Below are 144,179 nucleotides of genomic sequence, written 5' to 3' on the forward strand. Positions count from 1 at the left end.
AAAAATTGAAATAATTGGGACCTGTAAATTTAGTTGAAATGTTTACATTGTAGTTTCTAGTCAGTGACCTTAGATAGGTTATTTAACTCCTCTGAACCTCTCTTTATATATGAAGTGGGACTAATGATATTCACTTCATTGGTTTTTAAGCAAGATTTAAGCAAGATTACATATGTCTTGCTTAGAGCATGATAGATGCTCAATTAATACTTAACTTTCTTGCATTTTTATGATTAAGATAGAGCTTGAATTAAAACTTGGATATCTTAAAATGCGGGCCAGTGCTCTTTTTCTGTAGCTAGAGGGCCATCCTGAGAAGGAGGCTGGAGAACATAGATTTGTCTAAAGAAAAAATTTTAAATAACATTTATTTATTTGTTTATTTATTTATTTAGACTTCCCAAGTGACTCAGTGGTAAAGAATCCGCCTGTCAATTCAGGAGATGTGGATTCGATCCCTGGGTTGGTAAGATCCCCTGGAGAAGGGAATGGCAACACACTCCAGTATTCTTGCCTGGAAAATCCCATGGACAGAGGAGCCTGGCAGGCTATAGTCCATAGGGTCACAAAAGAGTCAAACACAGCTTAGGGCCCGCACATTTATCTCCTTATTTATTTTTGGCTATGCTGAGTCTTCGTCACTATGTGGGCCTTCTCATTGCAGCGAGCTGGGGCTCCTCTTCCTTGTAGTGCGCAGGCTTCTCATTGCAGTGGCATCTATTCTGGAGCACTGGGCTTCAGGAGCTGCAACACATGGACTCGGTAGTTTCCACTTGCAGGCTCTCGAGCATAGGCTCAGTATTTGTGGTGCAACAACTTAGTTGCCCCAAGGCATGTGGAATCTTCCCCAGACCAGGGATCAAACACACATCCTCTGCATTGGCAGGCACATTCTTATCCTCTGTACCACCAGGGAAGTCCTGAAAAAAGAAATTTTAATCAAGTTTAGAGTGTTCAGATAGACAATATGATAAGCAAGGAGAAGATCCCTATGAAGCAAATGTAGAAATAATGCTTCAGGTTTCTGTACTCCGACATCTAGTGCCTCATAGCAATCTTTATTGACATACAAGTACCCTAACACTTGTCTTGCATTTTAATCATTTATAAGATGACTTCTTATAAATTTCAAATTTTCTTAATAAAGCCTGGTATCTTGTTTTTCTGATTCTTATATGCAGCTGAGACACTTTATTTTACAAATTATACAGGTAATAGTTACGGGATTAGTGAACATTTGTATAGAACATTGCCACCTTTTGCTTAGATTTTAATGAAAAGATATATGTTTTAAGCAAACTGGAAATATATTTTTACAAAATTCAGAAAGGGCTAGGCAAGAGCTATCACAAATATATTTACTTTTATTTAACAACTCTGTTAGTGGTTGTGTAAGCAGATAGGGTAAGGTTCTCTTTATAGAAAGAGAACCAGTCATGGCTTTCTCGACAATAGAAAAGCAATTTTTGGTCGAAGCCTTTATGTTATCTGAGTCTGGCCCTGTTCAATGCTTGCCCTTGAATAGGTGTCAGTAATTAATGATCTTAAAGGAACAAAAAGCTATTTGTCAGGCAAGAGAAGGAATGATAGTAAAGGTAATGTATCGATTGTAAAGACTCCCAGTTCTGTTTCAGTGGAAAGATTAGCCTGCAGGGCTCAACCACCAGAACAACCAAACCTAAGGGATGATGATGTTGACCTTTTTTGACCCTCATGGTTTCAATCAACTAAAGCCTGGACTCTATCTCCCACCCAAGCCCCTTCATGAATATGTGTATACCCTTAACATTGCTGTTCAGGAAGACACTATTTTGGAAAAGACCCTCGTGTTCTTCTTGCTACAAGTGATAAATTCTGCCTTCTCCCAGTCTTTGGCTTGGTTGTGTTTTTTGGATAGATGCCCACCATCTAGCGTTGAACCCAGTTTTAGGTAATAGTTGGACATAGTATGATCTGATCAACTCAAAAGGATTTCCCCTCCTATGTCTGAAACTGTTCAGTCCAGATTGGGACTGGGTCGGGATTTGAACCCAGCCAAAACCTGGACTGGGAGTTGAACACACTTTAACTGAGACCTAGCATACCTGGTCTCAGGACTTAATGAAACTCGGGATCTTGATGATTCAACACAGAAAGAATTTAGACAGAGACAAAGTGATAGGTAAGAAGTAGATTTATTTGAAGAGAAATACTCTCCACAGAGTGTGAGCCACCTGAGAAGGCGGAAGCAGCCCCAGGGTATGCCCATTGTCAGTTTTTATAGGAGTGGATAGCTGGCACCAACGGTAAAGAATCCGTCTGCCAATGCAGAAGAAATAAAAGATGCAGGTTTGATCCCTGGATCAGGAAGATCCCCTGGAGAAGGGCATAGCAACCCACTCCAGTATTCTTGCCTGGAGAATCCCGTGGATTCAGGAGCCTGGCAGGTTACGGTCCATAGGATCACGAAGAGTCAGAAAAGATCGAAGCCACTTTAAATGCTTGCATGCATGCATGCAACTGGTGGGTGGGGTAGTCTAGCTATTTTAGGAAGTGGTGGGGATTTCCAGGAATTGGGCTACCACCCACTTTTGAACCTTTATGGTCAGCCTTGGAACTGTCATGGCAACTGTTGGTGTGTCATTTAGCTTACTGATATGTTACAATGATCATATTACTGAGGCTAAAGGTCTAGTGGAAGTCAACTCACCTGCCATCTTGGACCTATTTGGATCTCATCAGTTTATGTCTTGTCCTTGTGCTATGTCATGCTTTCAAATATTGTGCCCTGCCCCCTTCCTTCCTGTTTCATTTCTACTTACTTAATTTCTGGAGAATGCTCTGAAAAGTGCTACTATTTTGGCATCAACTAGGTAAGTTTAAATTCTCAGTCTTTGTCCTATGATATGAAAAGCATAGTCACTAATGATGATTATTCTTACTTAAGAGGTCATGCTTGATAAAACTAATATATCCTAAACAGCAGTCTAAAGCTTTACCATACTTACTGCATGTCAGCACTCATTGATTCCCGTGAGATCTGTATTGTTTTCTTTATAGATACCTTTTAAGAATATGGCTCTTCTATTATCTCCTTTTTACAGTTCAATAAATTTTAACTTATTAATACATAAAAATTCACAGTTTGATTGGAACAGAGATGAACTAGAAACTCTAACTAATGACTCCAGATCCATGCTTTAATAAGATCAACATTATATTCCTGAAATGGTTAATACATATTTTTTCCTCTAAGGCAACTTATCTTCTAGGGTTGTTGTTGTTGTTGTTCAGTAGCTAGGTTGTGTCCGACTCTTTGAGACCCCATGGATTGCAGCACACCAAGCTTCCCTGTCCTTTACCATCTTCCAGAAAGGTGTTTTTTTGGTTTGTTTGTTTGTTTTTGTTAAAGTGTTAGTGCAAAGTCCAACTCTTTGCAATCCCATAGACTGTAGTCCACCAGCCTCTTTGCCCATGGAATTCTCCAGGCAAGACTACTGGAGTGGGTTGCCATTCCCTACTCCAGGATATCTTCCCAACCCAGGGATTGAACCCAGGTCTCCTGCATTGCAGGCAGATTTTTTACCACCTAAGCCACCAGGGAAGCCTCACTATCTCTCAGAGTTTGCTCAAAAGAGTCAGACACTACTGAGTGACTAAATCACCACCACTTCTCTTGGATGTTCTGTCATTACAGAGACTCAACTTGATGAAACTGAATGCTTCTTTTTCTGAAATAACTCTCTTTCAAACTGTCCCCTAATCACTCTGGAGTGGATTTTTCCTGCTTCCTCCTCTAATACATCCTGTCAGTCACGTAATCTTGTTAATTAGTTAACTGATTTAGTCTTTACATAGGTCCTGGATATGCCCTGTGCCCCTAAGCATGGGTCTGGGAGCTAAGAATATCAAGGTAAGTCTCTTCCCTCTAGGCCCACAGTGAGTGGATTTCAAATTCTTATTTAATGTCTTTCACATCCAATACTTCCTTTTCATTTCCACTAACCATATTTTAATACAGTTATGATCTTGTGAGGATCAGACCTTTGCAAGAGTTTTCTAGCTCATGGTCTGTCATCTTCTAGTCTCCCTGCTCTTCCCCAGTCTGAGCCCCCATCCATTGTGCCCCATTTAACCATCCTATTCACTACCAGCAGAAGAATCTTCCTGAACCTTGCTTTGCAATGTTGCTTCTTTGCCCATATGCTTTTAAAGCCTGCTATTGCTGGAAGAATAATGTTCAAAGACATTAAACAACTTCTTTTTATTTTATTTATCTATTTATTTTTGGCTGCACTGAGTCTTCATTGCTGTGCGCAGGCTTTCTCTAGTTGCGGCGCAAGGGCTTCTCACTGAGGTGGCTTCTCTTGTTGCAGAGTATAGGCTCTAGGCATGTGGGCTTCAGTAATTGTGGCTCACTGGCTCTAGAGAACAGGTTCAGTAGTTGTGGTGCACAGGCTTAGTTGCTCTGAGGCATATGGAATCTTCCAGAACTAGGGATCCAACTCATATCCCCTGCATTGGCAGGTGGACTCTTAACCACTGGACTACTAAGGAAGTCCAATTGCTGCTTCTTTACCAATTACAGTTACAATTACCTAGCATTGCTAGGTTCTTTTCACCCCTAGGTAAAAATTGTTGAGATACACAAGAATTACCCTTGCTTCTCGACAGCATCTAATCCAGAGCAAAGCCCTGCTTCTTTGGACCTTCTCCCAAATCACTAGCACAAACCTAAGTCCTTTTCTTTTTTTTAATTTCAACATTTTATTTTATTTTATTTTGCTTTATTGCCATGAATTTTTTTTTTTACTTTACAATATTGTATTGGTTTTGCCACACATCAACATGAATCCCCCACAAGTGTACACATGTTCCCAATCCCAAACCCCCCTCCCATCTCCCTGCCACACCCACCATCCCTCCGGGTCATCCCAGTGCACCAGCCCCAAGCATCCTGCTCACTGCATCGAACCTAGACTGGCAATTCATTTCATATATGATATTATACATGTTTCAATGCCATTCTCCCAAATCATCCCACCCTCTCCCTCTCCCACAGAGTCCAAAAGACTGTTCTATACATCTGTGTCTCTTTTGCTGTCTCGCATATAGGGTTATCATTACCATCTTTCTAAATTCCATATATATGCATTAGTATACTGTACTGGTATTTTTCTTTCTGGCTTACTTCACTCTGTATAATAGGCTCCAGTTTCATCCACCTCATTAGAACTGATTCAAATGTATTCTTTTTAACGGCTGAGTAATACTCCATCGTGTATATGTACCACAGCTTTCTTATCCATTCATCTGCTGATGGACATCTAGGTTGTTTCCATGTCCTGGCTATTATAAACAGTGCTGCGATGAACATTGGGGTAAACGTGTCTCTTTCAATTCTGGTTTCCTTGGTGTGTATGCCTAGCAGTGGGATTGCTGTGTCATAAGGCAGTTCTATTTCCAGTTTTTTAAGGAATCTCCACACTGTGCTCCATAGTGGCTGTACTAGTTTGCATTCCCACCAACAGTGTAAAGGGTACCCTTTTCTCCACACCCTCTCCAGCATTTATTGCTTGTAGACTTTTGGATCGCAGCCATTCTGACTGGTGTGAAATGGTACCTCATTGTGGTTTTGATTTGCATTTCTCTGATAATGAGTGATGTTGAGCATCTTTTCATGTGTTTGTAAGCCATCCGTATGTCTTCTTTGGGGAAATGTCAATTTAGTTCTTTGGCCCATTTTTTGATTGGGTTGTTTATTTTTCTGGAATTGAGCTGCAGGTGTTGCTTGTATATTTTTGAGATTAGTTGTTTGTCAGTTGCTTCATTTGCTATTATTTTCTCCCATTCTGAAGGCTGTCTTTTCACCTTGCTTATAGTTTCCTTTGTTGTGCAGAAGGTTTTAACTTTAATTAGGTCCCATTTGTTTATTTTTGCTTTTATTTCCAGTATTTTGGGAGGTGGGTCATAGAGGATCCTGCTGTGATTTATGTCAGAGAGTGTTTTTTAAAACCCTTTTACTGAGACATCCCTCGGTTCTCCATGGTGTGTGGCCTCCCTCTTTGCAATAAATTAATAAACGCAAACTCCTTCAACCATAGGTGTGTTCCTGGTTGTCTTTGAATGGAGGGCATTGATAGATCACATGAATTCTCATTTTATTGAGCTTCTCAACTGAATTCAAAAGAAGTTGAGAATCATTGCTATTAATACAACCAAGCTATTCTTTATGTTTTCCTGTAAACAAGTTATATGCATTATTACCTATCTAAATCCTTTCTATCTCTTGAAGCTAACTCATGCTCCCCTTCATCACTCAGGGCCTCAGACCCTGCCATTGCACATCACTTCCTCCTTCACTGCACTCATACCAGTGCACCCATTTGGAACTAAGTGCAAAACATTTCATTGCTTTCTCATCCTTTAACATTGCTTGGACCTCCTCTACTTACAAATTGTGGCTATTCAACGTCAGACTCTCCAAAGAAGAATCAATTCTAACTGATATCAACAGAAGACTCTTCCTGAACCACGCTTTGCAATGCTGCTTCTTTTCTGGGATAGCTTTGATGGTTGCTATTGCTGGGAAAACTAAGTCCCAATATTTCAGCCTGTGAGGAATGAACAAATGGGGCTGTTCAATATCAGATCTTTGAAAGCAAGAGATAGGAAAGAGAGCATGTACAGGAAAGTCAGGTCTCTGCCAGGGCCAAACCTAGGAAGAGACCCCCAAGAAGGCTCCAGAGGACAAACAGGAGAGGCAAAACCTGGCCTTGTTTACTATTAAGGAGGAAGAGAGAATGAAAGATAATTAACAAGTGCTTGTGCTCCTGGCAGGTTTATTATCAGACGTACTTGAATAGCCTTAGATGTTGATTTCATGTCTTTCTGATGGTTTTCTTGATATTCTGTTTTGAAGAAAGCATAAATTTGATAACTGGTCTTTTTTTTTTAACTCTCTTTTATCCACATTTATTTACTCATTTTTTTCACTACACACATGTTTTGAGAGCACTTTCTGTGTGTGAGACACTGTGCTAAGGCCTGGAGGCACAAAATCCATCAAGAAAGACAGGCCCCTGTTCTCATTGAAAGCCCACAATATACTGGATGGAAACAGACAATTAAATATTAGATTGCTCTAAATTATGCTAATTATAGGACCAGGGACAATTGGACTACATATGAAGGATTCTTGGAAGAAACAACTTTAAATGGACACCTAACAGATTAGAAGGAGCTAGTCATTTTATAAAATTGTAGTGAATCATTTAATATAAGTGAAAGTCACTCAGTCGTGTCCAACTCTTTGTGACCCCATGGACTATACAGTCCATGGAATTCTCCAGGCCAGAATACTGGAGCGAGTAGCCTTTCCCTTCCCCAGGGGTTCTTTCCAACCCAGGTCTCCCGCTTTGCAGGCGGATTCTTTACCAGCTGAGCCACAAGGGAAGCCCTGATATCTACTACTTGCTCAAATAAAAATTTTCAAATACCAAGGTTTAAGAACTTATTTTCTAAGGACTTACCTCCTCCCTTCAATATGCTCTGACAGTTATGCTAGCTGTGACAATATGCTAACTGCCTACTTTTAAGACACAGCACTATTCTGTCTCTCCAACATTTGTGTTCTTTGCATCATGTTATGTGAGTGCATCTTTCTGTCCTACAAAGCATTCTGTGTTGCAAGATCTTACAAAGTTTTCTTTGGTGGGAAATATCACTTATGGCATGGTGTCAGATTGAAAAATGTATCCTCCATTGGGGAATATCATGGCATATCACGAGTATTGCCTTCACATATTCCCAGAAGCTGCTGCAGGTCCTGTGTATTATTGATTAATTAATGTTTTACCCAATACTGTACAGACTACTTGGGTAGCAAAAAACAGGAAGGCAGGGTCCATGTCTATCCTTATCTATAGCAGTATGGCCTCCTAACACCTAGTGCCATTTCTTACACTACATCATAATGCCCACAATATAAAGAAAATGATAATACCCTTATGCAAAAATTGGAGAGAATGTAACCAATAGTATAGAAAAGCAGAAGAGGGGTAGAAACGTATAACCCAAGGGTGTTGAATTTTACTAGAGATAAAATGATGGCAACTTGAAATCATTCATGCATAATGATCCAAAATTCTTGTGGTTTCAGAGAAGGTATACAGAAATAAGTCCACATATGCTCATATTTCAAATGAGAAGAACTTGTGGCTAGAGGAGGATTACTGGCTGAGACATGATCCTTTCTTTAAACAGCCTCCAGTCTAGCTGAGAAGACGAGGCTCAAGAACAAGAAACAAGCTGGTAGCAATTAAGTGCGAGGCGTGAGGTGCTGAGAGCCTTAGTTGTGACAGAGGCAGGAGAGAAAGAAGAACATGCTTTTCAGATTTAGTGCCACACCCTTTTATATGCAGGGCTCCCTGGTGGCTCAGATCGTAAAGAATCCACCTGTGATGCAGGAGATCAGGTTTGATTCCTGACTCAGGAAGATCCCCCTGGAGGAGGGCACAGCAACCCACTCCAGTATTCCTGCCTGGAGAATCCCATGGACAGAGGAGCCTGGCGGACTACAGTCCATAGGGTTGCAAAGAGTCAGACACGACTGAAGTGACTTAGCACACACACCTTTTATATGCTTGGTAGCAATTGTATCTACTTAGATGACTAAACTCTGATAGCGAGGACAACTTTTACATCAAATGTCTTACAGAGTCTCCTAACCTATGAGGTAATTCTAGCTTCTCTATAACTTCCTCCTGTAGGTCACTCATCTACATCCTCTACTAACCTTTGGGGTTAAAACTCTTTGGTGCCAGCTTTTCCAGAGTGTACCAGTTTTGCTGGCTTCCAAACCTCTAGCCTTGACACAGTGATGGTCGAGGCCTGTGGCATATATTCGCTTCTCTTAACTGACCTACTGAAACATGATATATTCCTGTTTAGTCCTTCTGCTGAGATGAGTTCTTGGCCTGTCCTTTCCAGCCTAGACTGTGTATTATTATTCCTGCCCCCTTGTATGAGTTACCTATTGTTGCATAACAAATTACCCCAATGCATAAAGTGGCTTAAAGCAATGAACGTTTATTATCATACATAGTTTCTCAGGATCAGGAATCTGGGAGAAGCTTAGTGCAGTGGTTCTGATTCAGTGTCTCATGAGGCTGCAGTCAAAGTGTCAGTTGGAGCTGCAGTCATCCAGTGGCTGGCACGGGGCTGGAGGATGCACTTCCCAGCTCATTCACATGGCTCTTGGCAAGAGGCCTCAGGTCCTTGCACATGGACCTCACTATAGGGTTGCTCATGGCATTAATACTGCAGCTGGGTTCCTATAAAGTTAATGATATGAGAGATAAAGACAGAGAGAGAGAGAGAGAGGCAGGGAAGGAGGGAAGCACTGCCTCTTAGGACATACACCATTAGTTCCACCTTATTCTGTTGATTAAAAGTGAGTCACTCAGTCTAGCCAACACTCAATGGGAAGGGATTACACAAAGATGTGAATATCAAGAGGTATGAACCATATGTGGTAGTTTTATAAAGATACCACTTTATAAAGTGACTCCTCCATTCTTCATTTAAAATAGTTACCTTAGTTTTCTCATATATGTATAAGTTTCTGATGAAATTAAAGTGAATTCTAATCTGTTTGCCTGTGAAACTATATGAAGTCAGTATTTTATATGGTAGACTCAAAATAAGAGTTCCCTTTTCCTTCTACTTTTCAAGAGTGAAAATGTATGTGTCTTTCCCCCTAATATTGTCTTCCAGTGAAAGCTGTAGGTTACAATTTTGTAAGTATGTCAGGATAACAGCACAAAACATTCCTTAAACTCACCATGTCAAGAAGCAAATGGAGAACTCTTTCTCCTTCTTGCTGCCAACTAAAAATATTCATATCCAAATCCTTCACCACTTAGCAGGCCAAACCAAATTCACTGTAAAAGCGAGCATTTGCCAAACATTTTCTTTGTTTACTTATATCAAGTAAATAATGAACTGTATTAATGTGAACATTTGTTCATTTCATAAATAATTGAAATAATTCAGGGCTTGAGTCTTCAGTGTTTAGAGGAAGCAAGAATTCAGTAACTCAGATATATTCTACTGTTGCCATGGTTTGACATGTGGCAAGATTCCTTTAAACCAGGTATAAATTGGAAATGGGAAGTCAAGGTCATGGCCTCTTGTCATTCAGGAATTTACAGCTGGTGAACACTTTAGAACTTGGTTCCTGAAACCATACCTGTTGCCACTAAGAAAACAAAGACTGGTCTGATATCCCCTTCTTCTAAGGAAGCAGTGGAGATTTCACTTTCTTAAATGCATGCCAACTTGGACAGCAGTGAAAGGACTGTCTGATGAAGAAATAATGTTGAAATACTCACGACGGTTGCTCCACCAGAAGTCATCTGCATTCATAGATTTGGACATAGATCCCTGGTTGTGTGTATGAATAGAAAGAAGACAGAATTGTACTCCAGTCTCAGTTCCATCACAGCTGTATTAACTTCAGCAGTATTTCTGACCTTAGTTTCCTTAAAAGTGAAATGGGAAAAATGAAGAAGTATACTTGTAAATTTGTTCTGAGGACAAAATATGTTAAAATACTAGTAAAAGGGTTGACACGTAGACATTCAGGAAATGCTGATTCTTCTTCCCTTTGTGTCCCATTGAAGTGTTCTGGAAATACCTCTACCAGAGTGCTTTTTCATGTAACAGCTGTCTGATTTTGTGTCTGTGCTGGTGAATCTGGTGTGGAGGGAAGGTTTTCTGTCTTCTCCATGCAGGACATCAGATTGTTAACTGTATTCTGGAGACTTAAGAGAGAATTGTGCTGAATATTTAAGTACTCCCTGAAGTCAGTGCATGATTTAGGAAATTATGTATATTAGAATGTTATGCTGCAACATGATACAGTAAGTCCCAACGAAGCTGTGGTTCCTGGTTCAGACTGTATTAAGTTTCTCTGCTTAAATTTTATTATAGTGTAGATCATCGATATCAAGTGAATCAAGCCAACTATGAAAGCATCACTAATAAGAGAAACACATTTTAATGTATTGAGAAACCACTCTGTGAAATTTTACACAAAATATACCACTTATTTCAGAGACATTTGCTGGAAAATTGCTAATGTTGACCTTTATATTAATTTATGTTTACCAAATGCTTTGCAGTCACCTTTGTTTCCCATCTCCAAGGACTATTGATAATGGATCAAATCAAACCATCACCTTGGAGATAAGACTTTGCTGAGATGGAAGGTACCATCACACCACACACCAAGTGAAAATTTAGGATAATCTAATCTACAGTATTTTGTAGAGTCCCTTCTACTATCAAAATGGGCCAAGCTCTAGTCTTGAACCTTCTCTCAAATACTTTATCCTCCATTAATTGAGAACAATTAGTTATTGTCTCCCAAACTTCCTTCACTTTGCCCACAGAGCCAGGAAGAAGAATCAGCACACTCTTTGCACCTTTTACTCCTTCCAAGCCATTTATTTCCACTGGAAACCTTCCCTCAACTGCCTTCTCTTGCTAGAACTAAATGTACTCAACTCTCTCCTTGTCATATCATCTTGATTTCCTTGTCATATTCTTGCTTGATATGCTCAGCCTTTTCCATCTCACACCATTCAAGTTCACAAAGGACTACTCTGTAAACCACAACTCAGTTTTGAAATGTATAATGATAGATATGATAATGAAGAGAATGTAGTTATTCATGATGAAAATGTCTATCTTACCCCTGTAGACCAGGAATTTATGAGGAAGTCTGGATAGAACCTGATGCTGCTTAGTGAACATGCAAGCAGAGTAGATAAAGTTAGGTGATATTTCTAGTTAATGTCTCTAATACCATGTCTCTAAGCAATGATTGCTTGATGCTCTTCTTCACCAAATACCATGCTGCTAAGAAGACTAGATACTCAACCAGTTCACAGGAGACAATATAGACAATAACTCTCCTGAAGGCATGCAGAGCTTCTATAGCACTTTTTGCCTTCCTCTTAATAGGTCCTATGCAGACTTGAAAAAATGGGATATATTCTCTAACTCTAGCCTATCTTTCTTTACTTAAACACAATATGGTCATTTGGGCGTAGGCATTCTTATTTATGACTTCCTTGGTGGCTCAGATGGTAAAAAATTTGCCTGCAATGCAGGAGACCTGAGTTTAATTTTTGGATCGGGAAGATCCCCTGGAGAAGGGAATGGCTACCCACTCCAGTACTCTTGCCTGGAGAATCCCATGGACAAAGGGGTTAGGGTACAGTCAATGGAGTTGCAAAGAATCGGACATGACTGAGTGACTAACACTTGGATTGGATTCTTATTTATAGTCACCTTGATAAATCTTGGGTATTCCTATATTACCTTCTATTTGAAAGTAACCACATCTATTGATGGTTATGCCATGTTATTTTTCAAAAATTCATCATGAAAGGGTGTTCATCATCTTGCACCCCACCTCACATTCTCTTAACATACTTCTAGCCTGAGTGTTGGAGAAGGCAATGGCACCCCGCTCCAGTACTCTTGCCTGGAAAATCCCATGGATGGAGGAGCCTGGTAGGCTGCAGTCCATGGGGTCACTAAGAGTCGGACACGACTGAACGACTTCACTTTGACTTTTCACTTTCATGCATTGGAGAAGGAAATGGCAACCCACTCCAGTATTCTTGCCTAGAGAATCCCAGGGACGGGGGAGCCTGGTGGGCTGCCGTCTATGGGGTCGCACAGAGTTGGACACGACTGAAGTTTCTTAGCAGCAGCAGCAGCAGCCTGAGTGTTATTATAACAACCAGGCGCACACAAGCATAACGTGACAGCACCTTACAACCACTGCAATTTGTTGCTTTCTACATCAGGAAATTTTTGCTGTAGCACCTGTAGGAAACTGTTCAGCTAAAGTGTGACTCGTACAAATCTGGAACTGCAAGGGATTAACAAAACACAGGACAAGAATTGGTAGAGAAGTAATACTCTCTTCCTCCCCTTGGGTGGACAATTATGGCTGAGTTCCTCAGACCATTCCCAAATGATAAGATCACACTGGTTGATTTGCCATGTTTCTTAAAAAGAATGTTTTTTCCCCTCAGTTGATAAATGTAAGATTTAGGAGTATTTTAGTTATGCCCATTGCTATAATACATTGGCAATTTTATCAGTTCCCAAATCAATATGCATATTTTTCAGAATATTTAAACCAATCAGAATATTTGGACTATTAAATAAACACAGCATGAGAAAAATTTTAATGAGAGACATTAAGTAAATCAAATGTTGAATTGCATGATTCTCTCTTTTCAGTGTTTTGGCATAAAAAAGCAAAAAATTGTGAAGTCCCTGATGGTCCAGTGTTTAGGACTCTGTGCTTTCACTGCCAACAGCCCATGTTCTATCCCTGGTCAGGGGATACCCCAAGTGGAGTGAAGTGGCAAAAAAAAAAGATGAAAATTGAAGACTTTCCTTTAGAAATGTATTATTGTTTTCTCTTTAAATAATGGAAACATGTTATAGAAAATAGTAACAAAGTAAAATTACTGCAGTAAAATATAAAAAGTATAAAAACCCTAGTACATGACATGGTCTTTGATTTTTGCCTCAAAATGATTTCCCATTTAATACCTTCCCTTAAATATTGATATAAAATCAGGGGTCAGCCAAACATCTTGCTAATGCTAAGAAGTTGTACTTTAAATGAAATATGCAAACACTTATTTTCATTTTCTAATCTTAACTCAGAGAAGATAGAAAATACAAGTATTCAGTCCCCAAAGAAATATTAACTCATCCAACTGGGCTGCTTTGGAATAAAAAGACCTACATGTGTGCCCTGTGAACTTAGTTAATATAACTACGAGTACTGTAATTTTTGCATTTCCTGATTTGTACTAAAATTGCAAGTATATTAGTTTAATATTTTATAGGGGGTTTGGAAGACTGCTCTTGAAATTTTTAAGGTATAGGGTTGTTTTTCTTCTGGAAGGAGAAACCCAGCATCTGACAATAATTCTCTGTAATCTTTTACTTGGCCAAAGGCTCTGATTGGTTATAGACATGGCTTTTCCTCACACAAATTGAACAATTTCACAAGTAAAGAGGCTTCACTTTTTTCCTGTTTTGTTCAAAATAGTAAAAACTACGCATCATACCCTCCTTTTGTGTCTGTCCTAGAGACCCTAACATATTTGATCTAATACCAGACATTCCAATTAGTTAGCCAGTCATCATAGTTAGTGTTTTGTTTTTTTCTTTTTTAAAATTTTTGTAGGATCTTAATTCCTCAACCAGGGACTGAACCTGGCTCTGGCAGTCGAAGTGCACAGTCTTGACCACTGGGCCACTCAGGCATTCGCCATAGCTACTTTTTAAAAGGTATGGGGGGAAAGCTACTTTTTGTTTTTTACTTTTATTTTCATTTATTTTTTGCAGCATTTATTCCCAAGCCATAAATTTTTGTTTCTTCAGTTTCTTATGGGACAACTTTTTCTTCTGTGAAGCCTCCTCTTCTGGTTTAGGAACAATCTGTTCTTTTTCAGTAATGATCATCTCAGTGTGTCAAGAAGAGCTCACGTACAGGTTGATCCTATCATGAGCTCTGTAAGTGCTGCACCGCATCTTGGGTGCTTTGTCCACCTGGATGTTCTCAATAACCAGAGAATCTACACCTAAGCCCTTAAGTTCAGCATTATTTTCTGAATTTTTGAACACATGCAGTAAAAATTCAGTACTCTTTTTGGGCTGCCCACCCTGTGTCCAGCCCCGCTGCTTGGCTTGTGCACACCTGCCAACTCCACCATTGTAATGATGGAATGTCACACACTGCTTCTTTAAAGTGACCTCCTTCAGATACTTCGTGGCTTTTCAGATATGCATACCCTTAATGGCCTGAGTTTCATGCAGTTTCACATGTTCTTAAAGTGAACATGAAGATTTGAACCTCTGGATTTGCATGATTTTGTGGTGTTTCCTGGGTCAAGTGAATAGCATATCAATTTTAGAGGTCACCTCAAGCCATTTATGAGAAAAAAAAAGGAAAAGGTACTTTTTGAAAAAACTTTTTATTTTATTTTGGAGTATAGCTGTTTAGCAATGTTGTGATAGTTTCAGGTGGACAGCAAAGGGACTCAGCCATACATATACATGTACCATTCTCCCCCACATTCCCCTCCCATCAAGGTTTCCACATAACCCAGAGCAGGGTTCCCTGTGCTATACAGTAGGTCTTAGTTGGTTATCCATTTTAAATATAGCAGTATGTACATGTCCACCCCAAACTCCTAAAAAGGGAGAGTTTTGATCTGAATACCTAGAGTGCTTCATGCCTTGCAACAGTTCCACTGACATTATTCTTTGTTCTGTGTGATGTTGTTTGTCTTTGTTTTTGTGACCTAGCACATCCACAGAGCACTCTGTTATTGACTATAGACAAAACTCTTCTCAAATAATAAACATTATCATAATTGTAAATTATTTTGTGGAAATAACAGGTTTATGTTTAGATGCATAGACTGCCTCCATAAACCTCTTTCTCCCCAAAAATGTATGTAATTTTGTTTTCACATGGTCATAAGAAACAGTAAACTTCTTGTTTATTTTTCACAGCAACATTCATGGACCTTACATTTTGGCTATATTTATTAAATTACCTAGAAACTTCCTAGAAATCAAAAATTCAATTAAAAATTCAATAAGGTATACAAATGATTTTTATAATTATCAAGGGCTGATTTTAAAAACAGTACAAAACAATTGGAGTAGCTGGCACTTACTAAACTCTTCTTTTTAGGCATCTGTGACGAATAATAATTAGGCCTCCACAAACACTCTCTCTATATTGGTCATTTTCATCAGCATATTATAATGTCTACATCCATTAAAAAACATCCTTTGTGCCTTTTCCCTCAAGATATTGATACTGTCTTTTCCTTTACTTCCCTGTAAACACCTTTAAAAAAAAAATTTTATTGGAGTATAGTTGACTTACAATAGTGTGTTAGTTTCAGACGCATAGAAAAGTGAATCAGCTATACATATACATATATCTACTCTTTTTCTTATTCTTTTCCCATATAGGTCACTACAGAGTATTGAATAGAGTTCCTTGTGCTGTTACTAGTTATCTATTTTATAGATAGATAGATAATAATATCTATTTTATAGATAGATAGATAATAGTATCTATCGTTATTAGTTATCTATTTTATACATAGTAGTGTGTATATGTCAATCCCAATTTATCCCTTAAAAACATCTATATACTCACCATCTTCACTTGCTCTCCTCATATTCCTATTTTCAAACCTGTGTTTAACCCCTCTAGTCAGGCTTTTGGGCTTCCCGGATGACGCTAGTGTTAAAGAACCCGCCTGCCAATACAGGAAAGATAAGAAATGTGGGTTTGATCCCTGGGTGGGGAAGATTCCCTGGAGGAAGGCATGGCAACCCACTCCAGTATTCTTGCCTAGAGAATCCTATGGACAGAGGAGCCTGGCAGGCTGCAGTTCACAGGGTGGCAAAGAGTGGGACATGGCTGAAGCAAGTTAGCACGCACACAGTCAGGCTTTCATTCTTCCACTCCACTGAAATATACACTCTTTAAGGTCACTGTTCTTGCTGAATCCAGTGGTTTATCTTCAGTCTTCATATTATTGTACCTGTCTTAGAGCAGCATTTAACAGTAATTGATCAAGCCTACCTTTTGAAAATTTTCTTCTTTTGGCTTCAGAAACATCATACATCTGTTTTCTCTTCTATGAAATTGTGTTTTTTTCTTTTTCCCCTAGTTTTTCTTATTCTTCCTGGCCTCTAAATTGTTAAGAGTCCTAAAGTTGATCTTCACTCAGATTTTAAGGTTTCTTTGTTATTGTTTACATAGAGTTAAGGGCTCTGTGGGTATAGAGATCATGATTCTCAGAGGGAGAACTTTTCAACCAGGGGACATATCAAGAGTCCAGTTGAACAACTATGGCTGCTGTTTGGGCACTTCACCTCTTAGAGTCCAGGGACCAGTCAGCAAGATAAGGAGTCAGTATTCTTTTGCAAAGGTAGGACTGGTTAAAATATGCGAGGAGCTCAGGTAATCCACTTGGGCAGACCCTCGGTACTTCTTTGACCAATCATTTTTTTTCCTAAGATTTTTTTTTTTTTTTGATGTGGATCATTTTTTCAGTCTTTAATGAATTTGTTACAATATTGCTTCTGTTTTAGTTTTTTGGCTGCAAGGCATGTGGGATCTTAACTCTCCAACCAGGGATAGAACCTGCACCCCCTTCATTGAAAGGCAAAGTCCTAACCACTGGACAGCCAGAAGAGTCCCCTCTCTTGAGTAATTCTGATGGTAAATTGAATTTGTTATTGTTGTTGAGTCATTAAGTCATGTCCGACTCTGTGACCTCATGAATTGCAGCACGCCAGGCTTCCCTGTCCTTCACTGTCTCCCTCTGTTTGCCGAAACTCATGTCCATTGAGTCAGTGTTGCCATCCAACCATCTCATCATCTGTCACCCCCTTCTCCTCTTGCCCTCAATTTTTCCCAGGTGTAGTAACTCTGACCAGAGAAAGATATGGTAAGCAGTGTGCAGATACCTGAAAAGAAAGGGTCTAGGTCATGTCAGGTAAACCATCGAGACCAGCAGAGCTGCTAGCTGAGGGTGAGGGGATCTGGAATGTATAGCAGAGGGGAGATACAGCCAGTGTTAGCTGTGGCCCCGTGACCAGCTGCAGCAGTGAGAACTGTTGTTTGTCTCACTAACCTTCCCTTTCCGAATTTCTCTCAGGAAGAAAAATTCATGAGGAGCTGCTTCGGAAGATATGCAAAGAGTAAGAAATGCAGGGGATGGGTTATGGTGACTCTGACTTATTTCCCGAGCTTCTGAGAATGCTGCTGGAAGATGATCCTCAGCTGTCAGCCTTCTATAGGAATTTCCTCAGAGGAAAACTGCCTTGCCCAAGGTCATGACTCCTTTCCAGGATAGCTGGTATCCTGTGATCCATCAGAGTGGGAATATAAAGGTCTGAACCCATGTTCCAACTCAGGACAGTTCTGAAGGGCTGTCCCAGCTGCACAGCTACATGTGGGGTCAGCTGAGGCTTCACTGGGACTGCATTGCAGCTCAGCTTCTATCTCTGCCCGATCCTACTTCATTCTCTTCTCTGCCATGAGTATTGATCCTGAACACACTCCTCAGTAAGCTTCCCACACACTAATCTCCTTCTCAAACTCTGCTTCTGAGGAAATCCAATTGGAGACAATAGAATATTGTCTCCAGTATCCTGAACTCACTACATGCTTGTAACCAGGCATACAACTAATTACAGTTCCTCAACATGCCAAAAGGATCTGTACATGTCCTCCCTGCCTCAAGTACCCAGGCCATTTTGGTCAGGCCCACTCACATTCATGGTTCAAGACTAAGCTCAAGACAGTTTCACCACCTCCTTGAAGCCTCCTCTAACCCCACTGCCATTCCCAACATGTGTTCCTCCAGAAGCCTGTGCCTCCTTTGATCACATATTTCACTGTACCAATCTGGAATTATAGATTTACTTGTCTGTACAAGACTAAAACTTCCTTAAAGTCAACATTTGTCTGGTCTTTCATTTTTGTATTCTAATGCTAATAACAGGGCATCTGATAATGATGGGCATTCAATAAATGTTTTTCAAATGACTGAATGGAATAGAGACTTTTCTCTATGTCACAGGCAAATGTTTATGCAATATAGATTTGAAAATATAGATTTTGGAGCCAGCCTGTCTTATAATGGAGACCTAGCTCTATATTTAATTAGAGCTGTGTTTAAATAACCTTGGGCAAATTGCTTAACCACTCCAAGCCTCATTTCCCTTAGGCATAAAATGGAAATTATAATAACACCAATTTTATAAGGCTGTTATAAGAATTAAAACAATAATCATAATGGGTATGATATTATGAAATACCATTTTCATTTGTTGCAGCCTACCATACTGCAGACAGTGCCAAGGCTTTTTTTTTTTTAATTGGGGTATAGTTGCTTACAATGTTGTGTTAGTTGCGTTGTGTACAACGTTGTTGTCTACAGCAAAATGAATCTACTATATGTATACGTATATCCCCTCCTCTTGGACCGCCCTCCCAACCCCACCCCTCTAGGTTATCACAGAGCACCGAGCTGATCTCCATACACTACACAGTAGCTTCCCACTCACTATCTATTTGACACGTGGCAGTACACATATGTCAATCCCAGTCTCCCAATTCATTTCACCCCCCTCGCAACCCCACCCCTTGTCCACACATACATTCTCTACATCTGTGTCTCTATTTCTGCCCTGCAAATAGGTTGATCTGTACCATTTTCCTAAATTCCACATATAGGTGTTAATATATGATATTTTTTTCTTTCTGACTTACTTCAGTCTGTATGACAGATTCATTTCACCCTGTAATTCTCATTCAGTCTTCCAGACAAATCTACAGAGTTAATGGCACCATTAAGATCAAAAAAAAAAAAAAGAAGAAGAAGAAGAAGAACAGCAAACTTAGACTCACAGATGATATTTAGTTTATCTAATATGCACAGTGTGTTCATGAAGATAGGCTATGCCAAGCTGCTGTAACAAATCAACCTCAAAATTTCAAGGGATGAATAAATAAAGGTTTACTTCTTACACATACAATGTATACTGTGAATCCAGTGGTTCTCCTGGGTACCTTCATTCCAACTTTTCTTCAGGGTTATAAGACTGTGTCTTGCATCTATGCCATCTTGAATATATGGCTTGCAGTTCACTGCAGCAGGAAAAGACTGACCTGTGGGAGGATGGTGGCTGCATGTGGGCCTTTAAGTACATCAATCAACTGACATACATCCTTCTAACAATAGCATATTGACCAGAACTACTCATGCGGTTTTACCTGACTTCAAGGAATCTGTAAAATGTGATGAGGGAACATAAGGCTATTTAGTGAATAATAAATGTTTCTGCTATACCTGGCTTGTAGGCCAGATTCAAAATGGTGATATGTTTGCCTTACATGGGGGCTTCCCTGGTAGCTCAGTGGTAAAGAATCTGCCTGCAGTGCAAGAGCTTCAGGAGACGTGGGTTCGATCTGTGGGTCAGAAAGATCTCCTGGAGGAGGGCATGGCAGGCGACTCCAGTATTCTTGCCTGGAGAACCCCATGGACAGAGAAACCCGGCAGGCTACAGTCCATAGGGTCGCAAAGAGTCAGATACTACTGAAGCAACTTTGCATGCACACACATGCATGCTGTATATGCTCCAAAGCTAGGTTTGCTAGATAAAGTACAGGACACCCAGGTCACTCTGAATTCCAAACAAATTAATATTTTTAGTGTAAGTATACCCCATGCAATGTTTGGAACATTCTTGTAATAAAAAAAAATAGCCATTTCCTAATCTGAAATTTTGATTTTAATTTGCTAAATTTGGCAACCTTACCCTAAGGCCATAGGTTTCACACATGACTAAAACTTGGTACTCTTTTCAAGTAGAGAAGTACTTCTTCGCCTGAAGTTATTGAAAAATGTTTAGCTAATGAGGACACATTTGCAGGTTGAAATTTGTTAGTTGCTCAGCTGTGTCTGGTTCTTTGCGACCCCATGAATGGTAGCCTGCCAGGCTTCTCCGTCTATGGAATTCTCCAGGCAAGAATACTGGAGTGGGTAGCCATTCGCTTAGCCACTTGCCAATTCACAGTTTCAACCATATGTACAATTACACCATATTAAGGTTTAAAAAAAAAAAGTTGAATTTTAAAACCTGGATCTATGTAAACTCCATAACCACCTAAGGATGTAGCTAACTTTCTGCAATTTCAGTTGCCTAAGTCTAACATTTCCTTATTTATTAAAATTAAGAGGTTTGACTGGAAAATCTTGAGTGCCTACTTCCTCTTAAAATCTAGTATCCTATAACTCTATCATGTTTCTTCTGTAGCAAGGTGTCAGGGTATTAATGAAAACATACCACAAACAGTACTTCTCTCACAAATAACACGTTATCTCTCAAAGTTCATTCCTCAGGAGGCCATATTCTTATTTTAATTATAGTGCTGTTGCTTAAATCATTTTTAGAGAACATAGCAACATATTGAGTATCCTCTCTGGTGGCAAATTATTTTTCCATGAAAGTGGATTTGATTTTTGTAACCAAACCAAAAATTATTCAGAGCCAAGTCCGATGGATGGTAAAACTGAAAAATACATAGAAATTGTAAATAAAATATGATATGAGTTTATCAAATATATGAAACTGATTTATTTTTGAGCATCTTAAGCCAGAGGTTTAAAGCATTTAGGAGAACCGATACTGAGCAACAGTTACATCCCTGGAATAAGTGCTTGGCCTCCAATTTTAAGTGGCTCACACTCAATGGGATGTGTAAGTTCTGACAGTTAGTTACCAAAAGTCACTCTCTATCAAGAAGCTAGGGATTCATGGCTCTTCATGATAAAGTATTGAAAATACGATCCACATGATTTATTACCCAAATGCTCTTTTATCCTGAGATAGTTCCTTTTCGGTGAACTTTTCAACTATGTTTAAGAAAAGAAAGGCCAAGTCCTGATGGTTTTCCACCTCCCAGCAGAATACATACATACATATATACACATGAAACCTCCCTTCGCTTATTCATCAAATGATTTTAAAAGTACCAGGACCTATATTCTACCATGTAAAGATTCTATGACAATGGAAGAAAACAGAAAAAGTGCTTCTTTCAAAAGGAGAATGTACCATGTTATCATTGAAGATGATTTTACATAAAAGGCAAAGGTTTGAAAATAAAACATATTTCTAGACAGAAACAAAACAGAGATAATCAAATAAATAAATCAAAATCACACAAATTTGGCCATATCTCTAGGCCTAGTCCAATAGCCTATGTTTTACTGACACAACTGTGGACAGATAAAGGAGTAGAGCTGAAAGCCTTCTGCCTCCACATTTTTTTATTTTCTCCCCACCTCCAATTTTCTCTTTTCTTTCCTTTTTTGATTTTTATGGATTACACATACATTTTTGCATGGTGCAAAAATGCACATACACATATGTAAAAGTACATTAAAAACACAATTCATAGTCACGCTCAAGCATGATTTGGAAATATTTATCTAAAAATATTCAATTTTTTACATAACCTGAACTAATAACTTTAATTTTAGAAATTTACCTTAATAAAACTCTAGTGGGTTGAATGGTGCCCCCACAAAGTTATGTGCATGTTCTAGCCCAGCATTTGTTAATGTTACTATATGAAGAAAAAGAGTCCTGGAAGTTAGAATTTAGTTAACGATCTTGTGATGATAAAATCATTCTGGGTCGGCCCTAAATTCAATGACAAGTGTACTTGTAAGACTAAGGCAGAGGGAGATTACAGAGACAGATGAGGAAGAGCAGTATGAACACAGAGGCAGATATTGAAGGATGCAGCCACAAGTCAAGCAGTGCCAGCAATAATGCAGCGAACCTTATCTCCCTTAAAAGCCTGGCGTATGGGAATTCCCTGACGGTCCAGTGGTTAGGACCCTGTGCTCTCACTGCCCAGAGCCAGGGTATGACTCCTGGTTGGTACACTAGGATCCCACAAGCCACAGGCAAGGCTGGAAAAAAATAAGCCTGGGATCAGTGTGGCTCTGCCAGACATATGATTTTTAACCCCTAGAACTATAAGAGAATAATTTCTGTTGTTTATACTGACCAAGTTTGCAGTAATTTGTTATAGCAAACTCTGACAACTATACAGAAACTACCATAAAATCAATAAATATGATAAGCATAGTTTAATATATAATAGCAAGGTGAAAACAGCATCTTATAATATACCATGTCTATAATAGAGGGACCATTATATCTACTACTGTGGGCAAGAATCCCTTAGAAGAAATGGAGTAGCCATCATGGTCAACAAAAGAGTCCAAAATGCAGTACTTGGATGCAATCTCAAAAATGAAAGAATGATCTTTGTTCATTTCCAAGGCAAACCATTCAGTATCACAGTAATCCACGTCTATGCCCCGACCAGTAATACTGAAGAAGCTGAAGTTGAATGGTTCTATGAAGACCTACAAAACCTTCTAAATTTAAGACCCCAAAAAAGATGTCCTCTTCATTATAGAGGACTGGAAAGCAAAAGTAGAAAATCAAGAGCTACCTGGAGTAACAGGCAAATTTGGCCTTGGAGTACAGAATGAAGCAGGGCAAAGGCTAACAGAGTTTTGCCAAGAGAATGCACTGGTCATAGCAAACACCCTCTTCCTACAAAACAAGAGAAGACTCTACACATGGACATCACAAGATGGTCAATACCAAATTCAGACTGATTCTATTCTTTGCAGCCACAGATAGAGAAGCTCTATACAGTCAGCAAAAACAAGACCAGGAGCTGACTGTGTCTCAGATCATGAACTCTTTATTGCCAAATTCAGACTTAAATTGAAGAAAGTAGGGAAAACCACTAGACCATACAGGTATGATCTAAATCAAATCCCTTACGATTATACAGTGGAAGTGACAAATAGATTCAAGGGATTAGATCTGATAGACAAGAGTGCCTGAAGAACTATGGACGGTGGTTCATGACATTGTACAGGAGGCAGTGATCAAGAGCATCCCCAAGAAAAAGAAATGCAAAAAGGCAAAATGGTTGTCTGAGGAGGCCTTACAAATAGCTGAGAAAAGAAGAGATGCAAAAGGCAAAGGAGAAAAGGAAAGATATACCCATTTGAATGCAGAGTTCCAAGGAATAGCAAGGAGAGATAAGAAAGTGTTCCTCACTGATCAATGCAAAGAAATAGAGGAAACAATAGAATGGGAAAGACTAGAGATCTCTTCAAGAAAATTAGAGATACCAAGGGAACATTTCATGCAAAGATGAGCACAATAAAGGACAGAAATGGTATGCACCTAACAGAAGCAGAAGACATTAAGAAGAGGTGGCAAGAATACACAGAAGAACTATTCAAAAAAGATCTTCATGACCCAGATAACCACAATGGTGTGATCACTCATCTAGAGCCAGACATCCTGGAATGTGAGGTCAAGTGGGCCTTAGGAAGCATCACTATGAAAAAAACTAGTGATGATGGAATTCCAGTTGAGCTATTTCAAATCCTAAAAGATGATGCTGTGAAAGTGCTGCATTCAACATAACAACAAATATGGAAAACTCAGCAGTGGCCACAGGACTGGAAAAGTTCAGGTTTCATTCCAATCCCAAAGAAAGGCAATGCCAAAGAATGCTCAAACTACTGCACAATTGCACTCACATCACATGCTAGCAAAGTAATCCTCAAAATTCTCCAAGCCAGGCTTCAACAGTACGTGAATCATGAACTTCCAGATGCTCAAGCTGGATTTAGAAAAGGCAGAGGAATTGGAGATCAAATTACCAGCATCCACTGGATCATCGAAAAAGCAAGAATGTTTCAGAAAAACATCTATTTCTGCTTTATTGACTATGCCAAGCCTTTGACTATGTGGATCACAAGAAGCTGTGGAAAATTCTAAAGAGATGGGAATACCAGACCACCTGATCTGCCTCTTGAGAAATCTGCATGCAGGTCAAGAAGCAACAGTTAGAACTGGACATGGAACAGCAGACTGTTTCCAAATCAGGAACGGAGTACATCAAGGCTGTATATTGTCACCCTGCTTATTAAACTTACATGCAGAGTATCTTGAGAAATGCCGGGCTGAATGAAGCACAAGCTGGGGTCAAGATTGCCGGGAGAAATATCAATAACCTCAGATATGCAAATGACACCACCTTATGGCAGAAAGCGAAGAAAAGCTAAAGAGCCTCTTGATGAAAGCAAAAGAGAAGAGTGAAAAAGTTGGCTTAAAACTCAACATTCAGAAAACTAAGATCATGGCATCCGGGACAAAGGATGACATTTCTCAAAAGAGGACGTACAAATGACAAAAAAAACATACCAAAAGATTCTCAACACCACTCATCCTTAGAGAAATGCAAATCAAAATCACAATGGGTTATCACCTCACACCCATTAGAATATCTCCTATCAAAAAAACAACCAGAAAATAGTAATTGTTAGCAAGGACATGAAGAAATTGGAATCTTTGTGTACTGTTGGTGGGAATATAAAATGGTTCAACTGCTGTGGAAAACAATATGATAGTTCCTCAAGAAATTAAAAATAGAATGATCCAGCAATCTCACTTCTGGGTTTATATCTAAAAGAACTGAAAGCAGGATCTGAGAGATATTTGCACAGCCATGTTCATAGTATTATTCACCACAGCCAAGAGATGAAAGCAGGGAATATGTCACTGACAGATAAGTGGAAAACCAAAATTTGGTGCATTCATACAATGGAATAGTATTTAGGCTTAAAAAGGAAGGGAAGGAAGGAGTATTTGCTATATACTGTAACATCTATGAACCTTGAGGACATTATGCTAAATGAAATAAACTAGTCACAAAAAGACAAATACTATATGGTTCCATTCATGTAAGTTGCCTAAAGTGGTCAAATTCATACAAACAGAAAGTAGGATGGTGGTTGCCAAAGGCTGGGGAAAGGGGAATTGGGAGATGTTGACTAATGGTTATAGAGTTTTGGTTTTGCAAGATAAAGAGTTCTGGAGATCTGTCATACAATGATGTGAATATACTGAACACATCTGAATCGTATACTTAGACATAGTTAAGATGGTTAACAAAACATCAAAATATGCATTTTAAATATTTTCAGTTTATTGTACATATAAATAAGCTGCTGCTACTGCTGCTAAGTCGCTTCAGTCGTGTCCGACTCTGTGTGACCCCATGGACTGCAGCCTACCAGGCTCCTCCATCCACGGGATTTTCCGGGCAAGAGTATTGGAGTGGGTTGCCATTGCCTTCTCCTGATAAATAAGCTATTGGTAAGCAATTTTATCAAGTGACTAAGAATGCAGATTCCAAAGTCAGACTGCCTGGCCTCAAATCTCAGCTTTGCTACCTACTAGTGATGTGGGCAAGTCATTTAATAACTCTGTTCCTCAGATTTCTCTGTAAATAGAGTTTAATTACAATAGTACCACTCTATTATTGTTGTTGTTTCATTGCTAACCATGTTCGACTCTTTCATGACCCCATGGACTGAAGCCCACCAGGCTTTTCAGTCCATGGGATTATCCTGGCAAGGATACTGGAGTGGATTGCCGTTTCCTTCTCCAGGGAATCTTCCTGACCCAGGGGTTGAACCCACATCTCCTGCATTAGCAGGAAAATTCTTTACCACTGAGTCACCAGAGAAGACCCAGGACCACCTTACAGAATTGTTTTTTGAATTAGATGAGCTAATATTCATAAAACAAGGTCTAGAACACTGTGCTAAATAAATGTGGTGACCTATCAATCTCACTCCTGATGTATTTCTACATAGAAATATTAACAGAGATTATTTCTAAGGGGATGGCCTATTAGAGATTTTAATCTATTTTTCTCAGCTTATATGCATTTTAAAATCTTTTTATTACACATGTATCAGTTCCATAACAAAAGCAATAGAAGATTTTTTATGAATACAAAATAAGTCAGATGGTCCATCTAGTTTGGAAGTTTGTCTCTCTTGGTAATACTTAGGAAATAATTTCTGAGCCAACATGGATTATTTATTATATTTCAAAAAAGTAAAAACAAGTGTTAGTTGCTCAGTCGCATCTGACTCTTTGAGACCACATAGCCCGCCAGGCTCCTTTGTCCATGGGATACCCCAGCCAAGAATACTGGAGTGGGTTGCCATTCCCTTCTCCACCCAGGTGTTCTGCATTGCAGGCAGATTCTTTACTGTCTGAGCCAGCAGGGAAGCCTGATATTTCAAAAATCTTTCTAGTATTTTTAGCACTATTATTGAAAAAAAAAGAGAAAGATACTATTATATGTGAGTGAGAATAACAAAGTCTACAATAACAGCCTGTAACTGTTGTTATAAAAATTATGGTCTATAATCCCCTAATTATTTTTTACAGTTATTAACTATGACTGTAATTTGCTCACTGTTTGTAGGCTGGGTGACAGTAACAAATTAAATGCAAGACTGCAGAGGTATCCCATAAGGATGCCTTCCTGACCCATTATTTTTGCAACACTGGGAAAGGCCATGGTAGATTTGGTGTTGATCCTGCTTTTCCCCTGGACAGAGTCAGCTCTGGCCTGCTCTATCTCTCATTACTGTGATGACGGCCCTGTCCAGATGCTAAATACTCAAGAGACACTCCAATACAGTATTAAACACTCTGAACACTTCATCCCCAAAGAATGTAGCATTCCAAGAGAAAACAGGCCTCCTTCTGACACCAGTAAAATTGTGAAGGTGTGTGATAAATCAGGCATCAAAATGAGAGGCCTCAAATTCTTAAATGGGCTCTGCCCCTTACAGTGAGTCCCTGCCCTTCTATTTCCAAAACAGAAACAGTCATATATTTTAAATAATGATACTAAAGCTTGCAAATACACATCAGTAGAAACAACTGTAAAATATGTTCAACTATAAAGTGTTCCAATCATCTACTATGCAGTTAAGAAGGCTGTTCTAGATGGGAATAAGAATAAATAGAGATGTTCACTAACAAACTGTGTGAAATATCTTAAGCCCCTTGAGGTGATTTATTTTGAGAGGATGTGCAGGAAATGTTTTTTCTTAACCATTTGTCTTAATGGTTTCTTCCATTTTCTTTCTTTCGTTTCCTTTCTTTGCCTCCCTCCCTCTATTCTTTTCTTCCTCCCTTCTTTCACCCAAAAGTTTTTAATTCTTAGTGTACCATTTACTTGAAATATCAACTTTCTAAAGAAATACAAAATTTTTAAAGTCTAAAATAATGACTTTTACTTATATCAAAGAAAACAAAACAATGGCTTGTTTTTCAAACAAATAGATTTGGTTATAAGCTAGAATTATTTTTCCATTAAAAAATAAACCTATTTCAACCAGAAATATATAAAACATTGTTTCTGAAATGACCAGTGCTTAGTTTTCTAACAAAAATGCAAAATAATCTGCCTCAGAACAATGGAAATATATAAATTATGACTACTAGTATTAACTACAATTTGCTAAACATTAGATTTACTTATTTTGCTAAAGCAATATATAATTCCTAGTATTTTTATTCCTCTTACTTTTTACTGAGATAATGTGAAGTAAAGAAGTGTATGCCTCAATGAATTTTTACATCCATGATCCACCTGCCAGATCAAGATAGAGAACACTTAAAAGATTATGTTTCCCTTCAATTTTGGGTGTATAAGTCTCTCCCTGAAGATGCAGACAAAAATGTAGATACATAGGCCACATTCCCAGAGATTCAATAATAATAATCTGGGATAGAGTCACTAAGACTGCATCTTAAATAAACTCCTCTACTTGGAGAATCTTTGCCCTTGAAGGAAGCCTAGCTTGACTTATGACTCAAAGTTCCACTACTCTCAACTTCAAAGATAATTTTTTTTAGGAAGTCTAGGTGGTTTTTTTTTTTTTTTTTACAGAGGAAGAACATAGATAGGACATTTGGTATCCTTGTGTAATTTTAAGTTTTAGTGTTATTTTCTTTTTTTGAGGCAGTCTCCCAAATGAAGTTTCTATCAATCCATGACAAAATGAATAATTTTAGTCCTTAGTGAATATATCCTAGTAATATATCCTTTCTGTAGAAAATTTTTAAAAAATGGGAAAACTTAAATCAAGACCACTAAACCATTGTTTATACAGTGATTTATCTTTTTCAGTGCTTTTCTATGTACAGTTTTTTTTTTTTAGCAAGAATATGTGTGTGTATGTATATATATATATATAAATTGAACCTGCCATTACCACCCAATGCGGGAGACCCAGCTTTGATCCCTGGGTCGGGAAGATCTCTTGGAGAAGGAAATGGCAACCCACTCCAGTATTCTAGCCTGGAAAATCCCATGGACAGGGGAGCCTCTTAGGCTGCAATCCATGGGGTCGCAGAGTTGGACACGACTGAGTGGCTTCACTTTCACTTTACCACCTGATTTTTCTTCAGCACTTTGCAACATTATTAAAAATTATTTCAATGTAGTTTTATCTAATAGAATGTTCTAACTTTTGAAAGCATCATAATTTATTACTCTGTATTTAAAATTCTAAACATAGACACTGTTTCCACTTTTAAAAAATGTAAAGAACACTGTAATGAATATTTTTGTACACATTTTAAAATTTCATTTAAAAATATTTCTTTCAGATAGATTGTTAAAGAAAGAAATTGATATGGAGAGTATAAGCATTTTTAGGGCTTCCCAGGTGGCACTAGAGGTAAAGAACCTGCCTGCCAATGCAGGAGCCACAGGAGATGCAGTTTCGATCCTTGAGTTGGGAAGATCCCCTGGAGGAGGATATGGCAACCCACTCCAGTATTCTTGCCTGGAAAATCCTGTGGACACATGAGGCTGGCAGGCTGCAGTCCATAGGGTTGCCCACAGTCAGACACAACTGAAGCAACTCAGTACACATGCACGCAAGCATTTTTAAAGCTTTTAATATATATTGTGATTCAGTTATCTACTGCTATATAACAAAATTTCCAGAGCTTAGTGGCTTAAAATAAAATCATTTATTATATAGATAAATAGTATTGGCTGAGTTCACTCATGCAGCTGCATTGAGCTGAAAGCTTGACTGAGGCTAGAATGTCTAAAATGGCTTCACTTATGTATCTGGGACCTTAGCTGGGGTAGCTGGAATACCTGGGGACTGGTTTGACCTGTTTCTGCATAGTGTCTCATCATTAAGTAGTCTAGCTTGAACTTATTTATATCACAGCTGGATCCCCTAAGAGTAAAAGTGAAAACTGCCAGGCTTCTTAAGATCTGTACCTAAAAGCCAAAGCAAGTCATGGCGCCAACCCAGATTGAAGGAGAAGAGAAACAGACTCTACTTTCTAATGGAAAACCTCCAAAATCATGTTGCAAAAGGGCATGTGGGGTTGAAGGTATTGCTGTGGTCATCTTTGGAAACAATGACCACCTACTGCCATATTTTTACTTTATAAAGCACAGCCATTTCTCATCTAACAGATTTATTATAAAAAGTATATGCAAAACATACTTCCATCAGATTGGTATAAATTAAAAAGTGTCAGCAAGGATGTATAGCAATAAGACTATACTTTCATATACTCCTGATATGGGGACAATCTTGATGCTCACTTTATAAAACAATTTGGCCTTAATTGCCAAAGGTCATAGGTATATACCCTGATGAAACAGGCATACAGGTAGGCCAAGGTATATGTATAATAAGGTTCATAGCATCATCATTCATACATCATTACATCCCCAAATGAAAACAAACTTAAAGTTCACTGAATCTAGAATAGATTTTAAGAAAGTGTGGAATATTATAGAACAATGAAAATGAACGAACTATACTCACAGCAATATAGATGAATCCTCTAAACATAATGTTGAATATAAAATACAAGTCATAAAGTGATTCATGTAATTTGATTTCATTTATTTAAAATTCAAAAACAATCAAAAGTAAACTGTGTTGTTTAGGGATACATACATAAATAATCAAACTATAAAGAGCAGAGAAATGTTTACTATATTAAAGTCAAAGAATGAGTTTGGTCTAGTAACGGAGAAGGAGGATGGAGAGTAGCATCCAGGTAGAGGAAAAAGAATAACTGTGTGACAGATGAAGTTGACTGGATTTGAGGAATTTAAAGGAAGCCCATGAGCAACAGGAAGAACAAGAACTCAGAGGCCAATGTAAGGATTTTCAGACTTCATGCTAAGAGAAATGAAAAACCACTGATTGGCTGTAAGCAATATGATCAGGTTTTCATTTTCAAAGAGCTATTTTGTCTGTCATATATAAAACAGATTAGAGAAAATAAAAAATGCCTACAGGAGTAATATTAGGAATCTATTGTAAATGGCTTCAGGTGAGAGATAATAGGGCTGCAAGTGGTACAGTGAGAGTGAATTTAAAAAGGATGGATCTGGAATGGGCTTGGTGAGTGGAATTAAGAAGACTTGATGATTAGGGGCACATCCCTGGCAGTCTAGTGGCTGAGAATTCGCCTTCCAATGCAGGGGCTGCAGGTTCCATCCCTCATCAGGGATCTGGGATCCCACATTCCTTGCGAAAAACCAAAACATAAAACAGAAGCAGTATTGTAAGAAATTCAATAAAGATGTAAAAAAAAAGAAAAAGACTTGATGATTAGGGAGTTCAGAAAACAGAATGAGTCATCATGATTCCTATTTTCTGGCATGATCAGCAAGGTGCCATTGATCCAGAAAGGGGACATTAATGGGGAGTTCGGTCTTGATTTGGATTCCTGGGAGACACAAGTGTAGACATTGCCTAAGCAGGTAAATAAATTATTTGGAGTTCAGACTGAGCTAGAGAGAGAAATTTAATATTTTTTCTTTTAACGTACCGTGGTAGTAAATGACATAGAGCATACCTGAAGTACCAAGAGCAGATAAAATGACTCAGAAAGGACAGACAGAAGCAAAAAACAGTGAAAATGATAACATTATCTATGTGCAGGACACTACACATGATTGCAGGATCACAAAGGTAAGCTATGGTGCCTAGTTTACCATGAAGTGGAGGAAACAGACACTTAGATTATACAAATCTTACCTGGTAAATGATAAGAACTAAAAGATAACTCTGGGATCCCAGAGCAGGACAGTTAAGTCTGGAAAGCTGAATAAGAATCAGCAATAAGGGGAAAGATGGAAAAGGCATTCCAAGCAGAAGCAATAGGATGTACAAAAGCACTGAGTCCTGAAACAATGTGGTATATGTGCATTATCACAAGCAGACTAGCAGCATTTATGCATAGGGCTTGAAGTTTATGCAACAGGAGGTCAGACAAAAGAGAGAAAAGCCCGATGATGGGTGGTTTGATGTCCTCCTATAAAGTTTAGGGTTTATCAGGTAGGAAAGAGAGTGTATATTCCTATGTTTGGGAGATTGCTTAGACCAAGCATGAAGGATGAGGGCAAAGCTGAATACAGCAAAGCTGGTTAGGACACAAATAAGCTGCTACATGTATGGAAAGTGGTGATAGGGATAAAGAGGTGAGCAACATATTTTATAACTATTTAAGGTTACTCTTTAACTCAAGGAGTCTGTGTGAGGTTGTACCTGCTTAGTTCTAGGTTTCTCCCAGCTTTAAACGCAGTTGTCAGGTATACAAGAGAGATGGCAGAAGCCCAGGTTTAAAAATTTTGAATTTCTACAAAACAAAAAGGAAAAACAAGCAACCAGTAACAAGTAACCACTACATAAGCATAGCAACCACATGGAGTTGCTGTTGCCAAAGCACCTGGGTAACATTTACCACAAAGCTGTTGTTTTTTAGTCACTAAGCATTCCACTCTTTTCCAACCCCATGGACTGTAGCCCACCAGGCTCCTTTGTCTGTGGGATTTTCCAGGCAAGAATACTGGTTATTCAGTCACTCAGTCATGTCCAACTCTGTGACCCCATGGACTGCAGCACACCAGGTTTCCCTGTCCTTCACCATCTCCCAGAGCTTGCTCAAACTCATGTCCATTGAGTCAGTGAGGCCATCCAACCAACCCATCCTCTGTCGTCCCCTTCTTCTCCCGCCTTCTGTCTTTCCCAGTATCAGTGTCTTTTCCAATGAGTTGGCTCTTTGCATTAGGTGGCCAGCGTATGGGAGTTTCAGCTTCAGCATCAGTCCTTCCAAAGAATATTCAGGGTTGATTTCCTTTACAATTGACTGGTTTGAGCTCCTTGCAATCCAAGGGATTCTCAAGAGTTTTCTCCAACACCAAGTTCAAAAGCCATTAATTCTTTGGTTCACAGTCTTCTTTATGGTCCAACTTTCACATCCATACATGACTACTGGAAAAACTGTAGCTTTGACTATACAGACATTTATCAGCCTAGTAATGTCTATGCTTTTTAATACACTGTCTAGGTTGGTCATAGCTTTTCTTCCAAGGAGCAAACATCTTTAAATTTCATGGCTGCAGTCACCATCTGCAGTGATTTTGAAGCCCGAGGAAATAAAGTATGTCACTGTTTCCACTTTCCCCTATCTATTTGCCATGAAGTGATGGGACCAGATGCTGTGATCTTAGTTTCTTGAATGTTGAGTTTTAAGACAGATTTTTCACTCTCCTCTTTCACTTTCATCAAGAGTCTCTTTAGTTCCTCTCCGCTTTCTGTCACAAGGATGGTGTCATCTGCATATCTTAGGTCATTGATATTTCTCCCAGCAATCTTGCTTCTAGCTTGTGTTTCATCCATCCCAGCCTTTTTCATGATGTACTCTGCATGTAAGTTAAATAAACAAGGTGACAATAATATGCAGCCTTGACGTACTCCTTTCCCAATTTTGAATAAAACGATTTCAAGATGGCAGAGTAGAAGGATGCATGCTCATCTTCTCCTGGGAGAACACCAAAATCACAACTAGCTGCTGAACAACCATCCACAAGATAATGTTGGATCCCACCAAAAAAAGATACATCACGTCTAAGGTCAAAGCAGAAGCCACAACAGGACAGTAGGAGGGGCACAATTGCATTTAAAATTAAACCTCAAACCTGTCAGAGATGCAAATAAAGGGTGCAAACAAAACCTTGTGCACACCAAGACCCAGGGAAAGGAGCAGTAACCTCCACAAGAAACTAAGCCAGATCTTCTTTTGAGTATTTGAGTGTCTCCTGTGGAGGTATGGGTCAGCAGTGGCCTGTGCAGAAATAGGGTCTCTGGCAGTAGCAGTCCTGGGAGGTTCAGTATGCTGGTATTAGTACTTTTGAAGGAGGTCTCCATTATTGCCATTACTCCTACCATAGTTTAGCCTCAGGCCAAACTACAGGGAGGGAACACAGTCCCATCCATCAGAAGAAAATTGGGTTAAAGATTTTCTGAGCATGGCCCCTAAAGGAAATCAGTCCTGAATATTCATTGGAAGGACTGATGCTGAAGCTGAAGCTCTAATACTTTGGCCACCTGATGAGAAGAACTGACTTATTGGAAAAGATCCTGATGCTGGGAAAGATTGAAGGCAGGAGGAGAAGGTGACGGCAGAGGATGAGCTGTTGGGATGGCATCACCAACTCGATGGACATGAGTTTGAGCAAACTCCGGGAGTTGGTGATGGACAGGGAAGCCAGGCGTGCTGCAGTCCATGGGGTCACAAAGAGTCAGACAGGACTGAGTGATTGGACTGAACTGAACTGAGCATGGTCTTGCCCACCAGAGCAAGACCCAGTTCTCCCCGCAGCCAGTCTGTCCCATCAGGAAGCCTCCACAAGCCCCTTATCCTCATCCATCAGAGGGCAGACAGAATGAAAACCAAATTAACCAAATTGACCATGTGGATGGCAGCCTTGTCTAACTTAATGAAACTATGAGCCATGCCATGCAGGGCCACCCAAGACAAATGGGTCATGATGGAGAGTTCTGCAAAGTGTGGTCCACTGGAGAAGGGAATGGTAAACCAATTCAGCATTCTTGCCTTGAGAACCCCATGAATAGTATGAAAAGTGGCTTGCCATTTCTCCTCCAGGGGATCTTCCTGACCCAGGGATCGAACCAGCAAATCCTGTGGCTCCTGCATTGGGAGCACATTCTTTACCACTGAGCCACCTGGAAAGCCCCAAAATACAAATGGGTATGGCCATAACAGTCAGAGATTCTGAGTTCTGTGCTGGAGGAAAGAAGCTGGCTGGCTAAGACTACAAAGCAGTGGAATTCAGTTGCAGGCAGGTGTGCCTGGCCATCAGGAGTGTGTGGCTCCCAGCATAGCAGCAACAGTCCTGGCAACAGGGCAGTGGGTGAGGGAGCTTGTGCTTTGTTGGCTCTGCCCCCGCCAGTGCATGCCTGTGCAGGGCTGCAGTGGTCAGAGCAACGGAGCTACTCAGTGACTCCAAAACCTGAGACTGGCTGGTGCTCTGATATGAGGCATAGCAGCCATGAAATTAAAAGAGGCTTACTCCTTGGAAGAAAAGTTATGACCAACCCAGATAGCATATTCTAAAGCAGAGACATTACTTTTTGCCTACAAAGGTCTGTCTAGTCAAGGCTATGGTTTTTCCAGTGGTCATGTATGGATGTGAGAGTTGGACTGTGAAGAAAGCTGAGAGCTGAAGAATTGATGCTTTTGAACTGTGGTGTTGAAGAAGACTCCTAAGAGTCCCTTGGAGATCCAACCAGTCCATTCTGAAGGAGATCAGCCCTGGGATTTCTTTGGAAGGAATGATGCTAAAGCTGAAACTCCAGTACTTTGGCCACCTCATGCAAAGAGTTGACTCATTGGGAAAGACCCTGATGCTGGGAGGGATTGGGGGCAGGAAGAGAAGGGGACGACAGAGGATGGATGGCATCACTGACTCGATGGACATGAGTTTGAGTGAACTTCGGGAGTTGGTGATGGACAGGGAGGCCTGGAGTGCTGCGATTCATGGGGTCGCAAAGAGTCGGACATGACTGAGCGACTGAACTGAACTGAACTGAAGGAAGTAGAAGCCTCTGAGAGTAAAGTAAATCTCAGCAGCACCTGAACAAGTAGGACAAAGTAAAGGAAAATCCAGGGGGTAGGAAATAGGGCCAAGGAATTACAGAGAGTAAGACACCAAGGTTTTGACCACTGCAGAAAACCAACAGAAGAGGGAGCATGCTGGAACTGGAAAAGCTTTTCTCCACCAGTCTCACTGTAAAAAGGCAAGGAGGGGTGGGGTGGGGACACACACACACAAAACCCACAAACCTCCCTGATTTCCCATACAAATGAGCATGAGGAAAGTATCCAGGGAAAATCTCATACAACATTTATTATAAGGAAAAATAAGGAGCAAACTAGCATCTTTATAGGCGGGAAAAGCAGGCCAGGATGTGCCCACAAAAGAGACCAAACTAGAACCTACTATTTCAAAACAAACCTAACAGACATTAAGCAAATGATTCAAGATGTGAAAGAACATCATAAATCAGAATCAGAAAGGCTTAGCATTGAGGTGACAGAACTCAGAAAAGAATTAATTAACTTATTAAGAATTAGGTTAATGAATGCCTTAAAAGTAATAGAAAGTGAAAAGGGGGAGTTCTTCGTTTTAAAAGAGAAATTAGAGAATTCTCTGGCAGTCCAGTGATTAGGACCCAGTGCTTTCAAGGCCATGGCCTGGGTTCAATCCATGATCAGGGAACTAAGGTACTGAAAGCAGTATGGCTCAGCCAAAAAAAAAAAAGAGAGAGAGAGAAAGAGAAATTATTTTAAAAAGATAAACAAAATGAAGAAATAGATTTTTTTTTTTTTAAAGTGACTCTAATACATAGATCTGTTCTGGCAGCTACAGACTGGGAGCCCTGCTTTTTACCTGTTGCTCCATCTTTGTATATTGTGGCCCCACTCAGATCTTGTTACATGGCAAGTATAGAATTATTGTTGTTTAGTTGCTCGGTCGTGTTGGACTGTTTTTGCAACCCCATAAACTACAGCCTACCAGGCTCCTCTGTCCACGGGATTTTCCAGGCAAGAACCCTGGAGTGGGTTGCCATGCCCTTCTCCAGGGGATCTTCCTGACCCAGGGATCAAACCTCTGTCTCCTGTTTGGCAGGCAGATCCATTACCATCTGAGCCACCTGGGAAGCACCAAGAATAGAATACCTTTGTTAAATAAATGGTGCTTAACTCCTATGACAACTCCCTTATTCCCCATCTCCAGGACTCAGAGGAGCCTTCAAAGGTAAGAATACCTCTTCCTCCATGGCAATGAGTTAATTTTCTAAAGTCACCTAGGAGAATAACAAAGGGGAGATCTCTCTTTCAGAGATGAAATACCAGGACTCAGGGCATTTTTTTTCATGTTTTTTCCTTTTTCAGTATTTCTACTTCTCCCGTTATCCACTGTGTCCTGGTATGTAAGCAGACTTTTCTATCATGTAAAAAATGTTAAGGATAGAGACGTATTCATTTGGCCTAAATCACACATATTAATTCATTCAAAACTTCAATCAGGGGCGGTCCTAAGATGGCAGAGGAATAGGACGGGGAGACCACTTTCTCCCCCACAAATTCATCAAAAGAACATTTAAACGCTGAGTAAATTCCACAAAACAACTTCTGAATGCCGGCAGAGGACATCAGGCACCCAGAAAAGCAGCCCATTGTCTTCGAAAGGAGGTAGGAAAAAATACAAAAGACAAAAAGAGAGATAAAAGAGGTAGGGATGGAGCTCCGTCCCAGGAAGGGAGTCTTAAAAAGAGAGAAGTTTACAAACACCAGGAAACACTCTCACTGCCGAGTCTGTGGTGAGCCTTGGAACCACAGAGGGCAACATAACTGGGAGGAAAAATAAATAATTAATTAAAACCCACAGATTACGAGCCCAACGGTAACTCCCCCAGAGGAGAAGCAGCGCAGACGCCTGCATCTGCCACTAGCAAGCTGGGACTGGGCAGGGAGGTGCGGGCTGCATTGCTTAGAGTTAGGACCGGGCCTGAATGCCCCCAGGGCAATCTGAGGGAACTAACTTGGGCTAGCAAACCAGACTGTGGGATAGCTACCACGCAAAAAGCTCTAACCTAAGAGCGCCAGGCCCGCTTACAGAACAAAGGACTGAGCAGAGCTACACGAAAAGTCCTAACCTGAGACACCATCAGGCCCGCTCACAGAACTAAAGACTGAACAGAGATAGCAGGCGGCAGATCATCCTCCTCCAGTGACAGGCAGCCAGAGCAGGAAGGGGGCAATCGCAGTCCCAGAGAGGCATTATCTACCAAACTGCAAGCAGGCCTCTTTGCTAACTAAGACTTCTTGGGGTTCTGGACTGTCAACATCCACCTGAGAAGGCGTGCTGGTTGTACACCCAGAAAAGCGAGCAGCAGGGACAAGGGAGGTGATAAGTTGCCGTGACCACGCTCGCCAAACACCTCATCACCTGAGCTGCTTGGACCTGGGAAGGGCACAAAACGCAGGCCCAACAGAGTCTGCACCTCTGGGGACTACCCGAGTGCCTGAACCTGAGCGGCTTAGACCTGGGAGGTGCATGCAGCCCAGGGCCGGCCTTGGAAGGTCCCGGGCAGAGCAACCTAGAACCTGAGCAGTGTGGGCAGGGAGAGCACACGCACTGTGAGCGGGGGCAGGCCCAGTGTGGCTGAGACACTGCGAGCACACACCAGTGTTATTTATTTGCAGCGTTCCTCCCTACCCCCAACAGCGCAACTGAACAAGTGAACCTAAATAAGTGTCCACCACCACCCACTTGTGTCAGGGTGGAAATCAGACACTGAAGAGACCAGCAAACAGAAGAAGCTGAAACAGGGTACCATCTTGGAAGTGACAGGTGCAACAGATCAAAACCCCGTAGTTAGTACCAACTACATAGGAAGGGGCCTATGCTGCTGCTGCTGCTGCTAAGTCGCTTCAATCATGTCCGACTCTGCGCGACCCCATAGACGGCAGCCCACCAGGCTCCCCCGTCCCTGGGATTCTCCAGGCAAGAACACTGGAGTGGGTTGCCATTTCCTTCTCCAATGTATGAAACGGAAAAGTGAAAGTGAAGTCACTCAATCGTGTCCGACTCTTCCCAACCCCATGGACTGCAGGCTACCAGGCTCCTCCGTCCATGGGATTTTTCCAGGCAAGAGTACTGGAGTGGGTTGCCATTGCCTTCTCCGACTTAGGGATATATCTACCTAAAGAAACTAAAGACCTATATATAGAAAACTATAAAACACTGGTGAAAGAAATCAGAGAGGACACTAATAGATGGAGAAATATACCATGTTCATGGATCAGAAGAATCAATATAGTGAAAATGAGTATACTACCCAAAGCAATCTATAGATTCAATGCAATCCCTATCAAGCTACCAACGGTATTTTTCACAGAGCTAGAACAAATAATTTCACAATTTGTATGAAAATACAAAAAACCTCGAATAGCCAAAGCAATCTTGAGAAAGAAGAATGGAACTGGAGGAATCAACCTTCCTGACTTCAGGCTCTACTACAAAGCCACAGTCATTGAGACAGTATGGTACTGGCAGAAAGACAGAAATATAGATCAATGGAACAAAATAGAAAGCCCAGAGATAAATCCACACACCTATGGACACCTTATCTTTGACAAACGAGGTAAGAATATACAATGGAGAAAAGATAATCTCTTTAATAAGTGGTGCTGGGAAAACTGGTCAACCACTTGTAAAAGAATGAAACTAGAACACTTTCTAACACCATACACAAAAATAAACTCAAAATGGATTAAAGATCTAAATGTAAGACCAGAAACTATAAAACTCCTAGAGGAGAACATAGGCAAAACACTCTCCGACATAAATCACAGCAGGATCCTCTATGACCCGCCTCCCAGAATATTGGAAATAAAAGCAAAAATAAACAAATGGGACCTAATTAAACTTAAAAGCTTCTGCACAACAAAGGAAACTATAAGCAAGGTGAAAAGACAGCCTTCGGAATGGGAGAAAATAGTAGCAAACGAAGCAACTAATGAAGAATTAATCTCAAAAATATACAAGCAACTCCTGCAGCTCAATTCCAGAAAAATAAACAACCCAATCAAAAAATGGGCCAAAGAACTAAACAGACATTTCTCCAAAGAAGACATACAGATGGCTAACAAACACATGAAAAGATGCTCAACGTTACTCATTATCAGTTCAGATCAGTTCAGTTTAGTCGTTCAGTCATGTCCGACTCTTTGCAACCCCATGAATCGCAGCACGCCAGGCCTCCCTGTCCATCACCAAATCCCGGAGTTCACTCAGACTCACATCCATCGAGTCCGTGATGCCATCCAGCCATCTCATCCTCCGTCGTCCCCTTCTCCTCCTGCCCCCAATCCCTCCCAGCATCAGAGTCTTTTCCAATGAGTCAACTCTTCGCATGAGGTGTCCAAAGTACTGGAGTTTCAGCTTTAGCATCATTCCCTCCAAAGAAATCCCAGGGCTGATCTCCTTCAGAATGGACTGGTTGGATCTCCTTGCAGTCCAAGGGACTCTCAAGAGTCTTCTCCAATACCACAGTTCAAAAGCATCAACTCTTCGGTGCTCATTTTCAGATAAACGCAAATCAAAACCACAATGAGGTACCATTTCATGCCAGTCAGAATGGCTGTGATCCAAAAGTCTACAAGCAGTAAATGCTGGAGAGGGTGTGGAGAAAAGGGAACCCTCTTACACTGTTGGTGGGAATGCAAACTAGTACAGCCTCTATGGATAGCAGTGTGGAGATTCCTTTAAAAACTGGAAATAGAATTGCCTTATGACCCAGCAACCCCACTACTGGGCATACACACCAAGGAAACCAGAACTGAAAGAGATACGTGTACCCCAATGTTCATCGCAGCACTGTTTCTAATAGCCAGGACATGGAAGCAACCTAGATGTCCATCAGCAGATGAATGGATAAGAAAGCTGTGGTACATATACACAATGGGAGTATTCAGGTCAGTTCAGTTCAGTCACTCAGTCGTGTCCAACTCTTTGCAACCCCATGAATCGCAGCACGCCAGGCCTCCCTGTCGGTCACCAACTCCTGGAGTTCACTCAGACTCACGTCCATTGAGTCAGTGATGCCATCCAGCCATCTTATCCTGTGTTGTTCCCTTCTCCTCCTGGAGTATTACTCAGCTATTAAAAAGAATACAGTTGAATCAGTTCTAATTAGGTGGATGAAACCGGAGCCTATTATACAGAGTGAAGTGAGCCAGAAAGAAAAACACCAGTACAGTATGCTGCTGCTGCTGCTAAGTCGCTTCAGTCATGTCCAACCCTGTGTGATATACTAATGAATATATATGGAATTGAGAAAGATGGTAACGATAACCCTGTATGCAAGACAGCAAAAGAGACACAGATGTATAGAACAGTCTTTTGGACTCTGTGGGAGAGGGCGAGGGTGGGATGATTTGGGTAATGGCATTGAAACATGTATAATATTATATATGAAACGAATCGCCAGTCCAGGTGCGATGCAGGATACAGGATGCTTGGGGCTGGTGCACTGGGATGACCCAGAGGAATGGTACAGGGAGGGAGGGGGGTTCAGGATAGGGAACACGTGTATACCCTTGGTGGATTCATGTTGATGTATGGCAAAACCAATACAATATTGTAAAGTAATTCAGTTCAGTCAGTTCAGTCGCTCAGTCCTGTCCGACTCTTTGTGACCCCATGGATTGCAGCACGCCAGGCATCCCTGTCCATCACCAACTCCTGGAGTTCACTCAGACTCGCATCCATCGAGTCAGTGATGCCATCCAGCCATCTCATCCTCGGTTGTCCCCTTCTTCTCCTGCCCCCAATCCTCCCAGCATCAAAGTCTTTTCCAGTGAGTCAACTCTTCACATGAGGTGGCCAAAGTACTGGAGTTTCAGCTTTAGCATCATTCCTTCCAAAGAAATCCCAGGGTTGATCTCCTTCAGAATGGACTGGCTGTAAAGTAATTAGCCTCCAATTAAAATAAATAAATTTATATTAAAAAAACTTCATTCAGCAAATAGTTATTAAGCAACAAATAGTTATTGGGCAGTAATGAACAAGACTGAAGATTAGTTTCCTGCTTTCATGGAATTACCATGAGCTGAGAAGGATGTGGCTTCCCAGCTGGTACTAGTGGTAAAGAACCTGCCTGCCAATGCAGGAGATGCAAGAGACACAGGTTTGAATCCTTGGTTGGGAAGATACCCTGGAGTAGGGCATGGCAACCCACTCCAGTATTCTTGCCTGGAGACTCCCTTGGACAGAGGAGCCTGATGGGCTACAGTCCATAGGGTCACATAGAGTTGGACATGACTGAAGCAACCTAGCATGCACGCATGAACAGGATGTAAACCAATACTGCACAACAGCATAGGCTGTGAAAAGAATTGGGAGTGAAGTTAACAAGGTGAGGTAATGTTGGAGGGAATTATTCTAAATAGGAAAATCAGGGAGGACCTCTCTAACCACATGCATAGTCTCAAATCATCTGGAAAGCTGGATAATATTTTTCTTAAATATCGATTTATTTGGCTGCACTGGGTCTTAGTTGCAGCATGTGGGATCTTTCATTGCATCATGAAGGATCTTTCATTCCAGCGCAAGGAATCTCTAGTTGTGGTACGTGGGCTTCGTTGCTGCACTGCATGTGAGATCTCATTTCCCTGACCAGGGAAAGGACCCACATCTCCTGCACTGAAAGGCAGATTCATAACTACTGGACCACCAGGAAAGTCCCAGTTGGTTAATATTAAGATATTTAAGTGCTTTCAAATGAACCCCAGTTGCTGTTCTACTCTAAGGGCATCCTTTCCATTACATCATTTTCTTCAAAAGGTACATGGGTATAGACATAAATAGACATAAATGATCTTAAGACCATTCCTGATCTTAAGAACTCATAGTTTAGCAGAAATACAGACATGTAAACAGTTAAGAAAATACAACATGGCAAAGAGGATACTACCAGCATGAACAAGGTTTCTGTTCCTCATTAACTCTTCTGCTTTAGCCTTCTGGTGTCCCTGAAAACTCTGTTTACCTGTTTGGGTTTTAGGCTGAAAATTCTGCCTGTCTCCCTATACAATCTTAATATTTACTTCTACATTGTTGGCTATATCAAAAGTAACTTGACTTGCATGCTCTGCTAGCTTAATTCCCTCACTGGCGGTAGATTCTAGTGTTGGCTTGAGATATACATAACAAAGTACTGGGGAAAATATTTTAAAAACTTACTTTCTTAAAGAGACCGTATTTTTCATGTCAGATTTTTCAAATAAATGCTAAATAAGATGTCTGGCCAGATAATTGAAGCTGGCTGTTATCACACAAGATAATGTGTTCAAGTGATAATTGTCATGATTAGAAGCCTGTACTGCATTTCAGTATTACCATTTCCTGTCAGTAATCATGCTAGTCTGGAAAGCAGGCAGTGAACGTTTATTTGGACTGCAGGAATTTTTAAAGACAGATAACACAGGCACAGAATACTCTATGAAAGACACGCAGAGTTAAAAGTATTTGAACAGATACATAGGTATTTGAATTATGTCCTGAAGTGGCTAGTGGTTTATATTAGCTTGTCAACTCTTAGACTCATCACAACTCTTTCAGATTCCTCTGAGATACTTTTGACTACTGGGAATTGCTACTTTCCCCCCAAGAATGGTGTTGCCACATTCCAGGTCCTAGCATCGGGGAAAGATAAAAAGAGCAGTGATGGTTCCCTTTTCCCAATATCCTTCACTTCACATATTACAACGTCTCCAAATAAGGTAAATTTAGCTGTCAATCCTAGCTTTATATGAGGTGGTAAGTGAAGAAAAAAGGGGATTTAAGTCCTCCAAAGGCACCTTTTCTCTGTGTGATTCTTTAATGAGGATGACAGCAGAATTGAGGTTTCTGGAAATGCTCACAGGCATTAGGTGGAATCAGAACACAGTTCCAATAAGGCCCCCCAGAGAAAAGGAATAAGGTCAGGAAAAAGTCAGCTTCTGAAGATACACACTCCAAAAAGCAATAATTATTTGGAGGCAGAGGGAGACTTAGAAAACACACAGACATAAGATGTGTCTGTGCTTATGATTTAATTAAACCACTATATTAACACTCCATGCACACCTTCATGATTGGACTTACCACACTGAAATATAAATTGTTTAGATATCTGTCTCTTCTGCCTAATTATGAGTTCCTTCATGTTGTTGTTGTTTATTCACTAAGCCATATCCAACTCTGCAGTCCCAAGGACCATAGCCTGACAGGCTCCTCTGTTCATGGGATTTCCATGGAGTGGGTTGCCATTTCCTTCTCCAGGGGATCTTCCCAACCCAGGGATCGAAACCGTGTCTCCTGCATTGGCCGGTGCGTTCTTTACCATTGAACCACCATGGAAGCCCTCCTTCATGTTGAAATAGCATTTTAGTTATTTTCTCACTCTCAGGATCTAGTACTGTGTCAGGCATGTTGAATAAATGAGTGGGAAATATAAAAAGGCAGACATATTAAAATGCAATAGGTATCTTCATGCAGTATGTAAAAAGGGTAGCTGGATTAACATAATGTTATTTAGCATTATTTAGAAATATCGAAGAGAGCTATTGAATAAGAAGACGTGAGAATTCTGAATATGTGTCCACTATAGTAGTGACAGGTATTCATTAGACTATTCCAAAATATGGATGAATTTCTATCAAGCATATGTTGTCTGGATATCCAGGTTCTATGCATATCTATTCATTTCTATAGCATTTGTTGAGTACTTGGACTGCAAGGAGATCTAACCAGTCCATTCTGAAGGAGATCAGCCCTGGGATTTCTTTGGAAGGAATGATGCTAAAGCTGAAACTCCAGTACTTTGGACACCTCATGCGAAGCGTTGACTCATTGGAAAAGACTCTGATGCTGGGAGGGATTGGGGGCAGGAGGAGAAGGGGACGACAGAGGATGAGATGGCTGGATGGCATCACTGACTCGACGGACATGAGTCTGAGTGAACTCTGGGAGTTGGTGATGGACAGGGAGGCCTGGCATGCTGCGATTCATGGGGTCGCAAAGAGTTGGACATGACTGAGCGATTGAACTGAACTGAACTGATATATGTGAGGTACTAAGACAGAAATTGGGACTACAAAGACATCTATTTCTGCTCTAAATCTTTACTATTTCCTTTCTTCTGCTAATTTTGGACTAAGTTCTTTTCTCTAGTTCATTAAGGTATAGAGTTAGGTTGCTGTGGGGGAATCTTTCTTGCTTCTTAATATAGAGAAACAATAAACTTGGTGACTTATATGAGCAGAACTTAGCATGGAAGGAGTATGTGGCTCCAGAGAGATAAGGTTCTAAAGAACTTTATAGAGTATGAACACATTTTTATAATATACTCCATGAAATAGGAAGTGCAGAGTCTATTAAGTACCACAGATTGTGTGGCCTAAACAACACAAATTTTTTGTGTCACAATCTGAAGACTAGAAGTTCAAGGTCAATATTTTGGAAAGGTTGTTTCTTCAAAGGCCTCTCTCCTTGGCTTACAGATGGCCATCTTTTCCCTGTGTCTTCACATAGTCTTTTGGTTGTACATGTTTGTATCCTAATCTTTTCTGCTTATCAGGACACAGTCATCTAGGATTAGAGCGCACCCTAATGACGTCTTTTTAACTTAATTACCTTTGTAAAGATCCTGTCTCCAAATATAGTTGGAGGCTTGGCGTTCAACTTATGAATTTCAACAGTTGTTGTTTAGTCACTAAGTCATGTCTGAATCTTTTGTGACCCCATGGATGGTAGCCCGCCAGGCTCCTCTGTCCATGGGATTTCCCAGGCAAGAATACTGGAGTGGGTTGCCATTTTCTTCTCAAGGGGATCTTCCTGACCCAGAGATCTAACTGGAGTCTCCTGCATTGGCAGGTGGATTCTTTACCACTGGACCACCAGGAAAGCCTGGATTTCAGGAGTTGTTATTTAGTCTCTAAGTCATGTCCCACTCTTTGCAGCTCTATAGACTGAAACACGCCAGGCTTTTCTGTCCTTCACTATCTCCCAGAGTTTGCTCAGACTCATGTCCATTGAGTCAGTGATGCTATCCAGCCATCTCATCCTTTGCTGCCCTCTCCTCCTTTTGTCTTCAATCTTTCCCAGCATCAGGATCTTTTCTAATGAGCTGGCTCTTCACATCAGGTGGCTGAACTACTGAAGCTTCAGCTTCAGCATCATCCTCCCAGTGAATATTTAGGGTTAATTTCCTTTTAGGATTGACAGGCTTGATCTCCTTGCTATCCAAGGGACTTGCAAGAGTCTCCAACATGACAATTCAAAAGCATTAATTCTTTAGTGCTCAGCCTTCTTTATGGTCCAATTCTCATGTCCATACATGACTCTGGAAAAACCGTTGGCTATATGGACCTTTGTTGGCAAAGTGATTTCTTTGCTTTTTAATATGCTGTCTAGGTTTTCCATAGCTTTCCTTCCAGGCAGCAAGTGTCTTTTAATTTGACGGCAGCAGTCATCATTAGCAATGATTTTGGAACCCAAGAAAATTAAACCATCACTGCTTCCACTTTTTCCCTTTCTATTTGACATGAAGTGATGGGACCGGATGCCATGATCATAGTTTTTTGAATGTTGAAATTTAAACCAGCTTTTTCACTCTCCTCTTTCACTTTCACCAAGAGGCTCTTTAGTTCCTCTTTGCTTTCTGCCATTAGAGTTTTATCATCTGTGTATCTGAGGTTATTGATATTTCTCCCTGCAATCTTGATTCCAGCTTGTGCTTCATCCATCCTGGCATTTCACATGATGTACTCTGCATATAAGTTAAATAAACAGGGTGACAATATACAGCCTTGTTACTCCTTTCCCAATTTTGAGCCAGTTAATTTTTTCATTTAAGGTTCTAATTGTTGCCTCTTGACCTGTGTACAGGTTTCTCAGTTGATAGGTAAGGTGGTCTGGTATTCTCATTTCTTTAAGAACTTTCCACAGTTTGTTGCAATCCACACAGTCAAAGGCTTTAGCATAATAAAGGAAAGCAGAAGTAAATGTTTTTCTGGAACTCTCTTGCTTTCTCTATAGTCCAAAAAATGTAGGTAATTTGATGTCTGGTTCCTCTGCCTTTTCTAAACTCAGCTTACACATCTTGAAGTTCTTGGTTCACATATTGCTGAAGCCTACCTTGAAGAATTTTGAGCATAACTTAACTAGCCAAGAGAACACACCAGTCAGAGCAAACACCTTCTTCCAGCAACACAAGAGAAGACTCTACACATGGACATCACCAAATGGTCAATACTGAAATCAGACTGATTATATTCTTTGCAGCCAAAGATGGAGAAGCTCTATATAATCAGCAAAAACAAGACGGGGAGCTGACTGTGGTTCAGATCATGAGCTCCTTATTGCCAAATTGAGACTCAAATTGAAGAAAGTAGGGAAAGCCACAAGACCATTCGAGTATGATCTAAATCAAATCCCTTACAATTATACAGTGGAAGTGACAAATAGATTCAAGGGATTAGAGCTGATAGACAAGAGTATCTGAAGGACTATGGATGGAGGTTTGTGACATTGTACAGGACGCAGTGATCAAGCCATCCCCAAGAAAAAGAAAGGCAAAATGGTTGTCTGAGGAGGCCTTATAAATAGCTGAGAAAATAAGAGACACAAAAGGCAAAGGAAAAAAGGAAAGAGATACCCATTTGAATGCAGAGTTGCAAGGAATAGCAAGGAGACATGAGAAAGCCTTCCTCAGTGATCAATGCAAAGAAAGAGGAAAACAATAGAATGGGAAAGACTAGAGATCTCTTTAAGAAAAGTGGAGATACCAAAGGAACATTTCATGCAAAGATGGGCTCAATAAAGGACAGAAATGGTATGGACCTAACAGAAGCAGGAGATATTAAGAAGAGGTGGCAAGAATACAATACAAGAATATATACAGAAGAATTCAGAAGAACTATACAAAAAAAGAATATATACAGAAGAACTATACAAAAAAGATCTTCATGACCCAGATAACCACGATGGTGTGATCACTCACCTGGAGCCAGACATTCTGGAATGCAAAGTCAAGTGGGCCTTAGCAAGCATCACCACAAACAAAGCTAGAGGAGGTGATGGGATTCCAGTGGAGCTATTTCAAATCCTAAAAGATGATGCTGTGACAGTGCTGCACTCAATATGCCAGCAACTCTGGAAAACTCAGCAGTTGCCACAGGACTGGAGAAGGTCAGTTTTCATTCCAATCCCAAAGAAAGGCAATGCCAAAGGATGCTCAAACTACTGCACAATTGCACTCATTTCACACTAGCAAAGTAATGCTCAAAATTCTCCAAGCCAGGCTTCAACAGTACATGAACTGTGAACTTCCATATGTTCAAGCTGGTTTTAGAAAAGGCAGAGGAACCAGAGATCAAATTGCCATCATCTGTTATGTCATCAAAAAAGCAAGAGTTCCAGAAAAACATCTACTTCTTTATTGATTACGCCAAAGCCTTTGACTGTGTAAATCACAACAAACTGTGGAAAATTCTTCAAGAGATGGGAATATGAGACCACCTTACCTGCCTTCTAAGAAATCTGTATGAAGGTCAAGAAGCAAGATTTAGAACCAGACATGGAACAACAGACTGGTTCCAAAACAGGTAAGGAATACGTCAAGGTTGTATATTGTTACCCTGCTTATTTAATTTACATGCAGAGTACATCATGTGAAATGCCGGGTTGGATGAAGCACAAGCTGGAATCAAGATTTCCAGGAGAAATATCAATAATATCAGATATGCTGATGACACCAACCTTTTGGCAGAAAGTGAAGAGGAACTAAAGAACCTCTTGATGAAAGTGAAAGAGAAGAGTGAAAAAGTTGGCTTAAAACTCAACATTAAAAAACTAAGATCACGGCATCAGGTCCCATCACTTCATGGCAAATAGATGGGGAAACAGTGAAAGACTTTATTTGGGGGGGGGGGGCTCCAAAATAACTGCAGATGGTGATTGCAGCCATGAAATTAAAAGACTCTTGCTCCTTGGAAGAAAAGCTGTGACCAACCTAGATAGCATATTCAAAAGCAGAGACTTTACTTTGCCGACAAAGTCCATCTAGTCAAAGCTATGGTTTTTCCAGTAGTCATGTATGGATGTGAGAGTTGGACTATAAAGAAAGCTGAGTGCTGAAGAATTGATACTTTTGAGCTGTGGTGTTTGAGAAGACTCTTGAGAGTCCCTTAGGCTCAAGGAGATCAAACCAGTCAATCATAAAGGAAATCAGTCTTGAATATTCATTGTGTTGCTGAAGCTGAAGCTCCAATTCTTTGGCCACCTGATGGGAAGAACTGACTCATTTGAAAAGACCCTGATGCTGAGAAAGATTGAAGGCAGGAGGAGAAGGGGACAACAGAGGATAAGATGGTTGTATGACATCAGCGACGCAATGGACATGAGTTTGAGGAAGCTCCAGAAGTTGGTGATGGACAGGGAAGCCTGTGTGCTACAGTCCATGGGGTCGCAAAGAGTTGGACACAACTGAGCAAGTGAACTTACTAGCATGCAAAATGAGTGCAATTGTTCAGTAGTTAAACATTTTTTGGCGTTGCCTTTCTTTAGGATTAGAATAAAAACTGACCTTTTCTGATCCTGAGGCCACTGCTGAGTTTTCCAAATTTGCTGATATATTGACTGCAGCACTTTAACAGCATCATCTTTTAGTATTTGAAATAGTTAAGCTGGAGTTCCATCACCTCCACTAGCTTTGTTCTTAGTAATGCTTCCTAAGGCCCATTTGACTTCAGACTCCAGAATGTCTGACTCTGGGTGAGTGATCACACCATTGTGTTTATCCAGGTCATTAAGACCTTTCTTATATAGTTCTGTGTGTTCTTGCCACCTCTTTTTAATCTCTTTTGGTTCTGTTATATCCTTCTCATTTCTATCGTTTATCATGCCCATCCTACATGAAGTGTTCCCTTGATATCTCCAATTTTCTTGAAGAGATCTCTAGTCTTTCGAGTTCTATTGTTTTCCTCTACTTCTTTGCATTGTTCATTTAAGAAGGTCTTCTTATCTACCCTTGCTATTCTCTGAAACTCTGCATTCGTCTGGGCATATTTTTGCCTTTCTCCCTTGCTTTTCAGTTCTCTTCTTTCCTCAGCTATTTGTAAAGCCTCCCCAATCACTTTGCCTTCTTTCATTTCTTCTTCTTTGGAATGTTTTTGGTCACTGCCTCCTGTACAGTGTTCTGAACCTCTGTCCATAGTTCTTCAGGCACTCTGTCTACCAGATCTAATCCCTTGAATGTTTTTGCCACCTCCACTGTATAATCACACCAGATTTTATTGAGGTCATACCTGAATGACCTAGCAGTTTTCCCTAGTTTATTCACTTTAAGCCTGAATTTTGCAATAAGGAGCCAATGATCTGAGTCACAATCAGCTCCTGGTCTTGTTTTTACTGACTGTATCGAGCTTCTCCATCTTTGGCTACAAAGAATATAATCAATCTGATTTCAGTATTGACCATTTGGTGATGTCTATGTGTAGAGATGTCTCGTGTGTTGTTGGAAAAAGGTGTTTGCTATGACCAGTGTGTTCTCTTAACAAAACTGTTAGCCTTTGCCCTGCTTCATTTTTTACTCCAAGGCCAAACTTGCCTGCTACTCCAGGTATCTCTTGACTTCCTACTTTTGCATTCCAATCCCCTAAGATGAAAAGCACATTTTTGTGTGTGTTTGTGTTAGTTCTAGAAAGTCTTGTAGGTCGTCCTAGAACCAGTCAATTTCAGCTTCTTCAGCATTAGTGGTTGTTGAATAGATTTGGATTACTGAGATGTTGACTGGTTTGCCTTGGAAATGAACTGAGATCATTCCATCATTTTTGAAGTTTCACCCAAGTACTGCATTTCAGACTCTTTTGTTGACTATGAGGGCTACTCCATTTCTTCTAAGGGGTTTTTGCCCACAATAGTAGATATAATGATCATCTGATCACCAGCAGATACATCCACAACTGATCATTGTTTCCACTTGGGCCCTTCGGCTTCCTTCTTTCTGGAGCTATTAATAATTGCCTTCTGCTCTTCCCCAGTAGCATATTCAGTTCAGTTCAGTCGCTCAGTCATGTCCAACTCTTTGCGACCCCATGAATCGCAGCACACCAGGCCTCCCTGTCCATCACCATCTCCCGGAGTTCAGCAGACTCACGTCCATCGAGTCCGTGATGCCATCCAGCCATCTCATCCTCCGTCGTCCCCTTCTCCTCCTGCCCCCAATCCCTCCCAGCATCAGAGTCTTTTCCAATGATTCAGCTCTTCGCATGAGGTGGCCAAAGTACTGGAGCTTCAGCTTTAGCATCATTCCTTCCAAAGAAATCCCAGGGTTGATCTCCTTTAGGATGGACTGGTTGGATCTCCTTGCAGTCCAAGCGACTCTCAAGAGTCTTCTCCAACACCACAGTTCAAAAGCATCAATTCTTCGGCGCTCAGCCTTCTTCACAGTCCAATTCTCACATCCATACATGACCACAGGAAAAACTATAGCCTTGACTAGATGGACCTTAGTCGGCAAAGTAATGTCTCTGCTTTTGAATATACTATCTAGGTTGGTCATAACTTTTCTTCCAAGGAGTGTCTTTTAATTTCATGGCTGCAGTCACCATCTGCAGTGATTTTCGAGCCCAAAAAGATAAAGTCTGACACTGTTTCCACTGTTTGCCCATCTATTTCCCATGAAGTGATGGGACTGGATGCCATGACCTTCGTTTTCTGAATGCTGAGCTTTAAGCCAACTTTTTCGCTCTCCCTCTTTCACTTTCATCAAGAAGCTTTTTAGCTCCTCTTCACTTTCTGCCATAAGGGTGGTGTCATCTGCATATGTGAGATTATTGATATTTCTCCCGGCAATCTTGATTCCAGCTTGTGTTTCTGCCAGTCTAGCATTTCTCATGATGTACTCTGCATATAAGTTAAATAAGCAGGGTGACAATATACAGCCTTGACGTACTGCTTTTCCTATTTGGAACCAGTCTGTTGTTTCACGTCCAGTTCTAACTGTTGCTTCCTGGCCTGCATACAGATTTCTCAAGAGGCAGGTTAGGTGGTCTGGTGATTCCCATCTCTTTCAGGATTTTCCACAGTATTGTGATCCACACAGTCAAAGGCTTTGGCATAGTTAATGAAGCAGAAATAGATGTTTTTCTGGAAGGGGCTCATCTTCTGGTGTCATATACTTTTGCCTTTTCATAATTCATGGGGTTCTCTCAGCATGAATACCACAGTGGTTTGCCATTCCCTCCTCCAGTGGACCACGTTTTATGAGAACTCTCCACTATGACCTGTCCATCTTGGGTCGCTCATAGTTTCATTGAGTTTCACAAGCCCCTTCACCACAACAAGGCTGTGATCCATGAATGGGGATTTTCAGGAGAGGGGGGCGCAATTCAGCCCATAACAAGGTTAGATATACATTTAGGTCATCCAAACAGAAGGGTGGATGACAGACTTGATTGGTGCAGGACTTGGCACAGGAAAACCCTTTGGAAGACAATCACAATAATCTGTGTGAGTGATGATCAGAGCCTGAGCTAGAAAGTGGACAGTGTATTGAAGCGAGATGCTAAAAGATTTATCAGGAAAAAAGGGCTTGCAGGATAGAATTCAAACTCCTCAGTATAGTCCGTAGAGCCTTTGACAGTTCAGCCCTGAGCCCTCAACGCAGCTGAATGTTCTGCCACTCACCATCAGGCATGCTACCCTCTAGGCGTAAAGACCTTCTCAAAGTCTCCAATCACTTTTTCTCCAGGTCAAGTCTGTGTGCCTGATCTTCCCTCTTCAGGAAACATTCTTCTCCCTTTTCTTAGTCAGCTAAACATCTATTCCGGCAGAGGTAGCCCAGTGTTATCTTCCCCATGAAACTCCAGCTTTATCTGGCAGCGAATCACTTCCTCCTCCAGACACTCTGTGCATAAACTCTCTCACATGGTGGTCTGATTCTTTTATATTTTACAGCTTGTCACCCCCACTAAACTGTAAACTCCTTTTGGGCTGGGATTGGTTCTCTTTCTTTGTTTCCCCAGAGGCTGACATGGTGATCGGCAAATGGAAATTGTGAAGGTATCTGATGAATGTATGAGAATACCACTGATATCCTACGAGGTGAGGCCTTGCCTGTCATTCCTCTGTAATATCTCTTTTTAACTATAACACTAGGAAGAGACTAAAGCAAGAAAGTCAGACTTTCCATATTTGGGGCTTAATCTCTCTTATAAAAAGAAGCAAGATATTTTCACGAACCAGCAAGGAAAATTCCAAGGGAAAAGCCAGGCAAATCAGCAGAGTTTCCAATTTGTCACCATTTTAATCCTTCTTGTAAATCACTTCCAGTATAATTTTAAAGGACAAAAATACCACTGTCTTCATGTCTTTTTCTATTGAAGAACTTTAGGAGTGACTCCCATTGCCTCTCTGGGTAAATCCAAGTTTCCCAGTCTGGTTTTGAAGATTTTCTACAGCCTGGCTGTGTTTCACCTATCCAATCCACTGTCCACCCAACAGTCAGAATTAACTTCCTGAAACACAGATAAGATTATTACTCTCACACTCAAAAATACTTTAAGGCTCCTCATGACCACAGATAAATGTCACATTTCTCACAGAAGCTTTCTACTATTTGGCCCTGGTCTTGTGTTTTCTATAACATCTAGTTTTCTATATAACATCTAGTTTTCTATCTCCAGCTCTTACCTTTCTCCTGAATTCCAGATTCATACGCACCACTGCCTAATCAGTATTTCAACTTACATGTCTAATAGACATCCAAAACATAGTGTGCCCAACTCTTGATTTCTCTCCTTTAAATATGCAGCTATCACATCTTCCTTACCTCAGCAAATGGTCTCTAAGTCTAGAAAGACCTTAGAGTTATCTTGGACCCTTGTCATCTAATCTACTGGCAATTTTTGCTAGTTCTGCATTCAGAAAATATTCAGAATTTCACTACTGTCCACAACTCTTCCAGTGCTACCACTCTGATCTAAGCCACCATCACCGCATCTGAGTTATTTCAGCAGTCCCTTAACTGGTCCCTCTGCGTATATGTTTGTTCTCCCACCCTCTTTCAAACCCTCAAGGCTGTGTATTATATTATTCCATTCATATGACAGTCCTGAATAGTTATGCTTTTTAAAGTATAACTCTGATTATATGCCTTCTCTACTCGAAACCCTCCAACAGCTTTCCACCTCCTTCAGATGCAATCCAGTCTTTAATATGGCCTACAAAACAGTATGTCATCTGTCCCACCCCTCCCTTTCTGAACTCATCTTCTAGCACACTTCCTCTTGCTCAATCAGCTATTGAATTTCAAGCATCCTTGTTATCCCTCAAGGATACAAATTGCACTTTTGCTTCCATACCTTTATACTTAATATTCCTTTGCCTGGAATTTTTCTCTTCTAGGCAGCCACAGGCACCCTCACTTCCTTCAGATCTCTTCAAATTCTACTTTATCAGAAAGGCCTTCCTGACAACTTTATATAAATCAACAACCCTTCCCATCATTTTCTAACTTCTACCTTGCATATTGTTCTTCATAGCATTTATCACCACCAAATTATGCATTTGTTAATATGTTTTTAATCTGTCTCCCCCAACTTGAATATAAGCTTCTTTAGAGAAGGCAGTTTGTTTTCTTTACTGACATATTCCCAGGACCTAGACCAGTGCACAGCATACTGTAAGCACTCAATTTATATTGAATGAATGAATAATTGCCCCTTATTAGAGTGAAAGCTCCTGTGGCCAGAGACTAGCTCTCATAAATTATATATTCCCTTTAACACCTAGCTTAATACCTTGAATATGGTAAAAGTTCAAAGTGATAATCAAATTGAAGTGCATCTTATTTCTCTCTGCTTCTCAAAGATGCTCACTGTTCCTTTTTGACAAGTTTCCATACTCTACCTGCTTCCTTCCCTCCTTTGTTGAAGCTCCCTTCTGGTGGAAGCCTCAGTTCCTGCAGTTTCTCTCTTTAATGTCCTCTTTCCTGCATGCATGCTAAGTTGCTTCAGTCATGTGGGATTCTTTGCAACCCAGTGGACTATAGCCTGCTAGGCTCCTCTGTCCATGGAATTCTCCAGGCAAGAATACTGGAATGGGTTGTCATGCCCTCCTCAACCCAGGGATTGAACCTGCATGTCATGTGACTTCTGCATTGGCAGGTGGGTTCTTTACCACTAACACCACCTGGGAAGACCCCTCTTTTCCTGTCTATATTCTGTTAAAACTTTGGTCTCTGGTCGTCCAGGAAACTTCATATTACAACTATAATTTCTCAACTCTAAGGGGCTACAAAGACTATTCCCTATATTACAGCACCCTAGAATATCATTTATTCTCTGCTTCATGGAAATTCAGCCTTGCTTTCCTGATAATACTGAAGTGACACTATGGCAAAGATCATGTTGTACTTCCAAATCCTTGAAAACAGCTAGTACAAGGCTCTACTCATGATAAGTGAATAAACTCTATAGATCCAGAATAGTATTTCCCTTTGCATACAAGACAGCATCACTTGGATATCTAGTAGGGATCTTATTCCTCCTGAGACAGAATTCCTGATTTTAGCACTCATACATATTCCTTTGTCACCCCCCACCCACCTGTCACCAGTAGGTATTCAATTTTTTAAGCTCAAAGTCTAGGAATCATTTTTTTAATTAAACTTTAATCTGAGATCATAGATTCACAAGCAGTTGTTAAGAAATAATATGAAGATTCCATATATCCTTTACTCAGTTTCCTCCAGTGGAAAATTATATGCAAAACGATAGCATACTCTGACAGTTCCTCAAATGATTAAACAAAGAGTTACCATATAACCCAGCAATGACACCTCTGAATATTAAGAGAACTGAAAACTTACATACACATAAAAATGTGTACACAAATGTTTATAGCAGCATTATTCATAGTACTCAAAAAGTAGAAACAACCCAGGTGTCTATCAGCAGATGGATGGGTAAACAATATGTGGTATATCTGTGTAAGGGAATATTATTCAGGCCTAAAAAGGAATGAACTACTAATACATGCTACAACTTGGATAAACATTGAAAACATGGTGCAAAGTGAAACAGTCAGATCCAAAAAGTCATATGTTATAGTATTCCATTCATATGAAATTCCTGAATAGGAAAATCTTTAGAGATAGAAAGGAGTAGTAGATTAGGGTAGAATGAGCAAGAAGAGGAGATGGAAAAGTTGAAGAGAGGTAATGTGGCCAGATGATTTAGGGATTTCTAGGCTATTTAAGCTGAGAAGGCGATGGCACCCCACTCCAGTACTCTCGCCTGGAAAATCCCATGGACAGAGGGGCCTGGTAGGCTGCAGTCCATGGGGTCGATAGGAGTTGGACACGACTGAGAGACTTCACTTTCACTTTTCACTTTCATGCATTGAAGGAAATGGCAGCCCACTCCAGTGTTCTTGCCTGGAGAATCCCAGGGACAGGGGAGCCTGGTGGGCTGCCGTCTATGGGGTCGCACAGAGTCGGACACGACTGAAGCGACTTAGCAGCAGCAGCAGGCTATTTAAGAGGCTTCCCCAGTGGCTCAGTGGTAAAGAATCTGCTTGCAGTGCAGGAACTGCAAGAGATGTAGGTTTGATCCCTAGGTAGGGAAGATCCCCTGGAAGAGGGCATTGGAAAGCACTCCAGTTTTCTTGCCTGGAGAATCCTATGGACAGAGAAGCCTGGCAGGCTACAGTCCATAGGGCCACAAAGGGTTGGACTCAACTGAAGCAACTTAGCATGCACAGGCTATTTAAAGACTTACACAAGGCCTGGAGGGTTTTGAGCATAATTTGACTTTTAAAAGTCACTTTGTCAGACTTAGAGAACAAACTAACGGTTGCCTGCACAAATTTAAAATGGATAACCGAGGACCTACTGTACAGCACATGGAACTCTGCTCAATATTATGTGGCAGCCTGGATGGAAGAGAGTTTGGGGGAGAATGGCTGCATGTATACATATGGATGAGTTCCTTCACTGTTCACCTGAAACTATCACATTATTAATCGGCTATACCCCAATACAAAATAAAAAGTTTAGTTTTAAAAAGTCACTCTGGCTGCTGTATGGAGTAAAAACCAGAGGATGAAAAGAGGGAAAGCAAGGTGATAGTGAAGTAAAGTAAGTAAACTCGCTCAGTAGTGTCCGATTCTTTGCGACCCCATGGACTGTAGCCTGCCAGGCTCCTCTGTCCATGGGATTCTCCAGGCAAGAATACTGGAGTGGGTTGCCATTTCCTTCTCTGATTAGTGAAAAGGTTATTCTAAAAATCACAATAATGGTGGTTTGCAGTAGGCACTAACCTTGTAGGTGTTGTGAACTGATTGATCAGGACATGCTTTAAAGGCAGAGCCAGGGAATTTGTTGATGGGGTCAACGTAGAATAAGAGAAAAGTCAAGGATGACTCGAAGATTTTGTGTCTGAACTGGACAGATGGAGTGGGCATTCACTGAGATGGGGAAACGTGTAAAAGAAGTAGGTTTTGACCAGGGAATTACATAGGGAATTTGGTTTTGGACACGTTATATTGAGTTGGCTGTTAACTACTAGTCTTGTTGGGGCTCTAATTAGGGAGTTGTCAATGTGTAGATTGCCTTTTGGTTGGATGACATCACTTAGGGCAATGGCCTAGAGCACTCTCTAGGAAGAATGAAGAGGTCAAAGATACCAAGGCACTCCAAAATGAAGAGGCCTGAAAGATGACAAAGAGGGCAAAGCAGACCAGAGTCCTTAGAATAAAGCTCACATTCCCTACCTTAGTCATCACCTGGCCCTTCTCCGTATCTTTAACCTCACTCTCCAGTCACATAGGCTACTCAGTTTTTGAAGAACACCAAGTCCTTTCCTGTCTCATTGTCTTTGCTGTGCTTCCACCAGGCATGTTTTCACCCAGGCTCTAATTTTGTTCATCTGCCCCTGTTACCATAACTTCGGCTAAATTGTAACCCTGAATTTTCTCTAAACTCCGTAATTAAAAAGGACCAATCTGGCATCGCCTCACTCCATGACCCACACACACATCAAGTTGTGATTCTTACTATAATCTCAAATTATTTCACTTGTTTTTTGTCTAGAAACCAATCCTACCTTAATTTAACAAATGCTTATGAAGTGATTACTATACCCCGAATATAAACTCAGCTGTTCCTCCTTGTATGTGATTTTCTGGAGAGCAGGAGCCTCAGTATCTTGTCCTCCACCGCACCTCCATACAAAAGACATTGCCTCAGCCAATCAGTTCTTGAGTTTTCAGTATTTGTTAACGGAACGGATCGCAAGGGCGGCTCAGCCGTAAAGGGATCAGCCAGCAATGCCGAGACTTGTAGGAGACGCGGGTTCCATCCCTGGGTTGGAAAGATACTCTGGAGTAGGAAATGGCAACCCACTCCAGTATTCTTGCCTGGGAAATCCCATGGATGGAGGAGCCTGGTGGGCTGCAGTCCATGAAGTCACAAGAGTCGGACAGGACGGAGGGACTAAACAACAACTTCAAGACATTCATTAGTCTTGAAGAAATTTCGCCTGCCGCTCCACCCACGCTCACAGTTGCTAGGAAGGATGGACGGACGAGGGAGGGAGGATCTCACGCATGCGCTATTGTTCTCTGAGCGCTTGCGTTTGAACCCCGCCCCTTTCTTCGACTGGTTTAGCCACTGCACTTGCGCAGGTCAGGACTGTTTGTTCCTTTGTCGGCGCTATCAATAAAGTTTTAGCGAGCGCACACTTTCCTTTTCCTTGGCAAGATGGCGGAGTACGACTTGACCACTCGCATCGCGCACTTTTTAGATCGGCATTTAGTCTTTCCGTTGCTTGAGTTTCTCTCCGTAAAAGAGGTAAGGGTTTTTTTTGAGCGCGCGGAAGGCGCGGGAGTGCGTGAGATGCGAGGTAAGGCCAAAAAGCAGTGGCGGTAGCCTTAGGCCTGACACGTGGGAGGCGGCCGCGAGTTTGGTCTTGAGACGAGCTGTAAGGACCTGCTAGTAGTTTAGCGTCAGCCCTGTTGATTAGCTACGCGAAATTCTGCCGTGAGCATGGGTAAGGTGACAATACGAAACTCAGGGGCGAAAGGGAGTGATCTCTGCTTCACTTCTTGAGGTGCCGGTGCCGTAGGGACTTCCGCGTCATCCCTCTCGGAAGTTGACGATTGGCTGGCTCTGCTGTAGTAATGCTTGACTAGCTGGCTTCTTGAAGCAAAAAATTTAATTTTTTTTCGGGCACTGTAGGGAGGGTGGCTTTGGCTCTGTGCTTTTCATTGCCGGATGGTTTGGAATGATTTTCTTAACACTTAAATATCTAGTCCCTTAGTTTCCGTAAAGTTATGAGTTCTTTGCGAGTAGTTTAGTGTTTCTGTAGATAGCCACTCCTAGAAGCGTCGCATGTTTTGTTCGATGGGAAGGGGGACCCAAAAAATAACAAACCAGCAATTTTTATCTTGAAAGTTGGTTTTCAGCGTATAGATGTACGGACTTCGAGTGTTTGGAATTGGTTGCTAATGTTCATTTAGCTATTCAAGATACCTTGAAAAAGTATTTGGTTCTGGACCTCATTTAAAAACATGTCTCAGCCCTAAAAGTTTGAAAATCTTAGGCTTAGTTACACTTTCGTTTATTGGGAAATTGGTGCATTTTAGTAGTTACAATAAAGCGATAGTGTGAGGAAAGAATTAGAATATTGACCAGAAAAAATAGACGCGTTCTGTTTCCAGAAGCAGATTAAAACTCGAGTCTACTTAGGGCACTCTAGATTTGGGGAGTAGATTTTGTGTGTCCGAACAGCAAAAAAATTAAAAAGCCCTAGAAATAAACATTAAATTGTTCTGATAAGTTTTCAAATTTTCCCATGGTGCATTGGACAGGTATAACCCTCAAATTCGTATGAACCTTTTCTAAAAACCTACAGACAACTCTATAGTTGTTGAAATTAGAGAACAGCCAGGTTTATTTTCAATACTGTTCAAAAATGTCTTGCCATATAACACTTTGTTCTCTCTTGGTTTTTCTTTTATAGGATGTACTTTATATTATAGAGCTTGAATAAAACAGTTTAGTTTGCCATCTGTTGTCTTTTTTGGATAATTGAGGAAGATTCATCAAAGATCAAGGAATAGAAAAATATCAAACTAGCCAGACTTCTTATTTAATGGTCTTTACACTTTGGTTTTTCAAGGCAGACAGATGAAAGGGAAGAATACATAAGTGTAAATTAGTTTGTCATTGGACAAGACCAAAACTGAACAGCTGAGAATCAGTGGGAAATAACAGCTCAAAACATGTTTTCTTGGAGAGAATATTGGTAATTTGGCTGTAATACTTGGAGAGGCAGAAGATGCTGGAATATTTATCAGCCATTAAGTATAGGATTACCATGAAATTATGAAAAATCCAAGATAAAATCTCATCACTAAAAAACTTACCCTTTGGTGCAGAAAGGTCTGTAATTATAAGTCCAAGAGTAATAAATGTCAGAGAAGTACTAGCGGAATGTTATCAAAATTGAAGAGGTGCTATTCTGTGGGCAAAAAAGGATTTTGAGGACGGGTGTCTTCGAGTTTTATACGCTAGATGGTTAGGATAGATACTCAGTGATGATGAGGGTATTAATTAAATATATTTATTGTATGTTGGAGAGTATAAGCTCCATGAGAGCAGGAACTGTGTTTTCTCCCTTTTGTTCTCAGTAAAGAGAGTCTGGTATAAAGGCTTTTCATGATTATTTAATAAATGTGTGAATACTTATTTGAAGCTTGATGTTCTTTATTCTCAAGTGAAGTAGAAGGCCAGATAATTTTTAAGAGCCTGGGGAATGAATTGAGACCTGGACTAGGATCCTTTCTCTGTCAGTACTCTGGTGCACTTAGGAGCTGTCTTTCCCATCTTGACTAAACCTTTTCTCATGCATCAAGTGTTGGAACTGCCACCACCCTCATGGGGTAAGTTAGAAAAATTAATGAACTAGTGCGTATAAAGAATTTAGCCTTCTGGTACAGAGTAGCTACTCCAAAGTGTTTTCATATAGGAGGCTGCTGCTGTTGCTAAGTCGCTTCAGTCGTGGTTAGGCCATGCTATATGAGAGGGGAGCGAGGCATTCAGTTGGGGTTTTGAGGAATGAGGTCAAGCATGGAAATGGTGACTGAAGAAACTGACCAAGACAAGTGCAAGGATTGGTGAGTGTGAAGAGCCTTTGATTGGAAATCTACATTTATAAGTGGTCATTCTTGGAATGAGAGAAACAGTAGGTTATTTGAGTAACATGGACAATATGGTGGATAAATGCCATCTCAAGATTGATGAAAAAGAATTGCTGATTTGAGAAAAGCAGAGATTTGATTGAATAACATTATTGCCTCTTTCTGAAATGTTTTATAATTAACCTTAGCCAGAACATAGAAAAGAGATAAATTTTTCCAGTGCTGGCGATTGACATTGAATTCTAATTGGTTGGAGAAAATGAATGGAATAAATGATTACTACTATAGAGAAGAGCTTTAAAATAGCCAAAACCTGGTGGGCTACAGTCAGTCCATGGGGCCACAAAGAGTCAGACGCAACTGAGCACACATCGAAGAGAAGAGCTTGGAAATAGCAGAACTATCCAAACTAACGTGGAAAGTGACAATCAAAAACTGTAAAAATTAGAACAGAGGGTGTGCTGAGGGTGATCAAGCATTTCAGAAACAGTGGTAGAAGAGGTGATGAATTTAAGTTAGAAATGTTAGAGATGAGGTGCTGGATGAAAGTTGTTATAATTTGCAGGATAAAGAAGCTTCAAGGCTTGAGTTTTTGAAGAATCATCAGTGTAGATGTTGGATTTGTAGAGGATAGCAGGAAGAGGTGTTGAAAGGTTTTCAGTTTATTAATAAGTAGGAGTTGTTTTCAAGAGGTGGATAGACTGAGTTGGCCGACTGTATCATGTGAACCAAATACAGCCTTCTCTGCCTGTTTTGTATGGTCTGAGCTAAAAAAACAAATTTAACAGATGAGCATTTGCAGCTGTCCTCAACTATAGAACACTAACTGTACACCAGTTGAGTGAAATTCTTTCTGTCTAGAAAGAATTCCATTCTTTTCATTAGTAGAACTGTGTTGCAAAAAATTTTATTCTGTTATTTTTTTAATTTCAAAAAGAAAATTGTAACTTCTTTCTTATGGTACTTATATATAGTATTCTTGATTTTTGCATTTTGGCTCACAGAATTTAAAATGTTTACTATCTTTTCTTTACAGAAAAAGTGTGCCTATAAGATAAAATTTAGAGAGAACGATATAAGTGGGTGTAGATTTAAGAAGGGGCCATTGAGGTCTGACGCAGAGCAACAATGCTCTGGATCTACAGTTGGGAGAAACATTACAAATTAAAGGCTATTGATAAAGTGATGAGGAGAGGTGACATGCCAGGAAAAGGATGTATTCACCTAAGGTTAGAGTTTCCATAGGGCAGACTGAAAGGAAACTTTGTTGTTGTTGTTGTTTTAAGTAAACTTCTTACCAAGTATAACATACATACCGAAAAATGAGCAAATAAAATGCTTTTTTTCCTCCTAAGGAAGCACACTTATGTGTGACCACCATCCAGATCAAAAAATAAAATGTTGCAAACATCCTAAAAATCTTTCTTCTGACCATTCTTAGTCATTACTCACTCTTCCCAATGGTAAGCACTAGTTTGATTAGTTTGGCCATTTAAAATTTTATATAAATGGAATTAAGCATTCACCAGCACCTACTGCTTTGTATGACTTCTTTCAACATTGTGAGATTTATCAATTTGGGATGTTAATCCATCGTATGAATATACTGCTGTTGATTCATTCTAATGTTGATAAACTTGGCTGTTGCAAATAACGTTTCTGGGAACAGTCTTGGTAATGTCCTTTGAATGTATACACCCATTTATTTTGGGTACCTAGGAGTAGAATTGCTAGGTTAAAGAATATTTTAGCTTTGGAAGATAAAAACAGTTTTCCGAAGAGGTTGTAGTTCTGGCAGCAGAGTAAATTGTTCAGTTTCTCTACATCTATATCAACACTGATATTGTCAGTTTTTTTAGATTTTAGTGTGGTTTTACTTTATATTTGATTTTTATGAGGAATTAGTGAAGTTGAGGACCTTTCTCGGTGTTTATTGGCCATTTGGGTGTCCTATTGTGGAGTGCCTATTAAAATCTTACAGCCGTTTTCAATTGGATTGTATTTTTCTTACTGTTTTGTGGGAGTTCTTCATGTAGTTCAGAAGGTTCAGGTTTGATCTCATGGCTGTACCATTTGACCACCTTTATCTTTTCTTTTGATGTTGTAGAAATTATCTGCATTTTTCTTTGCATGGCAAAACTAGATTTAGTACAAAAATCTTTTGCTGAAATGTTATCATCTCGACTACTTGATTAAAAATTGTTTTCGAATTAATTTACCGTCTCTCTTCCTGAATGCCGCTATGTAAAATCCTTACATGTTGCTCAGTACACGTCTGTTTATGTGAGTTTGCTTATGTATCTATTTGGTCCCAGAACTGTGGGCTAAATTAATGTTTATTGAACTTTTTGCCAAAGCGAAACCTGTTATGACAAGATTGGCAGAATGGGTGCTAGTTTTGTTTCAGGGGTGTGGATGGAAGGCATTATGAAGGATTTTAACTATTTAGAGAAAAAGTATGTGGAATATAAAGGAGAGACCACCTCAAGGAGAAATGGGTAGGCATCTTGTGGATGTGAGAGTGACTAAGAAGGTAAAACATTTAAGAATTGATTCCTAATTACCTGATTGTGGAAAGTTGTCAGCTATACCATGTGCTTCTCAGTGGGGTTGGTATGGTTGTTTACCAATAGCCTTGTTCTTTCTTGGCTAAAAGGTGACTTGTAGGAATACATAAAAGATCAGAAGTTGGTGAGAATGGTTTTGCTTTATTTTAAAGTTGATAGGTAAACAAAATATTTTGTCTGTGTAAGTTGATTGCTTGCCTTTCTTGTAGGAGCATGAGTTAATAGTATATGATATTTTACTAAAATTTTGTAGTTTAGGATATGTTTCCAGGTACACTAATCTTACTATTAACTACTTTTTTTGAGGGAACTTCTATTTATTCATTAGAAAGTTTGTGGATTTTTTTTTTTTTTTTTTGCAGATATATAATGAAAAGGAGTTGTTACAAGGGAAATTGGATCTTCTTAGCGATACCAACATGGTAGACTTTGCTATGGATGTGTACAAAAACCTTTATTCTGATGATATTCCTCATGGTAAGTTTTGTCATTACATCTGAAGTTTGAGATGAGAGCTGAGGACATGTGTATTAAACATTTTGTGATTTATAAAAGAACTTTAGCCAGAAGTTTTAATAATTATTTGAATGATTTAAAAGTTGTTTGAGTGAAAAGTAAAAATATAAAGGCTACAGGTCTTCAAAAAGAGTATTTTCTTTCATAAAAGGTGTGAATCTACTTTAAAACATGGTCATCAATGCTTTCAGTTCATAGTATGCATCATCAGAGTGGTACTTACTAATCAGATTGTTTCCTTAGAATTATCTGGGAATGTTGCAGGTTTTTTGGCTTGCTAACTTTTTCAGTTAGCATCTTGTATGCCTTAGAGATTTCCTGTTTGTCTTGAAGCATCTGAGAATAGCCATGGTTCTCAAGAGCTTGGTCCCCAGAACCACCATCTTCAGCTCACCTGGGAGAGCTTGTTAGAAATGCGAATTCTTGTGCACAGATTTACTTAGCCAGAGAAAGTTGGCCAAAGACCAGCCCTCAAATTAGGGAACTACTGTGGTATAGTGTTTTCTAAACCCCTGTTTTCTGTAGTATTAAGTAAGTAAAGTCTCTCAGTCGTGTCCGACTCTTTGCGACCCCTGGTAGGACTCTTTCCTACCTGGTAAGATGGTAGCCTACCAGGCTTCTCTGTCCATGGGATTTTCCAGGCAAGAGTACTGGAGTGGGGTGCCATTTCCTTCTCCAGTAGATATTCTTTAAAAACAAAAAAACACTGCAAGTAGTAGTAAAAGATTCTAAGAACTCTTCAGTAGAGAAATAACAATTTGCTCTATTTAAATTGACATTTCTCCACATTTGATCACAGATTTCCTCTGTGTGTGAGAAACACTCTTGTAGTATATACTTTCTAATATAGAATGTAGAAATTATCTTAAACATAATCACTGTTTTGACTTCTACTAAAATTTCCTGCAAGAACCATAGCTCTTTAAATTTTAATTTGTGGTGAAAAAGTAGACTTAATATTTCTCTGAAACTTTAAAACATGCTAGCAGGATAGGTTACGTGCAGGTTTCCTCTGACTTCATAGTGCAGTAAAAAGAAACTATAGAATTGTTTGTGAGAGATTGCCAAACTAGATTTATAGTGAAAAGAGAAGTTACTGATTGGATTTAAATTCCATTCAGTCTAGTTGAAAACCTGTAGTAATAATGTATGTAAACCCTTTTCGGCCTCTGTTCAGAAACTGGGATAGTCTGCTGAGAGAATGCAATGACAGCGAATATAAAAACACCGAGAATGAAGTCTCTGGAATGTAAAGTTAGGTAATTGATTCCTCAACAGCTTCTTTCAGACTGTATCTGTATATTCCTCAGTTTTCTTTGAGAATAAGAAGAGGATTCCCTCTGACTTTGTGATGCTAGAAAGAAACAAATTGGATCTAGGGGAGTTACTGATGTGGTGGCTTCTGGCATGTGAATATGTTAGGGAGAAATAAATATGTGTATAATTTAGATAGATTGAAAACTGCCCAAGACATCCTCATAGTTAGCAGTGTAATTCAACATTGTAGTACTCCTTTGCATTTTTAATAGCTTTGAGAGAAAAAAGAACAACTGTTGTTGCACAGCTGAAACAGCTTCAAGCAGAAACTGAACCAATTGTGAAGATGTTTGAAGATCCAGAAACCACAAGGCAAATGCAGTCAACCAGGTAGCCTCTTTCTTTTTTAAGAAATTATTTTATTGAAGTTGCATTGATACATAATGTTGTGTTAATTTCTGCTGTACAACAGAGTGATTCAATTATGCATATATATATACATATACATATTGTGTTCTCCAGCATGGTTTTTTCCACAGGATATTGAAAATAGTTTCTTGTACTGTATAGTAGGTCCTTGTTGGTTATCCATTATATATATTTAAAGCTTCCATCTGCTAACCCTTCCCTCTCCCCCTGCACCACCCCCCCCCCCCCCCCCCCCGCCCCATGCAACTACAAGTCTGTTCTCTGTGTCTGGGAGTTTATTTCTGTTTTGTAGTTTATTTGTGTCGTACTTTAGATTCCACATCCAAGTGATGTCATATGATATTTGTCTTTCTGTTTTTGACTTAGTATGATTTGGGTACAATCATGTTGTTACAAATGGTGTTACTTCATTCGTTTTATGGCTGAGTAGTATTCCATTGTTTATATATACATCTTTATCCATTCACCTGTTACTGGACATTTTATGTTGTTTTCATAACAACTTGGTTACTGTGAGTAGCGCTGTTATGAACATAGGGGTTCATGTATCTTTTCGAACTACAGTTTTGTTTATATGTATGCTCAGTAGTGGGAATGCTGGGTCATATGGTAGCTTTGTTTTTAGTTTTTTGAGATGCCTCCATACCGTTTTCCACAGTGGCTGCAGCAATTTGCATTCCCACCAACAGTGTAGGAGGGTTTCCGTTTGTCCACAACCTCACCAACATTTATTGTTAGACTTTTAATAATGGCCATTCTCATTGCTGTGAGATGGTACCTCATTGCAGTTTTGATTTGCATTTCTTTAATAATTAGCAGTGTTGGGCATATTTTCATATGCCTGTTGGCCATCTGTATGACTTCTTTGGAGAAGTGTCTATTTAGACCTTCATGCCTTTTTTCAGTTGGGTTGCTTGCTTTGTGGTTGTTGAGTTATATGAGCTGTCTGTATTTTTTTGTTTGTTTTTGCCACATTGGGTGGCATGTAGGATCTTAATTCCCCAACCAGAATTCAAACCTGTTCCTCCTGCAGTAGAAGTGAGAAGTCCTGAGCACTGGACCACCAGGGAATTCCCTTATGAGCTGTTTGTATTTTGGGAAATGAAGCCTTTGTTGGGCGCATCATTTGTAAATATTTTTTCCGATCAGTGGATTGTTTTTTCATTTTGCTTATGGTTTCTTTTGCTGTACAAAAGCTTATAAATTTGACTAGGTCCTCTTTGCTTATTTCTGTTTTTATTTCTATTGCCTTCAGGTAACCTCTCCTTAATTTGAATTCTAAAATTCTCTTTTCTGGATTAATACAAACAGTAATTCATGCTTTATCTAGTATCTCAGTCTAAAAGGTCCTGGTCTAAATGATCACTTTGTTTACTTTCCTTTATCTTTATTGTGTAGGGACCAAGAAGTCCTTAATTATAACTGATAATACTAAATGTTTTTAGAACTTCTTGACCAGTTAATCCAGATCTCATTATGCTGAGCACTTCCACTCCTCTTTCCAGGGACTTCTGGGAATGTCTGAAGACATTTTCAGTTGTCACAACTGGAGAGGTGCTGCTAGCATCTAAAGAGAGGCTAGGAATGCTGCTGTACATCTTACAGTGCATCAGTTATTATCCTTCCTTCCCCCTAAAGAATCACCCAACCCAAAATGTCAGTAGTACTGAGGGTGAGAAACTCTGTGCCTAGGGAGGATCTGTTTGGGAAACCCTGAGCTCTCTTACCACATTGCATCATTCTCGTATCCTTCCATGCCCAGCCCAAGGAGGGTGGTGGAGAGCTGATGGGTTATTTTTTATTTGTGACTTCCTCTTAGCTAGAAGTAGACTTATTGTTTGGTTTCCAAAGAAAGCATGTTACCTTACTCTGACTTTACTAAGTGAAGACGTTTGTGTCATTAAAAGTGTTTAAAAATAAAATCTTCTAGTAAAATTGAATACTGCCATCATGGAAAATCTTTTCTATCAATATATTCACTTGAGGAGTTGTTCAGGGTTTTACCATGTTGCACCTTGAGTTCTTATGATACATCATTGAACCAAAATTTTAGAGTGATTGGCTCTATGTTTTTATTTGTGATTTGAGAAAGTGTTACCAGATATTTCTTTTTAGAAAAGCAGCAAGTACTATAATGTACTTGCTATACATACATACTATACATGTACATACTGTAATGTACTATATTATACTGCATATATATACACACACAAAGATAGTTATATCTTAAAATACTATTATCTGTGTTTTCATATATTTGTATATAACTTTCCTGCTTGTCTGTGTTTATTTGTATACACTTAGAATTAAGTCCCAAGTAAGTGCCCACAAAGGGACACCTGAAATAATCTAGATGTTAGGGTACAAAGAAAATTTAAGGTTTAAATTCTAAGCTTAGTGTGGTCACTGAACAACTGGGAAGTAATTGGATTAGGGTTTCAATAAGATAATACAGATTTGTTCACCAAATTGTCAGAAGAGAGAACTCTTTGTGACTTAATAAAAAATAAATTGGAAATAAATGAAAGGATGAAATTATGGGTTAAAATCATAATCTAAGTTTATAACCTTTTCATTTTCACATTAATAACATCTCCCCACCAATTCCCCATTTTAAAATGTCATTGAACATATAGTACTGTACTTCTCATACTTGCCCAGAAATACCCAGTTAGCTAGAGGACAGTGATTATATACTTTATAATATAAAGGGTGTAACACAAAGTTCTTCACTGTGATCTACAGCAAGTATTAAGTGAGGTTTGTTTTTTTTAATCTTTTTATGTTAAAATGTTGTGAATGTTTCTATTATAATATGCTCATATCCCCTCCCCATTAAACCTTTAAGTAAAATTATGCTCCCAAAGACATGCAGCAGTAAACATAAGGAAATGGTTTCATTTTTGAAAATGTGCAGAAGGTGGGCAACTCTGCCACCTGTCATTTGTCCCTTGGTGTCTTTGTCATCAGTTTGTTTTTTACTAGGCTGCCAGCATCTCAAGTTATGCTAATTTTAGAAAAGTTAAATTGGGTTTTTTGACACTTTGGTATGAATTGTATATTGATAGAATGTGTAGCACAGATAGCCTGTAAGTTAACTCCTTGCAAGAAAAGTTATGACCAACCTAGATAACATATTCAAAAGCAGAGACATTACTTTGCTGACCAAGGTCCGTCTGGTCAAGGCTATGGTTTTTCCTGTGGTCATGTATGGATGTGAGAGTTGGACTATGAAGAAGGCTGAGCGCTGAAGAATTGATGCTTTTGAACTGTGGTGTTGGAGAAGACTCTTGAGAGTCCCTTGGACTGCAAGGAGATCCAACCAGTCCATTCTGAAGATCAACCCTGGGATTTCTTTGGAAGGACTGATGCTAAAGCTGAAGCTCCAGTACTTTGGCCACCTCATGAGAAGAGTTGACTCATTGGAAAAGACTCTGATGCTGGGAGGGATTGGGGGCAGGAGGAGAAGGGAACGACGGAGGATGAGATGGCTGGATGGCATCACTGACTCGATGGACGTGAGTCTGAGTGAACTCCGGGAGTTAGTGATGGACAGGGAGGCCTGGCATGCTGCGATTCATGGGGTCACAAAAGAGTCGGACACGACTGAGCGACTGAACTGAACTAAGCATGATTTATTAGTCTTATACATTTGCCAAATCACTGTCCTTATGAAAAATACTAACATTATGGAGGGGGGCCAAGTTAATATATAGGATTAATTCGTGCTTGTTTGTATTGTCCATCTATTTCCTTCTCCATTTTAATATAGTATCAATTAGAAATGTGTCCTCAAGAGAGCAAATAGCATTTTCAGTAGGTTACCACCTAAATAGATCTCACTGATGTCACTATAAGAATAGTCAGAATGTTCTGGTTTTATTACCTGAAAAACTGAGATCATGGGGTGAATCAGAACATATGGTTTTCAATTAGGGCTTAAGAAATCTCACAGTGAAATTTTAAACTTTAGTTTTCCTTGAGTTCGTGTTCATTATGTTCAAAACATGTAATGTTCTGTTTATTTCTGGAAGTCTTATTTTTAGTGTTAAATATTAAAGTAATTATATGGCTTTATGTAAGTAATAAGATAGAAGATGAATATGCTTGTTTTCTGTGGCCTGTGAAAGATAGTAATTTTAAAATTTTTTTATTAAGGGATGGTCGGATGCTGTTTGACTACCTGGCAGACAAGCATGGTGTAAGTAGTCTTTTAAAAAACTGTTTAGTTGTCATGTTGTAATAAAGGTAATTAAAGAACAGTGCTGAATAGTTAATTCATGGCTTGAAAAAGATGTAATTTCCCGATTAATGTGTTAGATGTAAGACGAGGTATGTTTTTGAAGCTTTAAAAATTAGTCTTGATTGGAAATTAATATGTTTGTAATTCCTTTAGATAACATGTTAGCTTTTTGTATTTCTGATGGATTAACAAGTAGGTAAAACAGAACTAAATTTGAATTAAAATGCTTTGAAGAATAGCATTAAGTAACACTTTGGCTGCCTTGTGGAATGTAGTAGCCCTTGACATTATCAAGACCTTTATAAATCCTCAGATAAAGGAATGTTGTTACAGGCTATTCAGTCATTTTCTAGTCTCCTTCCCTTGCATTAACTCAAAGTGTGTGTATAATCATTCGCATATAATTAATTATTTAGCTTGCATTCAAGTTTTACAGAGAAGACAATGGCAACCCACTCCAGTACTCTTGCCTGGAAAATCCCATGGACGGAGGGGCCTGGTGGGCTGCAGTCCATGGGGTCGCTAGGAATCAGACATGACTGAGCGACTTCACTTTTCACTTTCATGCATTGGAGAAGGAAGTGGCAACCCACTCCAGTGTTCTTGCCTGGAGAATCCCAGGGACGGGGAGCCTGGTGGGCTGCCGTCTCTGGGGTTGCCCTGAGTCGGACACGACTGAAGCGACTTAGCAGCAGTAGCAGCAAGTTTTATCTTTTATGTAACACATAATTGTTGTTAACAGGAGGCATGTTGACTACTGTGCATGATTACTTTTTCTAGTTTCTATGTAAAATGTTTTGATATATTTGTTAATGTTCTAGTTTGGAGCCTTTCTCTTAGATTTCTTCTCTTTCACTAGGTTTGCATCATAAACTCTAAAAATGGGTGTAATTTGGGGGCCAGTTTTTGCAGGGAACTGAAATTTACTGTACACATTATTTATACAGAATCAGAAAATCTTAACAGGGATGCATATGCTAGATAGTTGTCTAAGCTCCTTTACCAGCTAAGAGATTCACACATCAGACCTTCAGCTGTAATTCAAGTTTGTATCACAACTTAAGGCCAGAACTGTGAATGTGAAATTCAATAATTCCTAATATATATTTTAAGGGTCATGTGGTTTTCTGATATTGGGCTGGGAGAGGGATCAATTTTTGAAAGAATTGCTATCTGGGGACATTTGAAAGAATAAATGATTTGAATCTTAAAACTCAAAATTAAGAAGCATAACCTAAGCTTTTTTTCTGTTTTTAGTTCAGGCAGGAATATTTAGATACACTGTACAGGTATGCAAAATTCCAGTATGAATGTGGAAATTACTCTGGAGCAGCAGAATATCTTTACTTCTTTAGAGTGTTGGTAAGTAGTCTTTTCTTTTCCTTTTCACTCTTCTTTTGTAGGTTGCCTTGGTTCTTCAGAACAGGTCTGTAGATTTGGGTCTGTCCATTAAGTTTTCAGCCATCATTGGCAAAAGAAAAAATAAACTTTTAACAAAAGCCAAAGAGAAACAGGAAACCTTAAGTCAGGGCCTCAAAATTTGGAGGGAGATTTAGCTTGTCCTTGAAATCCAAAAGTAGGAACCACTGATTTGTCATTTTATATATAGCTGTATGATTTTAACGTTAGTAGAGTTCTATCATGTAATAGATTTACTATAATAATACTGCCCGGCACAGTGAGTAGCACATTTTGGGCGGCATGTTACTTAATTTTTGCTAATTTTAGTTCAGCGTTTTATGCTGCACGTATTCCTTGAACTTGTTCTAAACAGCTGTGGAATTCTAATGATATTTTTAAAAGATTTTATGCCTTAATAGTAACTTTTTCTACTTTCCGCCCCTCAGGTATTAGACCATAAACTTCCATTTTCTTTCCCCCATTTTGTAGGGAGTAGATGAGTTTAAATGGTATTGCTAGGTAATAGCAATTTTGTCTTATTTGACAAGTTCTAGTTTCATTGCTTTTGTCAGGTAGAGAGAGCTGTGTGAAGCTAAAGGAAAAATCAGGCTTCACACTGACAGATTTCTTTCTCATTCTGTCTTCTGTTTAGGTAATTATATTAATAAATGCCTTCTAAAATTTCCAAAATTCTCATTTTAACTAGCTTCTCATTTGAGAAATTATTGTTTGTTACTTTGGTTTAGTAAGAAACTGCTTACATCTCTGATAACTCTAGTTAATCCTAGAAGTTGGGAAATTACCTCTTAAGACAGGGACTTTTTGTTTTCTAACCTTGGAACAGTCCCTTCTTTCTGTCTCTGTTTTCTGGTACCTTTTTCTTTTAGCCCCACATGTCACAAAGAAAACATTCAATGGCTGCTATCTTTGGTTGTTTTCTAGGAAATTAAATTTTCCTTTTTTTGTAAGGGAAGGAAGAGTTTGGTGTTATTAAATAAATCTTACACTTTAAAAAAATACTTAGACAACTTTGTTTTTTAAAAGTACCATCCTTTCAAAGAAATAGATTTCACTTTATTTCTGAGTTTGATTTGAAAGTAAAAAAATTTTTTTTTCTTTTACTCCTATTTGTAAATGAATTCTTAATTTGCAGTTTAGCTGTGGTTAGCTTGCAAGTGCATTGAAGGTAATGGATGATGCTAAATTTGTAGTGGCTTATCAGAAAATTCCATCAGTTTTACTTTTAATATTATGAAGGATTTAAGAGAGCAAAAGTTGATTACTTTGGAAATGTAAACAGCTTAGAAGAGGATTGTAAAATCAGAAGCCTGATATGATTACAGGTACATGAAAAGAGTTGGTTATTCATATCATTTGTTAATGCTGGGAGTGAATTTTGAGAATGAAGATTTAGTGTCATGTTAGAGTTCTAGCACAGTAAATTTATTGTTGCTGGTCAGTGAGTGAATGTGCCATTTTGCTAAGACATGGAAACTTAAGGTACCTGCTGGAAATCCAGATATTGAAACTCTTCTAGCATATCCACCCTTGAAAGCAGGTTGGTATGAAGAGCCAACTGTAATGACATGGACTTGAGCCAGAGTAGTATGCATGAACCTTTTGGGAATTAAAAAAAACTTGCTGCACTGCTACAAAAAGCTTTTTATCCTAACATGTATTACATATTTTAGTTTTAATAGTATTATCATGTTTATGTAGTATGGTTTAGTCTGAAAATTTCTGCATGTGATTCATGTATGGGGCCTCCCTGGTGGCTCAGATAGATGGTGTATACTTTAAAAGTTTGCAGAGTTTTTATATTTACTTTTGTAAAATAAGAAGATCTCAGTTGGTTTCCTATCTTTTAAAAATTCTGGATTGATCTTAAGCTTTTGCATCACCTGGCAAATCTTATGATAGAACTCAGGTGACATTCTAGTGGTTGAATACCATGGTCCAGATACAAAATTAATGTTTTATGTTAAGAATCAAAATACAGTGATTGGACAGTACTCAGAAATTAGGTGCAATTCACCTTAAAGTTTTTGACCCATCTTGTGCCACAGAAAAATTGAGTTACATGGAGTTGGTTATTTCATGTTGGCATATTGATAAAGGCTAACCAAGCTAAGTTTTAAGCTGGTTTATTTTACTTTTTCTTTTGATATAGATAGACACCGTTATAAAATCTATGTATTTGTATTATAAAATCTATATTAGATTTGGGATAAATACTGTCAGTGTTTTTGCTTATTGGTTAGTTAATTTTATTTTTTTGCAAAGGACGTGTTTTCATTTCTAAATTCTTTCCTAGCGGTTGATTAGTCTTTTAAATCTATGGTTAGGGAAACATAAGCTATGAAAGAACCATTGTAACTATGATACGAGATTAGAATTTGACTCTCTGAGTGACCTATTGTAGGTTAGTGTTGTATAAATTAAAGCTGTGTGACCCTAGAATCTACTTTTATTTTTAAAAGATTTGGTGGCTTTTAGAAAATACCAACTAGTACTTAAATGCATCCTCTTTGACTGCAAAACTTCTTGGACTAATTCTGTAAGAAATTCATTAATTTAAATTGAAATGGTAGAATAAATTTGGTAGGAATTTTGGAAATTTTTTTGTTTTGAAAGTTGTTATCACTGTATTTTAATTATTTTGTTAGAATTTGTCCTCACTGTGGTCTTTGGTCTGGCTTCAAAATATAACCCCTCCCCTCATCCAACAGCTATTTGAAATAAAAGTAATTTTAAGATGCTGGGACTGTTGGTGATCATATTTGTGTATGTGATTCACTTAGAATTTAAAATTTCCTACTCTTCAGTACTTGTCATTCAGTTTAAAGGTACTTGTCCTTGAGTCAAGAAAGGTTGAGTAATGATGATTTGGTGGATTTTAAAATCTTCTCATTTCTTTTTTTTTTTAGTGTATTTATTTGTTTATTTTGAGTTTTAGAATCTTGCCTGAAGATTTGGATCTGATGTGTTCTGCTTGTCACTGTAAAAGATGTGTATTTCATACATTGTTCATCCCATTTTAACATCTGAAATTGAGATGTGTCCTAAATTGACCTAAAATAATTAATATACCTTAAAATTGATGACATCTTAAATTTCAGTGAAATATTAGTACTTAGATTTCTTTGTAAGGATCAAACATCTTCTCTTTTGTGATTTGAACAATAGTTTTATGGATATTTGTGTCAAGTGTTTAATTTCAGTAAGTTTTAACATGCACATACCTGTGCAGCTACTACCAAATCAAGATAAAGAATATTTTACCCCAGAAAGACCCCTTGTTTCCATTTGCAGTCATAGCTCATCTCTTGTTCATCTACTGATTGGTTTCCATCCCTATTAGAGTGGCCTTCTAGAATTTCATATTAAGAGGAATGATATTTTTAAGCTTGTGCCTGGCATATTTTGGCTAGCAAGTTTTTGAGATGTCTTTGTGTTATTGTATGTATCAGAAGTTTGATTCTTTACATTCTAGGAATATATTAGTTTTTCTGTTCATTCATTAATAAACATTTGGATTAGTTCTGAATTTTGTCTGTTTCAAATAAAGATAAGAATATTTATATACAAGTTTTTTTGTGGACATAAATTGTAACAGTAATAAGAACCAGTGGTTTCATTATGTTTCCAATTTTAATTTGCAAATTCTTCTGTGCTATTCTCCTGTTCTAAGAGTTGGTTACTGTTGCAGATTCAGTCTCTGCTATTTGCCTGTTCTAAGAGTTTTCCTGTTCTAAGAGTTTGTTATATATTTTTCAGTATATTTGGATTAGTTATTGCTGTCAAAGGAAGACTCTCAGTGTAGGCTGAGTCTGAATTAGGTGTGGTTTTAATCCTCATAGTTAAGGCAACCTATAGTACTCTGTATCGTCATTTCTATTCTCATTATCGTTTTGGTAATGACTCACCTTTTCTGAGTTTTTATTATGTGTCAGATGATGATGTAATATTCTTTACATGTATTATGTCATCTAACTCATACAACAGTTGAGGTGGGTTCTGATAGTATCTTCATTCTGTAGATGAAGAAGCTAAAGCTCAGATGGTTCAGCTGTTTATAGTGGTAGAGCCAGAATTTAGTGGTTGGATTTCCAGTCCTGCCCATACAATTTTATTTAACTTGTAATTATAATATGTACTAATGGTACTTTACAATTAATACCACCATGTAAATGCTTCAATGAAAAAGTTATTCTGCCTCCAGTACACTCACTTGCTTCTGCTACTTTAGCACAGTTCAGAGTCATTATATAATCAGCTTTTCTTTGCCTTGCTTTTTGAGAGTCCGGCTTTACTTGTTTTTGTTGTTAACCTAGTCTTTATAGATGTTTGGGTTTATGATACTCTTCTGCCAATGGCAAGAGGAGATAGCATGGCCCTCATTTCTCTTTTTTGGTAGGTTAAAATTGCAGTGTGAGATCTATAGCTTTTATGAATAGAGGTATAATTTTCAACAAGTTATGCTCTCCATGCATCATTTCTGCCCTCTTTTTTAATGAAGATAAAAAATTTTTATTTACCTTTCATGGTTTTAGGATTGTATAAGAAAATGAACTTTTGTTGCTCGTTGCATATTCCTTTGATAATTATTAATGTTATTAGCCAATACACCTGCTTTTCTTTCTGTGACTTTTTCCATTTGTATTGTAATTTGGAAAGCTTTTTGTTCTGAAAAATTTTTTTAAATTGTAAATGAGATCCACAAGACTATTTCCATATCTTTACTCCAGGAATTTTTAGCAACAAATTGCTTCTGTATCTTAACTCTTGGCAAAGATTTAGGGCTCTAAAATTTGATTAATTGTGTATGTGCTGTGCTGTGTACTTAGTCACTCAGTCATGTCCAGCTCTTTGCAACTCCATGGACTGTAGCCCACCAGACTCCTCTGTCCATTGGGATTCTCTAGGCAAGAATACTGGAGTGGGTTGCCATGCCCCTCTCCATGGGATCTTCCCAGCCCAGGGATCAAACCCAGGTCTCCTGCATTGCAGGCAGATTCTTTACCATCTGAGCCACCAGGGAAACCCTGATTAAATTATCTGAGATGGATTATGCTAAAACACTGGTGCTGTATCCTAGTTTTAGGTTACTCTTTATTTTCTGATCTAGACTGAATATCAAAGACCTGAGTATTTTTAGTAAATTAAGTTAAATGAAAGCTGTTTGAGTCAGCTTAACCAGTGTGATCCAAATAAAGGGCAGTTTTGGGAAGAGAGCTTTAGATTTTTTAGTAGGCTGGGTGGATATGTAGGGTATAACATTATCTATTCCTCCAGAGTATTCAGAATATAATTAATTATGATGGCTTCAACAGGTTCCAGCAACGGATAGAAATGCTTTGAGTTCACTCTGGGGAAAACTGGCCTCTGAAATCTTAATGCAGAATTGGGATGCAGCCATGGAAGACCTGACACGGCTAAAAGAGACCATAGATAATAATGTGAGTTACACCTTTTTAAGGTGATTCTCTGAAATTTCTATGTATCCTTCATACTTCTTGATAGGAAAAGTGCTGTGTACTTTTAAAAGGAAGGAAGAATGGGAGGGAGGAAGACTAAACTACAATGTTCACCTGACTTAAAAATCACAGTGGGTTAGTGGGTTGATTAATTTTACTGAATCTCCTTGAAGGAAGTTGTCAAACCTCTTTTGGCTGTTAGAGAAAATAACTCAGCTTTCATTTTTGTTAGAGCTATAATGCCTCTTTTACCTGTTTCAGTGGAAAAGACATAATACTCTTAGTGCTACCCTTTATTGAAAGTCCTATGCAGAAGACATTTTTCATCTCCTATTAGTGTCTAATAAAACCTCTTTTTATGGAGTATTTAATTTAGTGCTTGCTTTTAAAAATGTTTTCTGAAATGAATGTAACTTAGAGTCTCTAAAAATGGCTCAGTGGACATTGTTGAATTTGTCTCTGAGAACAGGGAAATTCTGCCTGTCAGGGGTCATGTAGAGAGCAGTCTAGTCTAGGAGATTGGACTTTGATCATAATGATCACAGTGCGCATGCTTTAGAAGGTTCTCATTTTAACTAAAATTCCGATATTAGCAATAATTTACTCCCTTTCCTCTTTCTCATATATTAATATTTCCTTTGTATACATTTTTTAATCCTTTAGTCTGTGAGTTCTCCACTTCAGTCTCTTCAGCAGCGGACATGGCTCATTCATTGGTCTCTGTTTGTTTTCTTCAATCACCCCAAAGGGCGTGATAACATTATTGATCTCTTCCTTTACCAGCCACAGTAAGTTATTTCACTGTATTTTTTAAAAATATTTATTTGTTTATTTATTTGGCTGCACTGTGTCTTTGTTGTGGCATGGGGGAGCTTTTAGTTGTGGCATGTGGGATCCAGCTCCCCAACCAGGGATTGAACTGGGCCCCCTGCATCAGAGCTGCAGTCTTAGCCACTGGACCACCAGGGAAGTCCCCACTGTATAATTTTCACTTTAATTATATGAAATCAAATGGAATTTTTAGAATTTAAAATGTACTTCTCTCTAACATTTAAATTTGTTTTCACTTTTTTTCCCTTCTTCATGTGGTAGATGTGCTTGTTCATGGAAAAAGCTTACATATAACTCTAAAGTAAATTATTTGATAAAAGTACATTCTGAGCCCTTTAAAGTGCTCTTTTAAGTGTGGTCCCTGGGCCACCAGCATCAGTATTTTGCAGAATCTCAGGCCTTATCCTAGAAGAACTGAATAGAATCTTCTATGTAACAAGAATCCAGGTAATTCATACTTGCATGAAAGCTTCAGAATTAGAAGGCTTTTAGGCTGTATTATTTGGAAGGAAGATAATACATCCCAGGAATCCCTTTTATATCGCCTTTGCTCTATCATCCAGCTTTTGGTAACAAGAAATACACTGCTTTGTGAACTGTACTGTTTTATCATTAGGTAGAAGTCATTTTTAAAATTCATTCTTCCATTTGAGATAAATGCCTCTGGATCTTCTGCCTGTTATTTCTTAATATTTTGGTTGGAGCAACAGAAAACAAGACTTACTTTATGAAAATATTTCAGATACCTGAAGATAATTTTCCTTATTTTTCTTTCCTTCAAGCTAAATATCTCTGGTTTTATCAAGTAATGTAGTTGGTTACGTTCTTTAGTATTATGGCTGCTGTTCTTATATAACCACCAGTTTATCCATAGCCTTTTAAAAATCTGGATGTTTAAAATGGAAAGCTTATTCTAGAATATCTAAGCTTTATAGAAAGCAGTGGCAGTATTAGCTTCAGTGACCAGTACATATACTTTTATTAATTTAACCCAGGATTTCATTAACTTTTGTTTCTGGGTATGACTAACTAACTGCATTGTTGACTAAATCACACATAAATACTTTGAGCCATATTTCTGTTATTTTTAACCTAAATTAAGATAGAGATCCTAATACATTTCAGTTGATTTCTGCTTATTGTTGTCTATCAAATTAAGATTTTAATTTTTTTCTAAAATGTATATTTACTTTACAGAAGTATAGTTTAGGAATTGATGGTGTAATACCCTTTTAATATAAAATCAGTGAACATTGAACAACCTATATTTTTTGTGTGATTTTCTAAGTTTTAAAAATAAGGCAGTAGTACTCTAGCAATATTTTTGCATAAGTTGATGAAATATAATCATCTAAACTGATCACATTAGTAACCATGTTCTCTAAATGCTCAGTTTATTAAGATTTTTAAGACTGAAATACTTGACTTCTTCAGTTAAGTTGTTAACATGAACATCTGAACTTTAAATTTAAGAGAAATTAAGTTATTGGTGGTGATAAAGATGAAAAATATTTGCCAACCAAGAAGTGCCAGTAATTTTTAAATGTAGAAACAGGGAGCCAGTTTTAAATGGTATAAATTGTGTTTCTGCATTAAATGCTAAATATTCCCCTAAATCTGGCAAATAGAAGCACTTTTATCAGAAATCTGCTTGGCTTATTTTCTGTATTAATATTATAACTTAAGTTCAGTGTTAGTGTATTTAGTCAGTATTTGCATGATAGTGAAAGTCGCTCAGTTGTGTCCGACTCTTTGTGACCCCATAGATTATACAGTCCATGGAATTCTCCAGCCCATAATACTGGAGTGGGTAGACTTTCCCTTCTCCAGGTGATCTTCCAAACCCAGGGATCAAACCCAGGTCTCCTGCATTGCAGGCGGATTCTTTACCAGCTGAGCCATAAGGGAAGCCCTTGTATCATGATACACTAGTCCAGTTTGTTAAAACTGAACACAGGCAAGGAAGTTTTTGTAACAGGAAATTATTTTGATCTTTCCTTGAAAAAGCAAAAACTACATGGCATTAAGTGAGGTAGAAGACAGTGTATGATTCCAGCATTAAATTTTAAATGTAAATTACAAGAGATAAAATTTTTTATAACTTACATGGTTTATAGTAATTTATTTTATTAGAGATTATAGCATTCAGGTATGCCATCTAGATTCACAATAGTCGCTAAAGCGGGCATAAAAGCTTGTTTCTATCTGAGCTGCTGTTCCTCCTTAAAGAAACCCTCTTTGTAGGAAATTGAACGTTGCTCAGTCTTGTCCGACTCTTTGCAGCCCTAGGAACTATACCATCCATGGAGTTCTCCAGGCCAGAATACTGGAACGAGTAGCCTTTCCCTTTTCCAGGGGATCTTCCCAACCCAGGGATCAAACCCAGGTCTTCTGCATTGCAGGCGGATTCTTTACACGCTGATGCACCATGGAAGCCCCCAGAATTTTATAGTTGGATACTCTTTGCTGGATGTAATAATAGATTGTAATCTGGAAAGTTAAGTTATAGTACATTTGTTGCATTAAGTAAGCTCTTAGAAAAGGTTAAAAAAGGAAAGTCACTGTGTACTAAAGTAAGATCCTACAAGGATGTTATATTTTTTTCTGATTTTTGATCTAGGAAGCCCACAACTTTATTTGGTAGTATTTTAGGGGTTTATTTGCAAAGGAAAGAGCTGAACCAACCTCAAAAGAACTGATGTATAAAACCAACATGCTATCATTTGCCATGAGAAGTGCTGAGAGAAACTAAGAACATGAAACATTGACCAGATTGTTCTGACCCTATAGGTTTAATATTCATATAGGAAGTTACGGAGTACAGAAGATTTCTTTATGAATACTTGGAATCAGGATAGACTATTAATTTATGTGACTAGAATGTTTAATAGCACGATCAGATTAACATATCCATTTCCACAATATTTTTGTCGCTAGGTCTATCCAGGATCCAGGTCAGGAACATGTTTTGGTGTGTATGTCACCCTAAATATTTGAGTGGGCTTTTCCAAGGTTTGGTTTTTTCTATACTTCTCTTTTTATGATTCTGTTTCAGATCACTGCCTCTCAATTTGCTCCCATCTTTCTTTCCTGGTCCCTAGTGTTGGTTTAAATATTTTCTATCAAGTTCTCAAGTCTTCCTGATAATGATAGTTTTCTCATGCTAAATTGATGAGCACTACCTATCTTTAATTTTAAACTATCCATGCATCTTACGAAAAAAGATGTTTTGTAAGAATTTCAAATTCAAAAATTAAGGATATAGTTCTCAGTATTTATGGAGATTAATCAGACATGCATTCAAATGAGGAGAGATTAAAAATAAAATTGTCATGTAGTATTTTGCCTCCCTTCTGAATGATAAACCTGTAAGATTGTCTTATGAATTCATTAATATCTCTAAAGTCATGAGTGGAAGTATGAACCTTCCCTAAATGAGCAAGTTTGATTCAGACATTGAATACTGTAATAGCTGGCTCTAATCTTGATACCTAGCAGGTGGGTTATAAGGACAGGTTTTCTTGTACAAAGTCATAGGGATCCCTAGGTATTGGCCTTCCACGCTACTACTTATGGGTAGACTCACTCTCCTATAGTTTTTATAGTTACATGTGTATCCAGAGAGGAATATTATTGAGCTGATTTTAAAAACACATCTTTAAATAAAGTAAACAAGAAAAGTAAAAATATTCAAACCCACTAAAAATTCTATAATACAGATCAAGGGGAAATAGTATATTCATTCCTGACAACCTTATGGCTTTAATATAATTAAAACTATATTTAATTCCTTAGTAGAATCTTTTATTATAAATACTAGAAATATAAAGGTAGTAGTTGAGATAGAAAGTTTTGTTGAAGATAAAAAATCAAACTTATAAAGGAAAACAATGCAAAAAATAGATTTGTTTTTTAAATTTTAAAGTAAGATAAAGGTTCATGGTTATAGAGATATAATTAAAATAACAACTTAGAATTAAGACAGTTAATTATGAAGCTATATATTCTGTAAGTAGGCTTAATGCTTTCATTTGTATTTCCATGGTTTCATGTATTAAAAAGAATACCTTATGCCATTAAAAATCTCTGAATAAGTGTTTAAAAACTAGAAATTTCATAGCATGTGCTTCCTGGACAAAAATACAGTAAAACTGGGCATTATTAAAAGTTTTATAAATAACTGAATCAAAGAGATTAAGTATTGATAATTATTAAATACCTGCCACAGCAGCACTCAGAAATTAGTTCATAGCCTTGAATACTTGTTCAACTTTTAAAACCTTGATTAAAAGTACAGAAAAACAGAACAAAGTCAGTGAAAATAAAATTAGCAATGTATTAGTAAATGTTAAACATTTCCGTCCTCCCAACTCAGTATTACAACTTTAAAATTTCTCCAAAATATGGTGCTTATCATCTTCACTTGCCATAGGGTCAGGTTGCCATCATATTTTCTTCCTTATTAGTAATGTCTTAATGACATATTCCCAGTTTTGCCTGATTATAACTTTTTCATGTGAGAAAACTCCCAGTTGGCTTGACAGATTATTGTTTCATTCATTTTCCTAGGCTGCATATTCTTTAAGTAGAGTAGGTTTTAGTAAGTAGTGTGTAATTTGCATTTATGTCTCTACAGTCAGTATGTCTTTTTCAATTGTCATTGATATATAGTAGGTATTAATGGAGAAAGTATCATATTTTTCTTTTTCTAATTTAACAGCTCAGGAATAGGGCTTCTCTGGTGGTGCAGAGGTTAAAGCGTCTGCCTGCAATGTGGGAGACCTGGGTTCAATCCCTGGGTTGGGAAGATTCCCTGGAGAAGGAAATGGCAACCCACTCCCATATTCACAGGAATGCAGTTTACTGTGGTTCATTGAATATATGTTAAATTGATAGTTTATATAGATTGTGATTTCAGGCTTTTTTCAAGTACGAAAAGTACTGTGATGATGATTTGTACTTTTGTCCTTGAAGTGAAAGTTTAGATGCCAGTGCCAGTTGAATCTCTTACATCATATACATTATCATTTCTGCCATAAGTTATTCTGAATCTAAAATGGAGATGATTTACACGTTTGAAAAATGTTGAACTTTTAAATGTAATATAATATATAAGATAAGGTATCAAGTGTAAGCTGGAACAGTGTTCGTAGGCTATTAGAGATGAGGCTCTGCCACCAAACATAGATGCTATTAGTAAGAAGAATGCATATGTAATACAATGCTCTCGTTACTCTCCATTTGTAAAAAAAGATTTAAAGTTCAGTTAGCAAAAGAATGTTTGATTTGTTTTCTAAAGAAAAAAATGTATATTTCCTAAGAAATTTCAGGTTTTACTGTTAACAGTCAACTAGATTGTGCCCAGAATTTGTCCTCACTTACCATCTGCCATTATTTTTCTGAAACTTCCTAATTGTTCCTGACAAGAAAACTTTTATGCAAGTATTTTACTTGCTTTAGCTTAGGATGATCTCTAAAAATCCATCCTCTGCAGTTATAATAAGTTTAGCCTTTCTGGAAATACCCTTTTCTTCTTTTTTGTACCAATTCAAAGCCTGCCTGTTTTTCAAGATCCAGCTCAGGTTTACTTGCTACATAAGGTCCTATATATTGTGCCTGCCTTATACTTGGTTTAATTAACGTCTTTCTAAAAAAACTTACAATTGCCTTATCACCCTAACTAGATTATAAGCATGTTTGAGAGGAGAATTTTATTTGGTGGTTTATTTTGTCTTATCCTTTGATTACTAAACGTTCTAACTTATAATCAAAAAATACTGTAAGAACACTTCCATAAAATTATACAATTAGAACAGGGTTGTGCTAGAAAAAGAATAAACTTTCTTATGTGACCATCCTGAAATTGCACTTCAGAGCACAATAAATACTGAACCTCTTATTTAAAGGAAAAATAGTTTTAAGTTAGATTTCAAAAATAGAGAAGGTACAGGCTCCTTTCTTACATAGTTTTTAATGCAAACAAATAACACAAGTAGCTTAACATATTTACATATAGATGTGCAATTTATGACACCAGTGAGACCAGGAGAAGTTAGAAGAAGATGAAAATTGATTTGACTTTTAAATTTTGATTGATAAAGAAGAAAGGAGATGAATGATAGAGAAGTAGAACAGAAGAGCACAGTGGTTACTGGCAGGCTATTAAATAGCGATACCTATGGTTTTTTTATATTTGAACTAAATCATATGATTACTGATCCTACAGGAGTGTGAACTAAGATGACTTGCCCAGAATCACCCTTGATCCTTACTCCCTTCCTTTTTGTACTGATCAATATAGATAACTTACACCCAGACATAGACAGGATCGCTTCTTTCCTAGCAGGTAGGAATTCCCTGCTATGTTTGGAAGTCTGCTGTGGTAATGCTGTATACCAAAAGCTACGGACTGCGAGCTAAAAATTGTGGCCCATTGCTTTTTTTCTCATGGCCTGCAATCTGAGAATGACTTTTGCATTTTAAATGGTTAGGAAAAAAAATATTTTGTGATATGAAAATTATGAAATTAGAGTTTTAATGTCCATAAGTTTTTATTGGAACACACATTCATTGATCTATATTGATCTATCTGATCTGTGCATGTATAGAGATAGATGGATATAGAGAGATACAGAGGTGATCTATATCTGCTTTCGGACAGTAACGGCAGAGTGGAATTGTTGTGACGGAGATGGTCATACATTGTTGCACTCGCTTCACTACTGCTCAGTGCTCCTTGAATCCCAGTGATGCTGCCGTAGTGCCTGGCCCTTTTCAAGTGTCATGTATATCACTACACGGCAACGTTTTACCAGTGCTTACTCATCATGTCAACAGGAGAAAAGTGGATTTCAGATGTGCTTAAATTTTAAGGCACAATACAGTGGAAATATTTTGTTTCAAATTAGAAAGCAAAGCATTGAATTGACAGTGTAGATATGCTGAAAGTGTAGTGTTCATCCATATAACTAGGCCGTAAGCTCTCATTACAGTATTCCCAACTGATTACAAAGCAGCTCTCAGAAAAATAAGGAAATTTAAAACAATACTGCAGCAGAGTTTCCTCACAAAATTAAGGAAAATGAGGCTTCAACGAAAGTATGTTTCTGAACGGCTCTTTTGTTAACCAAGTAAGGAAAGCCATTTACTAGTTATGTTCAGTTGCAGCAGCCAAAAAAATATGTCCAGAAAAAAAGAATTGGTTTAAAACTTACAGCCTTCTACTGAGAACTGTTCCTCAGAATTGAAGATATTGGGAGCACATCAATAGTCAATTAAGAAATAAAGTATATGATTTTTTAGTGATTTCTTAGATTCTGTTGATGGTTGTTTATCAATATGGCTAGTTGGTTTGAGGAATCACTGTTGGATTTGAAGTGTCTGAAGAACATGCCTTTATGAATAGTCTGTGGAACAACTACAGTTGAAAATATTTTCAGAGTTAAGAAAGCACTAATTTAGTACAACCTGAAGTGGAACCTGCTAAACTGTTAAAAATATTGGTGACAAATATATGTGGGGGAGAAAATTGGTTATTATTGGACAAATTTACAAAGCTTGTGGAAATGTGAGGTGTTGAAAGCCTATAGTTGTCCATTGCATTAGACATTTCCACATATTTCGTGGAAGATTCCTGAATCCATGGTGTATTATTAAACCATTAGCGTCAACAGTGAACTTCATTTTCTGTTGTGGGCTTAACTGTTCGCGGTCCCTGAATTTTTGTTTGATCGATAGAATATCTTGACTTTCCCTAGTACCACAATGATAAAATGGCTTTGCAGTGGTAAAGTTTTATTGTGACTTTTTCTAGGCTGGAGTAAGGTGGAAATTTTCTTAAACAAAAAATTGCCCTCAACCACTATGAGCAAGCCCTGGATGGCTCTGGAAGTTATATTTTGCTATAGACTTAATGTTTCTTAGTTCAACCTAAAATTATAAATCTGAACAGTACTTATATGCAGACTTATACTGCAGCAGGCATTTGATGATGAATAACATAGTATGAATCCTAAGTAATGTCTAGCTGCTTTAACCTTTCCTGTTCTTTCAAAAGTTTAAAGAAGAAATGAGACCTTCATTCTCACACAGATTTGTAGCAGATAGATTTTTTTAAGCTTTTTTTACATTTCAAAAAAGTTTTAGATCTCATTGTAAGTACAAAGGAAATTTCTGTGTATGAAAATCCATCTAACTGTGCAATTGAAATAGAAATGATTTATTTGCAATGTAATGATACATTACATTTGATAGCTAAAAGGCAATATCAAAAGATCTTAACAGAATTCTTAAAAAGCCTTCCCCAAGTGATAAATATGCTAAATTAAAGTCTTATCATTGATACCAATGTTTGGTAGTACCTGCATACATTAAAAAATCATTGTCGGGTTAAATATGTAAAATCTCATTACAGATTAGCATTAACAGACATTTGTAATAAATTTTAATAGGGATCTCTAAATTTGAACCCAATAAGCAAAGTTACCCTATTAAGGGAATTTTACTATTTTTATTAGTAGACTTGAATTATGAATATTTGTAGTCAACTATTATATTTTGAGTTTTTATAATAGAATATTTTAGAAATTTGTTTTATTTTTATATAGGTGCCTGATTAATATTCTGAGTCTTGCTTCTTGACCTGCAAAACCTAAAATATTCATTATCTGGCCCTTCACAATAATTTTCTAACCCAACTATATACTCACATAGAGATGATTTCTTAAGGACATCATTTTCCAATAAAAACAGTGAAATTATACATGATGCAATAATACAGAGAAAGGATAAGTAAAGGGGGGGGTTACCATCATATAAAATATACTTTAATCTTGTAGGAATAAATCTATGAATGAGTTCCATAAATGTGTACTAAAACTACCTACTTCAAATCTGATTAAGAAAACCAGTCATGCTCTCCTATACACCATGTCTCTGGTAAGAGTATTGAGGCAGTCACTTGTACTGAACAACAACATTGCATTTAAAATTTTCTGCCTGAAACTCATACTTAATTTTTCAGATAATGAAGCTTTTAGCTGATTTGTTTAGTTATCTTTTCTTAGAAATTGTTTTGTTCTTGAGTTAATGTTGATTATTTTTATAGCTTGCCTTGTTTAGAGGGAATTTAAAGAGGACTAAGTGGAACTAGATTTTATCTAAATGTTCGGTTATTATCAGATTGTAGGGTCCTCTGATGAGTTCAAACAACATTTTATGGGGTATCTACAATATGACAAAGTATAGAGATTTATTAACATTATAATCTGGGAGAACCTGGGAGATAAGGTTTCTCTGCTGGACCTTGAAGAATGGCTAGAATTTAGACTTTCAGAGGGATGTGTTTGGGAGAGCAGTGGAGTGAGCTTTAAGAAGTGAGGAAAGCAGGAGGCAGTCAGTGGTGTGCTGGGAGATAGAGCTGGATGGGTACCTTGGAGCTTGAAGATTCAACTAAGAGAAATGGACTTTGTTGACAAATATTTCCAACCTGGTGCTCAGAGGTTCTTACTGGATAAAAATTAGGGAGCTGTAAAAGGAAATTGAGCAGAAGAAATACAGGATAAATACCGAATGACCAGGGTGGTCAGCTGCTGATCATCAAAATAGTTTCCAGTCTTCCATCCCCTGAAATTAATTGGTTTTAATTGTTTGTGTAAGTGCCTGATTCTCTTAATTATGAGGAGTGTTTTGCACATAGCTTTTCATACATTTGTTCTTACAGGTAAATGAAATCTTTTGAAACAGACTGATGGCTTATATAAGAGCCTTTCAAAATCCTTTTACTCGGCAGTGGTAATAGAGGTAATATTTACCTCTTAAGTGAGTCTCTCATCTCATTCCAAATTGAGAAATACCAGCTAGCATTCTTATCATTTAAACTTTTTCTTGGTGAAGATGGCCCTAATAATACTCATTTGTAATTTTTTACAATCCTTGCTTACTGAAACAGTGCAGTCTGATGGGCTGCTCAAGTGTTTTCTTTAAATCACAGATGATTATAGATCTAGAAAAACTTGGTAAGTTATTAAGTAAATTGCATGGTTTTTTTTAGGTATCTTAATGCAATTCAAACGATGTGTCCACATATTCTCCGCTATTTGACCACAGCAGTCATAACAAACAAAGATGTTCGAAAACGCCGGCAGGTGCTAAAAGATCTGGTCAAAGTTATTCAGCAGGTAAAAAGTAAAATCTGTATTGATTTTTAAAATGTGCCTAAACTTTAACCTCTTTTTCTTGAAGAAGTAGGACTCTTAGATCTTACAGTGAAAAGAGTGAAAGTCGCTCAGTCGTCTCCGACTCTTCTCAACCCTGTGGCCTATACAGTCCATGGAATTCTCCAGACCAGAATACTGGAGTGGATCGCCTTTCAATTCTTCAGGGGATCTTTCCAACCCAGGGATCGAACCAGGGTCTCCTGCATTGCAGGCAGATTCTTTACCAACTGAGCTATCAGTTTAGCTGTCTGGCTAAAAATCTTTTAAAAAGTAGGAGGAAAGTATACATGAAAAGAAAACAGCCCCAAATGGGCATATGCTGCCTTCCAGTTCAAGATACATTTATGGTAGATGTGGCATGAATGAATACTGCTCTCTGCTAGTTGGATACTTAATATACGTTGTGTATTAGTGTTGTTCTTACTGCAAAGAGTAAAGGAGATCTGGAGCCTGGATTCTTTTTTGAAGGATACTACCTACATAATACCAGAGTAGTTAATCTTTACATAATTTTAATAGTACCCATGTTGTGCAAAAGCTATAGCACTACTGCTTGGTTTTTAGTGAATTTCTCAACAATAACTAACTGTGGGTTCAAAAAGAACTTAAATATTTATTTTATCTAAGAATAATTTAGATAGAAAAAGGCAGTTTTATTCATCAGAATATGAATACACTGTTACTTGGAGAAGTTCATCACTGTTCATTGACTAACGGAGACTTTTGGCGGTAGAGGAATTTGAAAGCTTTTGGAATGGTTCTAGGATGACCATTTAGAGAACTTGGTTTAGAAGGCATCATAAGGTTAAGGTGTGGCCTTGAATTAGGATATAAGCAATTGCTTTGAGAAGATAGTACTTGGTAATTTGTTAGAAACTAATGGTAAGGGAGGAGAAAATAGGAAGATTGGGGGCAGTCTACTACTAAACAGTGTTGAATCAAATCCAGCTTAACCTTTGACTTAATTTTACAGGAGTCATACACGTATAAAGACCCAATTACAGAATTTGTTGAATGCTTATATGTTAATTTTGACTTTGATGGGGCTCAGAAAAAGCTAAGGGAATGTGAATCAGTAAGTATAAATTTTTGCTTACAAATTAATAATTCTTTAATTTGAGGGTATTATAAGAATTAACCTAACAGGGTTTTATTAATTATGTCAGAAATGTTTATTAATCTTAAAATGGCAGACTGTTTAGAAATGTGTTGGGTCGAAGACATTTTTGATTTTATTACCATGTGTCTACCCCTTTTGTTAACAGTTGGTTAAAACATTAAGGGCTTTATAAATTCACACATAATTTCATGTCTTATCCTGAATGAATAAAAATATGTGAAATGCTTTATTTGTATAAGCAAGATAATATCAAGTTTTACATCACAGTTACGGTTCCAGCTTGTTACATAAACAGGCCTAATTTGAAATTTTTCTTACGATTGTATTTTAACATTTGCTATAAATCAGTCAAGCTAAGAGTGAATTTTTAAACTAGTGTCTTCTGTTAGCTGGCAGAAACTAAGGTACTGTCAGAGCATCTGAAAAAGTTGGGCTTACAGTCTTTTTTCTTAGTAAGTTAGTTTTCAAGTTTTGAAAAACTAAGAATTACTTGTTAAATGCATTTACCAAATCTGTAAGTAAGTATGCCTTTAGAGGTGATTTTCAAACATTGAACAAAGTTTGTAACAACTTGTGTATATGTAGTACAACAACTTGTGTACATGCAATCAAATGCGACATTATTAAATATTGGTGTTTATTGTAATACTAAGTATCTAGGCCATGCCAGGCAGTGGGGCACTTGGTTGCTGTTCTTGAAGTTAAAATATTGTCTTTTAATTATGATACATCTGTGAAATAGGTGTCACCCTTTGAATTTTTTTCTCCTGTGGCTTTTCGGTCTACTTATTATCACAGAAATATGCATATCTTTAGTCCATATCTACGTTAAAAAGCTGGAAATACGTTATCTACAGAGCATTTCTTTAGGTTAATGACAGGACAAAGCCGCTTTGTTGTAAGGTTGTTGAGGTCATCAGTGGAACAAGGAAACGTAGTTTTTAGCTCTTTTTCTTGTAGCATTCATTTTCTTATTTGCATTTGTAGAGACTTGAATATAGTGTTCTAAAAAGTACTATGAAGTAGAACCTATGATATTAGATGAGAGAGTTGTAGTGAAAGGAATAATGAGTAAAGAACATATTTGAGACAAATTTTTAAAATTGCTCATCGTCATTTATAATTTTTTCCTCTTATATTTTATTCATATAGGTACTAGTGAATGATTTCTTCTTGGTGGCTTGTCTTGAGGACTTCATTGAAAATGCCCGTCTCTTCATATTTGAGACTTTTTGTCGCATCCATCAGTGTATCAGCATTAAGTAAGAATACTGATTTAATTTATACTTTCTACTTTTAAATTCCTATAAACTTTGATTTATTGTAAAGTTACAGTTACCAAGATTCCAGTTAATTGGATATCTATTGTATTTCTCTGTGCTATAGTAGAAAAAGGAAATGTCATAGTGATTTATTAAAAATCCTAACTTTTGTTTGAATTCTGGGATGCTTCATATCCTTCTTATTTCCATATGTGTGGGAAAGCATGATTTTTGAAAATTACTTCAAGGCAGTATTACGATTGTCAGAGAGTTACCTTTTAAAAGAATACTATTACACCATTACCTAGGGAGAAAAGAGTGATGACCAGTTTTAGAATGGTTTTCAACATGAGTTCACTTAAGGAATCAGTCCTTAGTAAATTGGAAATGCTGTTGAAAAGACCACATTTGGTAATTATTTCAGTTAATTGAATTTATTTTATTTAATTATATGTTTGAATTCTCATAGTAAACTCCTGTGACATCCTATAATGTTGAAACATGGAAAAGTTATGGAGAATTTCAGTTGAAATTTTCTCTGTTATGTGAGGAAATTGTTGGGAAAAATTGTGAAACTTACATAACTTATTAGAAACTGATTTTATGTATTAGGAATTGAAAAATAGCAGTGCCCCTTGACCACAGATGAAGTCAAGCAGTAAATGCTCCTTAAATGTTTAAAAACTTACTATGTTAATGTTTGCCTCTTAGGAATTGTATGTACACCAAAGTTTTTCTTTAGAGCCTTTGGTTTTCACTAAGTCATCCATTCTTGCTTGCCTTATTTTAGTGGGTTGTCATTGAACTGGTTATTCAGAGTTAGAATTACAGTGTGAACATGGGTCTTTTCCTTTGGGAGCTGAAGTTTTGACCTTATTTAGTACTTTATTATAGCTAGCAGACATACTGATACAATTTTAAGAATCTGGTTCCCAATCTAGTTCCCTTAAGGAATACATGGAAATACCTAGCAGTCATTAGTCATGAAATGCATTATCTATATAAGTATACATATTTATGTATATGCACAAGCAGATAAAGGAAGAGCCCCCTTTCACTTTGTTTTGCTTGCACTTCTGTTCGGCTTTCCTCCTGACTCCGTGGAACCATATGACTGACTCTGTGGAACCACATGACTGACTCTGGAAACCCAGTTTTATGAAACACTGATTCAATACAACTCCTTTGTTTTGTAGCTCCCTCTTTAAAGCTGAGAAACTGAAGGCTCAGAGACATTAACCAGCTTAGGTCTTACTTAATGCAAGATTCTGAGCTAATAGCTCTCTGACATTTATTGTCTTGACCCTGGTTATAAATTCTTTCTTTTTCATTGTGAGCAATTGATATTTTTAGAAATAGCCGATTTAGACTAATTGTCATTAGTGTATCATTTGAGCCAGAGGATAAAGATGGAAAAAACCATGAGTCAGTGTTTAATTTTTTGTCCAGAATCTGTAGAGTTTTGTTTTTTATCTTACAAATATAGATTCCCTGAAACCACCACAAACTTTCTGAATCCAGTTTTCTGTGTTATGCTGTGTAGGACTTCTGTGTTATACTAAATGGGGCTACTTTACTGTTCTAGTTAGGATGATTATTCCAAAGCACATCTAAGATTGAGAACCATTGCATCAGGTCACAAAATTTGTTTAGGCACATAGTTATAGCCTGCTAGGGTAATGGATTGAAAAATGAGTGATTTAATATTTTTAGCATGCAGTGAATTAACAGGGTAGAGGACAAGCATAAAGTACAGCTTCATGTGAATAAACAGTTATTCTTAGTGCAACAATGATATCTCAGATTCTAAGGTTTGGGGGGTGGTACCGGAGAGTATGGGGGGGCCAGTAGGACTCAGTCCAGGGGCCTAGGCTTCTTCATGCTTTTGGAACTGCTTTAATAGGTTAGAAATATGACTGAAAATAATGTTAAGCATCTAAGTTGGGCTTTTATAAATACAGCAAATATCTTCAGTCAGACACCAGGGACTTGGAATCCATGATAATGACCAAACTAGCTATTGTTTACATTCAAACAGTATATAGAAAAAAATTGCTGTTCTCTAGTTCAGAGGTTTTTAAGCCTAGCTATACATCAGAATCATCTGGAGAACTTAAAAAACCACCAATAACTTAAACTTAAGAATGGATTTTTCTGGCTTTACCACAAACCTTCTGAATCACAATCTCTGGGATCAAGACTTGAGAATCTGGTTTAAAGGTTCTCAGGTCCAACCCCTAAAAAATTAAAGCATTCTCAGAATGGGAAGGGGCAGATCTCAGCACCTGTAATTTTCAGAGCTCCTCTCAATAATTCTGGTGTAAGAATTAATGAAGAAATATTCTGTGCCCTTTACAATTTCCTTCAATGGTAACATTTGGTGAACATAGTAAAATGCCACAACCACCCTATTGATGTTGATACATTCAGATACAGAACATTTCTGACACCACACAAATTCCTCAGATTGCTCTTTTATACCCATACCGACTTCCTTCTCGCCTCTTATGAACCCTTGGCAACCACTCATCTGTTTGCTATTTCTGTAATTTTGTCATTTAAAGGATGTGCAGAACTTTTTAAAAAGTAGTGTTCAGGGTAGTCCTCTTCTTTCTGAAGAGGATAAATGCATATGATACAGATTATGATATAACTAGTAAGAGCAGTTTATGACAATTTTTGAAAGAAGAAAATATTACAGATGTGAATGAGTGCCAGGCACTGGATAGAAAGTAGAGAACACAGCCTCAGAGCTTAAAATCCAGAGGAAGAAACAGATAAGATTATAATTAGGATAGGCATTTTGAAGAAAAATACAGAGTAATTAAAATAACATGGACATAATTTGTATACAGAAAAGTCAGAGAAGTAATTTGGATTGAAGTTTCACTGAACCCTGATAGCTCTCTAAAATATCTTTAAGTAGACTCTTTTCCATCATATACTAATTATGAAAAATCACTCCATTTACTAGTTTACGCTGGCCTATCTCTGCTTCTAATTAATTTAGTTATTTGATATTTGATCTTTTTTAGGGCTAGGGGGAAGGATTTGTTTCTGTCTTCCTTTCTTTCCCCTAGTGGACACAAATCAAATGCTATTCAGCATTTTAAAGCCAATGGTTGTTTATTAAATAACCCTTTCCATTTGTGATTTGGAACATTCTCTGTTGATAGGATTCTTCACTAAATGGCACATGTGACAGTCTTATCTTTATAAAAATGTATATTAAGAATGTTTTTATCAGTTTATACACAGCCCTATAGATTTATAGGATAAGTTACAAATCTGTTTACCATGAAGTATACAACATCTGTCAAAAAAGATTACTGTGGTGGGATTTAATTTAGTATAGCCGAATAGTTTATCAGATATGGTGTGTCTGAAATTTAAAAGCTGTTCTAGAATAATCCTTGGACCAGTTTTCAGTTGTAGATAAAAACAAAGTATGGAAGTAATATTTTGAATGTGTATGATAAACATGTTGGAGCATACATTAATATAATTTCCCTATGGGGGTTAGTTTTGGCTTTTCACAAAAGTATGTATTTGCCAACTGCTCTTGTATTTAAGTTATGAAGTCATTCCACTTTGCTTACTTTATTCAGTAACATTTTAGATCTTAATATTTTTCTTAAAGGCTTTATTACCATATAGCAATTTATACTTAATTATACTTTGATATTAGAGATAAAAGGTGTGTTTCCAGATGGAGATTATTTTAAACAGCCATTATCGTTGTATTTCTGTGTTAATTATCAAGTAATATAGTGTCATTTTTGACTAATGAGATGTTGGTAAATTCAGTGAGAATTTTCATTTGTCATACAGAGCATTTCATGTCTCAGTTTTCTGCTGTTTTCTTTCTCCTATTTCCTCCTAATCTTACAGTTAAATACAGTTTACACTTAAGACTTACTTTTTAATTAATTGTCATAGGATATCCTTATAAAACACGAGCTCTTTGGATATATAAAATAGCCAGTCTTCAGTGGAAAACAGGCCAGAGATTTCCATGACTTAATGGCTTAAGTCAGTATTTTTTTAAATTAAGTTGTGCTTATCAACTAAAATTTGGAAAGCCAGGTTATTAAGCAGGTAATTGAGAAGCTTCTGAAATTCTGGACCCCAAATCTTTATTTGTTAAGATACATCAGGGTAAGGGCTGTGGAAGGGTTCAGAAAAAGACTGTCGAAAAGATTAGTCATTGAAAACCTGATAGACAATCAGCCTAGAGTTGATGAAAGCCTAATTGGTTCTCTAGATTTAGATTTATATACCTTATGTTCTTAGGTGGGATGACTGGTCTTAATGCCTTCCCAGAAAAGAAAAGTATCTGATTTTGTGATAAGAGTTATGAATATGTTTTACTAATGAAATTGAATAGAGGATAAAATAATAAATTTTTTTTTATGCCTTAAAATAGCACTTAAGATTCTGTTTTTTCCCCTCTGCCCCAAAGGAATGAAGGCTTCCCAGGTGGCAAAGCATTAAAGAACGTACTTGCCAATGCAGGAGACACAGGGTCAGGAACATCTCTGGGTCAGGAAGATCCCCTGAAGTATGAAATAGCAACCTACTCCCAATATTCTTGCTTGAAAAATTCCATGGACAGAGGAGCCTACTGGGCTAGTCCATGGGGTCACAAAGAGTTGGACATGTATGAGCATGCACACACATGCCAAAGGAATGATTTACGTATTTGTTTAGTCAAAGTTATTACTAAGCTTTTCCTTTATGGTACTGACTTTGTATTTTATATAAAAGTTGTTTCTCGTAATAGGTTTATATGCTATTTACCTAATTTCTTCTAGGACCTCTGTGACTTTATTTCCTCTGTTTGAATCCATCAAGGATTTATTTGGAAATGGAAAGTAGCTCCTCTCCCTATCCCCAAAATAGCCATCATGATTTATTGAAAAGCTGTTTTCTCCCACTTATTTGAAATGCCATCCATATTGTATTTGAAATTATTACTTGTTCATGGGACTTTTTCTCAATTCTTTAATCTTTTATAAATTGTGTGTTAGTGTCTGAACTTAACATCAAATAAGTGCTAAGTTAATTTAGCACCTTGTTTCAAATAAGGTAGATTTGTAGTATGTTTATCTAGTATTCAATATTTGTTTTCTCTGGAATTGATAATGGCCACTTTCCTGCCATTTGCTTTGTTGTTTTCCTTAATGACTTTTTCATTAATTCCACTTCCGACTCTTTGCCAGTTTATAAATCTCTTTTCAAAATTGATTATTCTCTGAAGGAGCCTGATGGGCTGCAGTCTATGGGGTTGCACAGAGTAGGACACGTCTGAAGTGACTTAGCAGCAGCAGCATCTCTTATACAGGTGTTTTGTTTTCCTCTCTAGCAATGGGGAGAGGGGAGGTTTTTCTGGTGCCCATTGTCTGAAATTTTACAGTGATATGCCTTTGTATAGGTCTGTTTTAATTTTTCATATTTATTGTTGTTAGTCGCTAAGTTGTATCCAACTCTTTGCAACCCTATCCACTATCTCCTGGAGTTTGCTCAAGTTCATGTCTATTGAGTCAGTGATGCTTTCTAACCATCTTATCCTCTGCCACCCTCTTCACCTTTGCCTTCATTCTTTCCCAGCATCAGGGTCTTTTCTAATGAGTTGGCTCTTGGTATTAGGTGGACAAAGTGTTGGAGCTTCAGCATCAGTCCTTCCAGTGAATATTCAGGTTGACTTCCTTTAGGATTGACTGGTTTTATTTCCTTTTAAGGAGATCAGTTCTTCATATTAGACTCTTTAAATTTAGAAGTTCATGGCCTCCAGGTCTGGGAATTTTTCTTGAATTACAATTATTTCTTTAACAGTTTCTTCTTTATGTTCACTGTTTATTCTTTCTGGAACTTCTGTTATTCAGGTATTAGACCTCCTGGATCAGACTTCTAATTTTCTTATCGTTTCTCTATTTTCCATCACATTATCTTTGTTTTCTACACTCTGGGAGATTTTCTCCCAGAGAAATCTTCTGTGGATTAAAAATAGTCTCTGATGTTATTTTTCAATTTCCAAAAGAAAGACCTCTGTCACTCTTCTTTTTCTGAATATTTTTTATAGCATTCTGTTCTTACTTGATGAATGTAGTTCCACAGTTTATAATTTTACTAAGGATATTAATGATACGTTTTGTTCGAGTTTTCTTAAAATTGAAATATAATTAACGTATAGCAGAACATTAGTTTTAGGTGTATGACATAATGATTTGATATTTGTGTATATTGTGAAATGATCACCTTAATAGGTATAATTGACATTCATTGCCACACATAGTGGCAATTTTTTTCTCTTGTGATGAGATTTACTCTTAATTGTAGTCCCCATGCTATACATTATATTCCATGGCTTATTTCTTCTATAACTGGAAGTTTGTACCTTTTGACCCTTCACCCAGTCCCACCCGTCCCCATCTCTTCTTTGTATCCATGAGCATTTTTTGTTTTGTTTTAGAGTCCACATATAAGTGAGATCATATGGTATTTGGTGTGGTTTTTTTTTTGGTCTGGCTTAATTCACTTGGCATACTGCCCTCAACATGCAAATAGTACAATTTCATTTTTTTAATGGTTAAATAACTGTGTGTATGTGTGTGTAATCACATTTTCTTTATTCATTCATCCATTGATGGCCACTTAGGTTGCTTGGTATTATAAGTAATGCTGCAGTAAACATGGGTTTACCTAAATCTTTTCCAGTTATAATTTTCATTTCCTTCATATAAATTTAAGTGGAATAGCTGGGTCATACTGGGTTCTATTTTTAGCTGGGTTCTATTTTTATTGTTTGAAGAATCCACTTAGTATCTTCCATAGTGATTGTACCAATTTACTGAACTACCAGCAATGCATCAAGAGTTTCCCTTTCTCCACATTCTTGCTAATACTTATTTCTTACCTTATTAATGATAACCGTTCTAACAGGTATGAGATGATATCTCATTGTTTTGATTTGTGTATGTTTCTCTGATGATTAGTGATGTTGAGCATGTTTTCATGTACCTCTTAGCCCTCTGTATGTCTTCCTTGGAAAAATATTTATTCAGGTCCTCTACCCATTTTTAAATCAAATTGTTTGGGGGTTTTGTTTTTTTTTTTTTTTTTTTGGATGCTGAGTTAGTATGTGTTCTTTCTATATTTTGGATATTAACCCCTTATATATGTGGTTTGCAATATTTTCTCCCACTTGGTAGGTTACTTTTTCATCTTGTTGATAGTTTCTTTTACTGTGCAGGGGCTTTTTAGTTTGATGTTTATTTTTGCTTTTGTTACCTTTGTGTTTGAATTTATTTTGGTATCAGATGTAAAAAGTCCTCACAACGACATACGTCAAGAACTTACTGCTTGTGTGTGTGTGTGTTTTTTAAAGGAGTTTTATATTTCCAGATTTTTTAATGTTCAATTCTTTAATTCATTTTGAGTTAATTTTTGTATATGGGGTGAGGACTGGTCCACTTTCATTTGTTTGCATGTAAATTGTCCAGTTTTCCCAGCACCATTTGTTGGAAAGTGACTGTTCTTTTCCCATTGTATATTCTTGCCTCCTTTGTCATAAAGTAATTTACCATATATGCTTCAGTTCAAGCTCTCTATTCTGTTCCATTAATCTATGTGTCTATTTTTATGCCAGTAGCATACTGTTTTGATTACTATAGCTTTGTGATATAGTTTGAAATCAAGGAATGTGAAGCCTCCAGCTTTGTTCTTTTTTCTCAAGATTTGTGAAAGGCTGTTTGGGGATTTGGGCTTCCCTGATGGCTTAGATGGTTAAGAATCCACCTGCAATGTGGGAGACCTGGGTTCGATTCCTGTGTTGGGAAGGTCTTCTGGAGGAGGGCATGGCAACCCACTCCAGTATTCTTGCCTGGAAAATTCCATGGACAGAGGAGCCTGGTGGGCTACAGTCCATGTGTTTGCAAAGAGTCGGACATGACTGAATGACTAAGCATGCATCTGGGGTTTTATGTGTTACTTAACATATTCAAGGACTTCCCTGGCAGTCCAGTGGTTAAAACTTCACCTTCCAGTGCAGGGAGTGCAAATTTGATCCCTAGTTGGGGAGCTAAAATCCCACATCCCTTGGGGCCAAAAAACCAAAACATAAAAAAGGAAGCAATATTGTAACAAAGTCAAAACTTAAAAAAAAATGATCCACATTAAAAAAAAAAAAAAAAACATTCAGTATCTTGTGTCACTTGAGCAGGAGAGCTTTTCAACTAAAAGGTGTGAATAAGGGATTTAGACAAAATATGTAATGTATCTTTATTTTATTGAAGTATAATTGATTTATAATGTGTTAATTTCTGCTGTACAGCAAAGTGATTCATTTATATATGGGCTTCCCTGATAGCTCAGTTGGTAAAGAATCCATCTCCAACGCAGGAGACCTGGGTTCAATTCCTGGGTGGGTAAGATCCCCTGGAGAAGGGAATGGCAACCCACTCCAGTGTTATTTTATTGAAGTATAGTTGATTCATAATGTGTTAATTTCTGTACAGCAAAGTGATTCATTTATATATATATAAAATTGTAACAAATTCAACAAATATATATATATATATTCCTTTTCATCTTCCTTTCCTTTATGGGTTATTATGGGACACTGAATGTAGTTCCCTGTGCTGTTTTTTCATAGGACCTTGTTGGTTATCCATTCTCTAGTTAACAGTTTGCATCTGCTAATCCCATATTCCCAGTCCATCCCTCCCCCAGCTCCCCTCCTTTTTGGCAGCCGCAAGTCTGTTTTCTATGTCTAAGTCTGTTTCATAGATAAGTTCATTTGTGTCATATTTTAGATTCCACATGTAAGTTAAATCATATGGTATTTGTGTTTCTCTTCTAACTTAATTCACTTAGTATATCTCTAGGCCCATCCATGTTGCAGCAGATGGCATCATTTCACCATCTTCTTTATGGCTGAATAGTATTCTCTTGTGTGTATATGCCACATCTTTATCTGTTCATCTGTCATTGGACATTTAGGTTGTTTCCATGTCTTGGCTGTTGGGAATAGTGCTGCTGTGAACATAGGGGTGCGTGCATCTTTCTGAATTACGGTTTTTTCTGGCTGTATCTTCAGGAGTGGTATTGCTGGGTCATATGGCAGCTCTGGTGTTTTGAGCAACTTCCATACTGTTTTCTACAGTGGTTGCACCAATTTACATTCCCATCAACAGTGTAGGAGGGTTCCTTTTCTCCACACCATCTCCATTATTTGTTTGTAGACTTTTAATGGTGGCCATTCTGACTGGTGGTCATTGTAATTTTAACTTGCATTTCTCTAATAATTAGCAGTTATTAGCTATCTGTATGTGTTCGGAGAAATGTCTGTTTAGGTTTTCTGCCCGTTTTTTCAATTAGGTTTTTTTGTTGTTCTTATTTAGTTACATGAGCTGTTTGTATATTTTGGAAATTAAGTCTTTGTCAGTCACATCATATGCAGGTATTTTTCACAGTCAATAGGTTGGCTTTTTGTTTAGTTTCTTTTACTATGCAAAAGCTTGTGTTTGATTATGTTCCATTTGTTTACTTTAATATTTATTGCCTTGGGAAACTGACCTAAGAAAACAGTATGGTTTACGTTAGGAAATATTTCACCTATGTTCTCTTCTCAGAGTTTTAAATCAGGTCATGTCTTAAATATAAGTTTTTAAACCTAAAATATCTTCTTTAAGCTGCCTGCAGACACGGTTGAGATTTTAATGTTACCTGAATAATCTGGAAGTTATTTTTGAGTTTAAAACTTAGATTGAATTGGGATTTTTTTTTTCCCAGAAATTCTGCCTTTTGATATAGTTTGTCTTTTAATTGATAAACTGAATTCTTTTAAATAACACAAAATAAGCATGGTGTAGGATAGCCAAAGGCAAGTTTTTGTTTCTTCAAGCTTTAATAAGATACTTATTTTTTATTTTTAAATCTTTACTTTTTTTTTTTCATAAAATCAGCAAAATGTAAGAGAATTGTGGAGTTAGAGAACTTCCCTCTGTTATTTAATTTCTTTTACTGTGTATATTTTCCTGTTACTTAAAATGGATTATTGCCACATTCTCTTATTCTTAAAGTGTTGGTAGCCTAGATAAGCTGAGAAGGTATCAATAATTTACTAATACTTCTCAGACCTTATTTCAGATTTTTCTTTGACTTGATTTAATAAGTAGAGGTTCAACAAGCATATTGCAAAACAGTAAATCCTCAAAAGTGGGATTATGAGTCAGACCAGGCACGTTTGTGGGTCTTGATGCATGTTGTCACATTGCTCCAGCCATGATGGAGTAGAAGACTTAGAACATGTATGTGAAGAAAGAAGAGGAATAGAAAATTCTAAGTAGAGTTATACAGAATAAAATTGTCTTTCTTTTGTTTTATAACTTGACATTAAATATTTCCATTCATAAATTATCCCCAAACCTCCAAACTAGAACTGGTTAAACCCTTTTACACTCACATAGCTCCTTCCTCTTTTTCCTTCTTACACTTAAAATAGTTTATATATTTGGAGGATTAGGTACTTGTCCCCTACTCCCCAACCCCACCTGTAAACTTTTATTAAAGTGGAAGACAGACTGTCTGTTGTCACAAGCATCTAACACAATTCATGTTTTGTTGAATAAGTGACAGGAAAGGAAAAGAATTGGTTTGGTTTGGGTGGGCTGTGGTATTCATGAGGAAGAAGACTGAAAAGTTCAATTGTAGCTAAATTGTAGAGAACCATGAAACTTGGAAGTTTGAATTTTATTGTTTTGGTAGAAGGGCTCATATTTTTGAAAGGAATTTAGGAATAAGCTGGTAGTCAGGCTTTAGGACTAAGCTGGCAACTATGTAAAATAATAAGGTGAGACTCAAGAGGCAGATTAGTTAGAATATTATGAAACAGTCACAAAGCCTGCACTGGGGTAGTAACTAGGGTAGGAATCAGACAGTAAGTTTTTATTAATTGCCTCCTCTCTACTGGGCATCATGCTAATTGCTGGATATATAGACATGAACAGGGAAGCTGTGGTGCATGCTCTTGGGTTACATGGTCAGTCTATCATGAAAGCAGATACACTGTTACACAACTACAGCTCTATGAAAGTGAAAGTGTTAGCTGCTCAGTTGTGTGCAACTCTTTGCAACCCCATGGACTGTATCCTGCCAGGCTGCTTGGACCATGGGATCCTCCAGGCAAGAATACTGAAGTATGTAGCCATTCCCTTCTCCAAGGGATATTCCCCACCCAGGGATCGAACCCAGGTCTCCTGCGTTGGACGTGGATTCTTCACCATCTAAGCTACCAGAGACTATGAATGCTCTGCAAAAAAACAGAGAATCGTGAAAACATCAAACTGATACATAATGGTTGGGAGAAGTGTCTTGGAAGGCCAGTGAGGGTACTGTTTTCTCTGATACCCATGTAACACATCACTAAGTGAAGAAAAAGGTGTATTAGCCTTTGAAACAAAAGGCACAACATTTGCAAAGACCCTGAAGTGGTTTAAAACATGTCATAGTTAATGAACAGTGAGGTTTAGTCTGTTTGGTGGAGAGGAGAGTCTTTCAAGATGAAAGTAGTTTGGTAGGGAACTTTGATTAGAGTCAGTGGTTAAAGAGATAACTGATAGGACTTCTCAATGGCTCAGATGGTAAAGAATCTGCCTGCAATGCAGGAGACCTGGGTTTGGTCCCTGGATCAGGAAGATCTTGAGAAGGGAATGGCTACCCACTGCTGGCGGGCTACAGTCCATGGAGTCGAAAAGAATCAGATACAACTGAGTGACTAAGCACAGCAGACATTATGCAACTATAAGGCCTTGGTTACTCTGCTTGAGTTCTTAGTCACTCTATAGTATCCAATACAGTAATCCTGAATGTTTCATTATAATTTTAATTATGTAAACAGCCTCCATAAAGAGCTTTTATTTATAGTTTTAAAAATCTTTTAAAAACTGACTATACCCACTTAGTAGCTACTAGGAATAACATATCTGTTTTTTAAAAGCAGTGTATGGAGATCTTGAAGATTGAAATTTTAATATATTTCGTACAGATTGTTTCATTTGTGCTTTTCAGAGTAAAATGGTCTTGGCTTCACTTTAAAGAGTTGTATTTTGGGGAAATGGAGGAGACATACAAAAGAGAAATTGTTACAGGAGTTAATAAAATAATGTTTTGGAAAATATGTTCTTTACCTTTAGAGTAGCAGCTTCAGCTCAAAGTATTAGGCAATAGCTTATTTTAGCAGTGCAGAAGAAAATGAAATGTACACATTTCTAAAATAAGTTAAGTACCAGTAGGAAAAACACGGAGTTTATTGAGAAGCCATAGGAAACACCAGCTGCAGGAATTTTTCCTAGTCAAAAAAATGCCTTGTTGTTTCAGTAGAATGAACCACTTCCCTATTTTTAGTAACATAAATAAAATAGGGTTTGCTTAGAGAACAATGATAAAGAGAATAAAATGAAACCTGATCATGAAATTGAAGTAGTAGTCATGGACTAATTGTTCTTTGTTTGCTGAGAATATGTACTTAAGGCAAAATTGATCATAAAAAGAGAACAGAACTTGACATGTAAATCCAAGGAGTTTTATGGTCGAGTTGGCTCATACTCATCATCATGATGTTTTTTTAACTTCAAGCTTATTTTAGGGATAAATTTTAAATGATTGCCTTCATTGATTTACCAGTAACTTTAATGATAGCCTAACTTTTTATATTTGGAATGAAATCCTTCTCTTTGTCAGTAAACATGAAATAGAAATAGCACCGATTATATTATTCCCATAAAGGTATTTTTGTTAACTTGATTGATTACTTTTGGATTAAGACTTCTACAATTACATAGCTATATGATTTCCAATGTATTAAAAATTTATACTTTAAAATTGGGAGTGCTATCAGATTAGGAATTTTTATATTCTTTTTTTTTTTTTTTCATTAAAGTAGTGATAATATTAGAAGAACTGCAAGTGTATAATATCTTCATTGAAGACAAGTAAAAGAGGAGAGTTAATATTTGTGTCCAAACACCTGTATTTAGGGCTTCCCTGGTGGCTCAGAGGTTAAAGCGTCTGCCTGGAATGTGGGAGACCTGGGTTCGATCCCTGGGTCGGGAAGATCCCCTGGAGAAGGAAATGGCAACCCACTCCAGTACTCTTGCCTGGAGAATCCCATGGAGGGAGGAGCCTGGTAGGCTACAGTCCACGGGGTCACAAAGAGTCGGGCACAACTGAGCAACTTCACTTCACTTCACCTGTATATGCGTATATGTATACCATCCTTTTAAATATTATACATGCATACATAGATACTCTTTCATCATTTGACTGACTGACTTACCTGCTATGAAGGCTTGTGTTTGTGTTAATCCTGATAAATTAAGCCCTGCAGTGGCCTCTTTTTCAAGAGGCCTCTGATCATTAATTAGAAAAGGCAAATTGGTTGATGACATCAAAGACTTTAAATCAGGGTCTTGGTGTCTGTCATCTTTCTCCTTCCCCCTCTCCTCCGTTCGTGTTTTCTCTGTATGTATGTCTCTTTTTACTTAAACTCAGTGGCCATTTAGGTATCTATAGTGTACAGTTCAAGGGAGTGTCCTTAGTGCAGAAGAAAATGAAATTCAGCAGCCCTGAATTTTAGTTATGTGCTGCATTTTATTATTCTTAATTTCTGATGCTCCTTGTAATGGGTTTAATGTCTATAATCATTACACATTGTACAACATTTTTCTCCCTTAGATCATTAGTAGTAGAGCACTACTAAGTAAGATACTTTTATGGAAGTTAGAAGGATTTGTGTAAATACAGAATATGGGGCCCTCCCTTCAAAAACCTTATATCTGTTAGGTGAAATGAGCTAGATTGTGAACAGCTCAAGAAAATAGCACAAACATGAACAATGCAATTTTAAGAGTCATAATATTTAAGAGAAGATGACCCATAAGTACTTAAAAGTTTCCATATAGAGTATAGGTCAGAGACTGTGTATATAAAACTAAGTTTTTAACTCAGTTAATGTCATTTTATTTCTTTTTTCTTTTCCATTAGCATGTTGGCAGATAAACTGAACATGACTCCAGAAGAAGCTGAAAGGTGGATTGTAAATTTGATTAGAAATGCAAGGCTGGATGCCAAGATTGATTCTAAATTAGTGAGTGTTGTCTGTGCTATGTACTAGATATCAGTTGCTGATTATTTTATATTTTGGGAGGAAGTTTTTGTTGGGACATTTATTCTAGAATTTTTGTTTTAATGTATAATAGTTTTTTTGAAGGCAGCAGCAATTTCCTGTTTTTTTTATTGTTGGATGAATATTGTTGTCTGTACTGTGCATAAAAATATTTGCAACATACATGTAGGTTGTGATGTCATACTTACAACTTAAGAAACTCGATTGTTAACGTTATAGGACCAGTTTTTCTCTCTCATTTTAGGGTCATGTGGTTATGGGTAACAATGCAGTCTCACCCTATCAGCAAGTGATTGAAAAGACCAAAAGCCTTTCATTTAGAAGCCAGATGTTGGCCATGAATATTGAGAAGAAACTTAATCAGAATAGTAGGTCAGAGGTAAGAACCACACATCTTCTGTTGTCTCAAATTTGGCAGTAAATAATATAATTGTTACATGGGTATCATTTGAGAACAAATTAATTTTGGTTGTGTCTGGTTTTGTATTTGGGGGTAATTTTATTTAAGAATCACTAAACTGAAAAGATTTTTCTTAGATTTTTGTGCATTAGTTAAGAAACAAAAATTAAATTATGTGTTCCTAGTTTTATTACAAGTGGGTTTTTTTTTCTTTTACCCTTCCTGTGTGCCTTCATTATGTCATTTCCTTAGTGTTTTCAACACATCATTTTGATACTGGCAGATGATAAGTTACATGTGTTATCTCTCTTTCAAGTACTTGAAATTTGTGTTCCTTTAAAGAACTACTTCTGCAACAATGTTGATCTTATTATGTTAGTGTTGATTTTACAAAATTTGACTTTATCTGATACTCATATTTAAGTGTCAGAAAAATAGATTTCCACTTTGGGTAGAAATCCTGCATATTAGATATTAAAGGAATTTGAATAGCCTTGAAATTTTGGGATTCCAAACTACCCCTAATACTTTTCAGGCATTATGATTACTTATATCTGGAGGGTAGAAAGTTTTTAGAAAACAGTCAAGCTGCGTTCAAGGATCTCATCTGATTGAAGTTTTTAACAGATTTGTGTCCTTAGCATAGTCCTTCAGTTTTAAACTTTATTGTCCTTTCCTATTCCATCAAAGTGTAGAATTAACTGAGCCTGAAAAATAACTAACGTGTAGTTGTTATTTCTGTATGCTTAAGGGTCAAGTTGTATTGTTTGGGGTTATAATATTGGTGATATTGTCATTGTTATACTTTTAATTGGTCAAAAACTATATCAGATGGTATTTTGTTGTGTTGTTCGGAAACACTTCACATTTGGTAATTGAGGAAGTTGTTAAAGTCGTGGAGAATAGATTGGCAGAAGTGTGGCTAAAAAATACTAGTGTCACTTTTTTCAAAGTTGGCTTTTCAGAAATTATTTCTTTTCATCCTGTTGATTTCTTTTTGTGTATTTTAGGCTCCTAACTGGGCAGCTCAGGACTCTGGCTTCTACTGAAGAACTGTACAGAAAAATTGAAAAACCTTTAAAAGAAAGGTGAAATAATAAAACCATTATATAAAGGTGAAACCTTTTAGAAACAACGTATTTAGTATAATTTTGGAGAATTTGAATAAAATTGACCACTTCATTTTATTTCTTTGTGTATGTAAGTGTGTGATTTTTTTTTTTAACTTTTCATTTTGGAATAATTATATCAGTAGTTTTCTAGTAAGTTGCAAAAATAGCAGAGCGGTCTTATGCAACCTAAATATAGTTTTTCCCAATTTTTTCCTTGTATGTTACTATAATCCAATCTCAAACTGGGGTATTGATATTGGTACAGTGGTATGAATAACTCTGTGTGCCATTTTATCACTTTTTGTGTTACCATCTCTACAGTCAAGATACAGAGCTCTCATCATCATCAGGAAGTTCTCCTTATGCTACCCCTTTGGAGTCATGCCTACTCCAACTAGCTCTAACACCTGACAGCCACTAATCTGTTCTCTTTATCTGTAGTTTTGTTATATGAAAGTGTTAGTCACTCAGTCGTGTCCCACTCTTTGTGACCCCATGGACTGTAGCCTGCCAGGCTCCTCTGTCCATGGAATTCTACAGGAAAGAATACTGGAATGGATAGCCATTCCTTTCTCCAGGAGATTTTCCTAACCCAGGGTTGGAACCCGGGTCTCCCACATTAAAGGCAGATTCTTTACCATCTGAGCCACAGTGGAGATATAATCTTGTCATTATGAGAATGTTGTAGCAACAGTATATGACTTTTTTTGAGGTTAGCTTTTTCTGCTCAGAATCCCCTTGAGATCTGTTCAAGTTATCATGTATGTCTGTGGTTTGTTTCTTTTTATTTCTAAGTTGTATTCCATGATATTAATGTGCCACATTGTTTGACCTGTACCTCTTTTAGAATAGTTTGATTGTCTCCAGTAGGGGCTATTAGCAAATAAGGCTACCACTTCTTAATGCCTTAGTTAAGTGGCTCTTTAGTCACTCACTAGGCTACTACAGAGACTTAAATAGGAGTGTAAGCTGAATTTTGTAAATACCTTATTGAATATGATGTACGTGTGTGTGTGCACATACACAGAGTTAAACACACAGAGTATTAAACAGAGTTAAATATTCAAGAAGTATATACAGTCCCCATTAGTCTCCTTTACCTACAAGTGGTTTGATTTTCCACTTTGTTGAACTAAAGCCCAGTCATATAACAGAAATATCTATTAACTGGTCTCAACAAATGGTACAAAGATAAAAGATACATGCATATTTTTCTTTTATTTGACACCTCATCAGGCCACCATTAACACACAGTTAAGTTTGGAGAATACAGGTCAGATCTGGTGCTTGTGTTGTGTTCAGATCTCTGGTTTGTGGTATTGGTTCTTCTAAACTATAATGCAAAGGTGCTGAAACTAGAGGGGAAGATTCCCAAAGAGGGTAAGCCAAATGCTAATTTTTGACTCATCTATAACCAGTGTTGTGAGAATGCCAAGTTTAAAGGACCGCTTATAGTACAGAATGATCAAGGTTCATAAAGAAAATACCAAAAGGTGGCATATCCGTAACTAGATAGAAGTAGACCCTCATTACCTCATGTAGGAGCTAATTCCTTGGATCAAAAGTACTGATCTGTAATAAATGGAGCAATAGTTACATAAAATTGCATGTGTTAGTCAGGCTATATTGAAATGGGAAGGGTGTTAAGATGCCTTTGTTTCCATCTTCACCAGTGACCCGAGGGCAAAATGTTCTGAAAACATCATTAACACTCACTTTTTAAGTCAGTTGTTCAACCAAGGTGTTAATAGCAAAGATCTCTAGGTGATTATATCACTAGCAATTAAAAGCAAGTCTGGCAGTTACTTCATTTGTCATAGTGGACCAATAAAAACTGTAGGGAGGAAAGAGAATTTGTCAGGGATTTTTAACACCTATATGTGTAAATAACCCAAAGGGAAGAAAAAGGAATCAAACATTTGACTGCCTCACTCATGCCTGGAAGCACTGAAAATTTGGTGTTAATATTTATATATTGTTGATGAGGAAACATACACAGATGGTTTACTCAAGGTCATACCTAGTAAATGTTAAAGCATGGAATTGAAAACAGACTTTTTCAGTTATATCACACTATCTCTCCTTACATCATTATTGCTTTATAAATTCTTCCAGACTAAGTTTACATAGGGTTAGAGGATATATGTTTAGTAGGTTGTAAACGAGGATCTTGATTCACAAAACCATCTCATTATCTTGAAATGAGAGCAGAGGGTGTATTTTTTAACCAATATAATCATTTGATACTATTTGGTTCCCAAAAGGACCTATTGGAATATATAAAACTTTAATGACTATCTGATTTTTTTTATATTTAAATGTTCTTTCAAGATTATATACTATATAAAGTTCAATTCAGTTCAATTTAGTCATTTAGTTGTGTCTGACTCTTTGTGACCCTATGAACTGCAGCATGCCAGGCCTCCTTGTCCATCACCAACTCCCAGAGTCCACCCAAACCCATGTCCATCCAGTCGGTGATGCCATCCAACCATATCATCCTCTGTCGTCCCCTTCTCCTCCTGCCCTCAATCTTTCCCAGCATCAGGGTCCATTCAAATGAACACCACATCAGCTCTCCACATCAGGTGGCCTAAGTATTGGAGTTTCAGCTTCAACATCAGTCCTTCCAATGAACACCTGGGACTGATCTCCTTTAGGAAGGACTAGTTGGATCTTGCAGTCCAAGGAACTCTCAAGAGTCTTCTCCAACACCACAGTGCAAAAGCATCGATTCTTTGGTGCTCAGCTTTATAGTCCAACTCTCACATCCATACATGACTACTGGAAAAACCATAGCCTTGACTAGATGGACCTTTGTGGACAAATTAATGTCTCTGCTTTTTTATATGCTGTCTAGGATAGTCATAACTTTTCTTCCAAGGAAAGCATCTTTTAATTTCATGGCTTCAGTCACCATCTGCAGTGATTTTAGAGCACAGAAAAATAAAAGCCTGACACTGTATACCCATCTATTTGCTATGAAGTGATGGGACCAGATGCCATGATCTTAGATTTCTAAATGTTGAGTTTTAAGCCAGCTTTTTCACTCTCCTCTTTCACTTTCATCAAGAGGCTTTTTAGCTCCTCTTCACTTTCTGCCATAAGGGTGGTGTCATCTGCATATCTGAGGTTATTGATATTTATCCCGCCAATCTTCATTCCAGCTTGTTCTTCCAGCCCAGCGTTTCTCATGATGTACTCTCCATATAAGTTAAATAAGCAGGGTGACAATATGCAGCCTTGATGTACTCCTTTTCCCATTTGGAACCAGTCTGTTGTTCCATGTACATTTCTAACTGTTGCTTCCTGACCTGCATACAGGTTTCTCAAGAGGTGGGTCAGGTGGTCTGGTATTCCCACCTCTTTCAGAAATTTCCACAGTTTATTGTGATCCACACAGTCAAAAGACTTCGGCATAGTCAATAAAGCAGAAATAGATGTTTTTTCTGAAACTCTTGCTTTTTCAGTGATCCAGGAGATATTGGCAATTTGATCTCTGGTTCTTCTGCCTTTTCTAAAACCAGCTTGAACATCTGGAAGTTCACAGTTCATGTATTGCTGAAGCCTGGCTTGGAGAATTGTAAGCATCACATTACTAGTGTGTGAGATGAGTGCAGTTGTGTGGTAGTTTGAGCATTCTTTGGCATTGCCTTTCTTTGGAATTGGAATGAAAACTGACCTTTTCGAGTCCTGTGGCCACTGCTGAGTTTTCCGAATTTGCTGGCATATTGAATGCAGCACTTTCACAGCATCATCTTTCAGGATTTGAAATAGCTCAGCTGGAATTCCGTCACCTCCACTAGCTTTGTTCGTAGTGATGCTTTCTAAGGCCCACTTGACTTTGCATTCCAGGATGTCTGGCTCTAGGTGAGTGATCACACCATCGTGATTATCTGGGTCATGAAGATCTTTTTTGTATAGTTCTATGTATTCTCGCCACCTCTTAATATCTTCTGCTTCTGTTAGGTCCATACCATTTCTGTCCTTTATCGAGCCCATCTTTGCATGAAATGTTCCCTTGGTATCTCTGATTTTCTTGAAGAGATCTCTAGTCTTTCCCATTCTCTTGTTTTCCTCATTTCTTTGCATTGATTCCTGAGGAAGGCTTTCTTACCTCTCCTTGCTGTTCTTTGGAACTCTGCATTCAAATGGGTATATCTTTCCTTTTCTCCTTTGCGTTTTGCTTTTTCATGGCTATTTGTAAGGCCTCCTCAGCCAGCCATTTTGCTTTTTCTATTTGTTTTTCTTGGGGATGGTCTTGATTCCTGTCCTGTACAATGTCACAAACCTCCGTGCATAGTTCATCAGGCACTCTGTCTATCAGATCAGTCCCTTAAATCTATTTCTCACTTCCACTGTATAGTCATAAGGGATTTGATTTAGGTCATACCTGAATGGTCTAGTGGTTTTCCCTACTTTTCTTCAATTTAAGTCTGAATTTGGCAGTAAGGAGTTCATGATCTGAGCCATAGTCAGCTCCCAGTCTTGTTTTTGCTGACTGTATAGAGCTTCTCCATCTTTGGCTGCGAAGAACATGATCAATCTGATTTCAGTGTTGACCATCTGGTGATGTCCATGTGTAGAGTCTTCTCTTGTGGTGTTGGAAGAGGGTGTTTGCTATGACCAGTGCATTCTTTTCGCAGAATTCTATTAGCCTTTGCCCTGCTTCATTCTGTATTCCAAGGCCAAATTTGCCTGTTACTCCAGGTGTTTCTTGACTTCCTACTTTTGCATTCCAGTCTCCTATAATGAAAAGGACATCTTTTTTGGGTGTTAGTTCCAGAAAATATTGTAGGTCTTCATAGAACCGTTCAACTTGAGCTTCTTCAGCATTATTGGTCGGGGCATAGACTTGGATTACCGTGATACTGAGTGGTTTGCCTTGGAAACGAACAGAGATCATTCTGTCGTTTTTGAGACTGCATCCAAGTACTGCATTTCGGAGTCTTGTTGACTGTTTCTTCTAAGTGATTCCTGCCCGCAGTAGGAGATACAATGGTCATCTAAGTTAAATTCACCCATCCCAGTCCATCTTAGTTCACTGATTCCTAGAATGTTGATGTTCACTCTTGCCATCTCCTGTTTGACCACTTCCGATTTGCCTTTGCCTAAAGCTAATATTCATATTTTACTACTTTATTTTTCAAATAATGATGTCGCTATGGATTACCAGTATCAGTCAGAAAAAAACTATATAACTAATGATCATATTTGCATATTACCAAAATGTATTTATTGATGAAATGTATATTTGAAGCGTGTATAAAAGCAAATTACTTGGTTCTGGATTTAACGTTAGGTTTTGATAACAGGTAAACTGTCCTAGTAAGATGTTGACCTCAAATGATGTACTAATTAATATTTTTGTGCTCTTTATTTTTTTCCATTCTATAATAGGCACTTCTTTGTGTCAGCAGCTTTTAACAGGCACTGGGAACACGTCACAGAAACTTAAATAGTTGCTTGTGTATCTTTTTTAAAACTTTATTCATGTTCATAAACATGTTTGCTTGTTAAAATGTGAAATATACAAAAGACTGTATTTAACATCTCCAGTTTAAAGAAAAATAAAACCTATACCCATTAACTAATATCTCCTACCTACTACTTGGCTTGAGAAATTGAGTGGTTCTCTTAACTTTGAAGAGCTTGTGAGCCCCTCACTGATTGTATTTTCCTCCTTGTCCCTAAGAAGTGACCATTACCATGACTTTGTGTTATTTCTTTGTATATCCCTACAAAAAAACCTATTTCTTTTCTTCATATTTTTGATGTATATTTAATTGAAATGATTTGTATTCTATGGGTTGCATTGTCAGCACTGAAACTTACCCATGTTAAATGGATAAATTCATCTATAGTCCATTCTTTTTCACTGCTTTGTAGTATTCTCTGGTCTGACCATACGATAACTAATTCAGTCAACTGTTGTTGAACATGGGGTGTTTCCAGCTTCTTACCTGGAATTTATGAAACTAGGCTGATAGTCATGTGTCTAACTGAAATGTTAAATCCATTTCCTCTTATAATATATGAGTTTCTTTCTACCATCTTACTATAAAACTTTCTATATGTTCCACTTTGGCTTTTTTCACCTCCATTTCTTGCCTTCTTCAGTTCAGTTCAGTCGCTCAGTCGTGTCCGACTCTTTGCGACCCCATGAATCGCAGTACTCCAGGCTTCCCTGTCCATCACCAACTCCCGGAGTTCACTCAGACTCACATCCATTGGGTCGGTGATGCCATCCAGCCATCTATGCTCTGTCGTCCCCTTCTCCTCCTGCCCCCAATCCCTCCCAGCATCAGAGTCTTTTCCAATGAGTCAACTCTTCTCATGAGGTAGCCAAAGTACTGGAATTACAGCTTTAGCATCATTCCTTCCAAAGAAATCCCAGAGCTGATCTCCTTCAGAATGGACTGGTTGGATCTCCTTGCAGTCCAAGGGACTCTCAAGAGTCTTCTCCAACACCACAGTTCAAAAGCATCAATTCTTCAGCACTCAGCTTTCTTCACAGTCCAACTCTCACATCCATACATGACCACTGGAAAAACCATAACCTTGACTAGATGGACCTTTGTTGGCAAAGTAAAGTCTCTGCTTTTTCATATGCTATCTAGATTGGTCATAACTTTCCTTCCAAGGAGTAAGTGTCTTTTAATTTCATGGCTTCAGTCACCATTTGCAGTGATTTTGGAGCCCAAAAAAATAAAGTCTGCCACTGTTTCCACTCTTTCCCCATCTATTTCCCATGAAGTGATGGGACCAGATGCCATGATCTTCGTTTTCTGAATGTTGAGTTTTAAGCCAACTTTTTCGCTCCCCACTTTCACTTTCATCAAGAGGCTTTTTAGGTCCTCTTCACTTTCTGCCATAAGGATGATGTCATCTCCATGTCTGAGGTTATTGATGTTTCTCCCAGCAATCTTGATTCCAGCTTGTGTTTCTTCCAGCCCAGCGTTTCTCATGATGTACTCTGCATAGAAGTTGAATAAGCAGGGTGATAATATACAGCCTTGATGTACTCCTTTTCCTATTTGGAACCAGTCTGTTGTTCCATGTCCAGTTCTAACTGTTGCTTCCTGACCTGTATATAGGTTTCTCAAGAGGCAGGTCAGGTGATCTGGTATTCCCATCTCTTTCAGAATTTTCCACAGTATATTGTGATCCACACAGAAGCAGAAATAGATGTTTTTCTGGAACTCTTGCTTTTTCGATGATCCAGCAGATGTTGGCAATTTGATCTCTGGTTCCTCTGCCTTTTCTAATACCAGCTTGAATATCTGGAAGTTCACGATTCATGTGTTGCTGAAGCCTGGCTTGGAGAATTTTGAGAAATTCACCCTAGAAATTTTAATAACCATGTGGGGCCCTAAGCTTGCGCTGGATACAGGCTTTTTCTAGTTGCGGAGGGTGGTTTCTCTTGTGGGGCGTGGGCTCTAGGACGTGCAGGCTTTAGTAGTTGCAGCTCAGGCTCTAGCATGTGGGCTCAGTAGTTGTGGTGCACAGGCTTTGTTGCCTCAGGGCATGTGGAATCTTTCAGACCAGGGATTGAACCCATGTCCCCTGCATTTGCAGGTGTATTCTTTTCCACTGGACCATTTGGAAGTCCTTAACATGTAATTTTGACCTTAGTGTCATGAAGAAAGCTGCTGCTGAAGTCATCTTGCTCTCCACTTGTTATTTGTGTCGTCTGTCCTTTTCATTGTAACTTCATAAATTAAGACATTATTTTGTACAGTAATATCCATTCCCTTGTTCATTCTATTTTGTGATTAGACTTTTTTCCTCGAATTGCTTTTAGCATTTCTTTCCCATTGGTGTTCCTCAGTTTTACAACACTGTGGCTAAGTGAATTTTACTTATATTGACAGTATTTATTGGGCCTTCTGATTCTAAAAATGGATTTTGTCTTGCATTAGTCCTGGAAAAGTAACTCTTTGGATATTTCTCTTTTTTTCAGTTCCTCAGGTTTTGAGTTCTCACACCAGATAAACCTCCCTACCTTCCATATTTTTTACCTCCGTGTCTGTGCTGCATTAGATTTGGGGTAATTTCTTCAGATTTGTCTTCTGATTCATTAATGATCTCTTCAGCTATTTCTGATTTGCTGTTACACATCCATTCAGCTTTTTATTTCAATGATTTTCATTCATTTTGTATTTCGTGTTTTGAATCTACTTCCCTGCCACTACTCTTAGCCATGCTGGCATCCATTGTTTGATGAGTACAGTAGCTTCTGAATTACTCTCCCTGTAAGTATTCTTGACGTTTCCCCTCCCACCATTCCCAGCTGTTTTCCATATGAGAGTAGTCTTTTAGAATTTAAATCTGATTGTTTTGTCCTCGCTTTGGCAGCGCATATACTAAAATTGGAACGATACAGAGAAGATTAGCATGGCCCCTGTGCAAGGATGACACACAAATTCCTGAAGCATTCCATATTTTTCTGAGTCTCATTTTAAGTACATTGTGACTGTGGGAGTTACAGGCTGCTTCATGTTGCAGGTGGGGGAACCTTCCTAGGTTGGTGTGAACTAGGACAACAGATCCCCCTGGCCCTGTCCACTCATCATCTTTCTCCTATGGTCACCTCTTAAGAGGGTCTCTTATTTTCTTTCAGAAACCAAATGCACAGCTTTGTTCTACTATGGAAATTCTGCAATCTTGGAAATCATTACTAGTATCAACTATTAGTCACTTTTTAAAGCCTCAAAAGTGGAGTGGGGATGGGGGCCAGTGGAAGCCTTGTTTGGGTCTTACTTTACCCAAACTGTATAAAGAATAAAGTTAGCAGAATGACAAAAAAAAAATCTGATTGTTTTTCCTCCCTGGTTAAAATTCTTCAGTGGCTCCGCATTGTTAGCCTAAAGACTGAATCCTTGACTGTCCTTATCTAATATCTGCCTGCTGCATCATCCTTGTATACCAGCCTCAAGCCACACTGACCTTCTCTGCCCTTCAGAGCAGTAACTTCCAGCTATTTTGGCTACTGAAGAATAAGAGAAACATTACATTATAACCCAATACTATAAAAACATATTTGATGCAAAAGTTTCTAAAACAATACCCACCCTTTCAATATGTGGTGATCTCTTTTTCTATTCTGTTGGTATTCATAATCTAATTGGTATCAATTCACATTTGAAAAATACTTCTCTAAAGAGCAAGAGTCCTCCTTGTGCTTTAATGTTTGTAATGCTGTTCCCTACCTGGGAATAAATTTTTTCTCCTGTCTCCCTCTTTCCAGAAGCACACGTGTACTTTTAGTTTATTTTTTCTCCAGAACTCAACTGTTACCAAAGAAAACTTGATATTTCCTTACGAAAGGAAAATTTCTTTTACCCCTAAACTAGGCTAGATTCTTCTATTACAGTTTTATCTCATTTGTATTACTTATGCTCAAAATTCTCCAAGTTGGGCTTCAATCATACATGAACCGAGAACTTCCAGATGTTCAAGCTGGATTTAGAAAAGGCAGAAGAACCAGAGATCAAATTGCCAACATCCATTGAATCATAGAAAAAGCAAGAAAATTCCAGAAAAACATCTACTTCACGAAAGCCTTTGACTCTGTGGATTACAACAAACTGGAAAATTCGTAGAGATGGGAATACCAGACCACCTTACTTGCCTCTTGAGAAATCTGTGTGCAGGTCAAGAAGCAACAGTTAGAACCAGACATGGAATGACAGACTGGTTCCAAATTGGAAAAGGAGTACATCAAGGCTGTGTACTGTCACCCTGTTTATTTAACTTATATGCAGAGGACATCATGTGAAATGCTGGGCTGGATGAAGCACAAGCTGGAATGAAGATTGCAGAGAGAAATATGAATAACCTCAGATATGCAGCTGACACCACCCTTGTGGCAGAAAGCAAAGGGGAACTAAAGAGCCTCTTGATGAAAGTGAAAGACAGTGAAAAAGCTGTATTAAAACTCTCAGAAAATTAAGATCATGACATCTGGTCTCATCAATTCATGGCAAATAGATGGGGAAACAATGGAAACAGTGACAGACTTTATTTTCTTGGGCTCGGCCTCCAAAATTACTGTAGATGTTGACTGCAGCCATGAAATTAAAAGACTCTTATTCCTTGGAAGAAAAGTTATGACCAACATGGACAGCATATTAAAAAGCAGAGGCATTACTTTGCCCACAAAGGTCGGTCTAGTCAAAGCTATGGTTTTTCCAGTAGTCACATATGGATGTGAGTGTTTGATCATAAAGCTGAATGTCGAAGAATTGATGCTTTTGAACTACGGTGCTGGAGAAGATTCTTGAGAGTCCCTTGAACTGCAAGATCAAACCAGTCCATCCTAAAGGAAGTCAGTTCTGAATATTCATTGAAAGGACTGATGCTGAAATGGAAGCTTTAATTCTTTGGCCACCCAATGAGAAGAACTGACTCACTAGAAAAGAACTGATGGTGGGAGAGATTGAAGGCAGGAGGAGAAGGGGATGACAGAGGACAAGATGGTTAGATGGCATCACCAACTCAAGGGACATGAGTTTGAGCAAGCTCCGGAGTTGGTGATAGACAGGGAAGCCTGGCATGCTGTAGTCTGTGGAGTCACAGAGTCAGACATGACTGAGCGACTGAACTGAACCCAACTTATGTTAATAATTTTATAATTAATTGGTTAATATTTGCCCTAGACTATCAGTTTCATTTGTTTATGGCTAATATTTGTCTTATTCTTTGCCAAATTCCTAATGCCTGGCTTGTATTAGGCCCTTAATTAACTATTGAATAGACTTTGCAGGTGGTGTTAGTGGTAAAGAACCCGCCAATACAGGAGACGTAAAAGAGGTGGGTTCAGTCTCGAGTTGGGAAGAGCCTATGGAGGAGCACATGGCAGCTCACTCCAGTATTCTTTCCTTGAGAATCCCATGGGCAGAGGAGCCTGGCGGGCTACAGTCCATAGGGTCGCAAAGAGTCAGACATAACTGAAGCAACTTAACACGCACAAACTATTGAATGAATGAATAAATGTTGTTCAGAATGGTACAGAGGAAAAATTGTGGACTTGGAGGGAGAGAGTTTGATAAATGTACCTTTTCAAAAGCTTACAAAGAGTTCCCCAGCACTTCTTTCCATGAGTTTACAGTTGATGTCTGATACACAGACACAAATGTAATACAGTTTGTTAGGTACTGTTGTATTTGAAACTGAAAATAGACTGGTGAAGTGTCACAGTATCCTTTTTTTTTTAATGGTTAAGGTCACTGGAAAACTTGTTAAAATCTACACAATACTGCAATTTATAAGAAGTTTCAAAACTTTCTCTTGGTCTTGGCTCTTTCTTGGTAGAAGCAAAAATAGAAGCAGATATTCTAATGATCTCAGATATTTTCCTTTGTACTTAACAGCTAAACAGCATATAAAACTATTGATTTCTAAAATGACAATATTCTGAACTTGGAATTCTGTTCGTCCTCCTACTGTTGATCCCCATATCTAACCAATGTTTTGTTTTCCAGTTGGATGTGTGGACAAAGGAAGAGATAACAGCTATCCTCAAAGATCCTCATGCATCTTGAAGAGGTCACTTGGAAAGTAAACTCTTGATTTTAGTACCACTGCTAATACAGGAGCAGTGGAAGCCCTAAATCAGGTTTGCCTCAGCCTTAGACGTCAGTGGTAAAATACTGAGCAGTAAAGACCATCAGGAAGAGAAGGAAACAAGGTCAGGGCTAGAGGGAAATGTTTAAAACTTCCAATGAGTCTTTAATTAGACTCTCAGAAGGAGCCTGCTGTTAAATTGTTTTATGTATTTTCCATGCAAATAATTTACTCCCACACATTTTATTTCTCTCAGAGATCAAACCATCCTCTGGAAAAGTGTTAACTTACTGGAGAGGTAGCACAAACACTGTTAAGTTTTGTTAATTTTTCATCTCCTGTATTTAATAAACTGTTTGACTATTTGAATCTGCAAGAAATAACATTAAGCATCTCCTATTTTGGTTCTAAAACTGTGACTCTCATGCTGACTTCCATTTAGCCTAATAAGACTGGTAGAACAATGCCAGATTGATTAATTTTGTTTTTAAGTATTGTGAGGACAATGGAGAAGCTGACATTTTGAACTGGGAAGCAGCATGGGTGCTTAGGCACAATTCCAGCTAAATAAATGAAGTATATGTCTGTGTATGCATAAGTCTGATGACTTAAAAGTATACTTCTAAGATTCCATGTGCATCAGTGTTAGATAGCAGCTGTTTGAGGACCAGAGGATGACTTGTGTGCAGAATAGCATGGAAAAAAACAAATGGATTACAGAAAGATAGTCTTACTTGATCAGGGCTTGAAATGTGGTGCTTTTCTGAGGGAGTAAAACAGTATTCGATTGCATTTATTTGTAGATATGTTGTTTTTCTTAACCTCTACATTCCCTTTTAAGCCTGGTAACCATAATTTGTTCATCTTTGTACTCCCTAAACAGTAGATACTCCCTAAATAGTAGATACTTAGTAGATATTTCCTCCACTACCTATTTGTTTATTCAAGTGATTTCCTCTGGTTTCCTCAACTTAGGGAGTATGTCTTTATTTTAAAGACAAATAGTCTGCATAGAGAGGATGCACTGATTAGTTATGTCTGTTCAGTTTGTCAATTAGAATGGAGCTGTTGGTCATCTGTGCAGAAGTCAATCAGTGTTTCTCTACTCCTAGCCAGAGACTTGCACCTTGAACCTTTGCCAGTGTTTCCTAAGTGTATGCCATTGGATGCGAGAAGACCAGAAAAGGGTCGCGTAGATCTGCTTAAAATTATCACAACTTTTAAAAACAAAGCAAATCATGAATCTCCTAGTGGCAAGTTAGAAGTTTATCTTTGTATATCGAAAGGTCAGTACATTGGCACCATATATGCTGCCGTAAGTAGCATACTTACGGTACGCTACTACATTAATAGGGACAGAACTTTAAAAGCTGTGACAAGTATTGAAACTTACCATTCTTACTTAAAAATTAAATTTTCTGCTGGTGAGTTCGTATAATCAGGCCTACAAAATACTGGGCAGAATGTGTGAATAGCCATCCAGAATTCTAGGTGATCTGTATGTTTCAATAGATGTTTTAATGTGCTGTGCTAAGTCACTTCCGTCGAGTCTGACTTTCTGCAGTCCTATGGACTAGCCCACCAGGCTCTTCTGTCCATGGGATTCTACAGGCAAGAATACTGGAGTGGGTTGCCACACCCTGCTCCTGAGGATCTTCCTAACTCAGGGATCAAACTTACATCTCTTACATCTGCTGTATTGGCAGGTGACTTCTTTACCACTAGTATCACATGGGAAGCCCATAATTTTTTTATTTTTATTTTTTAAAAATTTATTTATTTATTTTAATTGGAGGCTAATTACTTTACAATATTGTAGTGGTTTTTGCCATACATTGACATGACTCAGCCATGCGTATACATGTATTCCCCATCCTGAACCCCCTCCCACCTCCCTCCCCATCCCATCCCTCAGGGTCATCCCAGTGCACCAGCCTTGAGCACCCTGTCTCATGCATCGAATAGATGACATAATTAGAGATCATTCTTTGTTGTCTAGACATAACTCCCTTGTCTTGGAACTTGGGCCTTGTTCTCTGAAGATCTGTAGGACTCAAATGAGGTTTCACTGACAGCCGATAATAATGTCTCATATTTGCTTTATTTTCCACTTTTAGTTAACATTCACTTTTAATGAGTTACACCATTTCAAGTGAGTCTCAAAACAGCTTTGTATTGCAACTTGGCCATTAGTTTTCAGGTTCACCGTTTGATCACCTGGCAGCCATTTCTTATCTGACCATAGTGACTTAAGGAACTCTGGGAGGAACAGTTGACTATATAGTTTATTCTTTGCTTCCTTTTTAAGTAAGTCCCACACTGACGGAGTTCCTCCTGTGAGATGCTACATTCTTTTACTAAGTAACGGAATGAAATTTAAGTTCATCATTCATCAAAGTTTAAAGAATGTTGAAATGATTTTCTTCCTTTTGGAGCATCTAAAGAAAAAAATGAGAGAATTCCCTTTGGCATCTCTGGATGTTTGCATAGACAAGGAAGAACTGTAGCTTTTTTCCTCTTTTTTTCAGCTAAATTATCGTAAGAACACTCTGCCCTGACATAGGAATGCCAGTGGAATAAGAGATGGTAACCTAAGATGTACCAGGAGACTCGAGGTTTTGTGTGTTTGAAACTTATATTCTACTATAATGACTAAATTGTAGAGAAGCAGAACTAATGTGTGTATGTGTGTGTGTGTGTGTGTGTTAATTTACCCAGTGTTTTTTGGGTTCTGTCTTCTAGGAGTAGACAAACTTCTTTTGTTTTTTGTTTGTTTGCTTATTTTTAAAAGTTCACTCTTAAATTATATAAAACAGTGAAAGAAAAAACTTTAAAGTTGTACTACATTAGAACAATATATTTGCTCAAAATAAAAATGCCAAAGACAAAGGAATAAAGTTTTATGCAGTGTTTCATATAACTTACTTACATTTTTTTTTTGTCTTTCAACTTTTAATTGCACTGTAAACAAAAATGAAGTAAATACAACTCACTGAATTTCTGAATACTAGATGGAGTTTCAGTATTTAAAAGAGCGTAACTCTTATGAACTTGCTTTTGGTTTTAATTCAAGAATAATTATGCTAGGTTCTTATGTATGACTGGACAAAAAAACATGCAGTTGTGTTTTGGCATGTGTTCTTCCAGATTTTTCAGTGATAATCATGATAACTAAGAAAGGAAATTTAGATCGGAAGGCCTTTTTCTGTACAAGATTCTAATCATCACCCTAAGAATAATTCCAACATGTATAGGTTACTTGTACTTGAAGTCCTTCACTGTATGTACATGACATAAAGTCACTGACATTAAGTGGTGAAGAACACGGATGTGGAGTTAAGGATAAACTTTTGGGGCAAATACATACAATACCGTGCTCTTTTCCAGCTTCACTGCTGTTACCAGAACAATATTTGGGTAAGTAATAAATAATAAATTAGTAAAAATATAATGGTTTCTATAACAGAATATTTTCTATCAGACTTTTCCCCCCTATCCTTCATGTTTAAAGCTTTCCCCAGTGGAATAAAAATTGTAGATCTTAGCTTTAACATACATTATTACCATAAAGTAAAGGAATCTACACACACACACACACACACACACACACACACGTAGAACAGAGACATGGGTGTTGTGCAATCAACAAAACACAGTTGTGCAATAATTAAAGAATTTTTAAACTGAAGATTAAATTGGAATGTTGTTATAAACATAAGGGAAATGGCCAACATTTTTCTTTGTATCAAAAGAAAATGCATTTCTAAAAATAAGCACCCTCTTTGTGATGACCCTTTAAAATAGTTTTAAGTGATTCCATTCACAGATGAGCTTTTGGGTCTGCAGTACTTTGCTGTAAGTGGTTTGCTCTTTGATCCTGTAGCCTTTAATCAGGTGTGTATCGAGAAGAAGAAAGCACTGGCTTGGCAATATCACCCTCCAAATTCTGCATCTCTCTGAAAGTGAATATGCCATGACTAAAACAGGCTGCTGGGTCCTGAAAGGTTTCCTTTGGTGTATGAATTTAAGAAAACATTGGTTAAAGCTAATTCCCATTGGTAAGCTTTATTTTACCAAATTGAGGCAAACATGGATCTTTCTAAAATTACCAAATTTAAAAATCCCCTTGACTGAAAAGAAAGTGTTTTTATCGTCCATGTTTCATTTTACATTCCCAGAAATTAGACTTAAGTAAAAGGATTGAGAATGTTACCTAATCTTTTAAGTGTTGCTCTTGACCTTTACCAGTCAATTCCTTTGTAATGCAAAATTGATTTAGTGTAATCTAAAGGTCTTTGTATATATATATACATATATATATACTTAGAGTGTCTTGGATAATGCCTTCAGAAATGCAAAAAGCAAAGAATTATTTTTATTCCCCGCCTGCTCCACTCAAATTGACACTTATCTCTACTGTGTCATTTAGATTCCAGACCTTCATCCTTACCTAAACAGTTTTTCCCCCTAATAATAACTTAATCTAAGCTATTATTAAGACTAAGAACTAGTTTCATTTCTTTTTGGCCAATTAAAAATTGTTACAACTTGGTCCTGGATAAGTTTCTTAACTTTTCTAAAGACTTTTTCCAATACCTGTTTCATAGAGTTGTGAGGTTAAATGAAGCGATTTGTGCACAGTGCCTGCACTCAGTCCATGTTAGCGAGCACTAAACAACTTTCCTTTTTGCCCTCCCCCTCCCTTCTCTCTCATTCTCCCTTCTCTCCCTGCCCTTCCTCCTCCTCCACTCTGAGTGAGTAGTTGGTACAGGGTTAACTGCTCAGTAAAGTGGTCGTTTGCATTGTTGTGAAACTGTTCTCTCTCAAGAATCAAACCCTCATCATTTCTCTCCGGGAACACTGAACTTTGTTAATTGATCCACATGCCCTATTAATATTTTTCACAATAAAGTTCTGTATCCACTGATTCAAATTTCTAAAATTCAGTGTTTAAATAAAGTCACGCACTGAAGACAATGAAATATTGCAAAGTGAAAGTGAAATCGCTCAGTCGTGTCCAACTCTGCGACCCCATGGACTGTAGCCCACCAGGCTCCTCCGCCCATGGGATTCTCTAGGCAAGAATACTGGAGTGGGTTGCCATTTCCTTCTCCAGGGGATCTTTCCAACCCAGGGATCAAACCCAGGTCTCCCACATTACAGGCAGATACTTTAACCTCTGAGCCACTGGGGAAGCCCAATATTGCAAAAACCACTGTTGATAACCTATGCTTTCTATTTTTGTGTAGATGCTCCATATAATTGCTGTCTTCATAAAGACATTCTGGTGATTTTTAAATGACTTTGACAACATTTTATTTTATTTTATTTATTTTTTTTGACAACATTTTTATATAAAGTTTTACTTGAAAAGACCACCATGTGCCAGGCACTGTGACTTAAGTGCTTTACATACATTATCCTGTTTAGTTCTCAGCAATCCATGAGATGTTTAGTATTATTGCCATCCATTTTACAGAGAAGGAAATAAACACAGTCATGCTCAAGGTCATACAGCTATATATGGTACAGAAGGATTGGAACCCAGATGCTCTGATTCCAGATCCTATGCTCCTAAACACTAGCCTATACTGCCTCTCTGCTTCCAGAAGTCATTATATAATTTAATAAAATGCATCCTTAACCTAGTATTTTCTGAATATGCTGCGATTCATGGGGTCGCAAAGAGTCGGACACGACTGAGCGACTGAACTGAACTGAACTGAGTTACAATGAAGAATACTTCCTGGAAATTAACTTTTAAAAGGAAAACATTTTTTTTTTCTAATAGATAGCACTGAAAAATAAAACTAAAACCTTACCATTGACTTTTCATCTTTTTGATGGCTTGACAATAAGGTTTTCTCATTCACTGTGTCTGAAATAAGGGAATATGTCTGAAGGATGGCATCAGTGTTGTAGAGACAAAATCATGACCTATGAGAAACAGTTGAAGAATCTGGAGACATTCAGACTTGAGAAAACCCAGGGGGGATAAAAAGTTTTCAAATATTTGAAGGGCTTGCATGTGAAGGAAGGACTAGACATATTCTGAGAGACCCAAGAGGACAGAATTAGAACCACTTGATGAAAGCAATTATATGAGAGCTATCTAACAATTAGAGCCATAGCACCACTTAAAAATCCCATTCTGAAATACAATGATAAAACCTTTACCAATCACAGTTAATTTCTACTCACTTTCTAGCTCACACTTTCAAGAAAAGAAAAGGCAGCTCATTTTTGGCAAGAACCCTCAGACACCTGAAAGAGTGCTCAGTTGGTCTCTGAGATGAGGCTATAATGTGAAAAAGATGATTTTCATTAAAAGTCAAATTATAAACTTCAGTCGCTCAGTCATGTCTGACTCTTTGCGACCCCATGAATCGCAGCACGCCAGGCCTCCCTGTCCATCACCAACTCCTGGAGTCCACCCAAACCCACGTCCATCAAGTCAGTGATGCCATCCAACCATCTCATCCTCTGTCATCCCCTTCTCCTGCCCTCAGTCATTCCCAGCATCAGGGTCTTTTCAAATGAGTCAGCTCTTCGCATCAGGTGGCCAAAGTATTGGAGTTTCGGCTTCAACATCAGTGCTTCCAATGAACACCCAGGACTGACTTTAGGATGGGCTGGTTGGATATCCTTGCAGTCCAAGAGACTCTCAAGAGTCTTCTCCAATACCACAATTCAAATGCATCAATTCTTCAGCGCTCAGCTTTCTTTATAGTCCAACTCTCACATCCATACATGACCACTGGGAAAACCATAGCCTTGACTAGATGGAGCTTTGTTGGCAAAGTAATGTCTCTGCTTTTTAATAGGCTGTCTGGGTTGGTCATAACTTTCCTTCCAAGGAGTAAGCGTCTTTTAATTTCATGGCTGCAATCACTATGTGCAGTGATTTTGGAGCCCAGAAAAATAAGGTCAGCCACTGTTTCCACTGTTTACCCCATCTATTTGCATGAAGTGATGGGACTGGATGCCATGATCTTAGTTTTCCTAATGTTGAGCTTTAAGCCAACTTTTTCACTCTCCTGTTTTTTTCATCAAGAGGCTCTTTCGTTCTTTCACTTTCCGCCATAAGGGTGGTGTCATCTGCATATCTGAGGTGATATTTCTCCCGGCAATCTTGATTCCAGCTTGTGCTTCCTCCAGCCCAGCGTTTCTCATGATGTACTCTGCATATAAGTTAAATAAGCAGGATGACAATATACAGCCTTGACATACTCCTTTTCCTATTTGGAACCAGTCTGTTGTTCCATGTCCAGTTCTAACTGTTGCTTCCTAACCTGCATACAGGTTTCTCAAGAGGCAGGTCAGATGGTCTGGGATTCCCATCTCTCAGAATTTTCCAAGTTTATTGTGATCCACACAGTCTAAGGCTTTATAGTCAATAAAGCAGAAATAGATGTTTTTCTGGAACTCTCTTGCTTTTTCCATGATCCAGCAGATGTTGGCAATTTGATCTCTGGTTCCTCTGCCTTTTCTAAAACCAGCTTGTACATCTGGTAGTTCTCGGTTCATGTATTGCTGAAGCCTAGCTTGGAGAATTTTGAGCATTACTTTACTAGTGTGTGAGATGAGTGCAATTGTGCGGTAGTTTGAGCATTCTTTGGCATTGCCTTTCTTTGGGATTAGAATGAAAACTGACTTTTTCCAGTCCTTTCCTGTGGCCAGTGCTGAGTTTTCTAAATTTGCTGGCATATTGAGTGCAGCACTTTCACAGCATCATCTTTTAGGATTTGAAATAGGTCTACTGGAATTCCATCACCTCCACTAGCTTTGTTCGTAGTGATGCTTTCCAAAGCCCACTTGACTTTACATTCCAGGATGTCTGGCTCTAGGTGAGTGTATTATAAATTTATTATATTTAAAAAATTAGAATTTCATCAAACCAGAAACCTGCCCAGATCCCACCATCTAGGCACAATAATTTGAAATATTAATAGCATCTATATTTGTGTTTATAAAATGAATATCATAGAAAATGTAAATACACAAAAGCATAAAAAATATAAGGAAAGGAAAAGAGGGACTTCCCTAGTGGTCCAGTGGCTAAGACTCCATGCTTCCAATGCAGGAGGCTCGGGTTCAATCACCCTGGTTGGGGAGCTGAGTCCCACATTCTGCTACTAAAAAAGATCTCGTGTGCCACGCTAAAAGATCCTATATGCCACAACTAAGACCCAGTGCAGCCAATAAATAAATAAACATTAAACAAAGAGAAAAAAAGTAAAAGTAATTAATCACAATCCTTCATATAATCACTACTTAATTTTGACATACTTGTCTGCTAGTCCTTTATTTTACTATTTATATATGATGTTTTAATGAAGCAATACAAAGTTTTGCAGGCCATTCTTTTCATATAGCTTTATATTATAGACATTGCCTCATTATTTTAGTAATTCAAGTATGTGATTGTTAATGGAGACCTACATGTCTATCTTATGAATGTACTTGATATATTTAACCAATTTCCTATCACAAAAATTACGTTATGCCGCAGTTTGTTAGCTTAGTGACATTGCAGTGAACATCTTGGTTTATTACTAATTATCTAAATGCTAATTGTGCTCATAAGTTAGATTTCTAGGAGACAAATTATTAATTCCTCCAATGATTTTGATGTCTGACCTAACTGACCTCTGAAAAACATGAAAACCATGTATCATTCCAATTATTTCTTTTAGCTTATTGAAAAGACTGCTATTACTTTTAGCATGTTTATCTTCTATTCTGCTACTTTGCTGAAAACCCATTAATTTTAGAGCTTTGGTTTTCTCTAGTTTTCTAAGCATATAGTTATATTATCTACAAACAATAGCCTTTAATCCTTTCTGTTTTCGTTTTATCTCATTGTTCTGGAACTACTAGTTGGTGCAGTGTCAACCAATAGTGATGGTAGTGGGTGTCCACTCAGTTTCCTGCTTTTACCAGATATTTTAAAAACCTTGAGCAGCTACTTCTGGTTTTGCCTGTTTGTTCATTTCCAAAATCAGGAATCTGTGTGGAATGCCATTGGACGTCTACTGACATAGGTGGTAGAATACATTCATAAACTCAGCAGTGGACTATCTGCATTCCTGGAATTAATCCTGCATCATCCTGGTGAGAGATTTATCTGTTAATTCACCTTTGAGATGTGTTATTAATAATTGACTTTTTAAAATCAGTATTTCTAAGTGACATTGGGTCAGTTATTTATCTGGTCTCAGTTTCAGAATTATGCTAATTTAATAAAATTAATTCATTAGCTTTATTTCCAGATTCTGTGGCAGTTCGTATAGCTTGAGAAATATCTAGTTTTTGAAAATATAAAAGACCTTGTCAGTAAAGCTAGTATCTGGCATTTTTGTAGTAGTTTTTAAAAATTAACTTTTTATTTAAAAGTAAAATATATGTATAGTAATGTGCACAAGCCTAATAAAATTTTAAGTACAGACACACACACACACACACATACTCACACTACTCTGTAACCACCACCTAAATCCAGATATAAATCATTTCCAACATCCTAGTCAAGATTTCTACAAAGCTAATTACTATTCTGGCTTGAAAATTATTTTTAGTCCTATATTTTTTCTCTTGTGAGTAGTTTCAGTGAACACATGCCCTACCCCTTTCACCACTGTATTAGTTTGTCAAAGCTGCTGTAACAAAATAACACAAACTAGGTTGCTTAAACAACAGAAATTAATTTTCTCACAATTCTAGAAGCCAAGCATCCAAAATCAATGTATTAGCGTGTTTGGTTTCTGTTGAGGCTTCTCTTCTTGACTTGCAGATGTTCTCCTTCTTACCGTGTCTTCACATGGCCTATCTTCTGTGAGTGCACATCCCTGATGTCTTTTTTGTATGTCCAAATTTCCTCTTTTGAAGACATAAACCAGATTGGATTATGGCCCACCCTAAAGGGACAAAGGCTTCAACATACGAATTTTGTAGGGAGCATAATTCAGTCCATAAGAGCCACCTAACATTTCTAACACCTCTGAATCTGGGGAGTTTCCCACTTCAGTAGTCCATACCTTTAGAATTTAGAATCCAGAAACTCTTTTTTCAAGCATGTGCCATGTGCCAAGGCTTCTGCAAACTCCTATGATTGTATTGCACAGCTTAGGGAGATGGTATTCACATAAACTCCATGAGAATGATACTTTACAGTTCTGCTGTGTTCAACTTCTCTATCATTTGACTTAGGCCCATTATTCTCCATCATTTTGAAACTAGTGTCACAAAGGAGGTATTTCAGAAATCAGTTCCAATGCTGAAGAGAGAAGGGCCATGAAACTTCCAGAGGCAGAAAATCTAGTGACACTGTCCACTGCACAGTGTGTGCAGAAGTAATATCTACCCTGTGATCGCTGAAAACAATCCAGCAGAGTAACCTGGGCATCATTCTGCCGTCAGAGTTTTCATGTTGGACTAGCCGAATCTAATAGAAATTCAGCATAATATACTTTACAAGATAGATTTTTTCTTGAGTTCTTTGTAGTGCAGTCTTTTGCTTACAACCAAGAGCCCTACTAGATACATTAGTTTTTGCAGGAATTTGCTTCTTAGAAAAAAGACGGATTTCTTGGTGCCTGTTTGTAAAATATAGCACATACCTAAACAAGACGGATATGAGTGTATATGTACAATTTGAAAATAGATTTCTATGTACTCACTCATTACTTAAATCAAGAAATTGACAGTGTCTTTTTGTGTTTCTGCCATTTGTACCTCTTCCCTTTCTGATGTTTGTGTCAACCAACCCCTTGCTTTTCTTTAAAGTTTTTACCACCAGCTTATGTACAACTAAAGAATTTGTTGCGAGGTTGTGAGTGTTTATGAAATTTATGTAAATGGAATGATATTGTGTGTATTTTTCTATGGCTGTTTTTCTTTCGCTTAACACAATATTTTTGAAATTTGTCCACATGGATGCACATAGTTGTAGCTTACTCATATCACTGTGTTGAGATTCTTTGTGTGATCCCATAACTTATTTATCCATTTCATCAGTGATTGACTTTTAATTATTTTATAAATAATAAAAGAGGCATTATTTCAAGAATTTTCCTAGAGATTTTAACATGCATTAGTTAATTAATTTTACATTATTAAGATCTCGACTTCATAAAAAATATTTATTCCCCCTGGACAATATACAAAACTTAACACAGCTTATTTCAGTCACCTGTCCCCCATTTATATCCTATTGTTGTCATGTATTTGAATTCTAACTTATATTGTTTTTATTTTAGTCTGGAAAGATATTAGTGTTGTTGTTTTATACCATCAATATTTTATTGAACTTATCTATATAACCCTCTCCTTGAAGTTTAAACTTTTCATCAGATAGAGATCCTATTCCATGTGTCTGAAACACATATTTTAGAATTTTCTTTAGTAATATTTTATTGATAACAAGCTCGCTGTTTATCCATCTCTGAAGACATTTTTTATTTCTTTTAGTTGTAATGACTTTTTCGTTACAGTCATTCTAGGTATAGAATTCTGATTGTTCCTTTCTTTTAGCAAAATTGAGCCCCTCATTTCATAGACTTCTGGGTTCCATTGTTGCTATTGAAAATCTGTTATCAGTTTTGTTTTTCATCCTTTGAAAATTGTTTATCTTTTTCTCTTAGGCTTCCCTGAAGATCTCTCTGCCTTTGAAGATCTCTCTGCCTTTGAAGTTCTGTAGTTTCATTATGATATCTAGGTGTTATCTTTTTTTTTTCTTTTAACTTTAATTAGAATTCATGAACTATTTGAGTGAGCTGATGATGATAGAAGATGATTTTCATCAGTCTTGGAAAAATTTTCAGTCAATATCTGTTTTTCTCTATACTTAATGTGATTTTTTTCCGAAGTGTTTCTGTGTATGTCTCTTTCATATGACTATCAAAATCTTGCATTAGTAATCTAATAAATACATCAGTCTAAAACAACAATAAGTGATTTATTATCTCTCATAGTCTCTGTTGGTCACATTCAGTATATACTCAGTGAATTAGTCATCATTTGGGGTCATGAGATTACAGTGCTTTGTTGGCTGGGGCTGTAGTTATCTGAAGGTTTAAGGGACCCTGGAGTACCCATTATCAAGGTGGCAGAGGCCTCATTTCCTCTATTTAGGACTACTGGAATAGACCTCATGGCATAGCAGTCATACTTGTTCAGCCTTTTTCTCTTTATAAAGATTGGATAGATGACTTCCAAGCTCTTTTCATGTCACAGCAGAAACTGGAAGTGCTGATTTTGTCTGTTAAATTTCAGTTTGAAATTTTTATTCTATTTCTATTCTGTTTTAGATTTTAAAATATTTCTTTAATTATATCACTTGCCACGTAAATGGCAAATGGAACAGTGGGAATGGAAGAAATTGCCTCATAACAGAATGGGAAAAGAATCTAGGGCTGGGAAACTGTAATATTAAAACGTAAAGAAGGCAACCCCCCTTGCCTGCTCGCCTGCATCCCTCACACGCACCCTATATTAATAAATCCACTTCTCGCCTATCCAAAAAAAATAAAAGATACAGAAGGAAGCATATTATTTTTATAGCTTCTTGAATGCTAGTATTAAATTTTCCATTTGTTATTTTATAATAGCAATAATAAAGATTAGGCATTTTTGCCTTTCGACAACTTTGACTATATTCTATAACGTGATCCAATAGAAGAAACGCTTCATTTTGAAGTTGTATAGGTTTTTTGGTTTAAATTTCAATTATAAATTTATCTTTTTATTGCTTTGCAATCTATAAACTAACCTGCTATGTTTTAACTGCAGAACATATATTTCCTTTTTGGTCTTGTGAAGGTTAGCATGTTAATTTTACTTTGATACTTTTAAAATGATGTGTTTTCAGAGTGAATCATTAATTTGATTATAAATTAATTTTTCAAATCTGTGACTTTTTTCTATCTGATATGACAGAATTTATAGTGGACTGGTAAAATTTTCTATCTCAAGTATATTTCTAAATATTTCATATATATTTTAATGATTCTACCTTTTAGTGCTGAATAATTTGATACACAGACTTTTATACAGTTATTAATTTTTATAATGTATTATTATACACACATATATAACTGTGTGTGTATCTGTTTTCCTCACATAATGTTTTCTTCCCTTATCTCTCCTTTTTATGAAATTCAATCTTTTGACATCTATTTTAATTGTGTTTACCTACTATGGCAAAGCCTTTGATTGTGTGGACCACAATAAACTGGAAAATCCTGAAAGAGATGGGAATACCAGACCACTTGACTTGCCTCTTGAGAAACCTATATGCAGGTCAGGAAGCAACAGTTAGAACTGGACATGGAACAACAGACTGGTTCCAAATAGGAAAAGGAGTACATCAAGGCTGTATATTGTCACCGTGTTTACTTAACTTATACGCAGAGTACATCATGAGAAACGCTGGGCTGGAGGAAGCACAAGCTGGAATCAAGATTGCCGGGAGAAATATCAATAACCTCAGATATGCGGATAACACCACCATTATGGCAGAAAGTGAAGAGGAACTAAAAAGCCTCTTGATGAAAGTGGAAGACAAGAGTGAAAAATTTGGCTTAAGGCTCAACATTCAGAAAACTAAGATCATGGCATCTGCTCCCATCACTTCATGGGAAATAGATGGGGAAACAGTGGAAACAGTGGCAGACTTTATTTTTCTGGGCTCAAAAAAACTGCAGATGGTGATTGCAGCCATGAAATTAAAGATGCTTACTCCTAGGAAGGAAAGTTATGACCAACCTAGATAGCATATTAAAAAGCAGAGACCTTACTTTGCCAACAAAGCTCCGTCTAGTCAAGGTTATGGTTTTTCCAGTGGTCATGTATGGATGTGAGAGTTGGACTGTGAAGAAAGCTGAGCACCAACGAATTGATGCTTTTGAACTGTGGTGTTGGAGAAGACTCTTGAGAGTCCCTTGGACTGCAAGGAGATCCAACCAGTCCATCCTAAAGGAGATCAGTCCTGGGTGTTCATTGGGAGGACTGATGCTGAAGCTGAAACTCCAATACTTTGGCCACCTCATGTGAAGATTTGACTCACTGGAAAAGACCCTGATGCTGGGAGGGAGTGGGGGCAGGAGGAGAAGGGGACTTCAGAGGATGAGATGGCTGGATGGCATCACTGACTCAATGGACATGAGTCTGAGTGAACTCTGGGAGTTGGTGATGGACAGGGAGGCCTGGCGTGCTGCGATTCATGGGGTTGCAAAGAGTTGGACACGACTGAGCAACTGAACTGAACTGAACTGAATAGGTTTTATGGTATCTGTTAATTTTAAACTGGTCTGTTATTTTTATATTTTCTTCTCTTTTCTGAACATTTGCCTTTATTTTTATCTACGTTGTTGTTACTGTCTTTAAATCGAGGCAGTTCCAGTGCTAGTTCTATGTATATTTTCATATAGTTGAATGTGTAGTAAATATACAATTTTTTTATACATTTTTAATTTTGCAGTGTGACAAGACAGTTTTCCTTGTAAAAAATCTTCTTACAATTTTAGTGAACGATGTTGGTGTCTTATAATTTTACCATACACTTTCTTTTATTGTGTATTAGGTTGATTTTTTTTGTTTCTGTAATTGTTTCAAGTAATATTTCAATAAACTTCTCTATATTTTGATTTAGAATAATTCCAAAGTGGAATTAATGAGTCAAAGTGGACAAACATTTATAAGGCTTTTGTTTATAGTTCCATTTTTAAAATAAATGTATTCTTTTCCCATCAGTGACTGAGACAGAATCCAAACAAATATGCTAGAGCTTATATATCCTAAGGTATCATCCTCCTTAAAGTGGACATTCTGCACAGATAACATGCTGCAAATACTAAAACTACCCTTTATGAGTTGCTCCCAGAGCCTAACACATAACTTTTTAGTGATTTTCATGTGGTAATCTTAATTTTTGAGAATACATTTGATTTTTAGAAATGGAAGTCTTTCAAATTCATATCTTATGACTCAGAAGGAAGAACAAACCCTCCAACAGAAGTTTTAGTATATACATACCTGAATAAAACAGGATTTTGACCCAAGTATTTCTGACTTCCAAGCCCATGCACTTAACTAAACTTACATCCAACAGACAAGTATTTGTTAAGTTTTATTGCTGAGTATTTTTATTCTAAGCATTTGCTAGGTGTCAAGATAGAGTAGGGACCATAATGGATATGTTGTTTTGTTCTTATGCTGCCAAGACTTTATTTTATACTCAGTGTTCTTCTTTCAGTTATACTCTTTTAAGCATTTAAGTAATGGTACTTTAAAAAACTCTATCTTGTTAATTGATAAGTAATGCTTATATACACCACCTTATGATAATATCATTTCTTTAAAAGCAGAAGTCATTAAGTCCTTTTATCGCTTGACTGCTATGCATTTAGTGTTGGTCAGTTAGTATTTGCTCTAATGAATGTCTGATTGTATACTGATAGTTTGACTCAAACTCATTTTATGTAGGGTGACATTATAATTTATCATCTAAGCTGACAAATATGATTGCCCTAACTTTATGTAGTGTGTTAGAGAAAGGGTTTTATGGGGCAGCAGACAGGTGCTTGAGGATTTTTAAAATATGCTAAGAGGATAGGAAAATGAATCTGATTTTAGAGGATTTCAAGGTAAATTTCTGTTGTGAAAAATATTTTCATCAAAATAAAAAGTGGAAGTTTATAAATATTTCTTAGGATGTCTTTTATTCCAACATCTTTATTTTATCAAGTCAAATTTTGAAAATAAGCCATAGCTTAAAATATAGATTACTCTTTTTTAAATCCAATACAATGGTATAATTGCTTTAAGCATTATGGGAACAGCAGCAATTGGTCCTAGACTTACAGAAAATAACTTAGTCATAAATTTTGGAACCTCCAAAAAGAGGATAAGCATTGGGCATTTTCCAGCTCATTTATCTTGGCATTTAGCGTGTAGGGTCAAAAGCATCTGAATTTTAATAGCTTAGATACTTAGATCATTTCTTGAGCCCTACTTTGTTTTCCTCAAGTCAGCAAGAGTATATGAAGAAATAATCAGTTTTAAACGACATCTGAAAAACATTTGATATCATCTCCTACGATTCCCATTGTTTTATTTTTTAACTCGGGGTCATGTGGGCCATAGTAATTCTTTGGCTAAGAAAAATTAGTAATTAAGATATTTAATATTTTACTCTGAAAAATGTCCATAGCTGTTTAAAGTATAAATAAAGATTAAGTAATGTGTATTTTGGAAAGATGAAAACCCATCCCATTTACTCATTTGAAGTGTTTGGTGAGTTTCCTAGACAAAGTTGGTTCTAACAATTAAGTGACATTTAAATTAACATAGCAAAATGATGCCATAGGTGATGAGACAGGTTAGAGTTAAGTAAATCATATGAGCTCTAATTTAAACATAAATCTTATTTTGGATTTGCTTCTTATTAATAGTGAGTACTTTGTAGGCCATAGATTGGAGTCTCCTAAAGACACATTAAAGTGATTAGTATCAGAATCTTTGGAAATTCTTGTTTAAAATGCATCCAGTTTGAAACCATCATTCTAGTTGATCAAGTTTCTGCAAGCCTGACCAAGAGAAAGAAAGAAAACCCAATTTACCAGTATCAGCAATGAGAAAGGGGATATTTCTACAGACCCTGAAGAAATTAAAAGAATAAAAATATATGCTCATAAATCCTATAACAGATTGAATTGACAGAATCCTCAAAAGACATAAATTATCAAAACTCACTCAGAAATAGATAACCTGAATTGTTCTATAACTATTAAAAGAAATTTAATTTATATGTTAAATGCCTTCCCGCAAAGAAAACTGGTTCCACTGACAAATTATACAAAACATTTAAGAAAGAAGTAAATGAATTCTATACAAACTGTTTTAGAAGACAGAAGAGGCAGAAACACTTCCCAACTCTTTTTAAGAAATCAGCCTGATGGCTCAGACGGTGAAGAATCTGTCTGCGATGTAGGAGACCCAGTTTCTATCCCTGGATCAGGAAGATCCCCTGGAGCAGGGAATGGCAATTCACTTCAGTATTCTTTCCTGGAGAATTCCATGGACAGAGAAGCCTAGCAGGCTACAGTCCATGGGATCTCAAAGAATCTGACACGACTGAGCGACTTAACACTTTCACTTTTCATTATTCTGATACCAACACTAGACAAAAACATTACAAGAAAAGAACAACAGACCGAGAAACCTCATGAACAAAATGACAAAAATCCTCAATGCTATATTATCAAATGTAGCAACATATAAAAGAGTAATAAATTACAACAAAGTGAAGTTTATCCCAGAAATGGAAGACCAGTTCAACATAGAATAATAAATCAATATATTTCACAATATTAACAGGTTAAAGAAAACCACATAATACTTTAAATAGATACTTTAAACAGATTCAGAAAAAGTGCTTGAAAAAATTCAACAACCATTCATGATAAAAGTTCATAATAAACTAGGAATGAAAGGAAATTTCCTTAATCTGACGTAAGGCATAAAAAAAAACTACAGCTTGCATCACCACTGAACATCTACATGTAGAAATAAAGCACCTTGATCTATATCCCATATCTTATACCAATTTTACCTTTAACTGTACCATAGATATAAGTGGTAAAACTATAAAAATTTTGGAAGAAAACGTAAGAGAAAATCTTTGTGGTCTTATGTTAGAGAAAGAGTTCTTAGATACATCAAAACCATAATCTATAAAAGAAAAATATTGACTAACTGAAATTCATAAAAACATTTTTCTTCTCAAAATGACACTGTTAATAAAGTGTAAATGCAAATCATAGACTTGGAGAAAATATTTGAAAAGGACTTGGATCCAGATATGAAATGAAAACTCAAAAATAAGAAAACAACCTAATTTTAAAATGGACAAAAGATTTGGAGAGACAGTTCACCAAAGACGGTATACTAATGGCAAATATGCACAACATCATTGGCCTTAAGAATATGCAAATTAAAAATGCAATGTGATACCACAACTTATAGACCAGAATGGTTGAAATCAAAGACTGACCATTCCGCATGCACAGGAAGGTGTGTAGCAACTGGAACTCTTATCCTTTGCTGGTGAGAATACAATGTGGCATTTTGGAAAACAATTTTACAGTTATTTATAAATTTAAGCATACAATTAAAATGCAATTCTGCATTTCCAATCATAGGCATTTACTAAGTGGAAATAAGCACAGAATTAGGCAAAATGAGGAGACAGAGGAATATGTTCCTAACAAAGGAACAAGACAAAACCCTAGAAAAACTAAGTGAAATGGAGATAGGCAATCTAACTGATAAAGAGTTCAAGATAATATCATAAAGATGCTTAATGAACTTGGGAGAAGAATCCATGAACACAGTGATAAGTTTAAACAAAGAGTTAGAAAATATAAAGGAAAACCCCCCCAAAAAAGAATGTTGAAATTGTATAAAACATCTCTTGACCACAATGCTATGAGACTGGAAATCAACTAAGAGGGAAAAAAAACTGCCAAAACACAAATATATGGAGACTAAACAATATGCTGCTAAACAATCAATGGGTCACTGAAGAAAACAAAGAGGAAATAAAAAATTATCTGGAGACAAATGAAAATGAAAACACAATGGTCCAAAATATATGGCACTTAGCAAAAGCAGTTCTAAGAGAGAAGTTTATGATGATACAAGCTTACCTCAGAAAATAAGAAAAATCTCAAATACCACATTAGCAAACTAAGGAATAAAAACTCATATTGTCATCTCAATAGATGCAAAAAAGTTTTTGACAAAATTCAGCATTCATTTATGATAAAATCTCTCAATAAGAGAGGAAACATACTTCACATATTAAAGACCTTATATGAGAGACTGACAACCAACGTGATACTGAGTGGTGAAAAGCTGAAAGCATTTCATCTAGAATCAGGGAGAAGACAAGGATGCCCACTCTCACTCATTTTATTCAATACAATATTGGAAGTCCTAACCATAGCAATCAAACAAGAAAATGAAATAAAAGGAATCCAAGTTAGAAAGAAAGAGTAAAACTCACTGTTTGCAGATGAAATGATGCTCTATGTAAAAAATCTTAAAGATGACACCAAAAACCCATTACACTAGTATATAAATTTAGTAAAGTTGTAAGATACAAATTAATATACAGAAATCTGTTGCATTTCTATACACTAACAATGAGCTATCAGTAAAAGAAATTAAGAATACAATCATATTTACAGTTGCATCAAAAAGAATAAAATACCTATGAATAGACCTAATCAAGGAGGTAAAAGACTTATACTAAAAAAAACTGTAAGCCATTAATTAAAGAAATTGCAGGTAAAGAGATGTACTGTGTTAATGGATTGCAAGAATTAATATTGTTAAAATGACCATACTACTCAAAGCAATCTACAAATTCAATGCAATCCTTATCAAAATACCCATGATATTTTTCACAGATACAGAACAAATATTTCTAATTTTTTTATGGAAAAGCAAAACACTGACCCCCAAATAGTCAAAACAATCTTTAGAAAGGAGAACAGGGCTGGAGATATTACACACCTTGATTTCAACCCATACTACAAAGCTATGTAATTAAAATAGTATGATACTGGCACAAAAACAGACATGCATAGATCAATGGAACAGAGTGGATTGATTGGAAATAAACCCACACGTACATGGTCAATTAATCTATGACAAATAAGAATATACAATGGGGAAAGCTGGACTACTCTGTCAGAACATATACAAAAATAAACTCAGAATGCATTAAAGACTTAAATGTTAAGATTTGAAACTATAAAACTCCTAGAAAAAACAGTCAGTACAATAGTTGACATCAATTTTAGCAGTATTTTTGGGGATATGTCTCCTCAAATGATAGAAACAAAAGCAAAAATAAACAAATTGGACTATGCCAAAGTACAAAGTTTTGCACATTGAAAGTAATTGTCAACAAAATGAAAATGCACTTAGTGAGAGAAGATATTTCCAAACATTATATCCAATAAGGGGTTAATACCCAGAATATACAAAAAGTCATAAAACTTGAAAAAAAATCCACCAAACAACTGAATTAAAAATTGGGCAGAGGATCTGAATAAACATTTTCCCAAAGACATAGTGATGGCCAACAGACACATGAAAAGATGTTCAACATCACTAGCCATCAGGGAAATGCAAATCAAAGCTGCAGTAAGATACCATGTCACATATGGCAGAATGGCTATCACTGAAAGGATAAGAAATAGCAAGTGTTAGCAGGATACGAGGAAAAGGGAAACTTGTACACTGTTGATGGGAATGTATACTGGTGCAACTACTATGGAAAACAATATGGAGGTTCCTCAAAGAATTAGAACTGCCATATGATCCAACAATTTCACTTCTGGGTATCTACTTAAAGAAAACAATAACACCAACTCAATAAGATATATGGAGTCCAATGTTCATGCATTATTTACAGTAGTCAAGATGTAGATGCAGTCTAAATGTCTCAGTTCAGTTCAGTCGCTCAGTCGTGTCTGACTCCTTATGACCCCATGGACTGCAGCACATCAGGCCTCCCTGTCCATCACCAACTCCTGGAGCTTACTGAAACTCATGTCCATTGAGTCGGTGATGCCATCCACCCATCTCATCCTCTGTCGTCCCCTTTTCCTCCTGCCTTCAATGTTACCAGCATCAGGGTCTTTTCAAATGAGTCAGTTCTTTGTACCAGGTGGCCAAAGTACTGGAGTGTCAGCTTCAGTGTCAGTCCTTCCAATGCATATTCAGGACTGATTTCCTTTAGGATTGACTGGTTGGATCTCCTTGCAGTCCAGGGGACTCTCAAGAGTCTCCTCCAACACCACAGTTCAAAAGCATCTAAATGTCTATTGATAGACAAATGGATAAAGAATATGTGGTGTATATATACAACATATGTATATGTACATAGACACAGGGAATGCTACTCAGCCATTTTTAAAAATGAAATTTTTTCCACTTGCAACAACATGGGTGGATCTAGAGAGTATGTATTAAGTGAGATAAATCAGATAAAGACAAATATCACATGATCTCACTTATATGTGGAATATAGAAAACAAAACAAAAACAGACTCATACAGAAAAAACTCATGGTTGCCAGAAGGGAGGGAGGTTGGGGCGGGGGGAAAATAGGTGAAGAGGAGTAAGAGGTACAAACCTGTAGTTATATAGTAAGTCAGAAGGATATAATATACAGGCTAAGGAGTATGATCAATAATATTGAAATAACTTTGGATGAGGACAGATGGTTATTAGGCTGATCGTGGTGATCATTTCATGATTATGCAAATGTCAAAGCATTATGTAGTACACCTGAAACTAGCAATATTTTATATCAATAACATTTCAATTAATAAAAACTTTTGAAGTTTTAAATTCTGTGTTAAAAATTATTCTCTTAATTTACCGAGTGCTAAAATACAAGATGCTGTTTGACATAAGTCCAAGTAGTCATCTGTTTTCTTTTTCTATTACAAAACTGAGTATCTTAAAATTAGAAAATTTTAAGAAGTCATGATTTGTGTATAAAAAAGTACTTAAGTTTCAGAGTTGGACCATATTCAGCTGAAAATCTGTGATGATGACTTATGTAGAAAAAAGAAAAAATAGACTATTTACAATATGATTTCATGTATATGATACTCTCAGAAAGGTAAAACTATAGAGATAGAATACATATCAATGGTAGCCAGGCACTGAGGGTAGGGGGAAAGACTGATTCCCAAAGTGCAGACCAGGAGATCTGGGGGAGGCTGATGGAACTGTTATATATTTTGTTTGTGGTAATGGCTGTACAGCTATGTGCATTTGTCAAAACTCATAGAGCTGTATACAGAAAAGTTTTACCATTTGTAAACTGATATAAAAACCCATCTACAGCTCTGATTTTTTTTACTTTATCATCTCTCAGTCATTTCTGTGCATACTAGTTTTTTAAATTCCTCCTCAGTTAATTAAAACAGGACTTTTGCAAGGCGCATCTCTACACTTATCAGTTTAAAAATTGCTTTGCAGTTATGTAAGATAAACAAATGTCATTTGGGGGCCCAAGATTTAGCTACATGTGGTAATTCATATGAAAAGTATAAAGTTTTAGCTATTATTTAAATGGCATGATTAACTATAAAGTAATACTCATCTATGGTCATAATTGTACTTTTTCCATGATGGTTCTAAAAGCATTGTGTGGTGTTTTCACTGGTTAGAGCAATAGGGGCAGCAGAGAATTCAGAGAGGGATCCAACTGGTAACTTCTACTCTGAGGAAACAAGGAAGTGAATAATCTGAGGGACTGATGGGAGAAAAGAAAATGTCTTGATATTCGCCAAAGTCCTACTGAGCAGGGTTGATTGTCACACTCGCTTTTTCTTCCTGTGCAACACCCAATCACTTATGGTGATGTATATAGAGAGCAGTATGATAAGAAATTTCTTTGGAGCATATACAATACTGTCAGTCCAACCAGTGATGACATCTCTTAATTTGGTATCATTGCACATTGGAAGGTTGAAGTTGATAGGTTTTATTTCTCATTACATTCTGTTGAAAGGCAGTGAAATGAAGGAGGAAGAGGAAGACAGGAAGCAGAGTGAAAGAAAAAAAAAGTAGAATAAGGAAAAGCATCAATGCCAAAGGGCTGGTGAAACCTACAGGGAGGTAGCAGAGTGTTATGGCAGAGCATAGATGTTGAGGTCAGACATATTTAGGTTCAAACCTCAGCCCATCACTTTTAGCTTACTTAGGACTAAGTTACTTAATCTCTATGAGCCTCAGTTTCCCTGATTTCAAAGCAGAAATTTAACAAAATATTAAAAAGTATTGTGAGAATTAACAAGATCTTGTAAGGGGGCTGAATTTAATGTTTGGTACTATGAGGAGACTTAAGTAATAATTGTTACTATTAGTGTTATAATTATACCTTTGTAAATCAGCATGGAATAACTAAATTGACTGTATTTAAGTTGTTATTATTCCTTCTATTCTAACACTCACTTTGGGCATAGTGATATAATTTCTCTGATCTTAGTTTTCTCATCTATGAAATGAGTCTAAGAATAATAGTACTGATTTCATAGTATCATTGTGAGGACCAAATAAGTTATACTTTTAATGCTCTAAGAACAGTGGTTTGCACATAGTAAGTACACAATAAGTGTTAGATATCACTACTATGACTATTATTGTTATTGTTGTTATTATTCTCAACCGAGGATTAACATGTACTAATTGAGCACTGTTATGAGTCCACCTGTGTTCGTAAAAGATTTGTGAGATATACTGAGTATTAAACCGTGAAGTATTCAATCTAAGTTCTTAGCACTAAGAACTCAAAGTATTTGATTAATTAATCAAGGTATGCATTAGCCACCCAGAGAACAGTCAGTGAATTGGCGAGGAAGAATGAGGAAAAACAACATTCATATTCTGAGGAGAGTCTATTAGGCTGGGATAAAGGCATTAAAGCATAAGTGGAGCAAAGTATAGATGGAGAAGCAAATGTCCACTGGCATGGATACAGGAAACTGGAATATAATAAAGTAATGCAATGAATTGCTATACAGCAGGGAAAATTAACTAATTATACCTATATACCAGTGTGGACAAATATTACAAACAGAATATGGAATAAAACAAGCAGTCACAAAATAAAAGCTATTATTATCTATTTATATAAAATTCTAAGACCGGCAAAACTAAATCACATTGTTACAGGATAACAAACGTAAATGATAAACTTTTAACAGTGATTATTGCAAAAGTTAAAACAGTGATTACATCTGGGGAAAGGAAGAGAAGGTCTCATGAAATATTAATGTTCTATCATTTCATAATGAGGGTATGTATGAGAACGTGGGTATTTTCCTTACAATTAAAAAAATATATATGTGTATACTTTATATATTCTTTTTTATGGATGATGTATTTCATAATAAAAAGTAAAATAGATTAAAAGTAAGAGTGAATGGAGTCCAGGAAGTTAGCCTGCTCAACTAGAGGATATTGTATGCTGTGGATGCTGTATGCAGGAATTAAATAAGGTGATATTCAATCCATTTCTTTCTGAGTGCTAAATGGTATCCAATTGGTTGCTTTACTCCCTCTGTAAGCTTAAAAATCTCACCTTCCTCAATATATAAAAACAAATAATGGAAGTCATCAAGCAGAGTCAACGGGTCATGATGGAGGGTATTGAAACCTCAGAGAGGAATGTTACCTCTGACACCTAGCTAGCTGGGCTAGGGTATCAGACGCAAGGCAAGAGTTAGGCGTTGATAGCCAGCAGTTGTCTGTCGATATTCAGGGCTTCCTCATCACAATTGAGGCCCTTATTCCAGCTGACAAATGACACCCCACCGTAAGAGACGATGAAATTCATTCTGCTATCAAGGGTATGGTTAAAGCAGAATCTGGTCAGTCCTCAGTGGGAAAATGGAAGAGATCTAACGAGGATAAACCAAAGGAATGTACTTCTACCAGGAAGATCAGAAAGAGATATAGGCTGATACATGTGCAAGTTTAGACACTTGGAGTTTATCTCTTGTGTCCGAAATCTGCCCCAGACATTCCATTACTCATTGCTCTTTTTCTTTTAATTCTGCTGTCGAGGAAATAAGATGCAAGCTGAGCAGGTGGGAACTAAAATCAATAAGTTTAACATTCTATTTGAATGCTTCTAGAATTTAGCCAGCAATGAAAAGGTTTATTCTGAGCTCCTTATTATTATTTTTTTAATATCCAGCAGCTAAGAGATAGATAGCTGGATATTTGAAAGTATTTCTGTGTTATTTGGGTTCAATTAAAATTGCTCTGTCTCTATCCCTCACTCTCAGAAATTATTCTGGGAACAAGGTAAATATCCAAGGGTTAATAACACTAGAATACAGAAGAAGCTTGCTTTTTTATGACCTTTATTTTACTGTTGTTATTGTATGTAAAGTAGTAGACACTTTACATAATTCCTCAACAACCTTGCAAAATTGCTCTTTTTCTCAGTCAGAAAATGGAGATGCTGAGAGGTTAAATAATTTGACCAGAAACGTATAGTGCAGCTCGGATGCCAACTTGGTTCTGTCTGAAAACAACTCAAAGGCAGTAGTCAGGTAATCACTAGTTTCTTAAAAAGCATGGTGCTGCTGCTGCTAAGTCACTTCAGTCGTGTCCGACTCTGTGCAACCCCATAGATGGCAGCCCACCAGGCTCCTCTCTCCCTGGGACTCTCCAGGCAAGAACACTGGGGTTGCCATTTCCTTCTCCAATGCATGCACACATGCTAAGTCGCTTCAGTCGTGTCCGACTCTTTGTGACTCCATAAATGGCAGCCCACCAGGCTCCTCCGTCCACAGGATTCTCTAGGCAAGAATACTGGAGTGGGTTGCCATTTCCTTCTCCAGAAAGCTAAAAGCAGGAGAAGACTTGAAAAGGAATCTTATCAGAGCTGGTCACAGAGGCGGGAAGATCGTTCCCTGAAAGACTGGTGTATCTAGGGGAAGTCTTTCTGAACTAATGAAAGACTGGGAGGTAAGGGGACCATGTGAATTGGAAAAGATGTAAGTCAAGTAAAGTGGGCAGTGGCTCCTCATGCATTACATTGTTGTAATGTGGGATTTAGGCCTAATTTTCTTACTTTTCAAGAGGCCAGAAATCCAGACTTTACGTTAAAAAGAAAAATCTCCTGATTGAAAAAACAAAAAAAGGATTGTATTGTGTCTGAGTTTTTACAAAACACACTATAATGACCAAACAAAGTCTGCCATCAGTCTGAGTTTGCCCTGTAGGCAACTAGTTTGCAACCGTGAACTTATTCCAGTGCTGCCAACTTGGGCTTGCAGATGGTTTTCTTCTTAGCCTCCAGAGAATTAACTAGCTGTCCCTTCCTCAGGGAAGGCCAGATTGGTTCTTTCAGTTGGACTTTCTCTTGTTCTCTATGGATCCCTATCCTGTCTCTCCCTCCACAGACCTTTTTTTTTTTTTTTTAATTAACATGTTTGATGTTTTTCTTTCCTGCTAGGCTGTAAGTTCATGAAGGAAGGAGACATTTCTGTGTTGCTCATTGTCATTGGACTCCCCAGAATCAGACTGGCTGATGGGGAGTTATGTGAAGAAAATTTACTGAAGAGCGTGCTTGGGTGAGGGAACAGGACTGGTCTGGGAGATATTATGGTGAATGACTTAGTAAAGCTCCTACTTGGGAGACAGCTACCTATAGTAGATAATCTGTGTGTTATTACTTTAAAATAAAGATATGAAAAAATGGGTTTTATTTGAAATTATATTAAATTTTGTATTATTTACTTTTCCGTTATATAAATGCCATTTTTTTCTAACCAAAGCAATGGAACTAGTTAACAGTGGCAGTTGCTGCTGCTGCTGCTGCTAAGTCGCTTCAGTCATGTCCGACTCTGTGTGACCCCATGGACAGCAGCCCACCAGGCTCCCCCGTCCCTGGGATTCTCCAGGCAAGAACACTGGAATGGGTTGCAATTTCCTTCTCCAATGCATGAAAGTGAAAAGTGAAAGGGAACTTGCTCAGTCGTATCTGACTCTTCGCGACCCCATGAACTACAGCCCACCAGGCTCCTCTGTCCATGGGATTTTCCAGGCAAGAGTACTCAAGTGGGGTGCCATCGCAGTAGTAATTAATAGTAGGACTAATGAATTATATGTGTGAGGAAGATTTAATAAGATTTTGATAATATTTCTTCCCTCTGAGGTAATGATTTATTTTAACTATTTTTCTTAATGGTGTACTAAATAATTGCAGGCTATACTTGTATGTATTTTTAAGATTCATATTAATTAAACAGATACTGCCCAAA

At 37.6% G+C, this 144,179-nt stretch overlaps 1 protein-coding gene and 1 non-coding gene across 2 annotated transcripts; both read left to right on the plus strand.

The window, feature by feature from the left end:
• Positions 1-58,281: 58,281 nt before the first annotated feature.
• EIF3E (eukaryotic translation initiation factor 3 subunit E) lies at positions 58,282-105,817 on the plus strand. The gene is made up of 13 exons (XM_052651645.1): positions 58,282-58,376; positions 63,657-63,771; positions 65,340-65,457; positions 69,655-69,697; positions 70,997-71,101; positions 76,474-76,599; positions 77,281-77,405; positions 87,500-87,626; positions 88,639-88,740; positions 89,938-90,047; positions 104,091-104,193; positions 104,477-104,611; positions 105,643-105,817. Exons 1-13 carry the CDS (start codon positions 58,287-58,289, stop codon positions 105,679-105,681), a joined length of 1,338 nt encoding a protein of 445 aa, XP_052507605.1. The 5' UTR covers positions 58,282-58,286; the 3' UTR covers positions 105,682-105,817.
• An 8,273-nt stretch (positions 105,818-114,090) lies between these two features.
• LOC128059681 (U6 spliceosomal RNA) lies at positions 114,091-114,193 on the plus strand. The gene has a single exon (XR_008200610.1). It is a non-coding gene; the product is annotated as a U6 spliceosomal RNA (small nuclear RNA).
• The last annotated feature ends 29,986 nt before the right edge of the window (positions 114,194-144,179 follow it).

The sequence above is a fragment of the Budorcas taxicolor genome, chromosome 14 (assembly GCF_023091745.1).
Source record: "Budorcas taxicolor isolate Tak-1 chromosome 14, Takin1.1, whole genome shotgun sequence".
Lineage (NCBI taxonomy): Eukaryota > Metazoa > Chordata > Mammalia > Artiodactyla > Bovidae > Budorcas > Budorcas taxicolor.

Excerpts from the sequence above, each read along its gene's own strand:
- EIF3E (XM_052651645.1), top strand. The coding sequence starts at position 58,287 with ATGGCGGAGTACGACTTGACCACTCGCATCGCGCACTTTTTAGATCGG. Across the intron at positions 65,458-69,654 it reads AGGCAAATGCAGTCAACCAG|GGATGGTCGGATGCTGTTTG; the intron begins GTAGCCTCTTTC and ends TTTTTTATTAAG. Across the intron at positions 87,627-88,638 it reads TGGTCAAAGTTATTCAGCAG|GAGTCATACACGTATAAAGA; the intron begins GTAAAAAGTAAA and ends TTAATTTTACAG.